Source organism: Tenrec ecaudatus, chromosome 3, assembly GCF_050624435.1.
Source record: "Tenrec ecaudatus isolate mTenEca1 chromosome 3, mTenEca1.hap1, whole genome shotgun sequence".
In the NCBI taxonomy this organism is placed as follows: domain Eukaryota; kingdom Metazoa; phylum Chordata; class Mammalia; order Afrosoricida; family Tenrecidae; genus Tenrec; species Tenrec ecaudatus.
In genome coordinates, this window is record NC_134532.1 from 172,235,608 (window position 1) to 172,376,276 (window position 140,669).

Genomic DNA, 140,669 nt, shown 5'->3' on the forward strand with positions numbered 1-140,669 from the left:
GCATTGTGGTCAGGCACTAATGTTAGTCAAGGGCCTGGCCCAATTGTCAATAATCAGTCATTAAGAGTCAAGCTATTTTTGATTCCTTCTAGCTCCCAAATTGCATGGCTAGGGTCCAGAGAAACAGCAGTGCTTTGTTTTGTTTTTTCAGTTAACTGAAACCCCTCTGCCCCACCACAACCATATCATACATAGTAGCATGGATATTGGACAAAACCAATCTGTTGTCATCCACTCTGTCTCGTGGCAACCCTCCATGGCAGTACAGAACTGCCCCAGAGGGCTCCCTAGGGTGCAGTCATGGTGGGAGTGGATCATCACTCCTTGATAGACTCAGACCACCACCTTGCAGCTGGCAGGCAACCATGTCACTGCATGCATCACCCAGACACTCTTCTATTGAGATATTATTGTGTGTCCTGGATTCTGATCCACGGCCACTCTACTGGACAGAGCTGCCCCCTAAGGCAGGTTTCCTCGGCTAGAATCTTTACGGAAGCAGTTTGTCAGGTTTTTTCTCCTGTGGAGCCGATGGTGGGTTTGTACCATTGTCATTTCAGTTAGTCACAGAGCACCGATCAATAAAATTCCCAAACCTGACTAGGTTCAAGGGCTGTATTATTAGTTATGTGATACATAACGTATCACCCAAATAGATGCACCGCCCTATAAACCAAGACCAAAGCCAGACCCCTTGCCATCAAGTTGACTCTGGGTCATTCATAGCAACCCTATGGGACAGCGCAGACCTGGCCCAGGTGGTTTCCAAGGCGGCAATCCTTTATGGAAGCAGACTGCCAAAGAGCGGCTGTTAGGTTTGAACAACTCTGCCCATCAGACCTTCTCTTCTCCATCTATAATGGTGGTTGTTTTTTTTTTTTTTTTAAGATCCAGTTAGTCTCTCATAGCTTCTGTGGGTCACGGATTTGAGAACAGCTAGGCTGGCTAGTGAGGACTCAGGATTTCTCATGAGATGTCAAGGGCTGGCATCGTCTGAAGACTGGCTGGAGCCATTGGCACCAGCCCAGACAACTCACTTACACGGTTGTTGGCAAGCGGTCTCAGCTCTCGACCATGCAGACCCCTCTGAAGGGCTGCTGGCTTCTCCAGGAGCACGAGCGGGAGATCCGCGCAGAGGCCAGGATGCCTTTTATGACCTCGGCTGGGCAGCTGCACGCTCTCTATCGCTCTGTTCTCTTCATTAGAAGGAAATCACTAAGTCGGGCGCGCGCCATTGAGGATTGTGTTGTTGTTGCTAGGGGCCATCCAGTTGGTTCCGACCCATAGCGACCGAACACACAACAGAACGAAACACCGCCCCGTCCTGCACCATCCTCGCAATTGTTCCTGTGCTTGAGCCCATCGGTGCTGCCTCTTTTGGAAGAAGTGTCAAAGTGTTGTGGATACATCTTTAAAACCATCACAGGGACACATGTAGCCGTGTGCTCAGTGCATGCTTATGAAATAGATCCCAGGAGCCCTCCCAGATGGGGACATGGAACCTTTGGGCATTGGCTTTCTTCTCATTGGTAGCCCCAGTCCCAAAGAGGAAACAGCATTCGAGCCTTTTTTAGTCCTAAGAGCTTGATGCCTCCACGAACGACTTTCAAAACACTATTCCCTGGAAACAGAGACGGCAGTAATGAGTGGAATTCGCCCTTCTTGTTCAGTTAAGGGAGGACGATTCACTCTCTCAAACCCTTCCATGTGTGGAATGTGCTTGCGGAGAGCCGGTGACCTGACTGATTGGAAGCCTCAATCTCATGCATCATAAGCTGCCATCAAGCGGTGGGAAAGGACAGATGATGCGGTGGAGCCCAGGGAGGGACGGCAATGGAGGTGCCGCCGCTGTAGCTGCCAAGTCAGCTGCCGTTCTGGGTACATTCTTCTTCTAGCAAGCAGACTTCCTCTTTAAACATTTATTTCCTGCTCTGTTCCAAAAAGGATTTAAGACTGCTTGATTTTGTAAAGGTGCTTTGAGCTGCTCAACAAATCAATCTCTTCTCCCTTTTTTTTAATCAGGAAAAAGATAGACATTTTACTGAGCTTCTGTGAAGGGGGATGAAACATTTGGCAATGAATAAATTGTTGCACTGCAGGGTAAATGGAATGAATGTCACAAGAAAATAGTTGAACTGGTAAACCTTTTGTTAAATAAATACATTTCACCACCACCAAAAAAATGAGGTCATTTTATTATTTTATCTTTAAGAGTCAATCTTTTCATATTACCTTCTATTTTGTTTTCAAATCAATAATTTGAAAGCAATTGATAACACTTCTATTAATCGATATGTGGAATTTTCCATTGTGTAGAAATCATTCTTACTCAACGTTGAGGTCCTGTGTGCGTGTTGTTCCACTCTCTTCAGTCTCTTCTTGTCATTTTCGGTCCCTCCTCCCATCGTCTTGCCAACCTAATGACGTCTTGTTTTCAATATTCATAAAAAGTACTTGGGAGTACTCATATGGAAATGATGGTTCTTCTCGTAATTGTGGCCTTCTCTGTAGGATCCAAATCTTTAAAAAAATAAACGAGAAAGAAAAGCTATTGGCATGCATGAGACATTGAACTGGCACGGATGCTCTCCCGTAAAACCCCAGGTAGAATCCATGGGGATTTTACTTACCCGGCACAAGAGAAAGAGAGCTGTTATGAAACAGAAAGTGAAAATGCACAAAGGGACTCCTGCATATGGAAAGGCAGACTACATCGTTAACTTCCAAGTTCTCTCTGTCTGCAGCAATAGATCACTCTAAAAGCGCAACTCTTCGGAATTGTTGGCTGCTGACATGGCTGAAAAATAAGTCTGGGTTTTCTCACTCGCCTCCATTGGAACAAAATCCATTTCTCAGGTGAAGTGGACACGAAACACGAACTATTGCTCATGTTACTCTAGTGTGAAACTTCTATATCTTCTACAAGGACTCACCTGCTGCAGATTAGCTGTTTACTTGGCTCATGAATAACTAACTATCCTGGAAAGAAAGCCAACATGTGAGCCAGTGAGGCATCTGTTTCCCTTGCCTTCCGCAGTCACAGCCACAGAACGCCTGTAACGGAGGGAGGAGGCGGGGAGGTTTGTCTGCATTGTCATCTTGAAAGGACAATGATAAGGAGTAATCACATTTTGCAGAGCCTTTGACCCTGCTGTTCACATTGAGAACTGGAGCCTAAGAATGTCATCCAAGAAACGGCCAACAATGTAATAAAAGAAATTCTTGGAAGAGTTTTAAAATAGTGGAAAAGTAAGTGGGCAAAAACACCTAAATTGGTTCGCTAGATTTTGGCACACCCACATAATAACACGTTAAGCAATTATTAAAAGTAAATTTAAGAGAAATACTGTGTTGTGAAAGGAAGTTCATACTACATGATGGAGTGGGAAAAATCAAACTAAGAATGATATTAAGTATATTTCATACATATATATGTCATATTGACAAAGTTGAGGTAATTATATATGCATGTTGATCATGCAGTCATATGGAAAGCAAAGACACTCCCAAAAAACTACCGGTGATAACCTCTGAATTGCCAATGTCCCCTCGAGGATATGCTCTGCAGAAGGCTAGCAACTTGGTCTTCTTGGCCATTCTGTTCTCAGTGCCTCTCTAGCACAAGGCCTGTCATCGTGTTGGCAGCCAGCACCCAATGCTTAATTTGTTGGATGAAGGAGTTGAAAGAGATGGAATTTGGAGAATGCTTAGTTTTCTTTGCCTATTTCTACTTTATAAATGTTTATATATGTGTCTATCTTTTGTAATATGACCACTTAAAAGTAAGGCAGGCCTTCTTGTTATGTTTCCATTATTTTCATAATTAAACTGAGTGGGCAAGTCCATCCCGAGCTCTGCTCACAGGCGGTTACAATGAATCTGCAGTTGTGGTTAGTCAAAAATACTTTATTCGAATTTCCCCACACTCCCAGATGTAAAGAATAAAGAAATAGGACCTTCTTTTTCTTACACAACTGGATCCTTACACTAGGATCCACCATCAACGCTCAGGGAAGCAGCAGTCAAGCGATCAGATGGCACACTGCGTCGGGCAAAGCTACTCACTAGAGCTCTTTAAAGTGCTGACGGGCAAACCTGTCACTGTGAGCACTAAGGTGCCACTGACCCAAGCCATGGTCCGTGCATTTGCCTCCTATGCATGTAACAGCTTTACAATGGGTAAGGAAGACAAACGAAGAATTGATGTCTCTAAACTATGATGCTGGCAAAGTGTACTGAAAGTACCCTGGATGGCCAGAAGAACAAGCAAATGCGTCTTGGAAGAAGTACAGCCAGGGTGCTCCTTAGAGGTCAGGATGGCAAGAGTTGGGCTCCCATACGTTGCACACGTTATCAGCAGGGACCAGTGTCCGGGGAAAGACGCGATATTTGGTAAAGCAGAGGGTCCCTGGAAAAAGAAGACCCCCGGGAGAAGGAGTGACACGGTGGTTGCATCAATGGGCTCGCACACGGTGCCGAGAGCAGCACAGGGCCAGGCAGTGTTTTCTGCTCGTGTACACAGAGGCACGATCAGTTGAAGCAGGCTCAGCCACACCCAGCAACAACAATGTTGTCACTGCTGCTAACTTAGAAGTGACACCTTTAATCCTACTCTAGTTTCTATCTCGAAAGCCACCTCAGTCAGCGAAAGGGGACGCTTCCAATATTATTTGTCCTCCTGGGTAAACTTAGACTGCTGCTAACTGCAATGGCGGTGGGTGGGTCTCACCCAACCGCGGCTCTGATGAGAAAGGCAAGCGTACCCGAGCCTCAGAAACCTCGAATAGAGTCCTTAGGCGTGGGAGCCGACTGCATGATGGTGTGCTTGGGGTATTACTACAAACACTCCTTGATGTTGCGGTTGAGCATTTACCAGGCACTCCCCACGCTCAGCAGTTTGAAACCACCAGCCACTCCATGGGAGAAAGAGGGGCTCTCTCCAGCGGCTAACACAGTGTTGGAAATGCACAGGGGCATCTGACCCTGTCCTATCGGGTCACTCTGAGTATGCATGGGCATCAACTCAAGGGCAGTGAGAGTTTGACCCGGTTCTTAATGGGCGCGAATGAGAACTTGAACCCAGGTCACGTGACCCCAGATCCCCTGCTCTTCACAACCGCACCACGGGGTTGATCCAAGTACAAGAAGGGAAGCAGATCAAGAGTTACATACAGCTCTTCTCACTGTCATTATCTCCACTTAACTCAGCTTTCTCTTGTTAGACACCAAGACAATGAAGAAAAAGAGGAGGAAGCTAAATGTCTTTTTTCCCACAACCCAAACGAAGTCTGAGAAAATTCTGTAGTTATTAGCTGGCAAACACAGTAGAAATGTCAAATAATAATCATAAAGTATGTGACATGTTCCAGTTCTAGCTTCAGGCAGATGTTTCCTCTCGTTTTCCGGTCGCGGAGGAGAAGAGAGCGCATGTCCCAACTCAAATGCTCTGCTGCAAAGCGATGGTTCAGATAATCTCGATTCAAAGGAAAACCAAGTTCCAAACATGCCACATGGCAGAATATTTGCAATATAAATAATTGAGTCACTCTCCACAGCCTCAGTTACATTACACTGGTCATTCTGAATCCTAACTTCACAGTAGAATAATCTGGAAATAATACTATGTTTAACCCCAAAGTGCAAGTACCATTCAAAGAGCTTCTAGATTTGATCTGAGGTGTGATCCAGGCAGTGACAGTTTCTAAAAGTCGGTGGTTTTCTGCATGGAGCAGGGAACTGACTGAGAGGACTGTGAGGCCAGCTCCAATCCCAGTTACGTCAACCCCTTCCTCAGAAGAACGTCCTACAGGGGGCATCACTGAAGATACAGCCCAGGAGAGAGCAGGTCTGCCCAGACCACATGGGAATAAACTAAGAGGGAAACAGAGAGAGAACCGCATCCTGGACCACCAAGCTTTGAGGACATTCCTGCTCCGAGCAGTGAATGCACAGAAAGGACCATAGGGCTGGCCTCACTATGAGACACCATGAGACACGACATCCCACAGTACTACAGGGGAGAGCACTGGAGACACAGTGCAGGAATTGTGCCTGGTCTGCCCTCCTCCACTGGGGTGAAACACGAAGGGAGCGCAACAGAGCAGAAAGGGGAGCAAAGCAATGAAGCCCGCAAGGAATCCCCAAAACAGACTTCTGACTCAGGGGGCAGGGCGCGACACCTCAGCAGACCCGATCAGAAAACACTTCTAAGGGTCAACAGACAAACCTGGAACTATTGATTTACAAGCCCTTCTCTCTCTCTCTCTCTCTCTCTCTCTCTCTCTCTCTCTCTCTCTCTCTCTCTCTCTCTCTCTCTCTCTCTCAGAGAGGGAGGATAAACAATCTCCAGGAGAAAACAATGGGACCAATGGTTCTGGGGGTACATGGGATAGGAGACAGTAGGGGAAAGGGAGGAGGGAGTTAACAAACTCAGCGACAAGGGAACAGGGGATCTAAATTCAAAGGTGGGGAGGGAGTAGAATGTTTGGTGGGTTTTATAATGTGCAATGTAGTCAAGAGGAAATTACTGAGAGCTGAATGAAGATTGAACATGGTAGTGGGACAGGAGGAAAGTAAAAGGAAATAGAGGAAAGAACTAGGAGGCAAAGACCTTTACAGAGGTCTAAATACAGGCATGTACATATGTAAATATATTAAGGTCTACATTCATGTAGTTATATGTTAAGTATTACGTTATTAAGGTAGCAGATGGACTTTGGATCCTAGTCCTCCCTCAACACAAGAACACTTGTTCTAATGACCTGGTATCCACGATCTCTGAAGTCAAAATGGGTGCATAAGCAAAGTTGGTAAAGAAAGCTGATGGTGCCTAGCAGTTAAAGATATACCATCTGGGGTCTTAAACATTTGAAGATAAACAAGCGGCCATCTACCAGGGAAGCAACAAAGCCCACATGGATCACCAGCCTGTGTGATCACAAGGTGTCGACAGGATCAGGTATCAGGCATCAGAAGACCCAAAGCAAGCAATCCTATCAATAAGAATGAGGGGGATCAGAGTGGAGATCCAAAGTCCATTTGTAGACAATTGGACATACCCTCACAAAAGGGTCACAAGGAAGGGATAAGTCAGCCAGGGTGCAGTATAGCACCAATGAAACACACAATATTCCTCTAGTTCTTTATGCTTCCTCCCCACCCCCACTATCATGATCCCAGGTCTTCCTTACAAATCTAGCTAGACTGGAGCATGTACACTGGTTACAGATAAGAGCTCTCGACACACGAAACCCTAGACAGTTAATCCCCACCCCAGGAACAGTAATGGGGGTAGGAATTCCATGAAGATACGGAAAAGGTGGAGGGGAGATAAGGGAGGGAAGGGGGAACCAATGGCAAAGATTGATGTATCACACACACACATACACACACACACCTGAGGGGGACGAACAACAGAACTGTGAGTGAAGGGAGACAGTGGATGGTCTAAGATATGAAAATAATAATAATCTATAATTTATCAAGGGTTCACGAGGAAGGGAGGGTGGAGGAAGGAGGGGGAAAAAAGAGGAGCTGATACCAAAGGCTCAAGTAGAAAGAAAATGTTTTGAAAATGATGATGGCAACCTACGTATAAATATGCTTGATACAATTGATGTATGGATGGTTGTAATTGCTCTAAGAGCCTCCAATAAAATGATTTACATGCTTTTTTAAAAGCTGGTGATTTTATTGAGCAACCAGAGCTGAGAGTCATCACAGCCCAAGGATTCTGACAGCTTCCTTCCCACCCATTAACTATCACATTCCTCAGTCAAGCTTCCTGGGAGAAGAGTATCGATCGGCACACAGAGAAAGCACCTAGAACAGGATCCGAGATAGTGCGGTGTGCCAAGTAGACTTTTGACTCGTGGTGGTCCCGTGTGACAGAGTAGAACTGCCCCCATACGATCTTTGGGGCTATAATCTTTACAGGAGAAGCCCACCAAATCTTTCTTCCACAGGCCAACTGGGTGGGTTCGAACTGCCAACCTTCCAATTAGCAGTTGAGCACTTAACCATTGAGTCACTACGGCTCCTTGCCTGAGATGCAGCTGTTGGTAGCTTCAATTGTCTGTGGTTGGGACCATAGCAGGTTTCTTCATACCTCAGAAAGTAGAGATCATAACTTCAATTGAAATGGGTTTTAATCATCTTGACTATGAACACGCTGATTTACAAGGACTCCCTGGGACCAAATACAAATTGGAGTTAGTTTTAAAGTGGTCTTGAGATTCCCAACAGGGCATGTGGCTGGAGTCTCATAGGTAGTCAGTTGGCTCTGACTGATGGTGACAGAATGAAGTCCCACACAATCTTCACAGTCATTGGCATGTTGGGGTCCACTGCTCCTGTTACTGTGAGTCAATCACTTCAGTAAGGTTTACCTTGGTTCTCACCAGCCTTCCCCTTCACCAAACACTGCTCCCTCTGGTCGACAATGTAAAGGAATGCACTCACCTGGGATTGAAGCGAATTTCCTCAGGAACCTCTCTGTCATCAATGACCACTTTCTGGTTGTCCCTGTAATTATTGGGGTCATCAGGAATCCTAAATTTGGCCATCTGAATTTCAGAATCACTCAGTTCAGCATGAGAAATTCTTGCATACCCCATCCTGTACCAGAAACAGAAACGGGTTATAAAGGTTTTCTCACGTGGTAGACTTGCTCTACCTCAGTGGTTCTCAACATTCCTAATGCCATGACCCTTTAATACAGTTCCTCATGTTGTAGTAACCCCCAACCAAAAAGTTATTATCATTGCTACTTCATAACTGCAAGTTTGCTACTGTTATGAATTGGGCGACCCCTGTGAAAGGATCGTTTACCTTCCAACGGGTTTGCAACCCACAGGTTGAGAAATGCTGCTCTAAATAGAAAGCTTAATTAACAGTCTGTCCTGGTGGAATGAACTTCAAATGCACTACAGATAAACATTCTCGTCTGTTCAGGAAGTTTACTGTCATCCTAGAACCTGGCTTGTCATCAATCGGCATTTCACTTAAAAAAAAATCATTTTATTGGGGGCTCGTACAATTCTTATCACTATCCATACATACATCCATTGGGTCAAGCGCATATGTACATTTGTTGCCATCATCATTCTCAAAACATTTGCCTTCTACTTGAGCCCTTAATATCAGCTGCTTGTTCTCCCCCTTCTCTCTCCCCCTACTTCATGAACACTTCATAATTCATAAATTGTTATTATTTTGTCATATGTTACACTGTCCGACGTCTCCCCCTGCCCTCTTCTCTGCTGTCCATCCCCCAGGGAGGAGGCTATACGTAGATTCTTGTAATCAGTTCCCCCTTTCTACCCCACATTCCCTTCACCCTCCAGGCATCGCCACTTCACCACTGGTTCTGGAGGAGTCATCTGTCCTGGATTCCCTGTGTTTCCAGTTGCTATCTGTACCAATGTACATCCTCTGGTCTAGCCAGATTTGTAAGGTAGAATTGGGATCATGATAGTGGGGGGAGGAAGTATTTAAGAACTAGAGGAAAGTTGTAGGTTTCTTTGTTGCTTCCCTGCACCCTGACTGGCTCATTTCCTCCCCACAACCCTTCAGTAAGGGGGCATTTCACCTTTTTTGAAATGAGGAAACCACTCATACATTTGAGTTTTTCCTATAGTGCTGTCCTTGTAAGCTGTGTTCAACTTCACAACAGTTCCTGCGGCATTTTTCCCAAGGAGGAAACAAAATTTCACACCTGCATGCTGTTATCTTAAATTGACCATCACAAAACACAAAAGGTTTGATTGAAACTGCTTTTACCAAAAATAAATAAATAAATAAATCTTTGTGGTGCCAGAGAGAGCCTTCCCAGGTGAGGCCATTGGGTGCACTAACAGCAAACTGCTTGATGCTTGGCTTGCAGGAAAAACGCATACTATGTAAGTTCCACCTAGCAGAGCATCTTTCCGTGTTTTTTTGGGGGGGTTGTGCCCCCTTGTATATGTATGTGTGTGTATGTAGATGTGTATGTGCATGTATATACAGGTGCGTGTATGTGTTTATGAGTCCTGGTGGTGTCGTGGTTACATGTTGGACTGCGATCTGCAGGATCGGCAGTTCAAAACCAAGAGCAGCTCCTCAGAAGAAAGACTGGGCTTTCTACTCCCATTAACAGTTAGAGTTTCAGAAACCCACAAGGGGGGTTTCTATGGGGCCATGGGTCAGCACATATATACATACCCATACATATACAGAGTGTCATCCTACCCTCTTGAGAAGTCCTAAAGATCTCAGAGGCCCAGATAGACTAAACCCAGCTATGAACTACTATGATTTCTATATTTCCCATGGGTGCTTGATGGCCAACAGTTTTTTACAACATCGAATTACACCTAGTTTCAACTTTTCTATTGTAAACTGGTTTCTCAAAAGACTATCCCCATGAAGACAATTACTTAAAGTAAACATTTTAAAAGGAACTAAATCAAGCTGGTGACATTGTCCTGGAAGCCCACAGCAGAGTTCCGTGCACTGTCGCACGGAGAGGAAAGGCCTCAGGTGAAAACAGCCTCACAGATTCGGGGGCTTACAGGGACGGTCAGCAGACTGCAGTGTGTTCCCTCCCTGAAGATCCCTGGACAAGGCGAGACCTGCAACTCAATCCACTGTCTGCATGATCGGCACCGTCTTAGTGCCACCCCCCCCCTCATTCTGCTCCAGACACACACACACACACACACACCCTGCTGATTCTCACAAATACCAATCCCACTCCTTTTTTAAAAAAATCATTTTATTAGGGGCTCATGCAACTCTTATCACATTCCATCCATACATCAATTGTATAAAGCACATTTGTACATTCAGTACCCTCACCATTCTCAACACACTACCAATCCCACTCCTTTTGAGAGCTTTTGTACTTGTGTTTCTGCCTGGCGTGGTCTTCCCTAAAATGTGCACAGGTCAACACTCTCATTGCCTTCAGGCTGCTGCCCACAGATCTCCCCACCCCCGCCCCCCATCAGTGCTCCAGGCCCTCCGGCACTTCCCTTCCTTCTTGCCCAGCCTTGATCCCTTTCCACCACACTGGCCTCTGCCTCCATGTTCTATCATTTATTGTAGCTGTTGTCTTTCTCCTGCGACGTGCACTCTGTGATTACTGGGTTTTGTTCTGACCACACTGCCGAAGACAATGTCTGGCACGTAATGAACCTGCCAGAAATATGCGTCAAATTGATGTGTGAATGATGGTTTCTGCCTTCTTAAATCACGAGGCTCCGCGGTACAAAATGAGTTAAACTCACAGGGAATCCAGGACAGATGAACCCCTCGGGGCCAGTGGTGAGAGTGGCAATGCCGGGAGGGTGGAGGGAAGGTTGGGCTAGAAAGGAGATCTTTATATAACCCCCTCCCTGGGGGACGGACAGCGGAAAAGTGGATGAAGGGAGACATCAGACAGTAACATATGACAAAATAATAATAATTTATAAATTATCAAGGGTTCATAAGGGAGGTGGGGGCAGGGAGGGAGGGGAAAAATGAGGAGTTGATACCAAAGGCTCAAGTAGAAAGCAAATATTTGAGAATGATGATGGCAACAAATGTGCTTGACAATGGATGTATGTTTGAATTGTGATAAGAGTTGTACGAGCCCCCAATAAAATGAGCTTTTAAAAGAAGTGTTAAACTCCCTAATAAGCCCATCAAAAGCAACGGGATGAAAGCGTTTGTCAAGTTTCCCTTCTAGGCTAGAACCAGGAGATAGATGACAGTGGTCATAGATTAGAATGACGACAATCAAACACCTGTGCTCACCTGATCAGTCCTCGATACATAATGTATTCACACCACCTGTGCTGGTCCGTGCCGTCGATGTCCTGGGAAGAAGCAGAGCAGAGAATGCTTCAAGGAAGCAGAAGACGCAGCCCTGGAGTCTCAGAGTGCCAAGAACACGTGTGTGCGCTGCACGAGTGCACACACAGGCAAGTTGGCCTGCCTGCCTCCCACTGGCCTCCGAAGGATCTTTGACAGATTCCTCTACCCCAGAATCCCCCCGCCCCCCAAAACCCCAAATACCCTTGACTGTGAATGGGGTAGGGATTTACATATCAGATCATTGCTTTATCATTCAACAACTGAAACAACTTTATCAAACCTCCCAGTGGCTTGCTCTGTCCCCAGCCCCCTTGTCACGCATGATCTTCCCCTTCTCCAAGGTCAACACCTGTCCACCCTCTCCCCTATTGCTTCCCCTCTCACCCCTGTTAACCATCAAAGTCTGTTTCTTTTGGTATGGAAACATCTCCTTAATTAAAACATAACAATCATCTCATACAATAGTATCTTTTGTGTTTGTGTTGGCTCACTTCTCAGAAACGCACAGGGGCAGTCCTGCCCTGCCCTATGAGTCCGCGTCAACTCGATGGCAGTGAGTGAGTGAGGCCTTCACACGACCCCCTGTCCTCTAAGTCTGTCCATGCCGTGAGGTGGTGCACAGGTCCGCCACTCTTCTCGGTACCCCCTCTGATTATGTACCAACGTTTGCTCAGCCTTTCGTCTACTGATGGGCTTTCTGTTTCCATCCTCTTGTCCTTAGGAATATGCGGCAATGACCCTGGGTGTGCTTCTAACGGTTCACGTGTGTTACTTATTTCTATAGGGTTCACACCAACTAGTGGGGTTGCTGAGGCCTATGGTACTCCAATTCCCACTTTGCGCATTGAGTGTACTGATTTATAGTCCCAACAGCAGGGTCGGGGGGCGGGAGGAGGGTTGTTCAGTCTCTCCAAACCCCAGGCAGCAGGTGCCGTTTTCTGCTCTTTCGAATTTTCGACAGGCATTTCCTGAGCACCCACTCTCTGCCAGTCTAGGCCCCATAATGAATCAGTGAAGATGACAGTGACCCAGAGAGGCAAGAGGACTGCTAAATCCATCACGGAGATGCAGTTCCTGCCGCCCTGCCACTTGCAAGCCCGCTGCCCAGGCGCAGGAGACTGTCCCCCCAGTCGTCATCCTGGGTGGCACATTCGCACAGAGGTTTTGCCATTCTGCTACCTGGCTGTGCACATCTGTGCCGTCCCTGAGCAGAGGGACCCTGTCACTTTTGTCTCTCGGGTACTTAGCATGCAGCTTGCTGCTCAGCAGGTGCTCAGAACATGTTTGCAGAATCCAATCAGGGGAAGAAGCATATTTTGAGAGAGATCCTGACTCTTTCGGATGTTGAAAGCTGGAGACTGGGATTATTTGTCACCCGATAAGCAGAACAGAAATGCGCCGTTTTTAATCATTTCATGATGATGTGCTAGGAAAACGTTAATGCTCCTGAAAGTAGAGGCCTCATTTTTTTCTCCTTTAAAAAACCTATAAACAAAATCAGATCTGGCTTGTTGCCATTCCGGAATCATATGATTAGATGTAATAAAGAATGTATTTCACAGAAAGAATACATTATAATTTACTGCCTTCTGGGTTTTGTGTTTCTCTTCAGCTTGGTGGACTCCTGATTGATTTTTACTTAAATCTCCGTGATCACGTCCATGACACACCTGTTCTAGATCTAAAAAATGAATGATGGAAGGGATGATAAATCCAGGGTGCGCTATCACACCGATGAGCACATAACTATCCTCTGGTTCTTCAATATTCCCTCCCCTTCCTATTATGGTGTTTATTTGTTTTACTTCATTAATCCTGTTAGACTTGTGCATGTTTATTTCTATAATTAAGATCGCTGGATACATGAAAGCCAAGATAGATAACGCTTCAGAAACAGGAATAGGAATAATGATTCCCTGAGGGAACAGGAAGTGTGGGGGGGGAGAGCTTAAGGGGGGGGGGCTAATAGCATTGATGACTGTAGAACCCTACTGAAGGGGAGCGAACAACAGAATTGTATGTGAATGGATATCTGGATGGTGTGCGATGCAGCTAAATAAATAAATCAGGGTTCCTGGGGGTGGGGGGAGGGGTAAAAGGGGAGCTGATAGCTGGTATCACGAAGTTCAAAAAGGAAGAAAACGTTTTTAAATTGACTATGGTAGCAATTGTACAATACTGCCAGATGCAATTGAACTCTGGAATGTTATGATAGCTATACGAGCTCCCAATAAAACGACTTAAACTATTGTAATGAGTTTTTTAAATTAAATGAACAATTTAGAAGGTGGGGGAGAACACCAACGAATGAAAGAAGTGTGCTCCCAGTAGTTCAAAAACAAGCGACCAAATTGGCATGAAGGCGCATGGACAAAGTGAGACCCAAGATAACTGGACAGTGTGGTGGTTACGTAATCCGTCGTCAAGTTGAGACTTAAGAGAGAAGGGGTGGAGTTTAGCCTGTCAATCAGGTCGCACGCAGCTCGACGACCTCATTTGGAGGTGCCAAGGTATAAATAGCTCATTGGAGGAGGGATACATGTTCACTCCCTGTGAGACATTCCTGTTGAAAAGACACATCGACTTATGCTAGACCCCGGGAGCTGTAGGAGCCACATGGAGACCCCTGCCAGTGCTGAGTTGCTTCTACCGCCACTGGATCCACGAGATTTTTCACCCCCTGGCCTGTGATCTTCCTGCATTCAGTATTATTGGATCGCTGAGTGAGTCTAAAGAGGAATGTATGGACTAGTACTGGACATATGGACTCATATTTGACTATGGACTTGACCTGGACTGGGCTGGGACGCTTTCTTAATGTACCGTTACTCTGTGTAAAGCTCTTTCCTATACACATATGAGCGTCTATGAATTTGTTTCTCTAATCCAGTGGTTCCCAACCTGGGGGTCGTGCCCCCTCTGGGGGTTGAACAACCCTTTCACAGGGGTTGCCAAATTCATAACAGTAGCAAAATTACAGTTATGGAGTAGCAATGAAAATCATGTTATGGTTGGGGATTACCACAGCATGAGGAACTGTATGAACGGATCATGGCATGAGGAAGGTTGAGCACCACTCCTCTAATTCACCCAGACTAACAGACAGTCCGTCACAGAAGGGCCACATGGAAGGGATGATATATCCGGGGTGCAGTATAGCACCGATGAAACACATAACTATCCTCTCAGTCTTTGCTATTTCATCCCCTTACTATTATGGCCGTGGTTCTCAACCTGTGGGTCTTGACCCCTTGGGGGTCAAAAGGCCCTTTCACAGGGGTCACCTGAGACCATCAGAAACACATATTTCTGATGGTCTTAGAAACCAAGTCACTGCTCTTCTATCCGTTTCCAGGCGGGTCCACCCACATGCAGATATGCCCACATACGAGTACCCAGCGTGAAGATTGTGACCCATGCTACATGACAAATTTCATTTATTGGTCATAAGAAATAAATATTTCACAATATGTAATTATACATTGTTTTGTGATTCATCACTATGCTTTAATAATGTTCAATTTGTAACAATGAAAATACATCTGTATATCAGATATATACACGATGATTCATAACAGTAGCAAATTACAGTTAATGAAGTAGCAACAAACAAATAATTTTATGGTTGGGGGTCACCACAACATGAGGAACTGTATTAAAGGCTTACGGCATTAGGAAGGATGAGAACCACTGTATTATGGTCTTAGATTTACTGCTTTAATCTTGTTAGACCTGCATATATTCATTTGTATAATTGAGATTGTTCGATGCATGACATCCCAGATAGGTAAACCCTTCAGAAATAATAAGGGGAGTAACAATTCCCTAAGGGTACAGGAAGAGAGGTGAGGCAAAGGGGTAACCGATAGCAATGATGACTATGTAACCCCACTCGAGGGGAACGAATAACAGAATTTAGATGAACAGATACTTTGTATGGTGTAAGGTAGAGCTAAAGATAACAAAATAAAATAATAATAATACAATGACATGGGTTCCTGGAGGGTAGGGTGGGGGAGGGAAGGGATAAAAGGGAGCTGATAATAAAGAGTTCAAGAAGAAAGAAAATGCTCTGAAAACGATGGTGGCAGCAATTGTACGATTATGTTTAACCTAATTGAATTATGGGTTGTTATAATATCTGTAAGAGCTCCTATAAATGATTATAAAAAAAGACGTGTGGCTCTGGTTTGCTTTGTCTCACTGGCCTCCAGTCGATGCCCAATCACAGCGACCCCATAGGACGAGAAAGAACTGGCCCCGAGAGTTCTGGAGACTATCTCAGTATGGGAGTCCAGCCTTGTCTTTCTCCCAAGGAGCAGCTGGTGGGTTAGAACTGCCAACCTTATGTTTATCAGCCCAGTGCGCAACCACTACACCACCAGGGCTCCCAAGCATAATAAACTATGACTCTGTTTCACGATCATTTTATTTCATTAGGCTTTTAAAAGAGACTCTCTACGTTTAAGACTGTAGGATTTAAATATGCATTTCTTAAAGAGAAAAATCTGCGTGTGCAAGCATTTATGGCTTACAAGTCTCTCTGTATCCATAAACTTCTTAATAGAAAAAGCTGTCTGAGAGTCCTTTGCCAATTTTAACACACCTTCTGATCATGCTAATGGTAACTAACAGAGGATGAAATAAAAACCAAGTCACATTCACCTTGCTAAATACCACATGCCCCCTCCGACGCCCCCTACCCACTGTCACGTGGACGTACAGACACACACACATACACAAAGATGCACCCCTTTCTTAGCATGGAGGTTCCTTCAGACTTTCCAGGTCTCATCTAACCATCTTTTGTAAGTTAAAAACGGTGTACTCATACATTTGTCTTGTGTGATTTTTATACCCACAGCCACACACCGAGAACATATGTGGAGTTACCACCTGCGGAGGGTTTTGCAAACCTTGTATTCCACCCTTGCACCAATACAACGAGACAAGAGATGCTAACATCCCCACATTGCACATCTGGAAATTGAGGCCCACGAGGGTTTAGTAGCTTGTCCCAAGGCCACATACCTGGCAAATGTAGCCCAGGCTAGGTTAGGGGGTGACCACAGACCATAATGAGAAAAAGACCCAGTCAACAGCTAGAACCCAGTGAGTGGGGCCATCTTACACCCTCCAGCCACAGGTGAGTCTCCCCCTACTGTAGACGTGAACCCCAACAAGAGCAGAGAACTTCCAGTCAATAAGAACCCAGTGCCGTCTGAGGTCTCATACACAGTGACAATAACTGATGTCATCTCCAGGATCACACCCTCTCCAGGTGTCCCCTTACTCTTCTTATCTGTCCTTCATCGCTTTTCTGAGATGATTACCTCTCTTCTCTTCCCTTATCCACCACTCCCTTGTTAACCAAACCCAAACTCATGGCGTCACGTCGATTCCGACTCATAACAACCCCATAGAACAGGACATCACTGCCCCGTGGGTTTCGGAGATTGTGACTCTTTACGGGAGTAGACAGTATCGTCTTTCTCCCTCGGAGTGGCTGGTGGTTTCCAACTGCTGACCTTGTGGGTAGCAGCCAAACGCATAACCATCTGCCAACTCATGACTCATCACCAGGGCTCCACTCAATCTTGTGGCAGCCACTGCTATTTTGTGTTTTCTGTCACATACAGAAAACCCCCATCAGACCACCCTCCCTCTCCCCTGTCCAAGGGTGGGGTAAATAACGTCCTGCTCTAAGAGTGAAAGACCTAAAATCAGCATAAGGTGGATGAGACTTTGTAGACAGGAGCTGAAAGACCTGAAGTCAGAAGCAAAATGAGAAAATAGCTACACGAACCTCAATAAAGAGGAAAACACGGATGTCTCCCTGCAAACGACGGCCCTCAGCACGCTAATGTCCATGTCAGTTGCTGGAAGGTTTGATTTGCATATCAGTTCCCCAGAGTGCGATCAGATCCAAGTACGCAGACAAATTCAAGTGTTTTGGACTGGGAAAGCTAGAGGCTGATGCTCTGTGATTTGGTGTGGTCCTGCCCAGCCGATCGGCTCACCTCTCTATGTGGCATTTCATTTGTACCAAGAGCATCGTTAAATCACGTCATGTGTGAGATCAGGTCCTATTGACCAAACCTGGCCACAACAGTGTCTCACACCCCACCACCCCATGTCTTGGCTAGGCCTCATGACAAGAGGTGAGTTGGATGTTTCTCCCATCGGATGTGAACAGGCTGGCCCCTACGGTAGGAATAACACTATGTGGTACTACAAAAGGCGGGGTCATATGTGTCTACACAGCTTTGGGCTGGCTCTCTTGGTGTGCCCTCTCTTAGACTCCTGCTGCCTTCAGGAAAGACCACCTGAGCCCCTTCATGGACGCTGCATGGAGCAAAGAGCAGCAAAGCCCCTTTCAACTCCCAGGGGCTCTGTGTGACAGAGCAGTCCTGTCCCCAAAGGGCTTTCTGGGCTGTGGATTTTACAGAAGCCCACCACCAGGTCTTGTGCTGGAGGAGTTGCTAGGTGGGTTCAAATGGACCCCTTTTGGGTAGAAACCCAGTGCTTAACCACAGGTGCCACCAAGGCCCTGCTGACTCAAACTAAAGTCATTGCCATGGGTCCCGACTCATACTGACTCTACAGGCAGAAGAGAACTGCCCCGTGGGCCTCTGAGGATCACCCTTTTCCCACGAAGTGGCTGGGGGTTTCAGATTGCAGACCTTGGCGAGCCACCCACTGTCCTGTCCCGGCTCCTCGGGCCCTAGTAAGCCTGCCCTCCAGGGTAGACTTGTGAGCAAACAAATGATGGCTGTTGATTTAAGCCTCTGTGTTTTGTGGTGGTTGGCTATGTGGCAGTAGATAATTAGAACACACATTACATTGTGGCGTTGGTTATTACACAGAAAGAAAGCAGCATTTTATTTAAGACACCACACATGCTATGGAGATCATGTTACCTTCACATTGCCATGTTCAATTAGCCTGAGATAATCTCTGGAGCCAGGCGGAGAGGTGATGTATCCCAGGAAGATCACTTGATGAGAGCTCTTTTTCAGCAGCTTGGCAGCAGCAATTGCCTGAAGTTTCCTGTCCAGGTCGTCTCTGAAAAATGCAGAGATATATCTCTTGATCATATTTGCAAAGTAACTTCTAAATGTCATACTGAAATTCCCAAAGACTATCTTCAAGTAGCACGCAAAGCCAGATGAATTACTACATGGGCAAAGGCCTTAAAGCATTGCAAACAAACAAGAGATACAGGGTGTGCTAGTCCAGGTAGACTAGAAAATCAAATTCATAGACACTCATACATGTGTAAGAAAGAGGCTTAGATACAAGAGCAATTGAATATTGAGAAAGCATCCCAACCCAGTCCAAATCAAGTCCATAAGTCTGATATTAGTCCATGTGTCCGATACCAATCTATAAAGTCCTCTTCAGACTCATGAAACACATGTAATGATGCCGAATTCAGGAAGATCACAGGCTAGTTGGTTGGAACTCTTGTGGATCAGTGGTGTTGTAAGCATCTCAGCACTGGCAGGGTTCTCTATGTGGCTTCTCCAGCTCCAGAGGGCTGGTTGCATCAGGGCAGGTCCATGTGGCGTCTCCAGTTCCCAGGGCATGGGGACTATCAGCATAGTGCCATGTGTCTTGTCAGCAAAGCGTCTCCAAGGGAGGGGGCAGAGAGAGAGAGAGAGAGTCTCTCTCGCCTCCAAGGATGAAATTCAGGAATTCCCAGAATTCTCAGAAGGCCATGCCCACACAGAGGCCTCATTGGCTATGATCCGATTGACAGACTAGACTCCACCCCTTCACTTTAATCCTCTCAAGCCCCAAATTGACACCAGATTATGTAACTACCACACAGGGCTTCAACTAGGTAGGCTACAAACTTTCGATTAAGAGCAACATGACCCTTCTCCATAAATCATTTGTGTCAAGCTGATTGGGATATATATATATATTAGAAAATAGAACAATCAGCATTTGTTTTATTCTATTTTCAGGTGTGCATGGACTAATGTCCAATTGGGGAGCAGCTATGGTCCTGTCAGATTGGCTCCTTTTTCCTTTTGCATGGAGAACAGCTCTCCTTTTGTTTCTAATTTCCCTCTCATGGTTTTAAAGACCTTGCACCTAGACTTACAGCACTGGACAACAGGTAGGACACAGGCAGGTGAGGCAGAGCACCTGACACTTGAGTGTGTGTCTGGTGGGTAGGTGGCTGCTGGCTGTGGGGCCTGGGCTGCCCCTGCAGCTCTGGCAAACAGGGCTGGGTGTGCTCTACTCCTGCTGCCCTTTCGGTCCCCATCACTGCCACCACCCATTACTCTGCCTTCTGTTAGCTCCACCAGAAGCAGCGGCGGTGGCGGCAGCAATGACAGCAGTGGTGACAAGGATGATGGGAAGCAGGCATTACAACTGCTATATCACAGAAAAGCAAATGATATAGAGACACTGGTAGGAAGGAGAATCTTAGCATCTACAGAACACTTCAGGATCATGTAACCCACTCAGCTCCTTCCACTGGATGATCTAAAAGCCTCCCGACACTCCAGGCCAACTACTTCCTAACCATGGTCCTTTTCCTATGCTGGTATCACGGGGAGGCAGTGGGGCCTCAAGGAGGGAATTCACGTTCACGTGGACATGGAGGTTCAGTCCTTGGCTAATGCGTCTCGCGCATAGCCACCCCCAGTCTGTCAGTGGAGGCTTGCATGCTGCTACGATGCTGAACAGGCTTCATAGGCACTTCTGGATCAGGTGGATTCGCAAGAAAAAGACCTGGAGAACTACTTTGGGCAACAAGTCCATGAAAATCCTATGGATCACAATGGTCTGATCGCCAGTCACAAGGGGACAGAACTTGGCAGTGCTCTGCCCTGTTGTGTACAGAGGTGTTGTGAATCTGGGGCCGACTTGACAACAGGTACAACCAAACGCCACGGCAGCACTTTAACGATGATCATTCGGCAGGTACATCAAGCTTTGGTGGTGGTGGGGGGTTAGAGTTAGTCTTCTGGGGGATGGGGGTGGGATCCAGTTGACATAATCCAGTCAGGAAAACAGAACCAGCTATAAATATTTCAAACTAAGTAAATTTAACATAGAGTCCGGTCCCCTAGATGATGATGGAAAACCAAACAAAGTTGCAACCAGAGGTAAGCAGCTGTTGGGAACCAGTGGTGCTTCTAGGGATGGAGGGACAACAGGAGACGGTGGCATTACCAGAGGGCAGAAGCCAGCACTGGCTGGTGAGATGGAACTATGAACCAGGTATAAGGAGGAGCTAGAGCCACAGAAGGGACCCAGCCTCTCCAGAAACACCAGAGGAAACAGAGAAAAAGAAAAACTACCTTGGCTTCTCTCCTCCTGCTTCCCTCCAACTTTCCACGAGTGCCTCCCCCTGGGAACCTACCAAGAAGTCAGAAGACAAGAGGGACGGGAGTATGGATAGCAGAGAAGGAGAAAAACAAGGACACAAACTGGATCCAAGGCCAATTGCCCACAGACCAACATAAACCAAACCAAACACAAAAACCCCACTGAGATGGAGTCGATTCCAACTCATAGCGACCCTACCGACCAACACGGTCCTGTTGGTAAGTGCCGTCAAGTTGGCTAGGATGCACAGCGATCTTACGCACAATCAAAGGCACACATGGCCTCGTCTTCACAGCTGTTGCTCTGTTGGAGCAGATTGTTGCAATCACGGGTCCATCCGTTTCCTTGGGTCTTCCACCTTCTCTCTGGTCTACTGTACCTCACATGCTGTCCGCTTCTAGGGGCTGGTCTTGTCCAGCTCTCACGTGTACATGAGGCAACCGAAAGCACCATGGGTGGGGTCAGGGACAGCCCAGTCCTTAAAGTGGCATCTTGAGTCTCTACACTGTAAAGATCACTTGCCCCAGGCAATACACGGTTTGATTTCTTGACTGCTGCTTCCATGGGGGTTGATTGTGGATCCAAGTAAAATGGAATCCTTGACAACTTCAACCTTCCCTCCATTTGTCAGGTTGTTGTCTCTTGATCAGGTTTTAAGGGTTTAAAACTGCGATCCTGATGTTTCGTTATTCTTCCCATGGTCTCGCCTCTCAGATTATTCGTTTAGCATATAGATTATGCACGGTAAAGATACAGCCCTGATGCACACCTGCCCTCATTGAACACCACATAGAATTCCCTGGTTTTGTTCTAACAATGGCCCCTTAGGCCTTAGGGAAATCTTATGAACAGACCAATATCTCACTGCCATTGAATGGATTCCATTGCACAGTGACTCTATAGAACAAGATGGAATCTCCCCTGTGGTTTCCAAGACTGTAACTCTTTATGGGAATAAAAAGCCGTCTCGTTCTCCCGTAGACCAACATAGGTGTCTTTAAAGCACCACTAGCTAAGAAAAATAGATAATAAATGGAGGCAACAGAGAAAACCATGTCGAAGGAAGGTGGAAGGAGATTACCCAGGACCTGGAAGATTAGAGGCTCCTCACTGTCATCGAATCTGAAGCTAGGACTTAAGTTTGACTAAGTATGTGTAGACTTGACCAAGTCAGTATCTTTAAATGTCACCAGAAATAGACAAGCAACAGAAGCGTCACTTGGTAAACATCTATCTACCTCTGCCAGGTACTGCACCGGGTGAGATTGAAGTCTAACGATAATGGTGTGGCTGATCTTAACTCCATTTGTTACAGGAGGCTAAGGGACTTGTCAATGGTTATTCTCAATCTACCCTGATGGCGTAGCTGTTCAAAGCCACCAGATACTCTGCAGGAGACCTTTTGAGGCTTTCTGTTCCCGTAGAGTTAACCATTTCAGAAGCTCAAAGGGGGCAGTTCTACACTATCTTATAGGGTCGCTCCAAGTCAAAGTTGACTCAATGGCAGTGAGTGGGGCGTTCTAGCCCTCACAGACCCATTCTCTGCCCTGGTGAATGTCCAGGGAGACTGAGCGTGAAGATTGCACCTTGCAGGCTCCCTGCCCTGCTGGTTTCCAGTTGGGTTTGGTCAACTCAAGGCATCAGCAGGAGATGAAAGGGTGGGAGGAGAGAAAGCTCGGGGTATATCTTTCCCACTTCCTTTGGGGCTGACTCTTTAGTGGCAGTTGTATCCCTCTTGTCAGGAGGCCTCCTTCCTCAGGTCCAGGGGGACCTCACTGGGCTCTGGAAACACAGTCTTCTCTATGGGGCCTTTCGGATGTACGGTGACAATGATCTGAGTGCTCCAGGATCGCATGTGCTCCTTTGACCCTTCTAGCATCTTGGCAAGTAAGCTCATCATTAGGTTCTGTTCCCTCTGATACATGGTCCCCAAACCAACCCAAGCCCACTTCCATCAAATCAATTCTGATTCAAAGCCAACTCTGTAGGATGGAGTAGGACTGCCCCAGAGGATTTTCATGGCTGTACTCTTTATGGAGGGAGCCCTGGGGCATAATGGTTACAATTTGGGCTGCTAGCCATAAAGTCAGCAGTTTGAAACCACCAGCCACTCTGAAGGAGAAAGACAAGGCTCTCTACTCCCAGAAAGAATCATGGTCTCCAGAGCATACACATGGGTACAGATAAGAGTTGGAAACACAGGGAATCCAGGACAGATAGGCCCCTCTGGGACAGTAATGAGAATAATGATAGCAGAAGGGAAGGTGAAGGCCAGGGGGAGATCCACACATAACCTCCCCCCAGGGGATGGACAACAGAAAAGTGGGTGAAGGGAGACATCAGTCAGTGCAAGACATGAAAAAAACAAACAAACAAAAATTTATAAATTTTCAAGAGTTCATGAGGGAGGGAGGGAGGGTAGGAGAGGGAGGGGGGAAATGAAGAACTGATACCAAGGGCTCTTGTTTTGAAAATGATGATGTCAACAAATGTACAAATGCTCTTGACACAATGTGTGTGGATTGTGATAAGAGTTATATGAGCCCCCAGTAAAGTGATTAAAAAAAGAAGAGTTCCGGTCTCAGAAACTCACTGGGGCAGTTCTATCCTGTCAACTCCATGGCTGCGCGTTTGAGAGCCATCTCTGTAGACACAGACGGTTTTCAGCCCTCTCCCTCGGGGCTGGTGCAGAGTTCAAACCACTGACCCACCAGCATGTAACCCATGGAACCAGTGTCACTGAACAACGTGTGCGGAGATTGCTGAACGAGAACCACAGTGACGATGTCAACCTTCCCCGGAAACAAATAAGTTACCCTAGAAAGAATGGACCAGGCCTCTGAGTAGCACAACTTAACGCCACTTGTGGTCCCACCCACGAAGGGCCCAGGCCCACAGCACCTCCCAAACAAGGTTCAAATGGAACATGCTTCACTTGACCGCAATCATTGTAAAAATGATCAGATTAGCAGATATTGTGTGTGTGTGTGTGTGTGTGTGTGTGTGTAACAGTTTTACTTATGGTGTTTACTCAATGGCTCCCTAAGAAGTATGGCTGCTTCCTACATGTGGATTGTAAGAGAGAGATTTTTGTGGTCCATAATTTCAAAAGCCCCGTTGACCCAGCTAAGGACACACTCCCTCAGTGTATAATTCGCTCCTAATAGGATTTCACATTTGTGAGCTAGAATCACTAGAAAATGAGATCTGTGTATTTATTCTCAGCAAGAAGAACAACAACAGAAGATGCCACAATGGCCTCAAACACAGGTGTGTGCTTTAAGAACCGACACAGAACCGGGCCAAGGGCAAAGGCTGTGTCCCAGGCCTGCCTGTGATGTAGATGATGTCCAACCCATGTTTGATGAACGTGTCTTGTAAACTTTCTAACGTACACGGTAGCAGCAAACAAGCAAGCAACAGTGGCTGTTGAATCAACTCTGACTCACGGAGCCCTCATGGGTGTCCGAGGAGAACTTGGCTCCACAGGGCTTTCAATGGCTGGTTTTTCCAAAGTAGCTCACCAGGCCTTTCTTCAGCGACACCTCTGGGTTGATTGCAACCGCCAACCTTTCCTTAGCAGCCAAGTAATGAACGGTTGGCATTACCCAGGAACTCAGCCTTGGAGCGAGCCCTGATTGTGAGTGATTATGAGATGGGTTGCTAACCTGAAGGCTAACTATAAGGTCAGAAGTTCGAAACCACCAGCCACTCTACGGGAGAACGATGAGGCTTTCTACTCCTGTACAAAGTTACAGTCATAGAAACCCACAGCGGCCGTTCTAACTTGCCCTACAGGGTCACTATGAGTCACCTGGATGGCAGTGCAAGAAAAGGACTCTCCTTAGACTTAGAGCAGTCTGATTTGGTTTAAGGATAATTAGTGGCTAGCATTAACTGAGCACTTACTGGATTCATTACCTTTTCATATGAGGTCTCCTTTAATTCTCACAAGGAGCCTATCAGCTAGATAAGATGGTTGCCCTTGGCTTCCAGAGGACGGGGTGGAAGCACAAGAACATTGATTGACTTGAAGTTAGTAACAGCTAATGACAGTACTAGGATTCAAACCAGATTGTGATTCTGGAACCCATGTGCTTGACCCTTGAATCCCAATGCTTCCCTCTCGCTAGGGGAATGTAGGCTCTTGCTGTTGCTGCCTCATCACCACGGTGGAAGCTAGCGTGTGAGCAGAGCCGAGATAAAGGGAGTGGCATCCGTTGGGGGGTTCCGTACAGAGTGAGAAAGGGACACCCCCCACTTTCTGAGCACACCCCAGGTCTGTCTGCGCCCAGTTTCTGTTTTTAGTCTGTTCTTTCCACTGTAGGGGGAGGTTAGGCATGAGGGGAAAAGGGGACAGAGAACAGTCATCTGTTTCTTGAGTACAACTGTATAGGAGACCTTGCCGCGTTGAGGCAATGAAAATAAAGAACACAGAAACCTCCGGTGTGTCCGAGTAGCACTGAGCGCCACCGGGTTTCCACTGGCTGAATGTTCAGACACAGATCATCCGGCCTTTCTTCCAAGGAGCCTCTCAACACACACCACGGAGTCAATCCCAAGCCCAGCGAACCTACCAGCGCCTCCGAGACTGCGGATCTTTGCAGGAGCAGACACTCTCAGTTCTCTCCCTTGGAGCTGCTTGTGGGTTTGAACTGCTGGCCTGGTGGCTCGCAATCTAAGGTTTACAGGCTTACTGAACAGCACCACCAGGGCTCCAAAGGAGCCTTCCTTTTGACCCATTTGGAAGTTGTTTCCGTTTTTAATAGTTTCTGCTTTCTTTTCTATTGCTTTTCCAGGTTTTGGCTAGTCATCCCTGTTTGGTTTTGCTTGTTTCTTTGCTTTTCCTGTTAGTGTTTTGTATGATTTTCTGCATATAAAATCCAGGGTAGGATTTTATGTATAGAGACCCATAAAGATAGTAATGGGACTGATAATTGGCTAGGGGCAAGCAGGGAAGAGATGGGGAACTAACAACAATGAGGACCAAAAGGAAATGTTCTGAACTTGATTGTGGTGATGACTGCACAAATATTATTATGATTGAGTGATTAAATTGTTTGATATATGAATGATATGCCAATGAAACTATTTTTAAAACACAACTAACCAACTAGTTCACTGCCATTGAGTTGACTCCAACTCAAAATAAGGTCAGAATAAAACTGCCCCCTGTTGTGGGATTCAGAAAGATTTCTCCCAAGTTGTCTCCCCAAAATATATGCCAAACCCAAGACACAGCTTGCTACACATGGTAAACACTAGGAGGTCAACGAAAGTAGGTCAGAGGTTATTCTCCCCAGGGGTTATCAGCCATCTAGAGCAACCAGACTATAATGTCTGACCCTCCTTAAGTAGGACCCACCCCCTTCTGATGAGGACAATGATTGCTCCCTTGAAGGAGAGCCTGAAGGCAAGGTCAGGGCCACTCAAGGATGACTAAGGGTTAGGCTACTGTATTGAGTCTAGGGTCCGTCCATCTTGCCACATATGTATCTCTATTCCCTCCTTTTACTATTGCGTGTACACCCCTAGGTCATCCCCTCCACTTGCTTGTATTGCTTATGTTACAACCCCTTTCTATGACATCGGTTGTTATCTGTAATCAGGAGGCTTGCATGTCCTCAAAGATATACAAGCTTTGGCTAGAAATAAATTGAGCTCTCTCCTGCTCTCTATCTCCTACCTCCAAATGTACCACCAAGAGGAGCTGAGGTGAGCTTGCTACCATGAAATGTGTCTGACTTCTTTATTTTATTCTCTCTCCCACCTCACCTATTCCCTATAACTTTACTATAATCTTTGTATATCACATCATACAGTTGTGCCTACTGAACCCATGATAGTTGTGAGGGTCTGGTTACCCCCTGTGGGTTTCAAGGCTGTAAATCTTTATGGGAGCAGACTGCCTCCTCTTTCTGCCTCAGAGCAGCTGGTGGTTTCAAACTGCTGACTTGGGTTAGCAGTGCAATGCGTAGCCCACGACACCACCAGGGCTCCGAAGGAGCCTCTTGGTGACCTCAGAGTTTCAGCCTTTCTGCTGGCAGCCAAGAGTTCCCCAACACTGGCAGGCTTTAGGGTTTTGACTCACCTGCCACCTAGTTGTGTGACCATGAAGGCCCAAGCTATTGAACCTCCTCAGCCTCTAATACCAAACACCAAACTCACTGCCGGTGAGTCGATGCCGATTCAGCGACTCTCTAGGACAGGGTAGAACTTGCCCCCTGTGGTTTTCCACAATGCCAATGTTTTACAGAAGTAGACAGTCACGTCTTTCTCCCCCAGAGAGGCTCCTGTCAAACTTCTGACCTGTGGTTAGCACTCCAAAGAAGAACCACGGAGCCAGGAAGCATCCATCCTCAAACTCAAGGGCATAATATGGAAGCTGGCCCCAGCAGCCCTTTAGACAGGTAGAACTGCCCTTGGGAGTGTCTGAGACGGTCGCTCTTTCTGGGAGCAGGAAGCCCCATCTTTCTCCCATCCTAATGTCCTTCAAAATCAGGCACAGGCATCTTCAGAGCGGCAGTGATTCTTAGTTACAGTGCAGAGAACGTACCGCACCGGGGAAAATCCTCTGTGGGGAACGAAGGAAATAAAGGTTGTTTGGGGGGAATTAAAATGTTAATCCTAGGATTTCTTTGCATTTGTGTCATAATAAACCGGCTAAGGAAACGCACTCGTAATTTCCAAAGTGTGTCACAACAAAATCCACCGGCTGGTCCGCGATGGTGACGGTCAGGGTTATGGCTGGTGCAACCTCGCCCTCTGGTGACGGAAGCAGGTGGTGCTCCGATCTCACGATGGGGTATCGGGACAAAACCATGATCCTGTGCGGAAGGAAAGGAGACACGGGCATTACTGTTGGTCCCACCGCACCACGCAGACAGGACCACGGCAAACACCCACCGAGGGGAACGAGCGTAACGCCGGCACGGACAATGGCACAGCTTAGAGAGTGGTCGTGGGCTTGTTGGTTCATTGCATCTCTGCCCCACCACGCGTCTTGCAGTGACACTTGGCACCAGGGGTTCTCAATTCTGTTAGGGCTAAACACAGTGCCAGTCGTTCAAAATCACCATGGGCTCTGAGGGAGAAAGATGAGGCTCCGTACTCCCATAAGGGCAGTCTTGGAAGCCCCTGAGAGAGTTCTATCCGGTTCTGCTGTGTCTCCAGGAGTTGGCGTGGCCTCGATGGCAGGGAGTCTGCTTTGGTTGGAAGAAGCCCTGGAAAGAGCCTGTGGTAGACAGTGGGTTAAGCAGTGCCTGCCGGCTCCCACCGGTGACTCAGGCCCACCAACTCGGGAAGATGATGCTGGATGACCTCATAAAGCTTTACATAGGCTTGGAAATGTGCGTTGGAATCCACTTGAGGACAGTGGGTTTTGTCTTTCGGTTTGGGTAGGAGCTCTGGTGGTGCAAAGCTTAAGCAATCAGCTGCTAGCCAAAATGTCAACGGCTTGAACCCAATCAGCAGCTTCAAAGAACTAAAAGACCTGACCATCTGCTCCCTCCATGGAGACTCCAGCCCAGGAAACTCACGCGGCCGCCGGAGCGGAATGGACTAGACAGACGGCAAACAGCAGCAGCACGCCCTCACTAACTGCGTGGCATGAAACCCTTGGCCTTGTAGTCGACCCCAACCCTGCAGTCACCTACAGGCCCAAACAGAACTGCCCCTATTTTCAAGGCTGTAAATCTTCATGGGAGCTGAGACAGCCTCTGCTTTCTTCCAAAGAGCAGCTGGCGGGTTCATACTACCGACCTTGCGGTGAGTTGTGCGGTGGTTAGATTTTTGTCAACTTGTACTCGTGCAGAGGCGGAGTCCAACCTGCCAGTCAGGCTGATGGTGACACCTCCTTGGGGGTGTGGCTTTTTCATAAGGGAGAAACTGGGAACGTCTCTCTGCCCCTTTGCCTTCCTGCTTGCTGGGACTCTGTGCCTGCCTCCACCGGTGGCTCCACGTGGGCCACCTGAACCTAAGAGCAGCCTGCACGTTTCCGTTGACCTTCGATCCCCTTGACTGTAGCACCGGCCTGTGATCTTGCTGTATCCGGCTCCACTTCTCGGCATTATTGGGCTACAGCTACATGAGTCTGCAGAGAGCCCCGGCGAACATCAGACCAATGGACTTAATTGTCCCGGGCGGGGATGCCTTCTTGACGTGAAATTACTTCTTGACACAAAATTCTTCCTCATGCAGATATGAGTGTCACAGGTCTTGCTTTTTCAAACAACTCAGCCTAACGAAGTGACTCACTCCATCACCAGAGCTAATGAGCAGCATGAGTAATAACGTGCAAAGCATATTACACGGCTCCTTAGCTATTTGCAGAAACACAATCTAACAGGAATCAAAGCAGGTGAGACTATGTAATCTTGCCAGGGAAGATACAAAGCAACAACTTGCAAAATGAAACGCAACTCACTACCGATCCCAAATCAGAGTGAGCCGATAGGGTAGAGTCCAACAGGCCCTGGGGGTTCTGAGACTGTGACACTTTAAGGCAGTAGGAAGCCTCCTCTTTCTCCCATGGAGGAACTGGCGCTTTCGAATTGCTGACCTTGGGAGGATGAGCGCCATCTGTAACCACTATGCCACCAGGCTGCCTTGGGGATACAGTTAAAAGCACTAAAAATGTGTGTTCACACAAAACTTATAGACAGGTATTCCCAGGACCATTATTCCTATCAGCCAACATCTATCAACGGCTACAATGGACTCATCCACACAAGAAACGAAGCACTGACATGCTGCAACACGGGTGGGTTTCCAACCTAGCATGCTTAGTGGAAACAGGGAACTGGTGGTACAGCAGGCTGCTTGCTGAGCTGCTAACCAAGGGTCAGCAGTTTGAAACCATCTGTCGGTCCGCAGGGGAAAGAGGAAGCTGTCTGTTCCTTTAAGGATTTACAGCCTCAGAAGCACCATGGGAGTCCCTCCCTTCTGACCACAGATCATTGTAAGTCAGAATGGACTTGATGGTGGCAGCCAGTTTGACTTGGTTTGAGTGAAAGAAACCAGACACAAATCACAAATATGTGATTCCATACAGATGAACTATCCAGAAGAGGTCAATTGCTGCAGGTGGGAAATCAGTGGCTGGGAGGAGGTGGTGAGAGAGAGATGGGAGTGACAGGAGGGACCTGGTTTCTTTCTGAGGTGAGGTAAATGTTCTGAAGTTAGATGGTGGCGGCAGTTGACAACATCATTAATGTACTAAAACCACCGGGTGGTGCCCTTTATAGGGGTGAGTTTTTTGTTACATGCAAATCACCTCAATAACCAAAAAACCCACTAATCTAAGAAAAAGCAACAAAGAGCTCAAATCCAAATAGTAGTTGGAACTGTGGACCACCAGTATGCACTAGCAGACACTCTAGGCTTTGCCACACCATTATAGATGCAAAATGCAGTTACACACACATATCACTTCTTTCTTGAGGCTGACAGTAATCTACTGATGTTGACTTTCAGCGAGGGGAGAAGTTTTTCTTCCACTCTTCAATGTCTCATCATTAACTCTGAAGACTTTTATAAATTGCCTAGGGAGCCCTGGTGGTTACCTGTGAGCTGCTAACAAACTGCCAGGTCAGCAGCTGGAAACTACCCATCCCTCTAAAGGAGAAAGATGAGGCTTCAACTCGAGCAGAGTTACAGTCTCAGGCTCACAGGGGCAGTTCTACTGTAACCTATAGGGTCGCTATGAGTCGGCATCGACTCTATGGCAGTGAGTTTATATAAGTTGCCTAAAGTATAGGTGGTAGTCACATAATTTTGTATCAACTTGAAGATACAGAAGAAGCGTAGGGGTGGAATCTATCCTGTCAGTCAGATCACAGCCTGATAGTACCTCCTTGTGGGTGTGGCGTTCTCATAAGGATGGTGCTGGGAACCTAACCCCCTCTCTCTCTGCTTGCACCTTCCTGTTATCATTTAAGATGCAAGACTTTATCATTCTTGCCAGACTCAACCTTTCAACTCTTTGCTGAGTCTCTGACTTAGTAGGCCTGGCCTCTGACTCAGGCATCAGTAAACTTTCCAGAATTCTCCAGTGACTGTATGACACCTATTGCCTTGAGCCACTGCTGTGACTACTGTACTCAGTGATGCTCTAGATACACTTAACTGGCATTCTTAAGGTACAGAGGGAAAGGTACCAAATGAGCCAGCCCACTTCTGGTAAGAATTATATATATATTCAAGACCATCAGTGGAGAGGAATTCTGGACTATCTGCTCTGTGTGAAGGGTTCATTAATATTTATTCTTAAGTAATTCAATCTCCTAAGAAACATCACTAAATTCCATAGAACAAGGTCTTGGTGATCTCACCCCAAGCCTTTGCTACTTAATGAGTTTCAGAGAGAAGTTCAGGATTAATTCCCAAAACATACTCACCCCCAAGTGTGATCCCTTGTGCTTGGGCCAAAATCAGTATAGAAACCCAACTTCTCCCCAAGCCACATGGTTAAATCATTGTTCCCCATATAGGGCTTCGAAGCATCACTTTCTAAAATTGTTATAAAATCTGCACCTGGTAGTGGGCGGGAGAAATGAACATAATAATTAAATGCACAATGCAAAAAATAACTATTAAAATTTTATTCTTCACACTTAACCCCTTTCCTTTTACTTCTAGATTTAAAGTAAAGTCTTTGCTAAGGAGTCACTAAAGTGGAATGGTTCAAATCTGATCTATCAAGAATTTTCCCCATGTTGCAAGGGTAATTAAAACATAAGATACTTCCAAGAAGGGCAGGAAGGGATAAAAGCATAAATAACCTACAGTTTCAAATATTCTGAATATCTTTCTTAAATAGTCAAAACTTCAAATAATTATAGTGCCTTTGTCAAATAACCAATTTATATTCGGAAATAATTCAAGAATGCACATAACATTTTATTCTAGTGTCGTTAGATGCCAATGAGCTCATTTCAACTCATGGAAACTCCATGTATTTTCCAAGCAAAGTGGAACTGCTTCCTAAGGGTTTTCAGGGCTGGGGCCTTTCTGAAGCAAATTGCCAGGCCTGTCTTCAGAGACACCTCTAATTGGGTCCAACCACCAACTTTTCAGCTCATCGTTAAGCACTTAATCATTGGCACGAACTTTACCCTGGCTAGTGACACAGAAGTTGATTAGTTTTCCAGACCCTGGCCAGATATGTCAGCAGAACTAAATGAGGGCTAAGGGCCAAAGACGCGATACATTAACATAGTAATCATACAGAGTCTAAGGTTTCTCAGGGAACATGCTTGCTGATCAGTAGGAATAACCAGAAGAGTTACCCCTTTATTTCCCTCCATGTAAGGTGATCTAAGAACCAAATGCTTATACATTTTAAATGATGCTTCATTGAAGATGAGCACAGAATCAAATACCTTGGGGTATTCTGCACAGGGCACAGAATCAAATACCTTGGGGATGGGTGGTGAGAAGGGGTGGGGGTGGGGGAAAGAATCAAATACCCTATATACTTGAGTATAAGTCAACCCGAATATCTAGTGAGGCACCTAATTTTAACCACAAAAACTGCATTAAAAAACGTGCTGAAAAATTCGGCTTATGCTCAAGTATATACGGTAACCTCAAACTAATGCTCAAACTCTTGAAAGAAAATGGCTTGAAAATGAGCATCAATCTGCCTCCTTCTGCCCTTTTCTCCAACAGTTTTCTGGATCCCTACTACAAGGTCCTTAAATGACAGGAGCCACCAGCAGGGGTGTCTGTAACTATAGTATGAGAAGAACTCCCTGAAGCTACTCAGTAGGATGCTGTATTCAGAATCAACTGGATTTCTTTCCAACAAGACCTATGTGGTCACAGACGCTTTAATCTTCCTGAAGCTGCAAAGTAACTCTTTGTGAAGATGATAGTTTATGACCCAGAAAGTCCTCCTCCTAAGACTTATGGCCTTCATCAAAATCAAAATGAAATGGTGGTTTCTCCCCCGTGTGATTGACTTACCTGTGTGATTGAGCAGTTGAGCTGATCTTTCTAGATTAGACCATCCTTCATTGTCGTATCCAAACCTGAAAGGCCAGATGGCGACAGAGACCTCTTTGGCTGGTGCCTGAAGAATTGATTTAATGGTGATTTATGATGGCTATGAACAGTGGCAGTTTCAGTGACCCATTTTCTCCACCACACTCTAAATACTCCAAAATAACCTCTGTACCACGTTTCAGCAAAGGAATATCCTCCAACATTCTGTTGGCTTTGTTGGGTGCCACCGAGTCACTTCCAACCCAGCAACTCTCTGTACAACAGAACAAACACACTGTCCAGTCCTACACCATCCTCACAGCCAGGGCTACGGGTTAGTCTGCTGTCGCAGACACTATGTCAATTGCTTTCATTAAGGATGTTCCCCCTTTTTGTGAGGATCCTCCCCCAAGCACGACCTCCTTCTCCAGGGACTAGTCTTTCCTGATAACACTTCCAAAATGCCCAAGACAAAGTCTCCCCATCTTCTGTTCTTAGGAACATCTCTAAGGCAGTACTTCTTCCACGACAGAATTGCTCATTCTTCTGGAAGAAGAACCCATATTCTTCACCCTCCTCACAATTCAAAGACATCGATTCTTCTGTGGACTTCCATTTTAATTGTCCAGCTTTCATGGGCTTGTGAGGCCACTGTACATACAATGACTTGGGGCAGGCGCACCTTGGTCCTGGAAGTAACGTCTTTGCTCTTTAATGCTTTAAAGAGGTGTTTTGCAGCAGATTTACCCAGTGAAATACGTCACTTGATTTCTTAACTGCTGCTTCCATAGGCATTGATTATGGATCCAAATAACATGAAATCCTTTACAACTTCAATATTTTCTCCGTTTTTCATAAAATATTGTTTATTGGTCTAGTTGTGAGGCTATTGTGGTTTTTATGTTGCGGTGTAATTTATATTGAAGTCTAGTCGTGAGGTTATTGTGGTTTTTATGTTGCGGTGTAATTTATATTGAAGTCTAGTCGTGAGGCTATTGTGGTTTTTATGTTGCGGTGTCATTTATATTGAAGTCTAGTCGTGAGGCTATTGTGGTTTTTATGTTGCGGTGTAATTTATATTGAAGTCTAGTTGTGAGGCTATTGTGGTTTTTATGTTGCGGTGTAATTTATATTGAAGTCTAGTTGTGAGGTTATTGTGGTTTTTATGTTGCGGTGTAATTTATATTGAAGTCTAGTTGTGAGGCTATTGTGGTTTTTATGTTGCGGTGTAATTTATATTGAAGTCTAGTTGTGAGGCTATTGTGGTTTTTATGTTGCGGTGTAATTTATATTGAAGTCTAGTTGTGAGGCTATTGTGGTTTTTATGTTGTTATTATGTTCAATTTATATTGAAGGCCAGTCTTTGATTTTCATCGTCATCTTCAAGCTAATTATGTCCATTTCGAGTCACCTTCATTTTTCAGCAGACAAGGTTGTGTCATCTGTACACCATAGGTTGTTAATGAGTCTTCCTCTAATCTTGATGTTGCGGTTTTATTATTAAGGTCAAAATTACACGTGAATGGTGACCCTAAACATGTGCCCACTTTTAATTCATAAAAATAAGAAGACATTCCCTGTACGGAAATCTCATATTAAATCCTCTTTAACCATCTAGCTTAAGCTTGAATGTAAGGAGGGATGTTTGAGAAGTAATTATTTGTAAGTAAATTGCTTATATATTATAATATTATGTAATAGATTATAATTATATATAAGCAAATTGCTTATAAGACCATCAAAAATTAGAAGTACAGAAATGTAATTGTTAGTTGAATCAATGAAAACCTATTATTATTCTCATTCTCAGTAAGCCAATTAAGCCAAATCAGCTCTGCTTTCAAACTATATTCTAAATCTGTCTACTTCTCCTGACTCCACTGCCACCTCACTAGTTCGAACCACCATCATGTCTCTCTGGGACAACTGAAAAAGCCCCAGGACATATCTCTCTGCTTCCACTTTTGTGTCCCCCTACAATCCATTCATCCCAAAGCCATCTCAGTGATATGTCACAGGTTTCTTCACTCTCCTGTTGAAGACATTCCAGTGGATTCCATTGCAAGTAAGTCCTATGAGCTACAAAACCTTATGTGACGTGGCTCTCACTAGCCTAGCCAACTTCACCTTTTATTATCTCTTCCTACTCAGAAAGCTTCAGCCACACTGGCCAGCCACATGTCAAGCTGTCAAGCTGGTTCCCAATTCAGTGTTGTCCCCATGTCTCCTCTATCTGAATGCTTTTAACACCAGCTCTGCATAGACGGCTTATTCTCAACCTCCTGGTCTCAAATCAAATGTCCTCTCCTCACAATAGCCTTCTTGAGCCATCCTGATGCTCAATCGTCCAGTTTCCTTCGTAGCAACCCAATCAAGTATGGCAGACTTTGTGCATTTTGTGCAATTATTTCTTTCCTCCTGGAATGTGAACTCCTTGAAGCCAAGTATCGTGTCTAATTTGCGTAATTCTGTATCCCTAGTACCAGGCATATACGAGGTCTTCAATAAACTTTTATCAAATGAATGAAAGAAAGAACACATATTCAATCCAATTCAAATAACTCCCTTTGAAAAACAACCCTTGCTGACCATAGGCATCCTCCCTGATGGATTTTACATAATAATAAACCATAGTCACTGCCACCGAGTCAATTCTGACTTATAGAAACTCTGTAGGACAGAACTTCCCCTGCGAGTTTCCCAGACTGCACTTCTTTATGCGAGCAGAAAGCCTCCTCTGCCTCCCGGTAGAGCCACGGGTGCATTCTAACTGCTCACCTGGCCGTTTGTAGCTCAACAGTAACCACGACGCCACCAGGTATGTGTGTGTGTGTATATATATATATATATATATATATATATATATATATATATATATATATATATATATATATAGTTATAGTTGTTGTAGTTACAATAATAGCAGCTAACAATTAAAGAGCAAAAGAAAGCGACCATTTAATACACTATGTAATTTTAGACAAATGATTACGGAGAATTGAATAGTTGCCAACATTCTATGAGGTGTTGAAGACAAAGATGAACAAGAGAAGCATAATCTCTGCCCTCATGACACATTTTTACTTTATATGAAAGATCTGCCAGATAGTAGAGAATTTTAAAATTCCCAGTTAAGCTTCAAATTTTATTTCGGCCCAAACCCTAACTCACGATAAAACACTTCAAAATTTTGATTGGAGCCAATACAAAGCACAACATTGCAATGCCTTGCTCCAGCCCAGCTTTTTAGAAGAGAAAAGTACAATAAATACTCAAAAATATAGTCAACAGTAGGGAAAACAAGAGAAAAGAAAAATGCTACCGTCCATCTACACAGAAACAACCCAGAATCTGAAAAAGCAATCATTGTAAGATTTTCCTTCTTCTACAGTTCAATGCATAAAGGTATGCATATAAATAGATAGCATATAAAACTCTATTTAAAAATTTTAAATTACTTACCTCTTTGACCAGTTTTCTCTGATAGGTTGTTTGCCGTAGTCCTAATCCCAGCAAGCCCATACCAACAAGCAGCCACAAGACTAAACGAGACCAAGAAACAATTGTCTAAAAGAAACTGAGTTTCATGAAGCCAAGTTTACTGATTAAAAAATTTTTTTTTCATGATTGCACTGCATCTATGAACCAAGAACTTTATGCAAAGGGGAAATATTTAATTAATGGGTTCATTTTCATGTGTAACATGCATAACATAACCCACAACTTAAATCCAGGCCTCAAATAATCCTCACAAAAATATTCCAATACACATTCCCCGTTAAGTCATGGTCCTTGATCACAGAGACTCGTTGGAAAATCTCTCTGAGCAAGAAGTGGGGAGAACCCTGTAGAATCAAATCACAAAGATTTCAAAATACAGGAACTTCCTGAAACAGGATGTAAAAGAAGTGTTTGGCATGTTTTAAAAAAGGAAAAAAAGCAACTGAGGAGCATGAAGCTGTAATGAATGACTAGAAATGCGTGTGAAGCATCAAATAGACTTCTGAGAATAAAGATTCAATAATTAAAATTCAAAGGGCAAGAGAGACAGCAGATTGGCCATGAATTTTCCCACAACCTTTATGAAGTTCCCTCATAATGTTTACAACTTATGATGAAACACGTATAGAAGTTTTTATGTAATGGTATCATTTTATAACATTTCTCCTAGAAATAAATATGTACACTAACACTTTACTTAGCTTTTTAACTATTTCGGACTTCATTACAAGGAAATCATGTACTTCCTTTAGGAAAACATCATCTCCTTGAGGGTGAGGAATATTTTTTACTCATCGTTCTAGACCACATAACAGCTACCTCAAACACAATTTGGACCCTATAGGCATTCAACAAATATTTTCATTTAATCCAGTCTAGCAGGAATGAGTCAGAAACTGAATAGTAAACTAATTACAGGTTTGGGTTTTTTCAACATTCCAAACATTAATCCATTTAATCTGCCCCCAAAAATGATAGCTAGGAATGAAAAAAAATTCTAACTACTAGAGCAAAGCACTTTGGAAATTCTATCTGTTAAATCATCTTGACCACACTACAAGGGAGGCAAAATTGAATACTCAAACCAAAATCAAACTCACAACCATTGAGCTGATTCCGACTCGGAGACCCTACAGGACAGGGTACAACCACTCCTGTGTGTTTCAGAGACTGTAATTTTTTAGGGGGGTAAAAAGTCTCATCTTTCTCCTGTGGAGGAGCTGGTAGTTTTGAACTGCTGACCTTGAGGTTAGCAGCCCAATGTGTAACCACTATGTCACACAGCTCCTAAAAATGAATACAGAAGAATTTAAGGCACTTCGATGAGAGCAAGAACAACAAAAAGGTAGGGGTGGGGGGCAAAGCTAGTTAACAGCAATTGGTAAAGATGAAGAACATTATTAAAGTCCACTGAAGGGTCCCTGAGGTTCTCTCTATAAACTAATGTCCTCTGTATTTGACAAGTTATATAAGAAGATGCTCATTTGCTTGCTTTAAGAAAAGCAAAGAACTCTGCTTACAAAGTGTCGTGTATTTTTCACTCTGTCTGAAAAGCATTTTGGAACTGCGCTTTGTTTGAAGGAGACCAGCAAGACTCTTCTGAGGCCCAAATCGCATATTCAGCCCAATGATTAGCATCATTGTCCCTATTAAAAGAGAAACAAAGAACAGGTTACATTCCCATCCCCCCCCCCACCCCGTCCTCCCAATAGTCTACTCTAGGAGCTGAGATGTCATTTAATGAACGTAGCCTGACAATTTAGCCACTGAATTCATGTAGCTCACGACCTTCTTCAGTAAACCACTGTCATAGTAAGTTTAATAATTAGGGCCGTTATAAGAAATCTGCTGGACTTCTCAGAACCATGTTCTAATTGAGAGGACCTCAGTCTGCTCCTAATCATGAATTTGTTCTAATTTCCTGTGCATTTCCCAGTTGTGACGTTGCTAACAGCATAACTCGCTGGGCATGAGGTTATTGGCTGGGAAGGAGAGGTCAGAACACACGAGAAAGAAGGCTGGTGAGTGGGCGTAGGGACTCAGTCCTTTCCACTGGAGAGACCACATAAACAACACCATGTGGCTGTGTAGATTCTCCATATGACAATCATTCTGATCTGGGATACAGAGACTCTGGGCATGGGGTCCTCTCAGAAGTCACACTGTGCCAGTAAGGGTGGCCAATGATGCTGAGTTAAGATATGATGCTTTACAATGTTGCTGACAATTAAGGTTTCTATCGCTTCTTAAACCCTACATACTAAGACTGGAAACAGATGTATAACTGAGCAATGTGTAAATCAGGAAGTGACAAGGAATGGTTTAAGCTAACAAAAAAAGAAGAAAGTTATGAAGAAATTTCCATAAAAGAATAGAAAGTTAGAAAATAAATTTATAATTAAGTTCTAACATCATGTAGAAACCTTGTGACTCGGTTGTATTAAAAGCCACTATGCATGTTACCAGGGCTCACAAGCTTTCTCTATGGCCTTGTCACTGGTTTGCTAATTCTTATTTTAAAACTCTCAGCCTTACGAGGCTCTGAGAAGGCAGTCTCAGCACCCCCATAGGCAGTGAGAAGGAACCCAAAGAAAGCACCCCTGCTAACAATTGGGAGCAACCCACGCATGCCCCGAATGGAACGCTCGTGGGCTCTTACGTTCATTCGCTTTCTCCACAGGGCTGCCCCTACACAAGCTGGGGTGAGAAAAGCAGGGCATGGGACAGGCTGAGAGAGCGGACAGATCAGACACACCTGGAAGAAACCAGAAGACACACAAAGTTGGCAGAGCTAAGGGTATCCTAGGGGAGACACAGCAGTGCCTTCTCTGCCGAGATAGGGGCCAGCAACGATCAGAGACACACAATCCTCCAAAGGTGTTTGGAAACTCCTTCATGCAGCCTCTCCCGACAGTCCTCTCCACGGGAGATATTCAAGTGCATGAGGCAATGGACAGAGCAGTTGGTTATATTGCAGGGACTCCGTGGGGGATGGAAAGGAATGGAAATAGTGTTCTTCACATCTCCTTAATAAGACTCATCCTATTGGACTTTTACTTGTTTCTGTCTCCTTTTATGAAAGGTGCTTCTCCCACTAAAGTTCCAAATGAGCAGGGAGAGTGTCCTGGATCTCTAGCCCCTGGCAATACGGCTAGCAACCAGTGAAGTGCTCACTAAATTTTTACAGAGTAAATGGTAGAAAGTAGATGGTGCTTGGCTATTAGAAGGAATAGTGTCTAGAGCAGCGGTTCTCAACCTGTGAGTCTCGACCTCTTTGGGGGTCAAATGACCCTTTCACAGGGGTCGCCTAAGACCATCGGGAAACACAAATATTTCACAACATATAATTATATATTGTTTTGTGATCACTCATGATGTTTTAATTATGTTTAATTATGTTCAATTTGTAACAATGATAATACATCCATTATATCAAATATTTACATGATGATTCACAACAGTAGCAAAATTACAGTTATGAAGTAGCAACAAAAATAATTTTATGAAATGAGGAGCTGATACCAAGGGCTCAAGTAGAAAGCAAATGTTTTGAGAATGATGATGGCAACAAATGTACAAATGTGCTGACACAATGGATTTATGAATGGTTTGCGACAAGAGTTGTACAAGCCCCCAATAAAATGATTTTTTTTAAAGAAAATAATTTGATGGTTGGGGGCCACCACAACATGAGGAGCTGTATTAAAGGGTGGCGGCATTAGGAAGGGTGAGAATCACTGCTCTAGAAAGTCTATTTCCCGAAGAAAGGCAAGACCATACTATTTATCCCTACCAAACCAAACCCACTGCCATCAAGTCAATTCCCAGTCATGCCAAGCCTGGAGGAGAGAGGAGAGCTGCCTCATTGAGTTCCCCAGGCTGTCATCGTTATGCAAACAGACTGCTACATCTTCTTCCCTCCACGTAGCTGGGGGAATCAAACCGCCAACTTTTCCTGTCAGCAGCCTAATCATGCTTTCACCGCTGTGTGATAAAGTCTCCTTTCATTTCCACTAGGGAGGTCTATTCTTGAGTCAGGGCTTGCATTCCGCCCCTTCGAATGTACTTACCCAAAAGCACATCTGATCTTTCTCTAGCATAGACACCACCTGGGACAAACTTAAAAGCTGTGCACCATGCACAGAAAAACATTTCTAGAAGATAAAATGCCATGGCGACAGTCATGGTTTTCCCAGGGTTTGACCCAGAGCTAATAAGGCGTCCGAGTGCTTGAGGCCACAGGGATGCCGTGAAGATGGCAAGCACACAGCCGGAAACAGCAGCTGCCCAGGTGGGCAGGTAAAGGAGACCTGCAGCTGACGCTGCTCCTGTGAGAGGAAGGAAAAACAGAAAAATCAGTCAAAAGACACCATTAGTCTCTCGCGTCTTCCTAATTTCAAAAAGGGAGTCAAGGGACTGACCAATGTAGAGTTGCTGAAAGCTTGAAGGCCCCCTTGGAGAACGTGGTCCGATTTCTTGACAGATAAGAAAACTCGGGAGGACCCCCACATGGCTAAAGGCTAGTGGTTGGAATCTATCCAGATGGCACCACAGAAGAAAGGTGTGGTGATCTGCTTCTATAAATATTACTGTCGAGAAAATTCTATGGAACACCATGAGCCAGGCTCAACTCAAGAGCAAAGGGCTGGTCTCTTTGTTTGTTGGTTTATTGGGACTAAAGGGATCTGCTCAAGGTCACATTGCTAGTGCAAGGTCACATCACTAGTGACTGCCACAACTAAAGGTGGATGCGGGTCTAGGCCATCTCAAGTGAGTGCTAGTTTTTACCAGAGCAGAGGCAGGGATGAATTTTGGGGAGGGGGTGGCGTTAGATTATTTGTGTTAAGATTTTAGCATTCATTAAAACACAAATTTTCTATAATCACCAAAAACAGATTCACTAAATTTAAACACTCAGATCTAGGACATTAGAGGGGGTGGGGATACAGTGTGGGTTCCACATGCTTTTGTTAAGGGACTTTCCTTAGGAACCCTCCCCACCTCCATTTAAGTACTTCCCCTTGTCCTACCATACGAAAATAAATGTTCCCAAACGTACAGGTAGATACGACTAATAAAAGAAGCAATGTTCGATAAATTGCAGTATTAAGAGAACGTTCCTCAATAAGTTCATTCGTTATTCAGTTGTGTTGGGGGCTGTGTATCTTTCCCAGGAGGTACTCATTAAATATATGTCAGTTTGTGGAGCCAGTGCTGACGTTTTCCCAATTCTTGTGAAATAAGCTTTGAGGGCAGCACTTCAGGGTTCAATGGCATCCTATTCTGAAACAATAGCTATAACACTTTCCCATAAATAATATGACATTTTTCTCAACTAGTCAGTTCTGTATCATTGTGACCCACCCATTCATAGGTATCTACAGCAGATGCCCACTGCTGGAAGCACACACTCAAATACAAGGGAGGAATGGGGATCAGCAAGTGGCTTAAGCCAGATTCTAATGCCCTGTGTTTCAGGTTCATCACCATGTCCAAAATGCCAAAAGATTTTCTATCCCTCAATTCCAAAAGAGCATCACAATTTGATAAGTCCACTGCTTGAGCATATACTCAGACAAATATTTATACTCCCACTGATTCACTGCACTCATCAAAGGGTAGAGACATAACGGCTTGTTTTCAAACAAACAGCAATGTAAGTGAAGCATCAACTAAGTCCACATGGAAGTCTGTGTGACCCAAGGATTGTAAATAATGACATCCAAAACTGAAGGAGGAAATTATAGTAGAGCTTAAATAGTGAACACTGGCTTGCGGAAGGCTATAGGTGACAAGAGAGCCCCAAACTCATATGCAGGTTTCCTACATGAATAAAGCCTCACGTGAATCACCTCTGACCATGGTCTAGGAATGTGAAAAGCCGTGCTATCAGACAGAGAGGATTGTAGACTCAATTGTGGCAGATATAACTGGGTACCATGTAATGCCTTATCAGTTGATCTCTCTTTTGACCTATTTTTTCCCCAAATCATTTTATCAGACACCATACCATTCCAGAGTGCAGTCAGTGTTGTACAATCACTACCACATTCAGTTTCAAAATATTTTCTTCCTTGAACTCCTTGGTATTAGTCCCCCCTTACTCCCCACCTTCCCCATTGTACTTCCCAGGGACCCTTATTCTCATTGTTGTTTCCAGAGATTCACCAATCCTGGGTTTCATATCCCGAAAAACATAGAAAAACACATAACAGAGAGTCAAGAAGGCTACAAAAATAACAAAATACAACAGGGGCCGACCCCAAAATGAGCAGTGTATGAGTTCCAATCTCTTCATGCCCTCCCCAGCATTTGCTGTTCTCTGGTTTTTGTTTCAGCTTTTAAGGGAAGGTGAAATGCACGTGGATCAAGCTCTTTGGTCATGGATCAGGGACGTGAACAGCCTGTCACAATGAAAAGTGCAACAGAAAGTGGGTTGTTGGAGAACTAGTTTGGTTAAAATCTAAATTTTAAATTTGTCCTTTTTTCTTTCCCATGGAGATTTTCTATTGTTTATTTTGTTTGTTATTGTTTTTTAAATGTTTTCCAGAATATGAAACCCAGGCTAGGTAAATCGAAGAGACAGTAGGTAGACTGATGGCTCACTGGGGGCATGGGAGGGGAAGTTGGAGGGAAACGGGGAGTTAATAACAATGAGTAAAAGAAGGAAGAAACTGAATGCAGCGATGATTGTGCAACTGTTTTTAATGTGACCAAACTATTAAAGTGTATGATATGAGAATGATATGTCAATAAAACTGTTTTTAAAAAGGTAGAGACAACTCAAGTGGTCACCAACAGATAAATGGATAAAATGAGATGTGATGCAAACATATAGTGAAATGAATTTCTGATGTGAGGGGGCTTCAGAAAGTTTGTGGGAAAATGGAATTAAAAGATAATGGAGTTTCTCCACAATTTTTTTGAAGCTCCCCATACATGTTATGACATGGGTGAACCTAAAAGTGTTATCCTGAGTGAAATCTGTCAGACACAAAAGGTCAGCTATTTATGACCAGACTTGCATGGATTATCTAGAATGGAAAAAATTTACAGAGACTGAAAGTATTTTAGAGGTTAACAAGGAAAGATTGAAGGATGAAAGGCACTGAGTTTCTATTAAGGGTGGTGAAAAAACCCGGGAAACAAATAATAATGACAGTTATATAATACAAGGAGTCCTCGTGGTGTAGTGGTTACTCCATAAACTGTAAACCACAAGTTCAGTGGTTGAAAAACACCAGCTGCTCTGAGGGAGAGAGATGAGGCTTTCTACTCTGTAAAGAGCTATATATGGCGAGAGAGGGTGGGGGGAAGTGGGGAGACAATAACGATGTGTACAAGAGAGAAGAAAATGAGATATGGTAAAAATAAATAATTTTTTGAAAAGAACGAAGAAAATGTTCCAAAACTGATTTTGGTGATGATTGTACAACTCTTTTTGATGTGAACTACTGGATTTTATGATTATATCTGCCAATAACCACAGAAATCCACTGGACTAATTCGACCATGTCCTACATGGTTGTGACTCATTGGAATGGGCTCAAAGGCAATAAGATACAACACGATGAAGGCAGTGAACGTCATAAGTAAAAGGTATTGAAATGTAAAATGTTTTGCTATATGAATTTCACCACACTAACAATTTAAAACAATGAGTATCACTCAAAGATTATGAGGACTGGATTCCAGGGTCCTCTACAACCCATGGATTTTAACTTTAGAGTGAAATTTCCAAATACTTAGATCCTAAAAATGGTTATTTTAATAAAATAATTGCTTAAATAGAAACTCAATTGTTACATGTAAGTCTGAGTTTTTCCTGTGGATATAGAAAAGTATTTTTAACATAAGTGGAATTTTGATTATTCATGAAATGAAATTTTTCTTATTAGTTTACAATGATTAATAATGAAAGAGAACAGGTCTTAACTTGACATCCGGATCTTTTCCTAGAGAGAATTGTCTGGAGGAAAAAGAAGTGTCTGTTCAAATGTCCCTTAATTTCTATTGCTTTTATTTTTCACTTGGCTTCTACTTCAAAATAGGTTATATGCTTGTAGAGCTATAAAAATTGTATTTTTAAATAAAATAAATTCAAAATATAAAATCAAAAAGGTGCAGGAGAGCCCCTCTGTCTTGTCAGCCACTAGGTACCCTGAGTGAATACCTCCAAAGTTCATTGTTTTCTTCTACATAATTTTAGAGCAAAGTAGAGGTCTGTGACAAGTCATTTTTCCAACAACATGTGCTCGCTTAGTGTCTCTGTGAGACATTTTTATAATTCCCTCAATAATTTCAAACATCTTCATAATACATTGCACACTTACAAGGCTACCAAACCCACTTCCATAGAGTGGACTCAGGCTCACAGAGACCCCACATAGGGTTTCTGAATCTGTAAATCTTCACAGAAGTAGTCAACCTCATCTTTCTCTTGAGGAGCGGATGGTGGGTTTGAACCACAGACCTTCCAGGGAGAGCGCAACACCCAATCCACAGCACCACCAAGGCTCCTTTAATATACCACAGTGGAGTGTAGATGTGAAGGGAATGTCATAGTAAAGTGAGACACAGAGTTTTGAGTTTCCCAGTTCATGTAAAAGTTATGGCTACACTAAGACTACAATCAAGTGCAAACAAAACTGTATATGCCCTTAGAGACCAGAAGGCACTGTGTGATTCGCCTTATGGCAATGATCACTTTATTGCAGTGGTCTAGACTGGAACCTGCCATATCTTTGAGGTTTTCCTGCAAGTGCATGTAAATTTCCCGCCCTTTTGGCACACCTGCCATAACACAGGATGCACAATGTGAATCCCTTTATCACTTAACTGTATACATGCTGGGCTGTGTTTGAAACAGTCCTCCAAACCATCACCCTTAAAACTTTATAAATATTAAAATAATCTTTTTAGTATTTAATATAACCCAAGGTATCAAGCAGAATGAGTGGTAACTGAGTATCTCCATGATATTTATCATAACGGGCATGTTTGTTTTCAAATTACTCATATTTCATACAATAAAATTAGATGCACAGGACATGTGAGTCAAGATGGTGACCAGATAGAATCACCTGCCCAGTGCTCCTGTTGTTAGATCAGAAAATTAAGAGGTAGGGAGGCCAATATTGGGAGGCTGGGTGCTAAAAATAGATTCAGGGTACTAGGGCCTGGTTCAGACCTTCCCCTCTGATTTTCACACACGGAGCAATTCAAGAACTTGCTGAAATGCCCTACGTTCACCTCATCTGCCCGTGAGCTCTGCTAACCCCTCACCACATCCAACAGGATGGCATCACCACCGCTTCCTATGGCCAAGATAGGAGACAGGCAACATGCAGTAACTTCCCCAAGTTGCTGGCCCTAATTCCAGGCCCGCAGAGAGTCTCTGAGAACTAGCCACAAGACCTCACTCTGGAGTTCTCTCTCTGTTATCCACCCTGCTCTTGTATTCTTGGGCATTGCATCCTCCCTCTCCAGTTAGGAACAAAGTGACTACAGAAGTGACTACATCAGCCATCTCATACCCCATCTCCCCAGCTCTGCACCTGCCAGTGTGGGTTTTAAAAAAAAATCTTATAATTCCAGGCTGTGTTCCTTTGCATAACTTTGACTGTAAACTGCCAGAAACCTGGTCCTGATCGATTAGCACACTATTAGCATAACAGTACAGACAGAACTCTAATCCCCAGGGTACAGCCTAGGATTTCAACATAACAAAACAGGAAAAGCCAAAAGCTGAAACCACAGTCCAAGCCCAAACCTGGCTCTACCAGTTTTGGGCTCCACAGAGAGTCTTTAAAAGACTCCAAATTGTGGCCAGACAGTTCATACTAGACCAGTGCCCATGCTGCAGGCCTGCCCCGACCCAGCCCAGTAGCATAGCTACAGTCATTGGGCTCAGTACACCCTCTTAGCCCCCCCATTACCTCCAGCCTCTGAGTCACCACAGCACCTCGCCTACACAGCCACTTCACCCACCATTAATATTAGGGCGCAGGTGGTCCCTGAATCCAACATTAACAGTCACACATAGATAGAGCTGGGTCCCTCAGTCTCCTGGGAACATGGCACCCAGTTCTTCCAAAACAACATGAATACAGCGACATACTTCAACACCCTCAATGAGAAAACAAGAAAAACAATGCAACAGTGGAAGAAATCCTAAACCTAATGACACCCCTAGAAGAAACAGATGTTGATCTGCAACAAAAAGAAATCTTCACAATGCTGCTTGGAGTAATACAGGTTATGAGGGAAGCAATGCAGAATAAGGACATGATGATAGAGGAGATGAAGTCCACCATAGAGGGATGAGGTAACAGAAGCAAAACACAAGATAATGGACCTAACCAACAGACTAGAAGAGGTAGAGAAATCATACTGGAGATCTAGAGGGCCATCGGGCAGACTTCAACAAACGGGAAACACAGTCAAACAAGGTCATCAAAGAAGTAGAAGAAAACCTGAGACCAATGACATATGCTATGAATATGTACAATATTTGAATAATTGGTCTTCCACAACATGACACAATGAAGAAGTCTACCGCTAAATTAACAACAGAATTCCTGGAAGCAAACTTCCCCAACTTAATGAATGAGAATCATACATTTAGGGCATCAACTAGATTAAACATCAGGAAGATCTCACAAGGCGCATAATAGTTAAATTATTCAACTTCAAGGAAAAAGAGAAAATTTTAAGAACAGCAAGAGAAAAAAAGGTAGTCACGTACAATGGAGTTCAGGTAAGAATTTCTCAGACCTAACAGCACATAACATCTTCCTAAAATTGAAAGAAAAAACACTAACCCGAGAATTCTCTACCTTTCCAAATTATCTATTAAAATAGATGGTGAGGTAAGAGTCTTCCCAGACGAGGAAAAACTCAGACTACACCATAAGACACCCAACCCTATGGAAATCCTTGGCAACTGTGGTAGTTACAAAATCTGGTGTCAATTTGAGGATTCAGAGTGAAGGGATTAAGTTTAGCTGTCAATCAGATCATAGCCAATGAGGCCTCTGTGTGGGCATGGCATCTCCTGAGGATTCTGGTAACTAATGTATTCTTCCTTGGGCTCACTCTCTCTCTCTGGGATCACTCCCTGGGAAATATTGCAGCTGACAAGACACATGGAACTATGCTAGTGTCTGAGCTGGAGAAGCCATGTGGAGACCCCTGCCAGCACTGAGATGCTTACACCACCACTGGATCCATAAGACTTTACACCTTTCCACCCACTGGTCTGTGATCTTCCTGCATTTGGTGTCATTGCATGTGGGTCATGAGTCTGAAGAGGACTTTATAGATTGATATCAGACATATGAGCTAATACCAGACTGATGGACTAGGCTGAAATGTTTTCTTAATAGTCAGTTGGTCTTGTATATAAAGTTCTTTCCTACACACATATAAGTATCTATGAATTTGTTTCTCCAGTCTACCCAGACTAACATACCAACTAACTGTGGTTAGAAGACCAACAGCCACCAAGCACGAGCAGGAGATCACCATATAGCTCAACTCTATCCAGAAGTCAACGGGCAGAAAACAATTACCAAGATACCATTGCCTCAGAGGGAAAATAAGGCAAGAATGAAGCCTCCCACATAAACAAAGCACACTGATAGGAAAGAAGATAGGAAAGCACCCAATACTAAAGGTACGAGATAACAGCAATGAATCCACAGATGGTGGTAATAACTCTTAATTCAATGACTTCAACTCACTGATTAAATGCCAAAGGTTAGCAGACTGGCTCAGAAAACATAACCCATCAATCTGCTGCCTGAAAGAAACACATCTTAAGCTCACAGACAAACTAAACTAAGAATAAAAGGCTGATGGAAAATATATCGATTTAAAAAAAACAGGGTTGCAATCCTAATCTCCAACAAAATTGACCTTGAGGTGCAAACCATAACAAAAGACAAGGACAGGCACTATGTAATGTTCAAAGGATCAGTAGATTAGGAAACAGTAAGCATAATAAATATATAAGTGCCTGATGAAAGACCCAAGAAATTCATCAGATTACTCAAAAGATGGGGGAAAAATCACAGACTCAACAATCATACAAGGAAACTTTAATACACCACTATCAGAGAAAGATAAATCACTGGGAAAGAAGCTCAGCAAGGAGGCTACAGAGCTAAACACTACAATTAGGCAACTGGACCTGATAGACATTTATAGAACTCTCCACCCAAATGAAAATATATTCACCCTTTTCACAAGTGTGCATGGCTTATTTTCAAAAACATGCTGAGATACAAGTTGAGACTGATTAAATTCAAATACATAGAGATCACTCAAATATTTCTCTCAGACAACCACATAATAAAGCTGGAAATCAACAAAAGGACAAACAGAAAAGCAAGAGCAAACAACTGTAAGATGAATAATGATCTTCTGCAACATAAATGGGTACTGGCTCAGATTAGAGAGGATATTAGGAAATTTCTAGAAACTAATGAGGATGAGAATACAATGTACCAAAACCTACGGTATACATCAAAAGTTTGACAGAGGAAGTTTGATAGTGATTAATGCATATGTTAAAAAAGAATAGAGTCTCATGACTGACACACTATCACAAAACCTCCAGCAATTAGAACTGAGTCAACAGAATAACCCCTCCAATAGCAAAAGAAAAGAAACAATAAAAATCATGGCAGGGTTAAATGAGTGAGAAAACAAGAACAATGGAAAAAATCGATGCAGTCAAAAGCTGGTTCTTTGAAAGGATCAACAGAATTGACAGTCCACTTGCAAAACTAACTAAAGAAAGGAAGGAGCAAACATCAATAACCAGGATGAGGGGTGAAACCTGGAAAATCACAACAGATCCCAATGAGATGAAAAGGATAATCACAAAGTACTATGAAAGTCTGTAATCTAATGAATTCAACTAGATGGAAGACATGGACAAATACCTGGAAAAACAATCCCTCCCTAGGTTATCCCAGAGAGAGGTCAGAAGCCTCAGCAGACCCATAGCAAAGTAAGAAATAGATATGGTTATGAAGAAACTACCAACAAAAAAGTCTCCTAAACCAGACAGCTTCACAGAACTCTACCAACCATTCAGGGAAAAGCTGACACTGATCCCCCACAAACTATTCCAGAGCATAGAAAAAGATGGTGTGTTAGTCTTGGTTGACTAGAGAAACAAATTTATAGACACTTATATGGTTATAAGAAAGAGCTTTATATAAAGAGTAATTATATATTAAGCAAACATCCCAGCCCAGTCCAGATCAAGCCCAATAAGTCCCATATTAGCCCATATGTCCAATACCAACCTATAAATACCTCTTAAGACTCATGCAACACATGCAATGATGCCAGATTCAGGAAGATCGTGGGCCAGTGGGTGGAAAGTCTTGTGGATCCAGTGGATGTGGAAGCATCTAAGCCCTGGCAGGGGTCTCCATGTGTCTCCTCCAGCTCCAGGCCTCTAGTATAGGTTCATGTATCTTGACAACAGGAAGATAAAACAGAGTCTGCATATCCCGCCTCCAGCAAGCTATTTGTCTCTGTAGTGCCTCCAAATGAGGCCATCAAGCTGCGACCTGATTGACAGGCTAAGCTCCACCCCTTCACTCTTAAGAGTCTCAAGTGGACACCAGATTATGTAACTGCCACAGATGGCAAACTCCCAAACTCATTCTACGAAGTCAGTATATATAACTTTGATACCCAAATAGGGCAAGGATCCCACAGGAATAGAAAACTATAGACCAATACCTCTAATGAACATAGATGCAAAATTCCTCAACCAGATATTTGCCAATAGAATACAAAAGTACATAAAACATATCATGCATCATGATCAGGTGGGATTCATTCCAGGAATGCAGGGATAGTTTAACATTTGAAAGTCCATCAATATCATTGGCAACATTGATCAGAAAAAGGATAAGAATCACATGATAATATCAATAGATACAGAAAAAGCATTTGACATCATCCAACACCCATTCCTAATTAAGACAATTAAGAAGATAGTAATGGAAGGGGAATCCCTCAAGTTAATACAAGCTATTTACAAAAAGCCAATGGCCATCATCATAGTCAGCGGAGAAAAGACTAACACAATTTCTCAAAAAAGGGGGACCAGAAAAGGATTTCCCTTGTCCCCACTTCTTTTCAACATCATACTAGAGGCCCTCGCTAACAACATAAGGCAGCAGATTAAATGTATCTGTCTGGGAGAGAAGATAAAACTACCACTATTTACAGACTACATGATTCTATATATTGAAAACCCCCAAAGCTCCACAACAGGAGTACTGGCAACAAGAGAGGAATACGGAAGAATGGCGGGATACAAGATTAAAAAAAAAAAAGAAGTCTATTGGTTTGCTATATACATCAGACAAGATCACAGAAGAGGAGATCAAGAAAGCAGTACCCTTCATAATAGTCAAGAATAAACTGAAATATCTAGGGATATATCTAACAACAACAACAAAAAAGACTTATACAAAGAAAACTATAGAACCCTACTACAGGAAATGAAAAGCAACTTCCACAAATGGAAGAATGTCCCATGTTCATGGATCAGAAGACTCAATGTACTAAAGATGTCGATCTTACCCAAGGCACTATGTAAGTATAATGCTATCCCAATTCAAATACCAACTTTCTTCAAAGAATTGGAAAAACTGACCACCAATTTCATATGGAGAGGGGGAAAGCCCAGAATCAGCATAGAACTCTTCAAGAAGAAAGTGAGAGGGCTCACCTTATCTGACTTTAATACTGACTATACAGCCACAGTGGTCAAAAACAGTGTGGTACCAGAATAATGACAGATACTCAGACCAATGGAAAAGAATAGAAAACCCAGAAATAAAACCATCAGCATATAGACAAGACAACTGATCTTTGACAAGGTCTCCAAAACATTAAGTGGGAGGTGGATGCCCTCTTTAACAGGTGGAGCAGGAAACGATGGATATTCACCTGTACAAAAATGAAACAAAACCCTTACCTCATCCATGCACAAGAACAAATTCAAGGTGGCTCACAGACCTAGAAATAAAACCCCAAACTATCAGGACCATCAACAAAGGGATCAGGACCAACCCAAGAATCTTGGCACAGGGACTACGTAGGCTAACTGCAATAGGGAAGGGTAAACACACAGATGAAGCCGAAATTGACAAATAGGATATACTAAGGATAAAACACCTGTGTGCATCAAAAGACTTCACCAAGAGAGTAACAAGAAAATCCACAGACTGAGAGGATTTTTAGCAATGACACTACAGACAAAGGGTTTATTACTAAAATCTGCAACACCCTCCTAGCCTGTAAAAAGAAGACAGCAGTTAACCCCCTGTGGAAATGGGCAAAAGACTGAACAGAAGTTTCACCCGGGAGGAGATCCGAATGGCTCATAAACATGTGAGAAAATGCTCTTGATCATTAGCCATCAAAGAAATGCAAACTAAAACACCTATGTGAGACCATCTAACACCCTAAGGACAACCCAGGTCAGAAAACCAGAGAGCAACAAATGTTGGAGGGGATGTGGCAAGATAGGAACTCTCCTCCACTGCTGGTGGACGTGTAGATATGTACAGCCACTGTGGAAATCCATCTAGCGATATTTAAAGCAAATAGAAATTGAGCAATCCCTTTACTGGGCATATACCAAGAAGAGGTAAGAAAGACACCAAGGCCAGTCGTCTGCACTCCGATGTCTACTGGGGCACAATTCACAGTCACAGAGAATTGGAAACAACCTAAATCTCCATCAATAGACACGTGGATTAGAAAACTCTGGCACTGCCCATAATGGAGTAGTGTGCATTACTAAAAGGTTCTACCGCTGATCGTATGAAGCACATGGTCTCATGGGAAGCGTTGGGGGAGATCATACTCAGTGAAGTTAGCCAGTCACGAAAGGACAAACATGAGTCCAATTTGGCAATAGCTATAGAGGAAATGCCACTTGTTTCACACTTTACAGGCTGAGGTACAGGCATTTGGGCAGAGGACAGAAAAAACCCAAGGATGTACATGTCATTCCAACACAGAGAAGGGGAAAGGCGGGAGTGGGGAGGGAGAATAGGGAGAGAATAAAAAAAGAGGGAGACGATGGCACTGGGGGAGCAGGGCAGTAATCCACCCAGGGGGAGGGTATTGTTTATTTCTCCACAGAAATGGGAGTGTGAGTGCAGACCCCACCATGGCACACCAAACCTTAAGGGAAACATAACCACATGGAGCAACTCATGTACAGAGAGATCTACAGGGCCAGCCCTAATCAGAGCCAAACTGACCCCTCACCTAGAAGTATGTGCTACAGACAGAGGACAACACTAAACCTATAGGTTAGGGAGAGGGGACAACTTGCCACGCCCATACAGAAGCAAACCAAGAAGAAAAAAGAGAGAGCAAGGGACTGGACCCCACACTGGCACACTGAGCCTTGAAGATGAATGACATCTTTGCATGGAGCTGCTAAGACACAGAGAGGTACTGTAGTGCTGATAACAGCTCGAGACATGATGGCCCCTCGCTGGTGCATACTTCGACAGAGAACAATGCTGGGGACACACGGCACGGAGTGTGTCTGGTCTGACCACTCCCACAGTGGGGCGAACCAAGAAGGGAACATAACAGATCAGCAACTGGAGCAAAGCCAATCCACAAGCCCCCTGAGAAGTCCCCAAAATAGGCTTCAGATTAGGAGGGTCAGTTCTGGAACCCCTGAGGACCAGTGGGAAGAGAGTCATAAAGGTCAGTGAACAGACCTGGAATTATGTATGCTCTTTTATCTTGGGGTGGAGTTTGGGTTTTTTTTTAACTAGTTTTCTTTTCCTTTTTTTCTTTTTGTTTGTTTGTTTCTTCTCTTTTTATTTCAATCTTCTGTTTTCTTCTTGTTTTGTCTCTGTTTTTGCTGTTTTGCCTACCAATATCAGGTAGGCATAGGAAGCAAGCCTGCGGAGAAAGCAACAGGACCAAAAGTTCTGGGGGGACTTTGGGGGAAAGGAGTAGTGATAAAACAACACCACAGACAAGGGAACAACTAGGGAATTAAAAACAACAACGAAGAGGACATAGAGATCCCAGTGATGTTGGATTAACAGGAATGTAGCTGAGAGGAATTACGAAGAGGCAGAAGAAGGGTGAGCATGATGGTGGGGCAGGGGAAAGGTAAAAAGAAACAGGAAATATTTAGGAAGCAAAGCTATGGATAGAGGTATAAAACATAGGCTTGTACTTATGCAAATATATTAATTCATAAAAATAGAGGTATTGGCCTATGTACACATATTTATATGGCACTACATTGAGGAAGTAGATGGGCTTTGGGCCTCTGCTCAAGCCCTCCCTCAATGCAAGAACACTTTGTTCTATCAACCTAGCATTCTGTGATGCTCACCCTCCCAACACAATTGCTGAAGACAAAATGAATGCATAAGCAAATACAGTGAAGAAAGCTGATGGTGCCCAGCTGTGGTAGTCACCTAATCTGGTGTCAATTTTAGGATTAGGAGTCTAGGCTGTCAATCTGGAGAGAGCCAATGAGATTTTTGTGGGCATGACCTTCTCCTGAGAATTCTGGGAAATCTGGTACTTACACCTTGGAGGCAAAAGACACCTCTCTCTCTCTCTGGTACTCCCTGGGAGACATTGCAGAAGACAAGCCACATGGACACAACCAGACCAGACCTCGGAAGTCAGAGAGGCCACTGTCAGCGCTGAGATGTTTCCAATGACACCGGAACCAAAGACTTTCTGCCCAGTGGCCTGTGATCGTCTACATTCGGCGTCATTGCATGCATTTCATCAGTCTGAAGAGGACTTTATAGATTGGTTTCGGACATATGGGCTAATATCAGACTTTTATACTTGATCTGGACTGGGCTGGGATGTTTTCTCAATGTTCAAATGCTTTTGTATATAAATCTTTTTCTTATACAATTAAGTGTGTCCATGGATTTGTTTCTCTAATATACCCAGACTAACACACCGGCTATCAAAAGATAAAGCATCTGGGGTCTTAAAGGATAGAAGTTAAATAAGCAGCCATCTAGCAGAGAAGCAACAAGCTTACATGGAAGAAGCACACTAGCCTGTGCTATCATAAGGTGTCAACGGAATCAGGTAACAGGCACCAGAAGACCCAACACAAAATAAAAAAAACACATTGTTGAGAATGAGGGCGGTCAAAACAGTGACCCCAAACCCATCTGTAGACAATAGGACATTCCCTCACAGAAGGCTCACAAGGAAGGGATTTGTCAACCAGGGCTCAGTATAGCACCGATGAAACACACAATATTCCTCTGGTACTTTTAGGCATCCTCACCCCGCACTATCATGACCCCAATCTTTCCTTTCAGTTCTAGTTAGACCAGAGCATGTACACTGGTACAGATAAGAGCTTATGACAAACGGAATCCAGGTCAGATAAACCCCTCAGGAAAAGAAATGGCACTAGCGATACCAAGAGGGTAGGAAGGAGGTGGGGGAAGGAGGGGAGGAAGGGGGAAGCAATCACAACGATCAATGTATAATGCCCACCCCCCAAGGGAATGAACAACAGAAACGTGGGTGAAGGGAGACAGAAATCTCTGTAAGACATGAAAACAATGTTTGATGTGATAGATGCATGGAATATTATAAGAGCTGTAAGAGCCCCCAGTAAAATGATTTTTTTAAAATAGATGCACACTGTATCTGGGGTCCAATTCTCTGCACTTAGGACATCTACACCTCTTTTCCAGAACTCTGATTTTACTAACTTAATTGTTCCCATATCATTGCTTTCATGAAACTGTCGGCCACTGCCTAATGAAATTTATGTTAAGTCTCCACCGGGTGAAACTGCAAGCTCTCTCTGTATGGTGGGAAAGTAGGCTGCCTTTGGTGGCATGCTGTCTTATGTTGTGGTTTCTAGAGATGAATCACGGCGGGCAGCAGTCAGGGTAATTAAGTATGGACTCCAACTTATTCCAGCAGAGCAGGCCTCAGAGAAGGAGACAGCTCCCGAATGATGATCACCTTGCCTTCCTCTCCCCAGGAGCCTTGGTGGCGTAGTGGTTGTGTGTTGGGCTGCCAACAGCAAAGCCAGTCGTTTGAAACCACCAGCTGCTCTGCTGGAGAAAGACAAGGTTTTCTACTCCATACTTCTCAGCCTGGGAAACCCTCAGGGGAAGTTCTCCTCAGTCCTGTAGGGTCCCTCTGAGTCAGAATGAACTGGATGGCTGTCAGCTTGGTTTTTATTTAGTTTGTCTGTTTCCTCTCCACTGCAAACAGCCTCTTGCTGTTGTTGGGTGTCAAGTCGGTTCTGACTGACAGTGACCCTGTGTACAACAGAACACACCACCGTCCAGTTCTGCGCCATCGTTGCTCTTGCTCTTACGTTCAAGCTCATTGTTGCAGCCACAGTGTCAGTCCATCTTGTCAACGTCCTTCCTCTTGTTTCACGGCCCTCCACTTGACCAAGTGGGATGTCCTTCTCCAGGGACTGGTCTCTCCTGACACCATGTCCAAAGTATGTAAGACGAGTTCTTGCCATTCTTGCCTCTTCTTCCAAGACAGGTTTGTTGCTCTTGTAGCAGTCCGTGGTACTTTCAATACTCCCCAGCCCCATCATTCAAATGCACCCAGTCTTCTGTACTCAATGTGCACCTTCACATGCATATGAGGCAAATGAAGAAATCATGACTTGGGTCAGGTATACCTTAGTCCTCAAAGTAACATCCTTGCTTTTCAACACTTTAGAGAGGTCTTATGCTGCAGATTTAAGGCAATGTGTCTTAGGAGCCTTATATCTGCCTATTCCAAGGCTCTTTGAAACTCATATATTTACCACTATGGAGAGAAGGCAAACTGTGTAAGATCTGACTCTCAAGACAACAACCTGACTCATCTGAGAAAGTAAGTATCCATCTAATGCTCACAATTTTTCTGTTTTGACTCTGTTTATATTCCACATAGCTCAGCTTCCCTATGTTTAAAATGGAGCTGATTAACTACCATACCTGGTCAACGAAAAGATTGTGTGTCTGTGTTCTGTGAGAGAAGGTATGGTATAGATACACCTGTTACCTTTCAAAAATGTGTACTGATGGGGAGCTATCTGTGCTCCGGCAAACTAGTGTTACCAAGGCTGTTACTCCTCATGTTTCAGTCCTTGTGAGGCCGCTCTCTTGTGGGAGGAATGTCCCTGCTGCATACACAGACCACAGACGGACGTTTATCAAAAAATATACAACCAACTAACCAACACGTGCTCCAGGAAATTCTTACTCATGGCCACTGCAGGTGGGTCACAGTAGAACTGTGCTCCATCGGGCTTCCCTAGGCTGATTTTTCGAAGGAAATCAGCAAGCCCCGCTTCAGAGGCACCTCTGAGTGGACTCAAACCCCCGATCTCTCAGTTTTCAATCAAATGTGTTAACTATCTGCACCACCCAGAACTCCAAAAAGGGTTCTGCTGCAAGGTGCCATTGAGTCAGTTCTGGGAACCCGTATCAATCCTGTGCACACAGAATGAAACACGGCCCAGTCCTGCCCCATCCTCACAATTACTCTTATGCCTGAGCCCATTGTTGCAGCCATTGGTCAAGCCCTCTTTTTGAGAGCCTTCTCTTTGCTGCCCTCTACTAGGTATGATGTCCTTCTGGGGCAGCTGTTCTCAACCTGGGGGTTGAACGACCCTTTCACGGGGGTTGCCTAAGACCATTGGAAAACACATATTTCTGATGGTTTTAGGAACTGAGACACCGCTCCTCTATCCATCTCCAGGCGGGTCTGCCCACATACAAGTAAAAATTTCATTTATTTACCATTAGAAATAAATATTTCACAAAATATAATTAATATTGCTTTGTGATTCATCACTATGCTTTAACCTGTTCCATTTGTAACAATGAAAATACATCCTGCATATCAGATGTTTACATTATGATTCATAACAGTACCAAAATGACAGTTATGAAGTAGCAACAAAATAGTGTTATGGTTGGGGGTCACCACAACATGAGGGACTGTATTAAAGGGTCACGGCATGAGGAAGGTTGAGGACCACTGTTCTAGGGACTAGTGTCTCCTGACAGCATGTTCCCAAGGACGTGAATCCAAGTCTCACCATCCTTGCCTCGAAGGAGTATTCTGCTGTACTGTTTCCAAGAGAGATCTGTTTGTTCTTTTGGCAGAACATGGTACTTTCAACCCTGTAGTTCAAATGCAAAGAGTGTACAAGCAGGGAAAGCTCAGCTCAACAGGGCTGCAGCTCCAGGAGGGTGGACAGGTGGACAACCACATTCATTAACAGTCTGTTCGGGTGATATATTCATTTTCAAACAAATTCAATGAAGCTCCTACCAAACCAAATAAACCATGCCATCATGTCCATTCTGATTCATAGTGACCCTATAGACAGGGTAGAGTGGCTCCCTGTGGTTTCTAAGATTATAAAGCTTTACAGGAGCAGAACAGTTCACCTTTCTCCGGAGGAGAGGCTGGCTTGTGGGTTCGAACTACTGACCTCACTGTTAGCAGGCCAGAGTGTTGTAACCAACTACACCACCAGGGTTTATGTCCTTCAGTGGTATCAGCCCACTTCTTCCATTACTGATGCAGACAGCGCCACATCTCCACGGGAAATATCCAGGACAACATTCTGAATGAATCACCTGCTTAATTAATTTACATGAGACATCTATCCACATAGCAATCAAACTGTAAAACTTAATCTCTTACAGAGTAAGGACTTTTGTTTAACACCAAAACTGATTAAAACCATACCAGCCTTTGGAGGGGAAGGAGGACTACATAATCAACCCACAGGGGAAAAAAGGACATTTCTCTCTCATACTCACAAAGACTGATTAAAATACAAAAACTAAACTAAACTCATTGGCATAAAGTCCACGCTGACTCATAGACCCTATAGGGCAGGGTAGACCTGTCCTGTGAGTAGCTGAAACTATAACTGCGTACAGGAGTAGAAAGCCCTGTCTTTCTCCTGAGGAGCAGCTGGTAGTTTCAAACTGCTGACCTTGCAGTCAGCAACCCAAAATGTAACCGCTATGCCACCAGGGCTCCTTCTGTGAAGGGAGAGGAGAAAACAGGATTAACCTGATTGGTGCAAACAGTGAAGGCCCTAAGGTGCTAACCCAAAAGCTGGAAGCTCATGCCCACTTGGAGTCATGGGGCATCGAAAACCTCATGGCACATAGGGGAGCTGGATTTTCCCTGACCGCAACGGATTTACCAAGATTTCTCGGTTCCTAAAGGGTGTGACTGGGAGCCAGTGGTCCAAGTGTGTGAATAAGCAAAACATGGACCCAAACTCTGGGCGGGGGACGGGGCGTTAAAGTGGTATGTGTCAAGAGAAATGGAAATTGGGCTTTCCAAGATGGAGGGGATATACCTGCAAAAGAAAGAAACCAGGAACCTTGGAGAAGAGAAGGGGTCTAGCAGTGTGGTAGCAGGTGGACTTCCCATTGTCCTCCTCAAATTTCCAGGTAAACCAGCTGTGCAGGGCTGTGGCAGATACTCATGGGGAGAGCGAAGTAAAAGGAAGCAGCTGCTAACCTTGAGGCCAGCAGTTTGAAGCCACCAGCTGCTCCAAGGGAGAAAAACGAGGCTTTCTACTCCTGTGAAGAGATGGAATCTCAGAAACCCAAAGAGATAGTTCTACCCTGTCCTAGAGAGTCGCTAAGACTAGTCATCGACTCAATATCTCAATGTTGAGTGAGTGACTGAGTGAGTGAGTGAGCGAGTGAGTGAGTGACTGACTGAGTGAGCGAGCGAGTGGAGTCAGCAGTCACCAATGACTTTGATTATACCTGGGCTAAATTACTGCCACTGTTGCTAGTAGCCCACCTGGCCACAATACCTATTGGTATGGCTACCTTGGCACATGCATTGACTGGAATACAAGAATGGAATGTATTCCCGCAGATAAACTCCACATACCTGTAACCCACCAGATTAAACTGGTACCAGGAAACCACGAACAACCTGAAAGCATCAATCCGCTCGCCCAGCTCAGCAAAACTGCGCCTCTGTCCAAGAAAAAAAATAAAGGCATGCTATAAAGTATCAGAAGTATGAACATGTTATTATCTTAAAGACAGAAATTGATCTCCTGCTTCTGAGAATTAACATGCATGTGAAATAACAACGAAGATAATGAGCGTCGCCTGGAGCCAGCACTCCGGATAAGAAGACTCTGGCCCGAGAATGATAATATCTGAAGTCTTTTGGGGCCACGGCAAGCATTGTAATTGTGTTTTCTCAGACACATGGGCCATCTGACACTTCAAATGGCTGCCAAAGACAAAAGGAGACCGTTTCTATCGAGCTTGCCTCATTTCCTTTTCTTCCCCCTATCTCAATATTGCTTTCACCCCATTGCCGCCTTCGTGGGGCTCATGTCAGTAGTTCACAGTTGTGTGCTTTTGTTTAAGAAAGCCCTGAGCTATTTTATTCTTTTATTTTGGCAAGGTCTTGAATTTGCCAAAGGGTTGGGGTGGGGTCATAAATTTACACTTTAAGGGAAATCCTCCATCAGCATTAATAGTTACAACATTGCCCTTCATTAAATAGCTACAATTTTAAAATGTTAAGGTGAAAATCCACAGCACAACATACTGAGGGAAAGAGCGAAAAGGAACCTGTGTGAGGTCGCATGCAGCCAGCAGGCTTTGGGTTGGGGCCTCTGTTCTGTTATCTCCCAGGCTTACAGATCGTGGTGGGTTCCTAGAAAATCGAATGTGAGGAAGGATTGTACAGGACAGTTCTGGTGTTTTTCTATTCAGTTTCCAATTCAGCAGCACATATTTCTGAGAGCCCCCTCTGTGTCCATGGGGAGCTGGCACTCGGTAGTTTAGTGGGGGCTTGGTAATTGAACTCTTGTCTCCCCTATGAACCTGCTTTCAAGCCAGTGCACCTCATAGAGTCACCATATGCCTTCCTGGACACTACACAGGGGAATGCATATCCCTGAGATACTGAGCTTCCAGACTGAGACAGACTAGGATGAAAAGTATGGTGATCTACATTTGAAGATTAGTCAATGAAAACCCAATGAATCCCAATGGCCCGCTCTGCAACTAGTGGCCGGGATGGCATGGGACTGGACAGTATTTCATTCTGGTGTGTTCTGAGTCATCATGAGCCAGGGGATGGGGACACCTGGGAGGCCACTGAAAACCACCCAGGGTCGAGGACACCTAAGTGAGCAGAGATCCCTTTCCCGGGTAGAGGGTGTGGGAGAGAGACTAACAATAAATGTAACTAACACTCCTAAGTAAAGCAGCAGCGATCAGAGGTGGAGGTGCTACAGAAGAGAAGAGCACTCTACCAAGACTGAGATGGGAGATGGGAGGCGCACGAACGCATGGCACAGACCCAGCGTGTCCTCCTCCCTCCCTTCTCTGTGGCATGGAAACGTGCCAATGATCACTTATCTCCACTAAGTGGAATCTAGGGGCTTTAAGAAGGCAATTTTTAGTATGATGTGGTGAGCAAGGATGGTCTAATGCAGTATTTATCAATGAAGGTTCTGAGCAACACCACTTTTTCAGAGGTTAATACCAACTCACTCCCTTCAAATTAATTCAGACTCATTTAAACACTAGACGGTTATTGAGATTGTAAATCTTTCTGGAAGAACAGTGGTTTTGAACCACTGGTCATTCAGTTAGCAGCCCAACGCCTAACCCACAGGGCTACTAGGGGTCCTTAAGAAGTTCATAGGTGTTTTCAAAAAGAATTCTCATGCAGCCAGAAGAGCTGGGTGGTGCCTGGCTAACACTACTGAACATCTTCATCGAATGTTCTGTAGAAGAATTTTTACCAAAAGGAGGTAAAAGAAGGACAGAATTTCAGATTCTCACTCAATCTAGACTTTTGGGAACCAAGCAATCTGGATAAATTCCCCAAACTATTGCCCCTGAAGTCTTCTACACACACACAGAAATGTAGCATAACTAGTAAAGAATGTCTCTTTTAAGAACTGTCTATAGAGGATCAATTAACAACAGCAACCCAAAAGATTAGGCAGGGAATTTAAGGAGCAGAGCATTAACAGGGGGGCCATTTGGGGGTGTGGGTGAGAGGGCTGCACAGCCAGTCGGAAGTAATCACGACCACTGATGGTCTGTGGAGAAAGGCTTGGAGCAGTGTATTTCTGCTGTGCATATTCTCAACAGTGTGACAAGAATAAATTATAAGGAAAAAAAATCCATGCTCGAATGAATTTTGGAAATTTCCAAGTGGCTCTACTACATTGTATAAAGGAGAAATTCATAAAGTACCGCCACTTCCTGCTTTTTAAAATCCAAACTACATGATTCATTTTAACTCAGTTCTTTCTGGATTAGATTGTCCATTTTAACCACCTGCCTGCCTCAGAATCCATGCCTGTGAACCCCGATAAGCCTGTATCTGGGTATATTCATTGCTAGAAACCATAAATCTGAGAAGGCAATTTCCCTTTCTGGTTAAGTGAGGCTGTGAAGGAAATACACCCGTGGAGGAAAGCTTGGCACAGCTGTCTTTTCTGTGAAGTGGGCCAAAAGACTTCTTAATGATGAGAGCATGATAAGAGAATTGCTTGAAAGGGTCTGGAAACTTGTCTTAGCTGACTTTCCCAAACTACTTATAAAGCTTTGATTACCAAGCCACTTTTAGGAATTAAGACCCTGGTACCAAGACGAATCTTCACAGCTCCGAGGTACTTGGCCAAAGCAGGGTGACCTTCTGCTCCCAACGTTTTTGATCCTACCTGGAAGCTGTACTATGTCTGAGAATGACTGAAACTTGTTCCCGAAATCAGGACTAGAACTCTTTAGAGCCCAGCGCCCAACACAAGACGTCCCCCCACACGTAATCCACCCTGTGGATCACCTACCTGTGATGTCAACCAAAATCAGCCAAACACACAGTGTATTCTAATTTCGGTGTTTCACAAACTGTATGAATCGGTGTGCAAATAAATTGTAATGAAGTCACCAGTTTTCACTTGTGTAGACTGGTGCCTCCTACATCCAGTGTAATATGTGTATATAGATTTTCCCTGCATGTTGTTGTTCGATGTCGTCTAGTCGATCCCAACTTATAGGGACCCAATGCTCCAGAGGAGGAAATGCTGCCCAGTCCAGTGCCGCCCTCACAGCGCCTCGTATGCTGGGCTCCAGAGGTGCAGCCACTCTTTCCTGAACATGGTCCCTGCAGTGAAAAGAGCACACACTGATTCCTCTACAGTTGCGAGGGAAGTCAGATGCCGTATTTCCCCTGCCACTGCGTCCATCCACCTCACAGCAACCAGCAACCGATAGGAGAGAGTAGACCTGCCCCTTCGGGTTTCCAAGACTTGAAAGCTTTATGGTAGCAGACAGTTTCATCTTTCTTGCAAGGAGCCACTGGTGTGATTAAATTGCTGGGGTGAAGTAAAATTCCTGTGACTCTTCCATCCATGTTTTTGTAATGCCCACAAAATGGGCGGGACCATGCAAATAGGATGTGGGAAGCACAAGTAGAGGGGACGGGTCAGTTTGGTCCATTTTAGTTGCCAAGCACCTGTGTATGAGAGAGCCATCACAGAAGCATACAGAGAGAAGCTCCGGGTCCAGAAGGAAGATGAACACCCGCAGAGCACATTTATGATCCTGGCCTAAAGTGGCAGACTCAGACAAGAGGCACCAGAGGCCACGGCACAGAGACCATGGGACAGAGCAAAGGAGCCACATGGAAACAGAGTAGAGGGGCTGGACCCCGAGACCTGAGACTATGAGGCAGTGAGGTAGAGGGGCCAGTGGGCTCCCTGGTCCAAGGAGGCAGAGGCCAAGGGATCACGTGGCTGAGAGGCTACTGCCTGAGAGGAAGTGTTGCTGTGGACCTTAACGGTTTATGATCCTGACTTGTGGTAACCTGTTGACTTCCCTATAAGCCTTCATAATTGTAAGTTTGCTCTTTGAGTTCTGTGTGGCCAGTGCAAGTGATTACAGAAGCCAGCCGAGTGGTAGAACAGCAGGAGAGGAACATTTGATGTCAGAACAGGCTAGGGCAGACGGAAGGTGGGGGGCTAACTGACCTCTTCCTGTGGCAGTCAGTCTTGGGCAGCTGTGGAGATGTAGACCCTGTCTCCCCTGAGCAGCCAGGTGAGGTCAGGTATGGTCTGTTTTCTCAGCAGTTTAATGCATAGTCCATTACACCACCAGACCTCCTGGCTATTTGATCTTGAAGGCTTCGTACTTATACAATTTCAAGGTGCTAACATTTCCCAGAACATAATTTGGGGAATGCTGGGCATTTGATTGTGTGGATCATAACAAACTATGTGTCGCCTTAACAAGAATGGGAATCCCAGAACACTTCACTGTGCTCCTGCGGAACTTGTACATGGATCGAGAGACTGCTGTGTGAACCGAACCAGGGGAATACTGCATGATCTAAAGTCAAGAAAGGTGTGTGTCAGGGTTGTATCCTCTCACCACACTTATTCAATCTGTGTGCTGAGCCAACCATCAGAGAAGCGGGATTGTATGAAGGAGAATGTGGTATTAGGATCGGACGAAGGTTTATCAACAACCTGCAACATGCAGATGGCACAACCTTGCTTCCTGAAAGTGAGGCATGTTCCGACGAAGCATGTGCTGACGAAGATCAAGGATTGCAGACATCGGTATGGATGACAACGCAAGAAAACCAAAATCTTCATGACTGAACGAGTAGGCAACATCATGCTAAATGGAGAAAAGATTCAAGTTGTCAAAGATTTTGCCTTACTTTGTTTCACAATCAATGCTTATGGAAATAATCAAGAAATGCAATGGCATATTGCAATGGGTAAATCTGCTGCACACGACCTCTTTAAAGTGGAAAATCAAGGATGGTACTTTGAAGACTTAGGTGTGCCTGATCCAATGGTATTTTCTATTGCTTTATATAAAGTTATTCCATACCATGTAAAGTTATTCCATATCATGGAATAAGGAAAACCAAAGAAGAATCAACGCATTTGAATTATGGTGCTGGCGAAGAATATTGAAAGTAACATGGGCTTCCAAAAGGGCAAACAGATCTGTCTTGGAAGAAGTACAACCAGAGTGCACTTAGGGGTAAGAATGGTGAGACATTGTCTCACATACTTTGGATATTTTGTCAGGAAAGACAAGTCCCTGGACAAGCACATCACGTGTGGTGATGTAGAGGGACACCAAAAAAAGAGGAAGACCCTGACAAGATGGATTGACACGGTGGCTGCAACAAAGGGTTAAACTATAGCCGCAGTTGTGAGAATGGCGCATGTTGGGACAACATTTCACTTTGTTGTTCCTTCTGAGTCAGAACCAACTCACTAGTATCTAACTACAATCCAGCATCATCTTCTCAATAGCTGGTATGCTAAAAACCCTTGGTTGAAGCCATTGTGCAGTTTGAGTGCTTTCCAAACCAGGAAAAGAGCACTGGCACAACATTGGGTTAAACGCTGGACTGCCGACCTAAGGTGGGAAGTTCAAACTCACCAGCAGCCCCTTCATAGCAGAAAAATGAAGCTGATAGTTCCCCGAAAGATTTCGATTTAGAAACCCTAGGGAGTCACTCTACTCTGTGAGGGTGCCCAAACAGACCCCGGTGTTCAAGCAGGTGCATAACCAAATGTGGTGAAGAAAGCTGATGGTGCTCAGCTATCAAAAGATATAGCATCTGGGGTCTTAAAGGCTTGAAGGTAAACAAGTGGCCACCTAGCTGAGAAGCAACAAAGCCCACATGAAAGAAGCATACCAGCCTATGCAATCACGAGGTGTCTAAAAGATGAATTATCAGGCATCAAAGAAAAAAAACTCATATCATTGTGAATCAGGGGGAGTGTGGAGTGGAGACCCAAAGTCCATCTGTAGGCAACTGGACATCCCCTTAAAGAAGGGTTGCGGGGAGGAGACAAGCCAGTCAGAGTGCAGTGTAGCAACGATGAAGCATACAACATTTCTCTAGTTCTTTAATGCTTCATGAGGGAGGGAGTGTGTGAAAAAATGAGGAACTGATACCAAAGGCTGATACCAACAGCTCAAGGTAAATTTGAGTCAGAATCAATTCAACAGCAGTGAGCTTTTGGATTCCTGCCTAAGAAGAAGCCCTGGTGGAACAGAGTTTAAGGGCTTAGCTGCTACTAACCAAAAGGTTAGCTATTCAAGTCTGCCAGCTGCTCAGTGGGAGACAGTGTTTCAGTCTGTTTCCTTAAACATGTGTGGCCTTGCCAAGCCTAAGGGCAGTTCTGTTCTGTCCTACAAGGTTGCTGTGAGTCAGAACAGACTAGATGGCAGTGGGTTCATTTGGAGGTTCAACCCTAGGAGGGCCATATTCCAGCACCGTATTAGATGAAAGTCTGTCGTCATCCCCAGGGCCTCACTGGCTAATTTTCAGAAGTAAACATTTTGCCAGATCTCTCTTCTTACTCCATGTTGTCTACAAGCTCCCCGTAAATCTGTAGCTCATGAATAACGGAATACAGTCAATTGACAGGGCCCTTCCAGCCATATTCCCTTTTGTGATGCATTGTAATTTCTAGCCTCCCTTCCTGTGATTATAAACCCATTTAGGAGGGGTTCTCTTGTTACAGAATTAAGGTGAGATACATTCTGAGTCTCCACCTTAGTAGAGGGTGCGACTGAAGTCACCACTTTTTGTTTCCTTGGGGATATGGTTGGCTGAGAGGAAGAAACCATCCCTTCATCAATCACTCCTCTCCGTGTCTAAGCCATCTCAGAAGCAGGAACACAGAGAATCCCAGGACCGCTGGTGGAAGAGCCACCAGTGGACCTTGTTCAAGATCTCTGCCTGAAGTGGTGGAAACTGAGACCAGAGAGAGCAGAAGCTGTGGCACAGAGACCAGGGGGCATTGCAGGAGAGCCAGGCCGAGACCAGAGGTCGAGACCAGGAGGCCATGAGCTAGAAGAGGAATGGCATCGAGACTCTGAGACTGTGAGGCAGGGCAGTGAGCTGGCCCAGGGAGGCAGCTTCCCAGGGTCCAAGTGGCTGAGAGGTTGAGGACTGGAGAGGTGCTCCTGTGGACTAATGACTGCATCTTTCCTGTTTTCTGATCCTGACTCGTGGCAACCTGTTAACTTCCTTAAGAAAGCCCCCAAATGATGTGATTCGCCTGTGAGTTCTGGCAATTCCAATGATTTAATGCAGCGGAAGAATAGAGTGTGGTGGCAGGAGGTTGTGTTGTCAAGAGAGGAGTTCAGATCTGGCCGCCGTGCCTTTATAGCAGTGACGCTGGGGTATTTGAGCCACCGGTATGAGATCTAACGTGTGGAAGATGAAATACCTGACTGCCACAGATCAAGCTGCCCAACGAAGGTATCCATTCCTCTGCCCATCATTGCTGTGGTCCTGACTGCTCCCAACACCACACTCACCCAAACGGGTTAGGATCCGGCCCCGGATGTGGATGCCCACTCACTGCCCATCTGGAAACAAGAGAGACCTCTCCAAATATCCAATGAGTGAGGAACAGGAGGCTGCCCCAGGCAGCTCCTGTCAGCGGCCAGTCAGCGCTGGAGACCAGCCCTTTGGCTGCCTCGCCGTTCTCCTTGCCCTTGGGTTTCCTGCAGTCACCATCTGGAATTGAAAAATGGGAAAGGGTCAGGGATGTGCAAGTCTAACCCTCTGGGTTTCTGTGACCAACCTTTCACCAAGTGAGAAGTGGTTCCTGGTCTTGGGAGCTCAGCTGATCAAAGGATCGGAAGCACACATGCTGAAAAATATTTGGTGGGAGAGCCTGTCTCAGGCAGGCTCCATCAGGATGCTTTAGGGAGAATAAGCCATTTGGGAATTTGGCAAATGGAAACATGAAAGTTATTGACTTGATGTAAAGTTAGTCATCTGAGCAAAAGTATCTTCCAGAAAAGTACATGGCACATTCAGGAAACAAACATGGTTCCACTTGAATGGAACATTTCCAGTACACGAGGCTGCTCTCTGTACCCCAAACTAACAGAGCTCCCATCTGAGCCTGGAGTCACAATGCAGCATTGGACTGCAACTCAACCTAAAGAAAACCAAACTGCTCACAACTGGATGATAGGTAACATCATGATAAATGGAGAAAAGACAGAGGTTGTCCAGGATTTTCTCTTACTTGGATCCACAATCTGATGTCCTGATCTGTATCCAGTGGTACCTATGAAATCTGTTGCCCGAGGCTCCAACCCCCAGACCTGAGTGGTTCATAAAGTATACAACATGAATTTGGGGACTAGATCAAGTTCTGAATGTTATAACTGATACTGACATGAGTATTACCTGGCCCATTTACCTGCATGGTCTCCCCCTAGTAGGCCAGAAGCGGGTTCTAGAAACTCTTTGTTCCAGGGGAGTCAACTCCCCCTAGACCCCACCCATGTGCACTACTTCTCTGGGCACTGACAAAGGAACAGGGGCTCACTAGGATCCCCAAAAGGCTGGAGAACAAGGGAATCGGCACCTGATAACACCTCTCCCTTCTTTCCAGAGGGCTCAGGTTAGCCTCGAAAGCAAAAGGCAGAGCTGGGTATGTGTAAGCCCCAGAGAGCTGATGCCAGGGACCTGAAAGCAGGGACGTGAGTGGACAGGTTCTCTTTTAGAGTTTCAGATGTAGAGCTTACCTGTCTTTGAACTTCAGGGTGGGGCTGGGAAGCAGGTAGTTCTACCACCCTGGCTCACAGGTAATTTCCCTGAGAGTTGGAAATATACTGGGCCAGGTTGTGCAAGGGTGGGGGGGTGGATCTTGGTGGAGAATGACATCCCAAAAGACTCCATCCAGAGCAAAGAAGAGGACGACGGAGCTGAAGCGCACCTGCTGGGCCTTCTCTCTCACTCCCACCGCGTGCAAGCCGAAGAGGAGTCTTCTGCCTTCACCTTCTGTCTGTCTGGGAACCTCCCTCCGGGGTACAAACCAAAAGACTGCTGGTTGGAAGCCACCTGTAGCACTGCAGAAGAAAGACCTGGCAATCTCTGACAGCCATTGAGAACCCAATGGCATGCAGTCCTACTCTGACACACACAGGCTCACCCTGAGCCAGAGTCAACTCCACAGTGACAACGGGCTTGGCCTGTCCCAGGAAGGTAAAGGTGCCTACTGCTTGGCTAGTAGCTCCCCAGGCAGGGCACTTGCCTTTCAGAGGGAAAGGAGGTGGAAATGGAGGCGTCATACATAAAAACAATTGAATTTTCTTTTCAAGAGGGTGACCTCTCCACAGAGACAAATTCCTGAAGCAAGTGGGCATGCGCTTGCCTGTGTAAATCCGATCCAGCGTGGCGATGGCACTTAATGTCAGGATCACCCTGTTGGGCACCGGATGGCTCCAGACTGGGTTGACAGACGTGTACCATGTGCGGAGAACCAGGAGAAGCATCTGCCCCAGGATGAATCCCCAGATTCGGAAATGCCTGTAAGTGTAAACGCATTTTTCAGGACTCTTCATGTGCAGGGATAGCCAGAGCTCATCTCAAAACTTTAATTTTCAAAACTTTTTTGTGGTTGACAGCCATTGTTCACATCTGCTATAGTTTATTGTGCCAGCCTGGCCGATAAACACAAGTAGGATTAACTGAAGGACAGAGGGATAAATGGCTCGGTGAGCCTCACCTTGGTTGTTCTGTGCCTCAGTTTAAAGGGGTACACTACCTGTGGGATGCCTAGCCTGTGGACTGTGTCGCTGTAAGTTGAGGTCCCTTTAAGCCCACACGATTGGAATGTTCATCTCTGGAGCTGGGGACCGACAGTTGATGACAGTTGAGGACCTGCCTTGCTGTTTGCTGCCTGGGTATATATAGCCCAGCTCTCTCTACAGAAAAAAACTGGTACCTGGCAGCTCTCAAAACTTGAAGGACTGCTAGTATCTCACTGCTTTAAAATTTAACTGTTAATTTCTTGTATTATCTATCTGTATATTATTTAATGGTTTATTTCTTGAATTATATATCTATCCTTATAAATATATTTATATATAGTTACTAGCAATCTGGTTTGTCTCTCTAGAGAATCCTGTCCAACACAACATCCCAACTCTGTGGAAAGGAAAAGGGAAACTTCTGCAAGGCCATCAACCCCTTCATTCAAACCCATTGCCATGGGGTGGGTCTGACTCACAGTGATCCTAGAGGACAGGGCAGAACTGCCCCACAGGGTCGACAAGGCGACACTCTACAGAAGCAGACCACCACATCTTGCTTCCATAGAGCAGTTGGTGGCTTCAAACTGCTGACCTTCCTTGTGGAAGCTGAGTGTTTGACCACCGGGCCACCAGAGGTCCTTCGAAAGGCCATACGGAAGGTAGGGGAACCCTGGTGGCACAGTGGGCTACACATTGGGCTGCTGACCTCAAGGTTGGCTGTATGAACCCACCAGTCTCTCTCCAGGAGAAAGATGAGGCTTTCTACTCCTGTAAAGAGTTACAGTCTCAGGAACTCACAGGGGCAGTTCTACCCTGTCTTATAGGGTCACTATGAGTCAGAATCAACTCAATGGCAGTGAGTGATTGAGTGAGTGATTGAGTGAGTGAATGAGTGATTGAGTGAACGAGTGAGTGAGTGAGCGAGTGATGGAAGGTAAGTAATGGAACTCAGAACTGTGATTTGGGGCTCCTGATATCCATGCTTTGCTTTGGTAACTGGCCGGACTTGTCTGTCCATAAGAGTAGAAGACACAAACCGTACCTTTGCAGCCCACTTCCTGAGCACCATGATACCGCCTGCACGATCAGTGAGGAAGCCACACCCAGGGCGAGGATCACCAGCCGCAGCCAGGCATTTGGAGCCTGGAAGGAGGCTAAGCTGCCTGCAGACAGATAAGGGGAGAATGAAGCATTTCTGACACCACTCAATGCTCTGAGTCTGGGCAGCACTGCCAGGACCACCTTCAAACTCGGAAGAGTAGAAGAGGTGTGTCTACAGGAGCGCCATCCTCATATTCCGGGTAACTGGATCCCAAAGCAGGTGGTGGTTTGCATCTAGCTTCTTTCACATAGTGCTCTTTTCTTTTTCCAGGTTTATCCTGGTGTTAGGTTGTAGTCTATTTTAGTATTTCATTCCTTTTTATGGCTGAATGTTTTCCACAGCCTGGTGGCCCTATAAGTTAGACATTAGACTACTAAGCATACAGTTAGCTGTTCAAACTCACCAGCTGCTCCTCAGGAGAAAGATGAGGCTGTCGAGATTCGGTCTCATAAACCCTACATAGGGCTATTATGAGTCAATCTACTTGGTAGTAGTCAGTTAGTTAGTTTAGTATCCGGCTCTGGTGGCGCTGGGGGTTAAGTATTGGGCTGTTCCCTGCATCGTCTGTAATTCAAAGTCACCAGCCAGCCTGGAAAAAAAAATGAGGCTCTTGCTCCCTATCAATTACTGTCTCAGAAACCCATGTAGAGTTAATTTGAGTGGTTTGGTTATACATATTAGGGAAATCACCCCTTGGAATAAGAGTTGCAAATATTTTATTTATTTTGTTATTTGAGGAGCCCTTGTGGTGTAGTGGTAAAGCATTCAGTTGCTAACCCAAAGATCAGCAGTTCGAAGCCACCAGCTGGTATGTGGGAGAAAGATGAGGCTGTCCACTCCCCTAAAGATTTACAGCCTCGAAACCCTAGGGAGCAGTTCCACTCTGTCCTGGAGGGTTGCTATGTGTTGAAATTGGCCCAATTAATGGGAGTTGGGTTGGGTTATTTTGGTTTTGTTATTTTGACTGTTTTTATTGCTGTATTTGTCATCCATCATTTTTGTTTTTTCTACACAGTATTAGTTAATTGAGGAACCCTGGTGGCATAGTGCTTATGCGTTGAGTTGTTAACCTGAAGGTCAGCAGTTTGATACCACCAGCTGCTCCTCGGGAGAAATATGGGGCTTCTAGAGTTAGTCTCAGAAACTCACTGGGGTGGTTCTGCCCAGCTTAGAGTGTTGCTATGAGTCAGCATTGGCTGGATGTCACTGAATTTTAAATTTTTCTATTAGTTAACCATCTTTTTGGATGGCTTTAGGGGTTTTTTTATTTATCAAAGTTTTAGAAAGATCACAAAGTCAAGTTCTCTGACATGTTTTTCCTTGCAGGGAGTTTGAGCCTTTTCTGCTCTCAGAGGAAAATTAGGATTTACTCTAGAACTTCCAATTTTTCTAAGATGTTTCTAAGTAGTAATGAGGGGAGGACCATCTTTGGTTTTAAACAACTACTATTCAGGCAGTTAGCTTTCAAAGAACAGTTTGGGCCTTCACCCTTAATTTTTACACTTACCAACGGTGAGGATCCGCAACAGGTTTAGAATCCACTTCTTATTAGCCAGTTGCCAGAAAGGAGTCACGGTTAGAAATATCGGTGAAAGATAGGCTATGCTAAAGCCTTCAAGCCCAGTGAGTTCCAATGTTTGCAGGGGAAAATAATAGATCATTGGAGCCAGGCCATGGTAGAGAGACCAAGAAACGTATCCTATAAAAAGATTTAAAACAGGGAGATTGTTACTTAGGCATTGTCCACCACACATGGCTCCCACCGGCTACCTCCCTCATGACTCTGGCCTTCACGAGGTTCCAGTAACATAAGCTCTCTCCTTTCTCATCAGGCCCAGGTGGTTGCAAGACCCCCAACATCCCTTGCTTATCATTGTAGCCTTACATCCCCCAATTCACTGTCACCGAGGTGTTCTGACTCAGAGCCACCCTACAGGACAGAGTAGAACTGCCCCTGTGGATTTCTGAGACCATAAACCTTTGCAGGAACAGAAAGCCTGGTCTTTCTCCCACAGAGCAGCTGGTGCTTTTGAACCACCGGCCTTGGGGTTAGTCAGCCCAAGGCATAATCTACTCCACGATCAGGGCTCCTTATCTCCTCCCTTTGTTTGTACCATCGGTGGCGAATTTCACTTCTTCACGGATTGGTAACATTTCCTTATGTACTTTGAGCCCTTTTTAATATGAAATATAAAAACCAAAAGGAGCGACAAGACTCCCACCTCAGAGTAGCATCAAAGGCACGTTGGTTAAGACAACAATCTTCAATCTATCAAAACTCCAGCCCTGAAGGAGCCCTGGTGTATTACAAGTTGGACTTGCAGTTCCACCAGCCTGCTCCCTGGGGGGAAGACAAGGCTGTCTATTCCCCTGTGATTTACAGTCTCAGAAAAATGAGGGAGCAGTTCTACCACATCCTACAGGCTCACTACAAATTGAAATAGACTCAGTGGCAATGGCTAAGTTCTTAGGAATCAGTGTGATGTGGGAGAATAAATATACAAATTTGAGATTAGTTCTCTATCTCTCAAAAATCTTGTGCAAGAATGAAAATATGCACGGGCCTTCCCATATGCTAAAACAATTTAGCACAACCTCAGGCCCTTTCAGATCGAAATTATTTTACTGCTCTTTTACAAATCACCACGGAGCCCTGGTGATGTAGTCATTATGCATTGGGCCGCGACATGCCTGGTCAGCAGTGGAAAACCACCAGCAGCTCCACAGGAGAAAGACTGGACTTTCTACTCCCATAAAGAGTTACAGTCTCAGAAATCCATGGGGGTCACTATGAGTCAGCATTGACTCGTTGGCAGTGGATGAATTACAAATGCACACACACACACACACACACATCCATATCCAGACACTTGTTTTTTAACTTAAATCATTTTATTGGGGCTCATACAACTCTTATCACATTCCATACATATACATCAATTGTGTAAAGCACACTTATACATTCTTTGCCCTCATCATTCTGAAAATTCGCCTTCCACTTGGGTTCCTGGAATCAGCTCATTTTCCTTTTTTTCCTCCCCCTCACTTCCTGCTTCCCTCTTCCTCATGAACCCTTAATAATTTATAAATTATTATTTTATCTTATCTTACACTGCCCAGCATCTCCCTTCACCCACTTTCCTGTTACCCATCTCCCAGAGAGGAGGTTATATTTAGATCCCCGAGATCGGTCCCCCTTTCCTACCCCCACTTCCCTCCCAGTATCACCACTCTCACCGTTGGTCCTGAGGGGTTCATCTGTCCTAGATTCCCTGTTTCCAGATCCCCACTGCACCGCTGTACATCCTCTGGTCTAACCAGGTTTGCAAGGTAGAATTGGGATCATGATAATTGGGGGGGAGGAAGCATTCAAGAACTAGAGGAAGGTTTTGAGTTTCATTACTGCTACACTGAACCCTGAGTGATTCATCTCCTCCCCACTACCCCTCTGCAAGGGATGTCCAGTTGTCTACAGATGGGCATTGGGTCCCCATCATAAGCTCCCTCATTCACGATTATATGATCCCCCCCCCAACCTTTGGTGCTTGATACCTGGTCCCCTCGGCCCTTCATGATCACACATGTTGGTGTGCTGCTTCCATGTGGACTTTGTTGCTTCTGGGCTAGATGGCCGCTTGTTTGCTTCAAGCCTTTAAGTCCCCAGACGCTATATATATTGATAGCTGGGCACCATCAGCTTTCGTCACCACACTTACTTATGCACGCATTCGTCTTCAGTGTTTATGTGGGGAAGGTGATCACACAATGATGGTTTTTGTGTTTTGGTGCCTGCTACCTGATCCCTTCAACACCTCGTGTTCACTTGGGCTTGTGTGCTTCTTCTCTGTGGGCTTTGTTGCTTCTGAGCTAGATGGCTGGTTGTTTGCCTTCAAGCCTTTTAAGACCCAAGACGCTATATCTTTTGATAGCCAGACACCATCAGCTTTCTCCACCATGATTGCTTATGGCACACGTCTGTCTTCAGGGATCATGTTGGGAAGGTGGGTATCGTGAAATGACCGTTTAGCTGAGCCAAGGTGCTCTTGTATTGAGGGAGTGTGCACGAGGAGGCCCAATGTCCACCTGCTACCCTACTACTGAACCTATAAATATATGCACATAGGTCTATTTCCCCCATAATCATAAATATATTTACAAATGTACATGTCTGTCATATACAGACACTTTTAAACAAGAAGACCCTGAGACTCAGAAAATAAGATTATATATCCACAATGATACAAGTAGCAAATGACGGAGTGAATGTAAATCCCGCTAGCCTGGCTCCAAAAATATCCTAATATTTGTGTAACCACCATGTCCAGTAAGTTTCTCCCAAGTTACTTTCCCTAACCTCCCTTTTGTGATCGGCAAAATGAAGATATTTAAGGCCTCGGATGCTGTGCCCCATATATATGAGTGGAACTATGCTCTGTAGGGTTTTCAACAGCTAAAAGATCAAGCAGATCACCAGGCCTTTCCTCCTAGGCCCCTCTGGGCAACCTCAACCCAACCCCTGTGGGTTAGCAGTTGAACAAGTACATGACTGCGCTTCCCAGGGGGCTAATGATTTGCTAATAGGATGAAAAGAAATCGAGTGCACAGATTACCTAGATCCCTGAAGAATTACTGATTATTACTCACATTACATCCCCCTACTTAGGGAGCCTTGCAGGCGTGGGCTTAGGCCTTGGGCCTCTATCAGAAAGTTGAGCAGTTTAAAACCATCAGCCAAGGAGGGAGAGAGACTAATGGTGACAGTAGTTACCTTCTGGGAAACCCACAGGGGCAGTCAGTCTACCCTATCCTCTAGGGTTGCATGAGTCAGAATCGACTGGTTGGCAGTGAGTGAGTGAATGAGTAAGGGAGTGATTCACCTACTTTAGAACACATAGACAAAAGCTCCACTCAAAGATGCAGCCCTGGTCAGCGGGCCCAAAGGTTGTAGGTTCCCACGCACCCAGCAGGCCCACAGGTAAGACATAGCAATCACCTTCAGTCCAGGAAGGGAGCCGCCCAGAAAGCCCCACAGGAAAGTTCTACTTTGTCACAGTGTCACCGTGACTCAGAGAACGCCCAAGGGCATCGATACAGTAGAGCTCTCATGAGGTCAACAGGAGTTGGAAACCAGCATTTTTTTTTAATGGAGGCACTGACTAAGCCACAAAAAAAAAAAAGAAAGACCAGAGACCTTGAATTCAGCTCCCACTGAATAAGAAATTCCCAGGAAGGCGCCTGCTCCCAGGCTAGAGGTTTCCCACCTGGTTTCCCACCGAACTGTGGCATGTCAGCACTCTAGCAAGTGTTTGGTAACTGATTTCAATCTTATAGACCTGACACAATTACACGAATCATTGTCCACGGGATTTTTGCAAAGCTACTAAGCATACGGGACTCCAGTCCAAGCTTCTCACCACAGGCCTGTGTGCAGCTAAGCCCCTGGAATCTCCGGCCCCACCAAGGTTCAGGTCAGCAATGTCTGCCCGGTGCTCACCCCGCGGGAAACGGGACCCCCTTGCCTTCGGAAGGCTACTGTTCTGTACTGAATTTTTTAAAGTTAAACTCAAAACTTCTAGGCGACACGTATTGAGAATCGCGCCCCTCGGAGGCAAGCCCAGGACTCCGCGGGCGCTCGGGCAGCAGCGTCTGGGAACGTCGAGCTTCGGCGCCTAAATCTACGTCTTCTCTTTTGTCTCCCTGCGGCTCCGGAGCGACGATAAGCATCTCCATTCCGGGCAGGGAGAGCGCTTTCCCCCTTCCGGAGCTCAGCGACTTCGCCGAGCGCCAGGGCGCCAGGCCCGACGCCAGGGCGCGGGGAGCGCGAACGCTCGGCTTACCCAGGAGGGTCTCCAGCAGCACTTCTTTCCAGAGGGAAGGCATCGTCGCCGCGGGCCCAGGAACGCAGCCGGAGTCGGGGCACCCCGCGCAGGGCACTCCTCGTGGGAACCTGCGCTCCAAGTCCCCGCGCGCTCAGCCCGGTGGGCGTGGGTCCGGCGGCCCATCCGCCCCTTCGCCACCACGCCCCGTGCGGTGCGCCCTGGACGCCGCCTGGGCGCGCTCTGCGGGCCGCCGCCGGCCTGGTTCGCGGGGTCGCTGCAGCCCAAGCCCGCGCCTTAGCGCTGGCTTCCCCGCAGACAAGGCGACGGCAGGGGACAGGCGACCCGGCGTGGGGCACCCGGGGCGGGGAGGGGGGGCTCTCGAACTCCGCCGTGGAATGAGGTGACCCAGCCCGATCTCCCAGCGATTGCCTGTGGCCAGCCCAACGAGGGGGAAAACAAAGTCAACTTGGTCGCGGTGGGGCGCGCGTGCCCTGGTTTAAATGAACCCCACGGGAGTGCGTTGCGGGACGGAGAGGGGAGGGCGGAGGGCTGGAGACCGGGGACAGGAGAGGGCGGCCGGACTCAGGAGCAACGCCCGACTCGGCTGGGCGCTTGGAGCGCGCCTCCCCCTGCGGGCGCACGGCAGGCAGGGCGAGGCTCCAGAGCGCCCTGCTCCTGCTCCTGCTCAGCTCCGGGAGCCCTCACCTGGCTGGAAAGGTGGGCCACCATGCAACAGGCTGCAGGGCGCTCTAGAGACGTGGCAACACGCCCTGGGGGTGGGGGGGCGGGCGAGAGAAAAGCCTGGCAGGAACGCAAGCCCTGCTCCCTGCTCCTACCCCCAGGAATCGGCGTTGGGTTGCTTGCTAACCTCAAGGTGGGCGATTCAAACTCAAAAATATAAGGCTGAATACTCCCATAAAGATTGAGTTTCCCTGAGAGCTACGATTTTACACATGTGCTTTACACAATTGATGTATGTATGGATTGTGATAAGAGTTGTATGAGCCCCCAATGAAATGATTTTTTTTAAAAAAAAGAACTGTATAAGCCCCCAATAAAATGATTTATTTAAATAAAAAAAAGACAGTTTCCCAAGCCTTAGATAGGGTTCTTGGATCCGTCGGAATCAACTAGATCACAATGGGTTTGGAGTCCCAGAGGGGAAAGGCGGGGAGGAGTTTTAAAGAAAAAAAAATGTAACGTGTAAAGCAAGTCAGTTTGTGTCCATCAAATATGGTCATACCTGGGATGCACTGGACAGAAAAGTCCAGGCTTGATTAGCGCTGGGCTGCTAATCAAAAGGTCCGCATTGGAAACACCCCTCCACCAAACCCCCTCCCACCTCCAGCTGCTGCCTAAGAAAGAGTTGGCAGTCTGCTTTGATAAAGATTAAAAGCTAACCTATATTGAGTCAGTTCCAACTCATAACCCCATAGCTCAGGGTAGAACTGCTCCTGTGGATTTCTAAGACTGTAACTTTTTGGGGGGGGTAATCATTTTATTGGGAGCTCTTACAGGTATCATAACATGGCATAGTTCAATCACATCAAGCAGTATTGTACGATTGCTACCACAGTCAGTTTGGAAACATTTACATTCTTTTTGAATTCCTTGATATCAGGTTCCCTTTATCCCCTCCATCCCCCACCTTCCCAGAACCCTTATTGTTATTTATTTATTTATTTATTTGCATCCAGTGTATCCACATACAATTCTGTGTTTGCTCCCCTCAAGTGGGGTTATCTGTAAGACTGTAACTTTCAATGGGACCAAAAAGCCTCATCTTTTCCCCAGAGAGTGGCTAGTGTTTTCAAATTGCCGACGTGGCTATAGGCCCAACTCTTAACCCAATATACCAGTGGTTCCCAACCTTCCTCATGCCACGACCCTTTCTTACAGTTCCTCATGTGGTGGTAACCCCCCAACCAGAACATTATTTTCATTGCTACTTCATAACTCTAGTGTTGCTACTGTTATGAATCGTGAGACCCCTGTGAAAGGGTCATTCGACCTCCCAAGGGGTTGCAACCCACAGGTTGACAACCGCTGATGTATGTGATAGGGGTTTATTATCCAAAATATAACGAAGAACTCCCCTTGCTTAATAGAAAAATGAACAAACCTAATTGGAAAATGGGCAAAGGACTTGAATAAAAATTTCACCAAAGACTTTATATAGATGACCAATAAGCACATGAAAAGATGTCCAATGTTATTAGACTTTATAAACCAAGCCTGTTGCAGCCTTTTAATTCAGAATCATAGTATGTTGCTGTCAAGACAGGCAGACTGACAGAGACCCTATAAGACAGTGCAGCTCTGCCCCATCATGTTTCCAAAGCATACGCTTTCTCTGGTGGAACTGCTGGTGACTTCAAACCTCCAAGCCCTCACCACTGAGCAGCCAGAGACCCTTCAGCAGTCACCAGGGAGATGCAACCCGAAATCTCAGTGAGATGACACCTCATTCACATTTTTAAAAATTTAAGCTGATTTTTTATTTTAAGGAAAATAACAGGTTGGTGAGGATGTGGAGCAGCAACGCAAGCCCTCCTGGTGTGCTGGGGGGAATGTCAAAAGGGGCAGCGCCGCCACCATGGAAAACAGGCCAGCCATTCTTGCAAAAGTTAACTATAGAACTCTCACAGAGCCCAGTCATCCCACCCCTAGATGTGCACCAAAGAGATTTAAGAGCTAGGCCTTAAAGGGATGTGTGCACACCAGTGTTCATTGCGGCATTATTCACAAGTTTCAAAAATCTACAGACAGCTCAATGTCCATCAACAGAGGAATGGATTTTTAGTTTTAATGGTATACACACAATGGAATACTACGCAGCCATAAAGAGAAATGAAGTTCCTACTACATGTAACCACATGAAAACCTCAAAAAGATTATATTGAGTGACATAAATAAGACACAAAAGGACAAACATTTTATGCTCCTCAAACTCAAAAAGGTAAACTCACTGCCTTTGAGTGAATTCTTACGCAGAGACTGTAGAGGACAGAATAGAATGCCCGTGGGTTCCCAAGACTGTCAGTCTGTGTAAGAGTCAGACAGCTGGGTCTTCCCCCAGAGTGGCTGGTGGGTTTGATTAGCAGCCCAAAGCTAACCCACTGGGCCACCAGGGCTCCTCCATCAGCACTACATGGTGGATGGTTCAAATGTCACTGAATTATCCACTTTAAAAAGCAAACTTTATCAGGTTGTGACTTGCTTAAAATAAATGATATTCTATTATAAAAGCCTCCTGAATATTTTCTTTCAACTTTATCACTAAATTACTTATTATTGTAGTGCACTTTCTCACATGGATAAGCATATAGGTCTATGGAATAGAACGGAGAGTCCAGAAATAAACTCTTTCATTTGCAGTTAACTGTTTCCCTGTTGTTTTTGGCATGCGGGTTCTTGGTTCCTCATAGCAGACCAGTCATTGAGGTCAAACTTGGGGAAGGTTTTTTTTTTTTTTTATCTCTATGCAGGCCTCAGCCCAGGGAAGTTCCCCTTCCTTAGGACCAGGGCTGAGACCTGAAGGAGGGTGTTGCCTCTCTCCCTAATCTTCATGCAGCCCACTGGCAATGCCAGCCTGGGAAAGATGTCCAGACTACATAACCAATTTACAGGATTATGTGATTGCCAAACCACCGAGGATCATAGTCCAGTCACACTGATACATACTGGGGAGTAGGGCAAAGGGGTGTGTGTGTGTGTGTGTGTGTGTGTGTGTGTGTGTGTGTGTGCAGTACACAAGTCAACCCATGACAAATTCTTTGGTTTATCTTGGAAAATTTCCAGTTGAGACACCCAAGAAGATAAAATCTTCAGGTCATCATGAATCAGAGTAGATTCAATGGCAGCTACAACAGAGTTCTCCCAGTCTTCAGCGCTAGCGCATGTGGCCTGACTCATTGCTCTTCGAGGACAAGCTCCCCGCCCCCCCCCCCCAGCCCTCATGGACCACAAAGCCCTGTTTGAGTGTTCATGTTCTAGGGCTTTTAGTAGGCACTGGGCAGGCCCCACACCAATCTTGGTAAAGGTCTTGGTAAAGGGTTTGACACCAATCCCAGTAAACATTAACTAATGGACTGAGGCCCCCACAACCAATCCATGTTAAGTGGGTAGCAGACTAGACAATCCCTTGAAAGCTGCTATGTAGATAGCAAACAGATAAACTTTTAACAAATTGTGGTCCAACAAGTCATTTGGGGAGCCTTATAAACCCAGGGACCCAGGGAAGAAAAGCCAGGTGAGAGTGAACTAGCTGATCCGGAGAGGCCCAGTCAAGAACCTACCTTTACACCTAGAGAAACTAGGAAAGAAAGAGCAAACAAAGCTGACCCAACCAAAAGGAAGGACATTTTAAAGAGTAGGGTAGAAATCAACGAAATGAAGAAGAGAGACACAACTGAGAGAATCAACAAAACAAAACGTGATTCTTTTCAAAAGATCAACAAAGCTGAAAACAACCATAGTGAAACATAAAAGAGAGATGTGCAAGTAACACATCTAAAAGAAAAAACAGGGGATACTGCAACTGACCCTACAGAATTAAATGGGACGAGGAAATACTTATGAACAATTATACACCATGATGTTCTGTCCTGCAGAGGAATGCCAGGCTCTGCTGCCTGCTTTTGTCCTTGGGGGTCCGAGTCAGTCCCGCCCAGCAGACTGTAAAATGCCAGAGATAAACCACCCTTATATGCTCATACCACACTGTAGCAAAAAGTACAGCAAACGATTATTTAAGCATGGAGTAGATACATTTCAGAAAGGAGCGAAGCAGGTCCCCCTCACAGGTGAGAAGGACGCTGGCTAGGGGAATATTTCTTCTTTTAAAAGGCACACCCTACAGGAGCGGCCTGTCAGGTGGATTTGCCTCAAGAGCTGTCATAATGCTGACCCAGACTGATCCCAAAGCTGCTGGCAAACAGCCTCCCCAGCAAGCCCAAGAGCACAGAGCTGGCCAAGGAAAGCTGCAGGGAGAGAAAGATGCACGGGGAGATCAAAGACAGCCCGCCACACCCAACCTGAGCTGGAGAAACACCTATTGAGAGCGGGGAGAGCCACAGCTTGCCCAGTGACACAGAAATGAACACAGGTAATTTGGGGAGGATGGCCGTGGGTTGTGCATTAATTAAAATGAAATCCTTCACCACTTTGATCTATTCTCCATTTATCACGATGCACCTTAGTGATCTGGTTATGAGGATCTCTGTTTTCTTTCTGTTGACGTGTAAATCCATCCTGAAGGGTGTCTGTGTGTAGTCTCTGATTTGCATCAAGTGCTCCGGAGTCCTCTTCATGGTCAGAAACAAGGTTGTGTCTTTGTATATCACCTGTTGTTAATGTGTCTTCCTCTAATCCTGCCCGATGCTGTGCTCGTCTTCATGTAGTCCAGCTTCTCGGACTATTTATTCGGCATAGAGCAGGTTGAATAAGTAAGGTAAAAGGATTTCACCCTGACACACACCTTTCCTGATTTTAAGCCATGCCACATCCCCTTGTTCTGCTCATATGACTGCCATTTGGTCAACTGACAGATTCCACATGAACACAATGTTTAGAAATTACTATTTTAAAAAATCATTTTATTAGGGGCTCATGCAGCTCCTATCACAATCCATACATACATCAATAGTGTAAAGCACATTTGTGCATTCATTGCTCTCATTATTCTCAAAATGTTTGTCCCTGGCATCAGCTTCTCATTTTTTCCTCTCCCTCCCTGCTCCCTCCTCCCTCATGAACCCTTGATAATTTATAAATTATTATTTTGTCATATCTTACCCTGTCCGACATCTCCCTTCACTCACTTTTCTGTTGTCTGTCCCCCAGGGAGGAGGTCACATGTAGATCCTTGTAATGGGTTCCCCTTTCCAGCCCACCCTCCCTCTACCCTCCCAGTATCACCACTCACACCACTGGTCCTGAAGGGATCATCCACCCTGGATTCCCCGTGTTTCCGGTTCCTATCTGTACCAGTGTACATCCTCTGGTCTAGTCAGACTTACAAGGTAGAATTGGGATCATGATAGTGTTGGGGCGGGCAGGGGGGGCGGAGGAAACATTTAGGAACTAGAGGAAAGTTGTATTTTCATCATTGCTACATTGCACCCTGACTGACTCATCTCCTCCCCTAGACCCTTATGGAAGGGGATATCTAGTGGCCTACAAATGGGCTTTGGGTCACCACCCCGCACTCACCCGCTCATTTACTATGATAAGAGTTTTTGTTCTGATGATGCCTGATACCTGATCCCTTTGACACCTCTTGGTTGCACAGGCTGGTGTGCCTCTTTCATGTGGGCTTTGTTGCTTCTGAACTAGGTGGCTGCTTGTTTACCTTCAAGCCTTTAAGACCCCAGGTGCTATATCTTTTGATAGCCGGGCACCATCAGCTTTCTTCACCACATTTGCTTATTCACCCGCTTTGTCTTCAGCGGTTGTGTTGGGAAGGTGAGCATCACAGAATGCCAATTTAATAGAAGAAAGTAGTCTTGCATTGAGAGAATACTTGAGTGGAGGCCCAATTTCCTTCTGCTACCTTAATACTAAACTTATAAATATATGCACATAGATCTAGTTCCACAACTTCATATATAAATATATTTGCATATATACATGTCTTTATCTAGACCTCTATAAATGCCCTTTGGCTCCAAGCATTTTCCTCTATTTCCTTTGACTTTCCTCCTGTCCCACTATCATGCTCAGTCCCCACCTGGGTTTCAGCAATTCCTCTTGGTTATATTACCCTTGATCATGCCCTACCAGGCCTCCTACACCCTCCTCACCACCTGCCGAGACCACTTCCAACCATGGACCTTGACAAAGTCAGCATATGGAGAAGGAGCATTCAAAGAAGGCTCCACCAAGGAAGGTCTCTTCTGTGAACCCTTTGAAATTATTGGCCTGATGTCATTATTGATAATTGTAGCTGCACTCTGGTTCCTGATAATTTTGATCACTTCCTCTTTTTGGGAAACAACTGATGTCAACTGAGGAATATTCCCCAGAAGTTGAGGTTACCTCCCTTCCTATGGCTTTGAAAGATCCATATCCTGACTACGTGCAAAGTGTATTGTATAATAAAGCTAGAAACTGGAAGCCAGAAATCCCCTTAAGGAATTTATGTTAGATCTTGAGCAGGCTGAGCTATTGCAACCAAAACCCATGGAATTCTCAGAGGCTCGTTTGGAAGTTTTTGTGCTAGATTCTAAAAAAGTTTATCATCCTCTTCCCACGTTTTCCCCTTTCCAAAGAGAAATAGAGTTCCTGGCCCTGATTTACCTTATATAGGGGCTTATAATGAAAATGGCATAAGAATAGTTAACAAAGAAAAGTGTACAAGTTCCTTTTGGTAGTTTAAGTTTTATGGAACGGTTAGCAAGAAGAGGGCCTCCGTGATGTTTGAAGTCCACTGAAGCAAAGCTACCTATTGTGAGGCAACTCACACCTTGGTACAGAAAGACTTTCGGGGGTTTAATTTATGGGAACTTAGTGGAAAAGTAAGAAAAAGAAATGAATGCTCCAGAGGAGCAGCCTAAGAAAGAACAGAAAGAACAGCCACAGCCTGTCAAGTAATTTTTTATAATGAAATGTATTAGTGCTCTATTGATTTCATAGAACAATGCGCCCTAGTTGGATGAAGTGTGCTCAGTTATTGTTAGAAGGTTTATGTCTATCACCCTTGTAGTTGAGAAAGTTTTAGTTTCAAGATGTACTAAATTTTAACCAAGAATCATGATGTGATTGATGTAACTTGTTATGGTCTTGTGGCCTGAGAATTTCCTAATGTAGGATCTCAGGCCATAAGCTTTAAGCCAAGAAAAAGAATATATAAGTTGAAGATTTGCATTAATAAAATTGAAACAGTCACCCGCAACCTTTGAGTCATGTGGTTTCTGTCTCCCACTCACCCACGCCGTGACCCACCTTGAGGGGGCCCCGCCCTGCTGTGGCTGGACCGCAGCAACCACTGATTTGGATCATTTGTTGTTCCTTTGTCCCTGGGTTTGTTAACACCACTACCTTTCCCACCACCACCCCCTATCCCATCCCCCCACCCCCGAACTGTCGGTCCCGTTGTTTACTTCTCCAGATTGTTCATCTAGTCTATCTTATTTAGACAGACCCGAGGAGATAATAGCATGCACAAAAACAAGACAGAGAAAAACCAAGCAACAATATATAACAAAACAACAACAACAAAACAATGAGAAAAAAAAAACGCAACAAGAAAGAAAAGCTTGTAGTTAGTTCAGGGACTGTTTGTTGGCCTTTAGGAGTGTTTTCCAGTCCAGTCTGTTGGGGCACCATGCCCTGACCCCAAAGTCCACCTTCAGCATTCCCTGGGGACCTCGCCGCTCCATTCCCTTGCTGTTCTTTTGTACCCCTTAGTGTTTTGCTTAGGTGTGGCAGGATCATATCGAGTGCAATTCCCACACTGTGTCTCCGGTGTTGTCCCCTGTAGGGCTATGGATCAGTGAGGGACGTCATGTCTCATAGTGGGGCCGGCCATGTGGTCCTCTCTGTGGACTGGCTGCTCTAATTGGGAACATCGTCCTCACAGCCTGGTGGGCAGAAATTACTATTCTTCTAAATGTTATCTCGAGTGTGTTATGAGGTATACAGTCAAATAACTTCTCATAGACAATAACTTTTCATAAAACACTATCATCTTTCTGGTAGTTTCTACTTTTAGTCACTATCCATTCAATATCATCAGTGAAATTTCTTTTTAATTTGGCTTGAATTTCTGACAAGTCCCTGTCTACGTACAGCTACAACTCTTTATCTCCTGCATAATTCAACTCGTGTGTGATATTAATGATATTATTTGATAATTTCTGAATTTGAGTCACTTGTCTGTGGGATGGGCACAAATATGGATCATTTCCAGGCCTTTGGCCAGGTGGCCGTCTCCCAAATTTCTTGGCTACGTCTGTTTATTGAAACATTTCCATTGGTATTTGACTGTCTGTTCCCCCGAGTCTTATTTTGTGCTAATGTTTTCAGAGCAGCTTGGACTTCTTCCTTCCATGCCATTGGCTGTTGACTATATGCTTCCTCCTGGAATGGTTGAATGTTGGCCAGTTCTCGGGGTACGGTGATTCTATGTGCTCCTCCCATCTTCTCTGGCTTCTTCTTGCATCGTTCAATGTTCTCCTCACAGAGTATGTCGTTAATGCTACTCTACGCTTGATTTTTCTCTTCAATTCTTTCAGCTGAGACACACTGAGTGTGTTCTTCCTCTGTGATTTTCTAATTCCAGGTCTTTACAGATTTAATTATGATACTCTGTCTTCTCAGACTGCACTTTGTAGTTGTCTGTTCAGCTCTGTTACGTCATCTCTTCTTTCCACTTTAGCTAATCTCAGTTCAAGGACATGTTTGACATCCACTCTGATCTTTTCTTTCCTGTCACTTTGATGACCTTTCAGAGAACACAGCAAGGAGATTTAAATATATACCTGGAATAAAATGAAAATACAGGATCCTGAGACTCGTGGGAGGCAGGATATTTGGCAGTCAGTATGGTACCTTTGCAACACAACCCTGTAATTCCACAAGCAACAAAGACCTGAGAAACTAGGTAAAACTGACCCCAACAATTGGCGACAAAAAGAGAGTTCAAGAAGAGGACTGACTTGTGGCGGTCTGTATGCTGATTTATCTATCTATTGATTGATTCTTTTTGGTGTCTATGTATACAAGATAGGCAATCATACAGAGTTAACAACTAGTCCAATGGTTCTTTGGGGCTATGAGAGGGGAGGCGAGGGTGGGGAGCAAGGAGCCAACAACGACAGGTACAGGGGAACAGTAAGTGCTCTAAAACTGATGGCGAGGAGGGTGTAGCTTTTCTGGCACATTAGATTAATCAAATTGTATCAGAGAGGAATTACTGAGAGGTGAACAATAGGCAAACATGATAGTGGGGCAGGAAGAAAAAAAGAAATAGAGGAAAGAAAAAATATGGAGATTTATAATTATATAAATATGAAAAAATATAAATATATGTGCATTTGTTTATATAAGAGCAAATGCAACAAGGAAGCACAGGGACTTTGGGTCTCTACTTAAATCTGACCTCAGTATAAGAACGGTTTGTTCTCATAATGGGTTATTGCATTGTATTCAGCTCCCTGGCAGGATCGCTGAAGACAAAATGGTGTGCATAACCAAATGTGGTGAAGAAAGCTGATGGTGCCTGGCTAATAAAAGATATAGTGTCTGGAGTCTTAAAGGCTTGAAGTTAAATAAGTGGCCACCCAGCAGGGAAGCAATAAAATCCACATGGAAGAAGCACACGAGCCTGTGTGATCATGAGGTGTAGGTGGGAAGAGGTATCAGAAGTTTAAAAACAAGCAACAAAATCAATATGAAGGGGTGTGGATATAGTGTAAGATAATTGGACCATCTCTGTCAGAAGGGCCGTACAGAAGGGATGATAAAGACAGGGTGCAGTATAGCACTGATGAACTACATAACTAGCCTCTGATTCTTTAATATTTCCTCCCCTTACTATTATGTTTTTTATTTGTTTTACCTTGTTAATCATGCTAGATTTTCATATGTTCATTTGTATATTTAAGATTGTTCAAGCCAAGATAGATAACCCTTCAGAAACAGTAACAGGAGTAATGGTTCCCTGAGTGAACGGGAAGAGATCGGGGGAGGGGGAATAAGGAGCAGATAGCATGGATGATTTTGCAACCCAAATCGATGTGATTGAACAACAGAATTGGATGTGAATGCATATATTGGATGTGTAAGATATGGCAAACACACACAAAAACTATTATAGAGAACAAGGGGGGTCCTGGGGGGAGGGTGGGGGGGGAAGAGATAAAGGGGAGCTGATATCAAGGAGTTCAAGAAGAAAGAAAATGGTTGGAAATTGATGGTGGTAGCAAGTGTTACTTTACTGCTTGATGTGATTGAACTCTGGAATGTTATGATATCTGTAAGAGCTCCCAATAGAATGATTAATTAATTAAAATAAATAAAAATTAAAAGCCAGGAAAAAAGAAGTGAACTGAGCATGAGTTGGAGAGGTACAACTTCCATCAGGAAAACAGATTCACAGAGCAGCGTGGCCCTTCGAGGACAGCATAGAACTATTACCTCAAGTGACAAATCTATGAAGGCGACCTCAGAGAGAACACAGCTGGTAGCAGAGCTCCCCTGTGAATGGCCCTGGAAAGAAACAGTAAGGTGGGCAGGAGGTGGCCAGGGACGGGCACCCCGGGCCAGGGAGGATGAGTGGAAGGAAAGAGTTGGCACACTGAAGCCCTGGAGCCACAGGGAAGGTCTCTAGAGCAAGGGAAGCAGACTGAGTCTTCTGAGCGTGAGAGGAGGGGACACTGTGGGCAGGGCTGAGGAGTGAAAGGGGCCATGGAGGAGCAGGAGAGCCCCAGGCCCCCTGGTGAGTACAAGCAGGGTTGGAACAACGAGGTGTTCCTGCAGGAACTGCTTTCAGTGGAGGCAACTAGTGAAAAGCCAACACCCAGAGGGACCACTAGAGTCACCCCAAAATGCCCTGTGCAAGCAGTCATCCTACTTGCCATCTGCATTATCAGGATGTGCTATGGGGTGCAGGTAGATGCAACAAAGGGGAGGTATGCAAGCTCCATCACACCCATCACTAACTCCCCGGAGCACAGACGGCTCATGCTTGTACTCACAAGCCCAGCCCCAGCCCCTCCCTGAAGCACGGGGCATGGGGGTACACATACGCAAAGCCCAGCCCAGCGACCAGCCAGGCTCTCCCTGTACCCATGCCCCAGGTGAACAGCCAAATGGATACACCCCCTCACAGCAGCACCAATCACACCCTGACAGGTACAATCTGCACCTCTGCCAAACGAGGAGCAGGATGATCCTGGTGCTCTCGCCGCACCTCCACTTGGCTGTACCTCCACATGCCCCACTCGATTCCACAGGTTGTTTGCACTTGTACTGACACCTCTTGGTACTCTCCCACCTACTCAGATGCCAAGGTTTTCAAGCAAAGGAGGCCTGCCCTATCCATTTTGGTAGCAAACACTGTGATTTGGGGCAAGTATAGCTCGGTCTCCAAAGTGCTGTGTTTGTTTGTTTGTTTGTTTAACACTTTAAAGAATTCTTTTGCAGCATTGTCTGCTCGATGCAATGCATTCTTTGATTTCTTAACTGCTGCTTCTAAGGGTGGGTTCTCCAAAGAAACAGAACCAGAGACACTTATGTATGTGTATATAACAAACCAAAATGAAACTCACTGCCATGAAGTCAACTCTGACTTACAGGAACCCCATAGGACAGAGTAGAACTGCCGGGTCTCTGAAGCTATCAATCTTTCTGAGAGCAGGGAGTTTCCTTTCTTTATGGAGTAGCTGGTGTGTTCCAACGGCTGACCTTGTGGTTTGTAGGACAATGTGTAATCCTGTACACCACAGACAGGTTCATATAGAGGAAATGGCTCATACATTTGTAGAGGTGAGGATGTTTCAAGTTCATGTCAGCCTGGGGGCTTCTCCTGACAGCTGCACCTAAGGTTGACATGTCAGACAGCAGGCTGCTGGCTGCAGAGGCAAATGAATCCAAAGTTGACAGGCAAGATGACAGGCTGCTAAAGATCCTCAAGAGCAGCGGGCAGTCCAGAGGGCTGCTGGCTCAATTCCAAAGATCCAGAGACTATATGACAAGTCAGATACAGGATCCAGACCAGGCAAAAAACAAGGAAGTCAGTTTTTCCACAGTGTGCATTTATATTAAAATCAAGCCACACTCCTGAGCAGATCTCATCATGGGAGATTACTATGACTTACTTGCAAACAAACCACTGATATTCCTGGCTCAGCCTAGTTGACACAAAGCCTCAACTACCACAAGCATGGGTTGTAAATCCAAGTATAAAATGAAATCCTTCGCAACGTCAGTCTTTCTTCTTTGTTATGATGCTGCTTCTTGGCCCAGTTGTGAGGATTTAGGTTTCATTTATGTTGCGGTGTAATCCATGTGGCAGGTGTGACCTTTGATCTCCATCAGTGAGGACTTCAAGTTCTCCTCCCTTTCAGCAAGCATGGTTGTGCTGCTGCATGTTGCAGGTTGCCAATAAGACTTCTTCCAATTCTCATGCAACATTCTTCTTCTTAGTAGTCTTGGATTATCTTCTCAGCATAAACATCAAATAAGCCTGGTGAAGGAATACATCCCCAGCATACCCTTTGTGCTTTTGTACCACTCTTTGTCCTGACACTGCCTGCTTGTCTGTGTGCAAGTTCTGTGCAGGAGCACAATGCCATGCTCTCAAACGCTCACTCTTCACAATGTTACCCGTCATTTTTATGACACCCATAGTTGAGTGCCTTTGCATAGTCAATATAACATAGGTAAACACCTTTCTGATAGTCTCTGAGTTCAGCCTAATCCACTTGAATCAGCAATGATGTCCTTTTTTCTACATCCTTTTCTGAACCTGGCTTGAATTTCTGACAGTTCCCTGTTGCAACTGCTTTTTAACTATCCTCACAATCGGACCCGGAAGCAACATCACGATGAAATTGTCAAGGATTCTATTTCACTGGGATCCACAATCACAAACCCATAAAGCAGCCACGAATTAATCAAAAGCTGTATTGCATTGGAGAGTTCTGTTGTAAAAGATCTCCTTAATGTGCTAACAGGCAAAGATATCATTTTGAGGACTGAAGTGTGTGTGGTAGTTACATAATCTGGTGTCAACTTGAGACTATTAAGAGTGAAGGGGTGGAGTTTAGCCTGTCAGTCAGGTCACAGCTTAATGACCTCATTTGGAGAAATGAAGGAGACAAATAGCTCACAAAACCCCCCACAAAGAATTCAATTAAAAAGATGGGTAACAGGAATAATGCGCGTGTGCACACACACACAAACACAACTCACTGGAGGCCAGACCCATAACTCTGTTTCATCTTTCTGCTGACAAGCCACATGAAGCTACACTGATGGAACCAGAGCCCTGGAGCTGGAGGAGCCACATGGAGACCCACAACAGCACTGAGATGCTTCCACCACCACTGGATCCACAAGACTTTCCACCCACTGGCCTGTGATCTTCCTGCATTCAGCATCATTGCATGTGTGTGTGAGTCTGAAGAGGACTTTATAGACTGGTATTGAACATACGGGCTAATATTGGACTTACGGATTTGATCTGGACTGGGCTGGGGTATTTTCTCAATATACAATTGCTCTTTTATATAAAGTTATTTTTAAAAAATAATTATTTTACTGGGGGCTTTTACATCTCTTATCACAATCCATACATACATCTATTATGTCAAGTACATTTGTACATATGTTGCCATCATCATTTTCAAAACATTTTCTTTCTATTTGAGCCCTTGGTATCAGCTCATTCTGTCCCCAACCCCACTCCATCCATCTTGAACCCTTGTTATTTTATAAAAAAAGTTCATGTCTTATACTGTAAAACTCTTTCTTATACATATAAAAGTATCTATGAAGTTGCTTCTCTAGTCATCCCAGACTAACACAGTGTGCTGACCCATCATGGTGTTTTTAAATCTCCTTATATGCATGTAAAACCTGGATAATGAATAGAGAAAAGCAAAGAAGAACCGATGCCTTTCATTATGGTGTTGATGGAGGACACTGAATTTACTATAGACTTCCAGAAGCATGAACAAATCTGTCTTGGAAGTAGTACAACCAGAATGCTCCGTAGACACGAGGATGCTGAGACTGTATCACATACTTAGCACTTGTTATGAGGGAGACAAGTCCCTGGAATAAGAGGTCATGCCTGGTTAAGTGGAGACTGAACGAGAGGAAGCTCTCCAGCAAGATGGGCTGAAACAGTGGCTGCAGCCATGGGCTCAGACCCAGCGCGTGTGAGGATAGTGCAGAACCGGGCAGTGCTTCATTCTGGTGGACATAGATAGAGTGGCAATGAGTGGGTCACTCTGTCGATGGCATCTAACAGCAGCAGCAGTGACATTGAGTGGCTTTTCATGTGCTTGTTGACCAGTTGCATAAACTCTTTGGTGAGATATTTATTCAAGTCTTTGGTTCATTCATCAATATGGCTATCTTTTTTTTAGGTTTTGTTCGGGGTCCTTCATTTATTCTGGATATGTGATATTATCAAATGTGTGTGCGCCAAGTTTTTGCTGTCACTCTGTGGGTTGTGATGCTCACGTTTTCACGCCATCACATTTCACACCACACATTTCAAGCCATGATTGACTAATTTCAGATAAACTTTCCAGAGGTGAGAAATAATAAGCTCTTCTAAAAATTTAGAGCAAATTAAAATAAATTATTTTGAGATGGTTCTAGACTGTTTCAGAGCTCTTACTCATTTCCATACTTAGTAAAACTGTCCCACGGAGTGTCCACGGCTGTCGTATTTACAGCAGTCAGCTGTCACAGTTCTCTCCTTCAGGGAAACTGGTGGGTTCAACTGCAGACCACTGTGCTACCAGGACTCCCTTTCAATCCATCCTAGGGGAGGATAGCATTTGATGGAGAAATAATGGCTCGGTTCATTCTCTATGCTTTTTATTAAAATACCTCCCACCTTCTCTTAGGGATACCCAAACCTTATCCATGCCATGGCATTTTAAATCACCTGTTGTGCCTATGACAGCTGGGCAATGAATAAGGACGATCAAAGGAGAATTAGTGTATCTGAATTATGCTCTTGGATAGGCAATGGACTGAAGAATATTGAACACACCTTGCACTGAATGCATTTGTCTTGGAAGAAGTATATAGCCAAAATGCTCCTTTCAAGTGAGGATGGCAAGACTTCACCTCATGGGTTGTGGACATGTTATCAGGAGGGCCTACTCCCCGGAAAAAGATATGAAGCTTGGTACACGGTCATCAACGAGGACCCTCAATAAAATGGGTTGACACGGTGGCTGCAATAATGAGTCAAAGCATAGCAATGATTGTGAGGATGCACTAAGACCAGGCTGTGTTTTGTGGTTGTCAGAACCAACTCAATGGCATCTAACAACAAAAATATAGGAAGTTAATCTTGAAGCTGACTTTAATTTCACTTTCAAATATAGTGATTCAAATAGCCAGCTGATATGAAGTTTTAATTTCCCTTTACTCCATTGAATTTTGTTGCTATTTGACCAGTTCTTGCTGTTATATAACTTTTACTCAGAACATACAGAATACAAGTTACTGTATAACTAAGGTATAACCGCATTATTAAAACAATTCATGTTTGGTCTCTGTGAACACAACACATCTAGTATATGTAAATTCATTGCTACTACCTCGATTTTCATATTTACCATCTGCCTGATTTTAATTTAATTTGGAAGACCACAGAGACTTTCATTCTCCCTGGAACCCTTGCATCGACCTCATGCTTCCATTTGCATTCTTCTGAACCTAGGAATGAAGGAAGTCCTGCATAGAGGCCCCAGTGCCTCTTTGTTCCCCCATATTTCTTGGAACATGAACACATCAAGTTCAATCAGAATATTTTGAGACTGTTCTTATCAGAAAGCAAAGATCTCTACGAGGAGAGAACCCTTTTTATGGTATTAATGAACATAATCTAGTCTCCTGGCTAAAAACGGATACAGGGTGGTTGTTGGTTTTTTGGGGGTTTTTTTGTTGTTGTTGTTGTTTTTGGCAAAGTTTTCAAATCAGAAGAAACACCTACATGCCATTTCAAGCACTCTGTTAAGTTTGCTGATTTTATTTTTGTGTTATTTTTGTCTTTGATTTTCCTTCTTTTGGGGGGGATGGGGGGGAAGGAGGGGATGAGTGTATGCCAGCCAAAGACACGCCATTTCAATGATTTCTCCATGTGCAATCCAGTGACACTTGTTAAACTAAAATAAGAAAAAGGAAGACTCCACTGGCGTCTAGTCATGTTCAATTCATGGAGACCCCCTAGCTCCTCAGAGAGTAAAACTGCCCAAGCGGGTTTCTGAGACTACAAATCTTTACAGGAAGTGAAATCTCCCTCTTTCTCCCTCAGAGTGATTTCAAATTGATGACCTTGCAGATAGCAGCCCAGTGCATAATCCACGGTGCCACCAGGGCATTGGCTACACCCCTCAACGTGTGCTGCCACTCTCGTTATCCTTTTCCAATTACACCACTGACATTACTAAGCTTTCTGTGTTGGTCTGGGTAGACTAGAGAAACAAATTCATAGACACCCATGGGTGTATAAGAACAGTTGAATATTGAGAAAACATCCCAACCCAGTTCAGATCAAATCTGTAAGTCTGATATTAGCCCTTATGTTCCATACCAATCTATAAAGTCCTCTTCGAACTCACGAAACACATGCAATGACACCGAATTGCAGGAAGATCACAGGCCAGTGGGTAGAAAGTCTTGTGGATTCAATGGCAGTGTAAGCATCTCAGCGCTGGTGGAGAGTCTCCACCTGGTTCCTCCAGCTTAAGGCACTAGTGTAGCTCCATGTGTCTTGTCAGCTGCAATATCTCCCAGGGAGTGATTTAGTGTCCTGCCTCCAGTGAGCAACGTATCTCTTTGATGGCCTCCAAATGAAGTCATCAAGCTATGACCTGATTGAAAGACTAGAGTCAACCCCTGCACTCTTAATCCTTTCAAATTGACAACATTTTATGTAACTAACACACTTTCCATCCAGCGCTCTGAATTGTCATTGTCAATTTGATCTCATATAGATAATGATGGGAAAGAGCACAATATTCAAAGCAGACATACTTTACTAATTCAGTTAAGGAAGGTCTTCTTTTTGGATAGGCACCCTGGTAGCATAGTGCTTATAAGTTAGGCGCTAACTACAAGGTCAGCTGTTCCAAACCACCAGCTGCTCCCCTTCGATCAAAATGTTCTGTCACTTTCGGCCATGCTAGGTTCACGCATTAACCAGGGCACATATCCATCTCAGCTATGGAGAATCTGGTACTCGGGCTAAAGAGGCCAGTCTATTTGTGGGTTTCATGGTAGATCGCATCACTCCTACTCAACAGTCATCAACACAATATCCAAGCAGACCCAAGTGGCATTATGTATAGAAGAGAAGCAGGAAGTGTTCTGAGCCACAACCCAATGTACTGTAGGCCACTTTATAAGAGTATGTAGTTCTCTATTATGCTTTTCATTTTAATTAATGATGAGGCTTAGTCATTAGCTATTACCTTTTCCTTCTCCTCATCTTCTTTCTTCTTATTCTTGACCTACTTAAAAAAATCATTTCCATGTAGTCGAATCTGACTCATAACAACCCCATAGACCATCTAGAGCAGAGGAGAACCATTCCTGAGGGTTCTGAGACAAAAATATTTGGGTGGAGCCGGAGCTCATCTTTCTCTCTTGGAGCAACTTCTGTTCTTGAACTGAGAGTCCCCCTGTTAGCAGCCCAACACATAAACTTCAACACTCTCAGGGGCTCCTGTCTTGGTCTAATGCATTGAGACTACTTTCTAATATAATTAAATTATTCCTGCCATGCGACATCTTTGTGTGTGTATTTCATAGGAAGGTGATGTTTCATTTAGTTAGCTATTCCCCTCTGGTTGAACATTTAGATTGTATGGCTTATGTTGTTGTTCTCAGGTGTCGTCAGGTCTGTTCTGACTCATCGTGACCCTAGGTACAATAGAAGTAAACACTGCAGGGTCCTGCACCATCCTCCCAATTGTTCAGTTTGAGCCCATCATTGCAGCCCCGGTATTCATCCATCTTGCCCAGGGTCTTCCTCTTTTTTACTGCTCTCTACTTTACCAAGTCCATGGGTATACTCAGTCACCTTCTGTGTTGTTTAAAAAACAAATGGTATTTGTGATGCAGGAGTCATTGGCCTGGAAAAATTCCATCATATGCTTCCTTTCTCTTTGTTCACGATGTTTGCATTCCAATAATCAGGAATTATCCAAGCATCTTGATTGCATGTTTGATCACTTTCAGACTGAAGATGATAAAATTCTCCAATTGCTTCATCACTAGCTTTAGTGGTTGGTGTATAAATTTGAATAATAGTTGTATTGACTGCTTTTCTTGTGTGCAGATAAACATTACTCTCACACAGACAGCACTGTACTTTAAGATGGAGCTGGAAGTGCCCTTTGTGAGCATGCAGGTCATGCCATTCCTCTTGAGCCTGTCATTCCTGGCACGATAAGCCACAAGATCTTCTGATTCACAATGGCCAATATCAGTCCACTTCAGCTCATTAACACCTAGAATGTTGGTCTTTATGCATTCCATTTTGCTTTTGAAGACGTCCAGTTTTCCTACATCCATCCTTCCTAGATTCCAAGTTCCAACGATGAATATAGGACGTTCCAATGTTTGCAGCTGTTTCTTCTCATGTTGAGTTGCACCCCCTCAGCAAATGAAGGTCCTGAAGGCTGTACTCTACCCATGTCAGTACAGTCGCTTCTTTGAGAGGCAGCTCTTCCTCAGTCACATGTGGAGGACCTTCCTGTTGGAGGGGCTCATCTTTCAGCCCTGCCTGACAATATTCGGCTTCTACCTATGAGGTTTTCAGTACCCGATGATGTTCAATGCTGTTCACAAGGTTTGTTGTAGCTAATTCCTTAGAAGCGGATAGCCTATCCCTTCTTCAGCGTCTATTCTTAGTCCGGAAGCTCTGCTGAAACTTGTTCGCTTTCAGCAACCTTGCTGGGATTGGAGTTCTGGTGACATACTCACTGTTACAGAGTCGATGCCAGCTCATAGCTACCCTAGAGGGCAGAGTGGAACTGCCCCTCTGAGTTCCAAGACCGTAACTGTTTCGGGGAGTTCTCGAAAGCCCCGTCATTCCCCGTGAGCTCGAGCTGATCTCACAGATCACGCACCCCCACTTGTACCCACTGTGTTGCCAGGGCTCCAAGTGACCGAACTTCCAGTGACACAGCCTCCAGCATCCCAGCAACACACAAGCCACAGCAGTGCGACAAACTGATGGAACAGTGGTGATAACAAATGAGGATGAACACTTCAATCTATTTATTTTACCATACAGTTCATCCAAAGGGAAGCTGATCATCCTTGCCTCTGTTTTCTCCAGAATCTTCAAAGCACAGGGTTTTCCTTGGGATCAGCAGGCTTCGGCTCATGACTGAAGCCAGGAGGAATGCATTTGGTCTCCCTTACCTCACACCTCCATTTTGATATGCAAATTTCTTTCCTGGAATGGAAAGATATACCAGGGCTCTCCACAGCAAAGAAGGTTAATGACCTGAAATCCATGCTTATGCTCCACACTGTACCTCCTGGAGCTGTCACTGGGAACCAGCTGCCTACCCGGGGCCACATGGGTCACAGGGTTCCTTCTCCACGGTGGCCTATATGGCTCTTTCTCCCTGGGGGATGAGCTCAGAGCGATTTGGGTCACTGACAGCCAAGGTGGTTAAAAATCACTGCCTTACCCTCCACCCCCTTTCTCTGTGTGCTTCTGAAGTCTTAGGAGTGAAAAAGCACAACCAGAGACAGAAGGAGTCTGCATCCTGGAATCGCTTCCTGGAGGAAAGCTAGTCATTTCTGTGGAAACACTGACCCTGAACTACAGCAGATCGCTGTGTTAAACCCCATGCTGGGGGTTGTTCCTGACGGCATTAGCATTGCCCTAACCAATATGCCTACGGCCAATCCCCACCCCCACCCCGAGGCTAAGAGAGGAAAACTATGCAAAGGAATCTCATGAAGCATAAAAGGAATTTCAAGAAGCATTCAGCTTATACCTGTCTACCCATAAAAGTCACAATCATGGAGAATTCTGACTCACAGAGCACTTAGAAGGCAAGGTGGACCTGCCTCTGCGGGCTCCTGAGACTGTAACTCTTTACTGGAGTAGAAAGCCTCATCTTTCTCCCACAGAGCCGCTAATGGTTTTGAACTGCTGACCTTAGAGTTCGCAGCCCAAAACGTAACCATATGCCACCAAAGCCCCTTCTCTAAGGATAAACAAGAAAGATAATCAAGTTATAAAATGTGAGTTTGCTGACATGAACAAAATTAAGAAGAGGTTTTCCTACCATAAGAAGCAGACTTTGATGCTATGAGGGGTGGAAGTGAAGCAGGGAGGGGCAGAGTGGGTGCATGGGTGTCAACCTGGGTGACAGAGAGACACTATCCTAAAAGAGGTGAAGGGGAGAAGGGCTAACAGTGCTAGCAGCACGGGAGAGTTGATAAGTGGTTTAGATTGTCGGATGCAAAAATGACCACCTGATATGTAAATCTCCACCCAATTCTCAATAAAAAAACTGATCCCTTTGGCACCTCGTGATCGCACTGGCTGGTGTGCTTCTTCCATGTGGGCTTTTTTGTTTCTGAGCAAGATGGCCGCTTTTTCACCTGTTTGTTTGTTTTGTTTTTGTCATTGGCTTTTTTGTTGTTATTATTGCTTTGTTTTCTTTTGTTGCTTGTTTTGCTCTGTCTTGTTTGGTGCATGCTATTATCTCCGCAGGTCTGTCTAAATAAGATAGGCGGGATGAACAATCTGGAGGAGAAAACAATGGGACTGACAGTTCTTGGGGGACATGGGAGAGGGGGAGGTGGGGGGAAAGGAAGTGGTGTTAACAAACCCAGGGACAAGGGAACAACAAGTGATCCAAATCAGTGGTGAGAAGGGTATAGGAGGCCTTGTAGGGCGTGACCAAGGGTAATGTGACCAAGAGGAATTACTGAAACCCAAATGAAGGCTGAACATGATAGTGGGACAAGAGGAAAGTCAAAGGAAATAGAGAACAGAGTTAGGAGGCAAAGGGCATTTATAGAGGTCTAAATAAAGGCATGTACATATGTTAATATGTTTATATATGGTGATGGGGAAATAGATCTATGTGCATATATTTATAGGTTTAGTATTAAGGTAGCAGATGGACATTGAGCCTCCACTCAAGTACTCCCTCAATGCAAGAACATTTTGTTCTATTGAACTGACATTCCATGATGCTCATCTTCCTGGCACGATCACTGAAGACAAAGCAGGTGCATAAGCAAATGTGGTGAAGAAAGCTGATGGTGCCCAGCTATAAAAAGATACAGCATCTGGGGTCTTAAAGGCATGAAGGTAAACAAGCGGCCATCTAGCTCAGAAGCAACAAAGCCCACATGGAAGAAGCACACCAGCCTGTGTGATCACAAGGTGCCTAAGGGATCAGTTATCAGGCATCAAAAAACAAAACAAAAAAACACATATCATTGTGAATGAGGGGGTGTGCGGAGTGGGGACCCAAGCCCATTTGTAGGCAACTGGACATCCCCTTACAGAAGGGTCCCGGGAAGGAGACAAGCCAGTCAGGGTGCAATGTAGCAATGATGAAACATACAACTTTCCTCTAGTTCCTAAATGTTTCCCCCCTCCCCCACTATCATGATACCAATTCTACCTCACAAATCTGGCTAGACCAGAGGATGTACACTGGTACAGATAGGAACTGGAAACACGGGGAATCAGGATGGATGATCCTTTCAGGACCAGTGGTGAGAGTGGCAATAGTGGGAGGGTAGAGGGAGAGTGGGTTGGAAAGGGGGAACCGATTACAAAGACCTACATATAACCTCTTCCCTGGGGACAGACAACAGAAAAGTGGGTGAAGGGAGACATCAGACAGTTTAAGATATGACAAAATAATAATAATTTATAAATTATCTAGGGTCTATGAGGGAGGGGGGAACGGGGAGGGTGGGGGGGAGTGAGGAGCTGATGCCAGGGGCTTATGTGGAGAGCAAATGTTTTGAGAATGATGAGGGTAACGAATGTACAAATGTGCTTTATACAATTTATGCATGGATGGATTGTGATGAGTTGTATGAACTTCCAATAAAATGATTACAAAAAAAAAAAAAGATTAAAAGGGCAGCATTTACCCACGGGCCGAGCTCAGAGGCGGGCAGACAGGGGGAGGAGTGGGGCAGGGGACTGCCGAAGATTGCCGCGGATGAGAAGGACCAGCCCGTGCGTGAATTGTTGAATAAAAACTGATCTGTTCTGGAAGCCTTCACCAAACTCACGGTAAAGGGGTTGTGGAAAAGGAAAGAAAACAGACCAAGTGTGAGTTTGAGGTCTGAGCCCATCTGCCGCCAGGAAGGGTTGTGGTGCCCTCGCTAAATTTCCCTTCCGTGAGCACTACCCAGGGAAGCGGTCCGGGCAGGGTCCTCGGCTAGACTTTCCACTGAAGCGCTGCATGCCATCCCCACATTCTTTTAAACTGGAAGCCTGGGCCCATAATGCGCTTACGAAAAAGCAAAGTTCAAACCCTAGCTCCACCATTGCCTAGCCCCGGCTAAGGACATTGCCACCGACAAGAGCCAAAACCAGGCTGCAAAACCTGTCTACAGAGACAGCTTTGCCTGCCTTGTTTGTTCAGGGGACGCCAGTTTGATCCGCTGCCTTTTCTGTGCGTGGCACTCAGCTTCCCTGCGCCTCATCCTGCCACCAGACCTTGCCTTTTCAGCTACCCACCTGCCACTACCTCCGAAGTATGTTCCTTCCACTCCCTCGGGACGCAGATGTCAAGAAAGGATCAGAAATGGAAGCGTTGTGTTGAGAGAAATGCCTGTGAAGGACAAAGGGGGTGTGGAAGCAGGAATCAACCGGAAGAATTAGACCAGGATGCAGGTGTGGTGAGAAGTGGTGGGGGGCGGAGGGGAGAATGGGGGACAGGTAAGAGCCTCTGATTGCAGGGACCTCTGCAGAAGTCTCAGGCAGACCAGTGGGAGCCTAGAGTATCTAGTATTAAAGAGATGTTATGGGTTCAAATAAACGACCGCCACTATAATGTCTTGAAATTTAGAAGAGTATTCAGCTAGCTGGGCTACCGAGAAACTGAAGATGTTTCCTCTCACCACAGCCCTGAGTGGACTTCTCAGTCCATCTTTAAGGCCCCAAACTCATTTATCACCTGTCTAGGGTTCAAGCAAGTGTGAACAGAAGCAGAAAGCAAAATTAATGGATTCATTGTAACTTCAGGAAGAGTAAGCATGCATGACAAGGTTCATTCCTTATCATAGGAGAAATTATACTAAAATCGATTATAGCATCCTGGTTACCATAGCAATATTATCATAAAAGAAACAATATGAAAATTGATTGTCACATCCTGGTTACCGTGACAAGATTAACTCTACCATTCAGATTACAACATCAAAGGGAACAAAACTTGAAAATAATCAAAACAAATTATATGGTGAGAAACAGTCTAAACTAATTGAAGTGTCCAGCACCTGGGAACATGGGAATACATTCTAAAATTAATCTCCAGCAGAGACTTTCCCATCAGGGGAAGGAGAACAGGCAGGTCAACTAACAGTCAGCTTGCTGAGATGGGAGGGAAGAATGGGCAAGTCCCTTAGCAGCTAACAAAAATGGAGTTTCCTTGGCTAGTCTGCCTCAGAGAGATCTGAACAGCATGCTTCCATGGTGGCCAGAGGAGTGCTCCATCTCTCTTAGTTCCCTGGAGCTGCCCCAGCAGACACCCAACAAGCAGGTGAAATGCAGGACTTTAAAGAACAAAATGTGATTCTCTCACAGTTCTGGAGGCTAAAGTAAAAGCCAGGGGGTTCTCAGCTGCAGTGATTACTTCTGTGACCCTCTCTCTTAGTTTCTGGTGTCTGCCAATGATCCTTGGGGGCCCTTGGTTTTTGTCTCTTCCCTCTGCATCTGTGTTTGCATCCATTCCGGTCTTTTATAAGTCAGAAGTGATTGGGTTTATGATCCACCCTACACTGGTGTGGCATCATTGACATAACAAAGCCACTCTTTCCAAGCAATACTATATCCACCAGCCACTCCGAGGGAGAAAGGTGAGGTCTTCCACTCCCATAAAGAGTTACAGTCTCATAAACCCACAGGGCAACGTTACTCTGTCCCATGGGGTCGCTATGACGCAGAGTGGCCTGCACAGCAGTGAGTGCGGTATAGGGGCCCAGACTTAAGGCTTTTTTGGGAGACATAATTCAATCTCTAACACCATATTTCCTTCTGGGGTCACTCACTGCTGAGTCAAAGTTTGATTGATGGAGGTTAGTCTATGTGCCTTGCTGTAAAAAAGCCTGGAGAAGCAAGACTCTGGAATTTTCCGTATCAAAGATGGAATCTCATTGGATAAAGTCCAAAGTAGGTTCTGCGTCTCTTACCACAACATGGAAAATGCTTATTGCAACACGTGACATCGAACAGGCACTAGATGAATGGAAGCTTACTGTCCTTATTCTACATTCTAGAAGTGGTTGCTGTTAGATGTCTTCAAATCGGTTCTAACCCATAGCAACCCCATGTCCAACAGAAGAAAACACTGCTCAGTTCCCCGCCAGCCTCAAAATTGTTCTTATGTTTGAGCCCAGCCAATTGTTGCAGCCACTGTGTCAGTTCATCTTGTCACGCGCCTTCCTCTTTTTCGCTGCCCCTCCACTTTACCATCACAATGTCCTTCTCCAGGGACTGATCTTTCCTGATAACATCCTTGCTTTGAGGAATAATCAAAGAAACTTGGGTTGTTGAGTTGATCTCTCCTGGGTTTCAATCTTGGCTCCAGCTTCCAGTGAAATTAGGTAAATTATTTAATTTTTAAATACTAATTAAATTTCTAAGTCAGTTTGGTAACTAAGAAGTAATTTTAATTTAAAAAAATTTAATTTTAAATGAATAATTAAATCATCAATATGTTTATTGTATGACGATGATGTCACTGCTGAACCATGCAGAATACCATAATTATGTTTTATTTCTCAGGTAAAATAAATTATCCCATTTAGTTTACAGTTACTGTGGTTAGTGAGGAACCCAGGTCACATAGTGGATTACATGTTGAATTTTCAACTTCAAGGTTAACAGTTCAAACCCACCAGCTGCTCCATGGAAGAAAGATTAGGCTTTCAGCTACTATAAAGATTTACAGCCTTAGGATCCCAGAGGGTCAATTCTACTCTCCCTTAGAAAGCTTTTGTGAGTCAGAATCAATTCAGTGGCAGTGAGTTGGGTTTTTAGAAGTCTTGGTGGCATTGTCAGGTAAGCATTGGACTACTACCTGCAAAGTCAGAGTTCAAACCCACAAACCACTCCAAAATAAAAAAGTGAGACTATGTGCTCCTGTAAAGATTTGCAACCTCCAGAACTTTATAGGTGCCCTGACTCAAGCCATGATATTTCCAATGGCCTTATATTCATGTGAAAGGTGCCGAGTTCTTTTCCTGGAACATCATTTGAGAAAGTGCCTTCCCCTCAGTCTTATGAGAACTCCCAGTATCTAGGATCCCATGTCTTCCTCTTGATTAGCTGGATGCAGTAACTTCTTGAGAAAGAGTCCAGGAGAAATACTTTCTCTTTTTTTGATACTTTTCTTTGTATTCAAAACCGTTTGTATTGGGAGCTATTGCAGATATCATACTGTTCCACAGTTCGGTCTCATCAAGCAGTAGTGTACAATTGCTACCACAGTCAGTTTCTTGATGTCAGCTCCCCTTTGACTTCCCTCCCCTGCTGCACACCCTCCACCCCCAGGAGCCCTTATTCCACCTGCTGTCTCTTTAGGTTCATCAATGCTGGGTTTCATATACCGACGAAAAGAAAAACATACAACAAAAATTCAAGAGGGCTACCCACAATAAAAAAGTACATCAGAGATAAACTCCAATATGAAAAAAAACCCAGAAAATATTAAAAACCAGATCAGGCCCAACCTGTATCCAAGGGAGAATCAACTGGAGGTTTATCATTTTAATCTCCTGTAGTCATCGCCCCAGTACTCTCTGCTTGTTTATTCCCACCCCTCTATTATGGCTAGAGGCAAATCACTGGAGGCTGATTTCCTGTGTAGATCTTATAAATGTATCTTGTGTTTCGGTTCCCACTGTCATCTGTGGCAACTTCAAACCGGAATCTCACAATTTAAGCACCGATACTTCGGCTTTGGATTGTATAATTTACCATCTTTGGTCATGAATGTTGTTGTGCTTCTTCCATGTGGACTAAGTGGCATCTCCCTTAGATGGCTGTTTATTTGGAAACAAACCTTTAAGACCCCAGACGTTATTCTATCTGGTAGCGAGGCACCATCTAATTTCTTGACCACACTTTACTATGGCCCCCATATCGTCTGTGTTTCCTTTATGAGAGGGAGTATTGAGCAAGGTTTGAGGCCGTTGTTGTCTCTAAATATCTTTAATGTACCCCAAGATTGAGAAATTATTAGAATAGGACATCTTTTTAAAAAACATTTTATTAGGGGCTCATACAACTCTTATAAAAATCAATACATACATCAATTGTGTAAAGCACATCTGTATATTCTTTGCACTCATCATTTTCAAAGTATTTGCTTTCCACTTAAGTCCTTTGCACAAGGTCCTCTTTTTATCCCCTCCCTCCCCACACCCCCTCCTTCATGAGCCCTTGATAATTTATAAGTCATTATTTTATTATATTTTTTCACTTCACAAAATAAAAGCTTGTAGTTCATTCAAGGATCATTTGCTGGCCCTTAGGAGCGTTTTGCAGTCCAGTCTGTTGGGGCACCATGCCCTGGCCCCAAAGTCCACTTTCAGCATTCCCTGGGGACCTTGCTACTCCATTCCCTGCTGTTCCGCTGCACTCCCCCAGTGATTTGCCTCGGTGTGGTGGGATCAGGTCAGGTGCAATTCCCACACTGTGTCTCCGGTGCTGTCCCCTGTATCGCTCTTAGTCACTGAGGGGCATCATTTCTCATAGTGGGGCCAGCCACGTTGTTCTCTGTGGACTGGCTGTTCTACTCAGGAACATCATCCTCACGGCCTGGTGGGCCAGGCTGTGTTCCACTCTCTCCTCCAGCCCCTTCATCTGCTCCCATGTGCTCTGATCAGATATGTCCATCTCCCGGAGGTGCAGAATCAATGTCGTCCTTTGAAACAAATTCTTTTCGGGGGAGGGACAGGAATCCACTTAATTTTTGGTGCTGGGGCCAGCCTCCCAGACTATAAGTCATTATTTTGTCATATCTTTCCCTGTCCGATGTCTCCCTTCAACCCCTTTTCTGTTTCCATCTCCCAGGGAGGAGGTCACATGTAGATCCTTGTAATCGGTTCCCTCTTTCTAACCCCCTCCCACTCTACCCTCCCAGTTTCGCCACTCACACCCCTCCCTGGTCCTGAAGGTATCATCCGCCCTGGATTCCCTGTGCCTCCAGCTCCCATCTGCACCAGTGTACATCCTCTGCTCTATCCAAACTTGTAAGGTAGAATTCAGATCATGATAGTTGGCGGGGGAGGCGGGGGGGAGCATTTAGGAACTAGAGGAAAGCTGTGTTCTTCTTCGGTGCTACATCACACCCTGACTGACTCATCTCCTCCCCTAGACCCCTCTGAAAGGGGATCTCCAGTGGCCAACAAATGGGCTTTGAGTCTCCACTCTGCACTTCCCCCTTCATTCAATATGGTAAGATTTTTATGTTCTGATGATGCCTTATACCTGATCCCTTCGAAAACTCGTGATCACACAGGTTGGTGTGCTTCTTCCATGTGGGCTTTGTTGCTTCTGAGCTAGATGGCTGCTTGTTTACCTTCAAGCCTTTAAGACCCCAGATGCTATCTCTTTTGATAGCCGAGCACCATCAGCTTACTTCACCACATTTGCTTATGCACCCATTTGTCTTCAGTGATCGTATCCTGGAGATGTGCACCCAATGATATGATTTTTTTTGTTCTTTGATGCCTGATAACGATCCACGTGATCACACAGGCTGGTGTGCTTCTTCCATGTGAGCTTTGTTGCTTCTGAGCTAGATAGCTGCTTGTTTACCTTCAAGCCTTCAAGACCCCAGACGCTGTATCTTTTGATAGCTGGGCACCATCAGCTTTCTTCACCACATTTGCTTGTTCACCCACTTTGTCTTCAGTGGTTGTGTTGGGACGGTGAGCATCATAGAATGTCAACCTAATAGAAGGAAGTATTCTTGCATTGAGGGGGTACTTGAGTGGAGGCCCAATGTCAGAATAAGAAATCTCTAATTGTGATTATTCATCACAAGGTTTGTCCAACTGTGAAAGGATTTAACAGTGCTTTGAACAGCATTGAAATTTTGTCTCACTCGCATAAAAGTTGGCATAGGTAATCCAGGGCCTGGGTACTAGTTTCCCAATCAGCTGGAAACAGGCTTGAGCTTGACATTACCATTGCTGATGAGTTGCTAACCCCTAGAGAGAAGTTCTCTGATCTATTGAGGTGCCATGGGTTAAAATCGATGACAATGGGTTTAAAGCTGCTTCAATGTAGGCTTCATATACCTCCTTCAATACAGAAGGAAGAAGAAAAGGGAAGGGAGAGGACAGGGATTGCCCTTTGAGGACGTGTCCTAAAAGTTACACACACTTCCGCTTACCTCCTAAATTCATTAGCGAGAATTCAGTCTTATTATCATATTATTATTCTATCTTTCTTTGTAAGCTTATTTCCCTGCTATCTTCCACAGACTTTATTGTACCTATATGGGTACATCTGCATCATAACTCATTAGATTTTAAGCACATTGCATGAACTATATCAACCTATTTATTAATTTTTGCATATCATTCCTTAATTTGGAACCCAGATATTGGTGGTCACTACGCACAACTTATATTTTGTAAGCTATCCTAACCGTGAATCAAATCACCTGGAAGAAAATCCATTCCACCCATCAGTGATGGTTCTTGAAGTTTGGCCTGTCTTCCTGGGGAAACGTGCTTCTGTAGATGGTCTCAGACTTTTCTTGCTTCCTTGCTGGTAGGAAGTCAGGTGCTCAAAGGCAGAGCAGGTATTATGTTTCCCAGTAGAGTAGCATCCAAGCTCTTCATTCCATTTTTTTCTAACCCCTTCCCTTGGGTTGGTTATTGGATACTTCCATGAATCCTGTTAGCAATTAGGTCTGCGTTTTTTGTCTACGCTAGTTTGACTTGGATTGCTGGCACTTAAGAACGAACTAGCCCTGACTGTTCACTTTCAGACAATGTAGCTCCTTGTGTTTGCAACAAAACTTATTCTTTGTGCACAGGGCCAGTGTCCTATTGCCTTTCATTCCTGATTGTGATCAATTAATGGCTTGGCAACAGTAACAGGCCAGACTGTGCTAATCAAATATCCTAACTAGTGTAGCCTGTTGCATTCAATTCATAATATATTTGGGATGGTAAAATAAATTAATATTTATTCTAATATAAATTAGTAGTTGAATGGTCTTGTTTTTTTCTGCACCTCTTTCATCTATATACAGGATTTTATTAGTTTGTTTTGCCCAGTAGCTGTTAGGAATAGACAGTTTCCTTCAGCTTTGCTTCAGGATCTCTGGTGGCCCAGTAGGTAAGCACTAGCTTGTTAATGAAAAAGTCAGTGATCTGAACCCACCAGTGACTCCATGGTAGGAAGATGCCGACTCCTACAAAGATTTTAGCCTTAGAAACCATGAGAGGAGGGAAGTGGAGCTCTGCTCTGTCCCATAGGGTTGCTATGAGTCATAGTTGACTTGGTACCTGTGTGTGGGTGGGGGTGAGGTGGGTGTTGGTATCAATTTGCCTTTGATTTTATAATAAGTACATAATGTTCCCAGTAGGGTTGTTTATTATATTTGTACAATATGAATTGAGGTGCATTTCAAAAAATGTTCCTCCTCAATACTTACCTACTTCTTAGTAAAGACTGAGTATCATTTAAAAGAAAATAGATCTTTCCTCAATAATTGATAAAACAAATAAACTGGAAATGATGAAGACTTATGAGAACTAAACAAAACCATGAACTAACAGGATGTCATTAGCATTTATAGAATGCTACCGTCAACAACAGCTGAATATACTTTTTGAAAAAAGACTCAAAGAGCCAGGTCAGGTATATTTTGAACAGTAAAACAAAACTCAATGATTTTAAAATAATTTAAATTATACAGAGCACACTCTTCAACTATAGCAAATCAAACTAGAAATTAATAACTAGAAACACTTTCACACTGAGACTAAATAATTAAATAACAGTCTTCCAAATAATACATGGATAAAACACAAAGCCTTAAGGTGGAAGTGGGGTATGACATTAAACTGAATGAAAATGAAAAGGTACCATGTTCAAATCATAGGACGGAGAGGAGGGAGGTTCAAAAGAGGAACTGATACAATGCCTCAGGGCAGGGTTTCAACCCCTCCAGCCCCACAGTTGGGGCTCAGGGCTCAGCTATATTGTTAATTTTGTTTCCTTCTCTTCTCTCTGTCCCCCCACAGTCTCAGCGGACTTAGTTGTGTTTTTTTTTTCTTTTTCTCTTCTCTTTTCTCTCACATGCCACTACCGACCTCCATACTACTGCCCTTAGCCTAGGCCACTTATGCCTGCCCTGCACCCAGCTGTGGAGAGCTCCACCCTCTGCAGCATAACCTAAGTCTGGGGTAAGCCTGCCCGCCTTCTACAAGGGGATATCCTTCCCAACTTCTTCTGGGGGAAATTCTGTCCACCTTCTTCTCAGGGAAATTCCACCTGCCCTCCTTCTGCAGTGGTTAACACGAGGCTGGGAAAATTCTGCTCACCTTCTCCTAGGGAGATCCTGTTGGCATGACTGAGGGAGCTCATACCTGTCTGTGAGCCCACATGACTGAGAGAAGTTCCTCCCGCCTGCCATAGTGCCCCAAACGGCCTAAGGCAACTTGGCCAACACTCACCAATGTTCCATGCTGCTGTGAGAAAATCTGCCCAACCTCCACAGTGATCTACCTGACCAGGACAATTCCGCCCACCATTCGTGGTGCTCTACACCAAAGGGGGCAACCCATTAACCTTTGTGGCACTCCCACTGCAGCAGGCACCCCACACGCCCTCTGCAGTGGCCCAAGCTGCTGTGGGCCACACCATCATGGATTTTTGTGAGATTGCCCAGTACAGCACCATCCTTGTCAGTCTCTAACAACCCAACCAACGTCCCCTGAGAGAACCATCCAACTTTCCCTCAAAATAACAAAATACTGGTTGAATAGGGAAAGAATGAAGCAACAGGAGGATAAAGTGGTAGCCCAATTCCATAGTGAAATTAGCTGCAGACAGTTCTAAGACGCATTCCTAGGAATCTCCCAGAGAGAACCAGTGCTCTTTGACTTCCTGGAAAATGGAACCTGGCTCCTCTAAAACAACGCACCTCAAACATCAATCAGCTCCAACAACTTCAATGAAAAAACAGGGAAAACAAAAGACAATGATAGAAGATGTCCTGGAACTAACAATGGGCATAGAAGAAGCAGACAATGATCTGCAACAGAAAGAAATTTTCAGAATGCTGCTTGGAGTCATACAGGACATAAGGGGAACAATACAGAAAAAGGATTAAATGATAGAGATAAAGACCATACACTAAAGGGAAATAAAAGAGCTTAGGGACGAGATAACAAAACCAATAGCAGACTCATGGACTTTGCCAATCCACTGGAGGAGGCAGAGAACCACACCGACTTAGAGGACAGCTAAGCAGACTTTAACAAAGGTGAACAAAAATCTAATAAGATCGTCAAAGAAGCTGAAGAAAACATAAGAGATATGTCTTATTCTATGAAGAGGAACAACATAGAATAACTGGATTATCGGAGGAAGACACAACAAAGAAGTCATCTGCAACAATAGTGAGAGAATTCTTGAAGGAAAACTTCCCCAGTTTAATGAATGTAAACCAGGAAACCATTCAGGAGGCTGAAAAAAAAAACACCAGCTAGACTGAATCCCAAGAAGTCACCAAGGCACATAATGGTTAAACTATCCAACTTCGAGGAAAAGGAGAAAATCATGAGAACAGCTAGAAAAAAAACAAACAATAACATATAAAGGTTCCCAAATAAGAATATGCTCAGACCTATCAGCAGACACTGTGAAGAAGAGAAGAGAGTGGAGTAACATATTCCAAAATTTGAAGGAAAATAATGCAAATCCAAGAATACTCTATCGAGCCAAATTATCTATCAGGATAGATGGAGAAGTAAGAGTCTCACCAGACAAGGAAAAGCTAAAAGAATACATAAGAAGAAACCCAGCCCTACACAAGATCCTGGTCAGACCAGTATCGACAGAAGAACATCACTCACCAAGTATAAATAAGAGATGGCCACATAGAACAACCTCACCCAGAAGACAACAAAGAGAAAACAGACCCTAAGATAGCATTGGCTTAAGGGTGGAAAAAAAGTCAAGAATGATACACACACACACACACACACACACACGCACGCACAACACACTAATGAGAAAAGAAGATAGGAAAACAGACAACACAAAAGGTGTAAGATGACATCACAGAGTCCACAGATGGAGATAATAACCCTGAATATCAATGGACTGAACTCAGGCATTAAAAGATTGAGGCTAGCAGACTGGCTTAGAAAACACAACCCATCAATATGCTGCCTACAGGAGACACATCTCAAGACTACAGACAAAAATAGGCTGAGAATCAAAGGCTAGAGAAAAGCATACCAACCAAACAGCAATTCAAAAAAAAAGCAGGAGTTGCAATCCTAATCTCAGATAAAATTGACTTCAAACTGCATACCATAAAAAAGATAAAGAGGGACACTATAGGATGCTTAAGGGAATGGTTGACAAAGAACCACTAAGCATTTTAAACATATATTTCCCGAATGAGAGACCCACTGAATATGTCAATCAAATGCTCCAAAAGATGGGGAAAAAAATCACAGCCTCAACAATTATAGTAGTGACTTCAATACACTGCTCTCTAAGAAAGATAGATCACAGGGAAAGAAACTCAACCAGGAAGCTAGAGATCTAAACAATACAATTAGACAATTTGACCTGATAGATCTTTATCTAAATACAAAACATTCACATTCTTTTGAAGATCGCATGGCACATATTCGAAGTTAGACCACATGCTGGGGCATAACACAAATCTGCATAAATTTAAGCTCATTGATATCATATCATATAGACCTCTCTCTCTCTAACCACTGTGCCATAAGGCTGGAAATTTTAAAAAGGAAGATGAAGTAAACAGCAATCAATTGGAGGATAAATAACTCTCTATTGTAAAATGAATGTGTACTGGCCCAGAAGAAATTAGGAAGTTTCTAGAAACCAATAAAAATGAGAACATGACGTACCACAGTAAAGGCAGTTATCAGAGGAAGTTTCATAGCAATACATGCACACATGAAAAAGGAAGAGAGACTTAAGATTGATATGCTGGTACAAAATTTACAGCAACTCGAGAAGAAATAACAATCAGAGCTGACATTCATGAGAGGGAAAATAAAAAACTATGAAAATATTAATGCTGCTAAAGGATGGTTCTTTGAAAGGATAAATAGAATTGACAGACTGCTGGTAAACCTAAAAAAAGAAAGGCAGGAACAAATTTCAATAACAAAGATAAGGGATGAAAGAGGGGACATTACAAAAGACCCTAATGAAAGCAAAAGGATATTTATACAGTACTACAAAGACAAGGTTATCAAGAGAATACCAATTTTAAAAAATCCCCTGGACCAGATGGCTTCACAAGAGAATTCTACCAAGCATTCAGGAAAGAACTGACACCAATCCTACACAAACTCTTCCAGAACATAGAAAAAGATGGCAAATTCCCAAACTCCTTCTATGAAGCTAGTATAACTCTGATACTGAAATTGGGCAAAGATGCCACAAGAATCAAGCAACAAATGTATAAATGTGCTTTACACAATGGATATATGTACGGATTGTGATAAGAGTTGTATGAGCCCCCAATAAAATTACTAAAATTTAAAAATCAGGAGCTGATACCAAGGGCTCAAATAGAAAGCAAAGGTTTAGAAAATAATGATGACAACTTATGTACATATATTTTCGATCCAATTGACGTATGAATTTTATAAGAGCTGTAACAGCCCCAATAAAATGATCTTTGTATATGTAAGGACAAATCTAAAGTAATGAGAGGAGGACATTTATAGAAGTAAATGCATACAACATAAAAGAAGAAAAGTCTCTAATTAATCATTTAAGCTCCCCTCTCAAAAGACCAGAAAAAGAACAGCAAAATGGAAATTAAAGAGGGGAAAAAATATTAACAGTGAATGGTTAAATCAGTGGTCAAAACAGAAAAGCCAGGGACAATATCAATGAAAGAACAATAAGATAAAAAAAGACCAATTACATTGATATTTAGTAAGACTGATGAAGGAGAGAAAATACACATCACCAATATCAGGACTGAAACAACGGATAGCACTATAGGCCTGCGGAGGTTCGGTGACCTCAAGTCGTTCTCGGAGCAATCATACATAAAACAGAAGAAAAGATTGTCTGGAAATACTATCTGATCCTGCACTGTCTTCAGAATTGTTGGTATGTTTGACCCCAATTCCTGCCAGCCTCTGTGTCAATCCATCCCGTCAATGGTCTTCTTCTTCTTGCTGTCCTCTACTCTACCAAGCACAATGACCTTTGCAGGGACTGGTCTCTCCTGATAACATACCTCCAACAGTGAGATGAAGTCTCACCCTCCTCACTTCTAAGGAGTACTCTATCTGTACTTCTTCCAAGACAGAGTTGTTTCTCTTCTTGGCATTTCACAGTACTTACAATATTCTTCACCAGCACCATAATCCAAATGCATCAATGCTTCTTTGATCTCCCTTAAACATCATCCAACTTTCCCATGCATAGGAGGTGATGAAAAACACCATGGATTGGGTCAGGCGCACCTTTGCCCTCAAAGTGGCAAGAGTCAAAATAAGAAAAATAGCTGTAAAAACCTATTAATAATTGTAAGATGGAATGTACAAAGTATGAATCTAGGAAAATTATAAGTTGTCAAAAATGAAATGGAATCCTTGAAGATACATATCCTAGTGAGCTGAAATAAACAGATACTAGTCATTTTGAATTGGACAATCATGTAGTCTACTCTATTGGGAATGACAAAGAAATTTATGTTTATCAAATTCATCATTAAGCAACAAGTGTACAAATGTGCTTGACACAATGTATGTATGTATATATTGTGATAAGAGCTGTATGAGCCCCCCATAGTGATTTTTTAAAAGTTACCCAAAAAATTAAATAATCAAAATGACCATTTCAAGATCTGTTCTGAAGTACAAAACTGTCAGTATTAGAGTAATATACATATTCTTAGAAGGAAGATCCACAATCGATGGTCTTAGAAGCAGCAGTCAAGATATCAAAAGGCATGAAGCCTTAAGTAAATGTGCTTCACAAGACCTCTTTAGAGCAATGAAAACAAGGATGTCCCTTTAAGGACTTAGGTGCACCTGACCCAAGGCATATTATTTTTCATTGTCTCATATTCATGTAAAAGTTGGATATTGAATAAGGAGGACCAAGGACAATCAATTATTTGAATTGTGGTACTGGCGAAGAATAGTGAAAGAACCATGGACCACTGAAAGGACAAACAAATCTATCTTGGAAGAAGTAAGGGCAGAGTGCACCTTACTTACTTACTTACCTTACATACTTTGGACATAGGAGGGGGGTAACCCCCCAAAAAGAGAATTGTGCTGGGCAGAGCAGAGCTTTCGCAGTACACACTTTTCCCACTAGGCAAAGATCAAGCAACCTGTTCTGAGTTAGTGTACCCAGTGGCATTGCCTGAGAAGGTTCTCTCTGGTCACAGTGAATTTTTTTGTAAAAGCAGTTCCACTTGAACATTGTTTTTTGTGATGGCTGATTTAAGAGAACAGCATGCGGCTGTGAAATTTTGTTTCCTGCTTGGGAAAAATAACACAGAAACTATCGAGATGTTGGGCACAGCTGACAAGGACAGTGCGATGGGAAAAACTCAAGTGCATGAGTGGTTTACTCATTTCAAGAAAGGTGAAAGGTCGATTGAGGACAAACTTTGCTCTGGACATATATCACCTTCTCAAAAGGATGAAAATGTTGACTTGTAGTGATTTGGAGTTTGTTCCACCAGGTCAGACTGTTCATCAAGCTTTCTATTTAGAGGTTCTGAAAAGATTGCATAACAATGTGTGTGAAAAAGTCCTGATCTGTGGCAGACAGGGGACTGGTTTTGCCACCACAACAATGTACCTACTCACACAGCCTTCTAGGTGATTGGTCCAAAAACCAGCATGCCTCTCTTGCCCCACACATCTTACTCACCTGACCTCACTCTGTGCAACTTTTTTTTGTTTCCACAAATGTCCATGAAAGAGGACAGTAATTTGATTACTTAAGACAAGGTGAAGAAGGGGGAAAATGAGGGAGGTGCTATCAGCCATCCAAACAGATGAGTTTGGAAAATTTTTCCAAGAATGGAATCCCAGATTTTAGAAATGCATCAACTTTAATGGAGAGCACTTTGAAGGTGATAAGGTTGTTTTGTAAAATAAAATTTAAATATATTCCTTTGGGGAAAAAAACCTCCATGTTGGGAGGTGTATACCTGCATATTGTCAGGAGAGACGAGTCCCTGGAGAAGGACATCATGCTTGGTAAAGCAGCGGGCAGTAAAAATGAGGAATGTCTTCAATGTGATGACCTGAAGAAAGAATCATTAACCACCCATGACTTTCAGGTGATGCAACTTTGCTTGCTGAAGGTGAAGAGTATTTGAAGCACTTTGTGGTAGTTATATAATAGGAGAACATCCCAGTCCAGTCCAGATCAAGTCCTTAAGTCCAATACTTGTCCACAAGTCCAATACTAGTCCATAAATTCTTCCTCAGATTTACATAACCACAATTATGATGCAGAATGCAAGAAGATCACAGGCCTGTGGGTGCAGAGTTATTTGTGTGCACCCAATGGTAGTGGAAGCATCTCCAGGGTTGGTGTAGACCTCTGCATGGCTCGTTACAGGAAGGTGAAAACAGAGAAAGAGAAAGAGAGAGAGAGAGAGAAAGAGAGAGAGAGAGAGAAAGAGAGAGAGAGAGAGAGAGAGAGAGAGAAAGAGAAACCCACTCCAGCAAGCCATTTATCTCAATCACCCTCCAATCAAACTGCAACCTGATTGACAGGCTAAACCAGTGGTTCTCAACCTTCCTAATGCCGCGACCTTTTAATACAGTTCCTCATGTGTGGTGAACCCCAACCATAAAATTATTTTTGTTGTTACTTCATAACTGTAATTTTGCTACTGTTATGAATCGTAATGTAAATATCTGATCTGCAGGATGTATTTTCATGGCTACAAATTGAACACAATTAAAGCACAATGATTAGTCTCAAAAACAATATGTAATTATATATTGTGAAATATTTATTTCTAATGAAAAAGAATTGAAATTTTGTCTTGAAGAATGGCGTAGCATGGGTGACAGTCTTCCTGCCGGGTACATGTATGTGGGTGTATCTGCATGCGGGCGGGCCCACCTGGAGACAGATAGAGGAGCAGTGTCTCAGTTCCCAAGACCATCGGAAATGTGTTTCCCAATGGTCTTAGGGGACTCCTGTGAAAGTGTCGTTCGACTTCAAAAGGGGTCCAGACCCACAGGTGAGAACTGCTGGGCTACACCCTGTCCACATGTTCCTACAGGAGCCATGTTGGCACAAATAACCCTATCACATACTTACTGATGAAATCAAACCCCACAGCCATCTGAATCTATTACACCTCAACGTAAAGAAAACAACCCCCTCACAACTAGACCAGCAAGTAACACCATGATAAATGGAGAGAAGATTGAAGTTGTCAAAGATTTTATTTTCAGCCCACAACCAATGCCCACAGAAGCAGCAGTCAAGAAACAAGTGACATATTTGCATTGTGAAAATCCACTGCAAAAGGCGTTTTTAAAGTGTAAAGAAGTAAAAAGGTCACCTTTTACCTGATCCAAGTCATGGTATTTTCAGTCACCTCATATGCTTTTGAAGGCTGGACAATGATTAAGGAAGGACAATTGGTGGGTTTGAATTGTGGTGTTGGCAAGGAATATTGACTATAGAACAAATCTGTCTCAGACAAAATACAGTGAGAATGCTGAACGAATGAGACTTTGCCTCACATACTTTGAACATAATAGATTATAGGATATCATGTTTGATAAGCCTCGAGAGTGTAACAAAGAGGAAGACCCTCAATGAAATGATTGGCACTGTGGCTGCAACAATGGGCTCAACTATAGCAACAGTTTTGAGAGTGATACAGGATTCAATTTAATAACATATACTTATTTGTTGGTAGACTTTTAATAATTGATACATAACCAGGATATTCCCCAGAAGCCAAGATAGTGAGACGTTATCTTGCTTTTTTTATGCATCTTTAGAAAAGACAAATGGTTAGACTAGGACACCCTGTTTTATAGAAAGTCAGTACAACGGTGCAAAATCCTCACGGATGTGGATTAATGGAATAGCTACAATGGACTTAAAAACTGATGGTGTCGTGGTTACGAGTTGGGCTGGGATCCGCATGGTTGGCAGTTAAAACACATGAGAAGCTCCTCGGAAGAAAGCCTGGGCTTTCTCCTGTAAACAGTTGCAGTCTCGGAAACCCACTGGGAGTGGCTATAAGTCAGCAATTGGCTTGATATCACTGAGTTTGGTTTGGGTTTATGGTGATGAAGACGGTACAATGGTATAGGACCAGATAACATCTCATTCTTCTGAACAGAAGTTCACCAAAAAAGAGCTGACTTAACAACCAACAAGATCATCGAATTAGGCAGTGTTGATCCTTTCGCATACAGTGAGTTGGAACTCACACTGTGCCTAACAACAGCAATGACCATCGGTGACCATTACACCACTGCTCCAGTTTAGGACCTTAGCAACTCAAGTTCAGCTAGCTCTGTAGCTAGTTTCTCTGCCACTGTTGTCAGTCGCCTATCCAGCATCTTTTTATCAAAAGCAAATCTAAAATCAAAGACTTTGTGTTCCAGGCAATGGACCATATTCAAAGAGAAATCTTTTGCACTGCATGGAGGGAGTGAACATTTTATGTGTTTTCTGACTAAGGTATCAACAGAGACAGCAACTGTGTATAGAAAGAAAGGAAGTTAACCCTTTACATTACTTCCTGGCCTCGATTCTTCAGTGTTTTCATATTGTCTCATCAATGGTTCTCCACCATAGTGTCAAGGCATAATGTTAGTTATCCCTAGCTGCAAGGTGTTGTAAGGAGTTTTTACAATTAAACACTAAGGCTTATTTCCAGAAATTGCTAAATTTGAGCTAAATCAAAATTATTATGAGAGTAACTTCACTCAAGCATCACTTGAATCACCATACACTTTCTTGAGTGTCAATGAAAGAGATAGAATTACAGTTAGCAAGACAGGAATTACACATAGCTTGTTTATAGTGGAGCCCTGGCAATGCTGTCAATTAGGCATTGGACTGCTAACTACACAAGATCAGCTGTTCAAAACCACCAGCTGCTCTGTGGGAGAAGGTTGAGGTTATCTGCTTCTATAAAGATGTACAGCCTCCTCTACTCAAGTACTCCCTCAATGCAAGAACACTTTGTTCTAATAACCCAGCATTCTGTGATGCTCACCTTCCCTACATGATCACCGAAGACAATGCAGGTGCATAGAAAATGTGGTGAAGAAATCTGGTGGAGCCCGACTATCAAAAGATATAGCATCTGGGGTCTTAAAGGCTTGAAGATAAACAAGTGGCCATCTAGCTGAGAAGCAACAAAGTCCACTTGGAGGAAGCACACCAGCCTGTGTGATCATGAGGTGTCCATGGGATCAAGTATCAGACATCAAAGACCCAGAACAAAAAATCATATCAATGTGAATGAGGGAGAGTGCAGAGTGGAGACCCAAAGCCCATCTGTGGACAATTGGACATCCTCTTACAGAAGGGTCACAAGGAAGAGACTAGCCAGTCAGGGTGCAGAATAGCACTGACAAAACATAAAACTTTCCTCTAGTTCTTTAATACTTCCTCCTGACCCCCACACTATCAGGACCCCAATTCTACCTTACAAATTTGGCTAGACCAGAGCATGTACATGGGTACAGATAAGAGCTGGGAACACAGGGAATCCAGGACAGATAAACTCCTCAAGAGCAATAATGAGAGTAATGATACTAGGAGGGGAAGGGAAGGGTAGGGGGAGGAAGGGGGAACTGATCACAATGATCTACATATAACCCTGTTCCAGGGGGACCGACAACAGAAAAGTGGGCGAAGGGAGACATCAGTCAGTGTAAGCCATGAAAAAATAATAATTTATAAATTATGAAGGGTTCAGAGGGAAGCAGGGGGAGGGAGGGAGGGAGGGAGAAAAAAAGAGCTGATACCAAGGGCTCAAATAGAAAAAAAAGTTTTGAAAATGGTGATAGCAATATATGTACAAATGTGCTTGACACAATGGATGTAAGTATGGATTGTGATAAGAGCTGTAAGAGTCCCCAATAAAATGATTTTAAAAAAAGATGTACAGCCTCACTAACCCTTTATAGGGTCACTATGAGTCAAAATCAACTAGCTGGAAGTGGGTTGTTTGATTAGATTTGGGGGGAGTGGGTGGGTAGGGGAATTGGTCAGTTTATAGAAATTAAACATTTTCAATATATTATAATATATACTTTTTGAATATTTATAGTTTTGGTGGTGGTGAACAGTTAAGGTAGTTATAAGTTGTGATGTCATAGTTTCTTTATCTATGAATGATTGTATTTGGTTTTGAACAAGCTTGAGTAAAAGAGTATGACCGCAGATCGTTATTATTTGATGATGTTGAGTCAATTTCAACTCATAGCTCAAAACTCACTGCCGTCCTGTCAGTTCTGACTCATTGCAACCCTATAGCACAAGGCAGAGCTGCCCCTGTGGGTTTCTGAGACTGTGACTCTTCATGGGAGTAGAAAGCCTCCTCTTTTCATGGATCAACTGGTGGTTTAGAACTACTGACCTTGCAGTTAGCAGCCCATCGCATGACCTACTATGCCATCAGGACTCATAGCGACCCTATCTACAATGGGAGGAAACACATTCACATCATTGTTATGCTTGAATCCACCAGGCATAATGTCCTCCAGGGACCAGTCTCTCTTCATAGCATGTCCAAAGTACAGGAGATGAAATCTTGCTATCCTTGCTTCTAAGGAACATCCTGGGTGTGTTTCCTCTAAAACAGATTTGTTTTATTAGACGAAAATATCAGAATGGGAAACTATTGTTTCTCAATATGCCCTCCATCTCGCCTCAGTGTCACTGAGTCAGTGCTGACGCATAGGGGCCTCCTGTGGCTTTCCCAGACTGTAACTGTGTCCAGGAGTAGATGCATGGTCTTTCTCCTGGGGAGCTGCTGCTGGACTTGAACTACACATCGCAGCCCAACCCATAACCTATAGTATCCTGAGCATCTGCCACATGAATGATAGCCTGTTAACTTCCTCAATTAAACCCCGTATCCATGAATATTGTCTCTTTCCTGGGAGAAAGATGAGGCTTTCTGCTTCCATACAGATGTATAGCCTGGGAAACCTGCAGGGCAGTTCTACACTGTCCTACGGAGTCTCTATAAGTCAGAATCAACTCGGTGGCAATGAATGTTGAGTTTGGTATTTTAAATTTCAGTGTTCATGTTTTTATTGTTAATATATAAAAATAATTGATTTTTGTATATTTGTCTTGTATCTGAAACTCTGCTGAACTCATTCATTAGTTCTAGAAGGCTGATTTGGGGTTTGGGTTTGTTCCTTGGGATTTTCTACCTAGCGAATCAAATCACCTATACATAGCAGCAGTTAGCATTCTTCCTTTCTGCCCTGCACGCCTTACTGCAGCGACGAGAACTCACAGCACTGTGTTGAGTGACAGTCATGAGCGTGGACAACCTTGCCATTTATCCCTAATTAAGAATACTTGCTGTCCTGCATCATTATGTGTAATGTTAGTTGTATCATTTTTGTATATTGTCTTTATTAAATTTAAGAAAAACCAAAACCACTTACTTGCCTTTGAGTCTATTCTAACTAGAGATAAGAAGTGGCCCTATGTTTCCTTCTTTATATGAGTATTTATCATGATCCATGTTGAATTCTCAAGAAAGAAAACATTGACTGATATGATTATCATATATTTTCACTAGCCTGCTATTATGATGGATTGCATCTACAAATATTAAACCAGCTTTACATCCCTAGAATAAACTCCACAAGGTCGTAATGTCTAATTCTTTATGTAGATTGCTGAGTTCTATTGGCTAATATTTTCTTTGCATCTACTATATTCACGAGGGGTATTCATCTGTCATTTTCTATTTTTAGTACTGTCTTTACCTGAATGTGTAACCAGTGTAATACTAGCTTCATAAAATGAATCAGACATTTTTCTTCTTCAATTTTTAAAAATAGATTTCCAAAATTGATATTAGTTCTTTTTTCTTTAAATATTTGGTAGAATCCACCACTAAAATCATCTGAGCATGAATATGTCTTTTGTTGGGTGGCAAGTTAAAAGATTAATTTCAGTTCCTTAACAGTCCCACTCCTATGCCATAACCACACTCACAATCAGTCCAACTAGTGGGGGGGGTCCTCTTCTGGCACGATTTCAAACAAGGCTCCACAGCTATTCACCACATTTTCCCTGGCTAATGATTCAGAAATGGACAAGCTTTTCCTAGACTGCCTCCCTCCAGAAGCTCTGCTGAAGCCTGTCCAATGTGGGTGACTCAGTTGCTACCTTAAGTATTGGTGACTTGGCTTCCAGCGCTATAGCAGCGCACAGGCTACTGCAGCGTGACCAACTGACAGACAAGTGGTGTTAGAGGAGGTCAGTTTTTTTACAAGTCATTACCAAAAAACAACGAAAGTAATAATAAACTATGTGGAAAGGGGGGAAAGAGATGAATCAATAGATCAAACATGACTTGTGAGTTGTCTTATGAGACAAAGTGTGAAATGAAAAGATTGGGATAGCCTGGGATGAAAGAGAGCACTGGGGAGAAGCATTGGCCCGGAAGGAGAAATCTGTCAGGAGAGCTAAAGCCACACAGGCCCCAGACCTAGAGGATGTTTCTGCAGCCGCTAGAAGGAATCATGCTGGCAAAGGAGAGCCGTTGGCCCCCAACCGAGCCAATGGAATGTATCTCAAACCTATCACTGAAAATACACCCAGGAACAGTCCGGGGAGCAGGGAGGAAGGCTCACTGCATGTAGAGCTTTTATTTTCTCGTCCCTTCCCCCTTGACCGCAGGGTCACCTGCCCTCACCGTAACCGGTCAGGAAGGGACCCACACGCTCAGAGTATCACCAGCTGCCCTCAAAGGTTCTCAGTTCCATCGCCTGAGATGAGAGCAGAGCCCTCTCTTCACTGTGCACACCCAGCCACACCGCAGGGTTATGTCCTCCAGCGCTAACCTCACTGTACCCCGTGTCCCTGTTGCTTCCGCCATCCAGGTGCTCAGATCACACTCGTCCCGACTCGCTTACTCACCTCCAACTGGTGCGGTAAGTGTGAGGGAATTCAGGGCTGACCACAGAAATATATATGAGCCAGAGATAGCAATATTGCTCAAATTGTTTACTGGGGTGGGTGCATTGTTAGCCCCAGATGGGGGAGGGTGCTCCACAGCAGAAGGAGCAGGGGCAGGGGGCAGAATCACAGGAAGGAGAAGTAAGGGGTGGGGGGTGGGGGTTAGATGGCCCTACTCAAAGACCTTTTCTTGCAAGGTGGGGATTCTGGGGTCAGAGAGCTGAGTAGTGGGTTGCATGTTGAACTGATATCCCACAAGGTAGGGAGTTCAAACCCACTAGTCTCTGCTCAAGAGGAAAAAAATGAGGTTTTCAGCTCCTGGGAAGATTTACTGCCTTGGAAGCCCACAGGAGTAGGGCTGCTCTGTCCTACAAGAGTTGGAATCGACTCAGTGGCAGGACGTTTTTGTTTCTTCTTTGAGTGCTCGAAGTCTTTTGGCAGCAAGGTGGGGGAATCTGGCTCAGAGGGTTCCAAAGGCAGAGCAGCACCTTATAAGGACAGGGTTTTCTCTTATCTAAGGTCGCCAAGTGCTGGCCATGGTTACACAAGGAAGAGCAAAGTGGGGAAGTTCTAAGTAGCTAAAAACTGTATTTATAAAACAATTGGTATGTACAGTTTTCAGCATCACGCCATCTGACATGTGGACTGATAGGGCTCAGCTGGCTGTGAAGAAATGAGCAACTTGGGACCAAGCAAGACACGGAAGCCATGTTTAATTCATTATGTAGCAAACGCCTCTGTGGGAACCCGTCCGTTCTCCCAACTCTGCCCTGTGGAAGCCGGCATCAGCAGAGGCACTGATCCTCCGCAGCCCCATCCTCCCTTCTGATTGTTCCCTTACCTCCTTGCTCAACCAGAACCGAACTTGACAGGAACATGATGTTTCTACATTGATTATGGTGATGCTGCTGAAAGCAATGGAATTCTACACGTTAAAGAAGTATGGTACGTGGATTCTCTCTCACGAAAACAATCTTTTTAAAAAAAACTACTATCAGTTATAGATACAAAACACCTGATTTTTATACAAAGAACATGCATGTTATATGGTTTTTGCAAACCACCCAGCCACCTTGTGCATTAGCTTCCTACAAGCACTATGAACATAACAAATGAAAACAATATCATTTACAAAACACCTTCGTTATAACTACTTGGAGATACTCTTAAACTTGGGTTCCTGGAAGAGTTTTCACCAAGACAATATCATTCCCACCGTCCGTAAGGCACAGCCTGTTCTCAGACACCAACAAAACCACTAGCTCTGGCCGAGCTTGTAGAACTTTCTCAAAGAAGAGAGAGAATCAACCACTTTGGCTGCCCAAAGCAACAAAGGTCTGATAATAGCGTAAGTAAATCTTGAGAAACTTAGTCCTGAGTTCATGTCCTAAGGCAAGCATTAGGATTTCTTTCATTTAGGTTTATAATCTGTTGTTGTTAGGACCCCTCCAGTCCGCTCAGATTCATGGCGCCCCTATGTACAGCAGACCGACACACTGCCCTGTCAACACCATCCTCACACCATCCTCACAATCACACTTACGTTTGGACTCAATGGTGCAGCCACTGTGCCAATCCAGCAGGTTGGGAGCCTGCTTCTTTTGCATGGCTGCTCTATTTTACCAAGCATGATGTCCTTCTCCAGGGAGTGGTCTCTCCGGACAACATGTCCAAAGGGCCTCTAGGGAGCATTGAGGCTGTGCTTCTTCCACGCCATGTGTTTGTTCCAACACAACTCGAACACAACTATGCTTCTTCAATCTTCCGTCCACGGTGTCCAACTTTCAAAGCTTATTAGGCTATTGAGAACACCATGGCGTGGGTCAGGTATTGCACCTTCATGCTCAAAGTCACTTCCTTGCTTTTCAGCACTTTTAAAAGGGGGGTGTGCAGCAGATTCACCCAGTGCAATACATTGTTTGATCTTCTGACGGTCTCCAAGCCTCTCCGACATCCACGCTGATCCCTTTTTTCCTTTCCTTTGGCTTTCTTCATGAATAATTTTCTTGATGTCATCCCCCAGCTCATCACGGCTTAGTGTTCAGTGTGTCAAATCTGTTCTTGAGATGTTCACTAAATTCAGAAGGGATGGGCTCAAAGTCGTATTTTGGCTCTAGTGGGCTTGTCTTTATTTTCCTTCAGCTTTAACCTGAACTTACATATGAGCATTTGATGCTCTGTTACACCGCCAGTCCCTAGCCTGGTTTTAGATGCTGATACTGAGCCTCTCCAGCGTCTCTTCCCACAGATGTGGTCAATTTGATGTCTGTGTAATCCATTTGGAGAAGTCCAAGTGTGTAGTTGCCATTTGTGTTGTTGAAAAAAAATTTTGCTATGAACAAATTGGTCTTGCAAGATTCTACCATGCAATCTCCAGTTTCATTTCTATCACCAAGTTCATATTTTTCAACTATTGCTCCTTCCTCTTTGTTTACAACTTTGGCATTCCAATCGTCAATAATATCAATGCATCTTAATTGCATGTTTGAGCCGTTTCAGACTGAAGACAGTGGTAGACTTCTTCAATTTCTTCACAATTGGTTTTTTTTCTTTTAAAAAATCATTTTATTAGGGCTCATACAACTCTTATCACAATCCATACATACATCAATTGTGTAAATCACATCTGTACATTCATTGCTCTATCATTCTCAAAACATTTGCTCTCCACTTAAGCCCTTGACATCAACTCCTCATTTTTCCCCTCCCTCCCTGCTTCCCACTCCCTCATGAACCCTTGATAATTTATAAGTCATTATTTTGTCATATCTTGCACTGTCTGATGTCTCCCTTCACCCACTTTTCTGCTGTCTGTCCCCCAGGGAGGAGGTTATATGTAAATCCTTGTAATCGGTTCCCCCTTTCTACCGCACATTCTCTACACCCTCTCAGTATCGCTACTCTCACCACTGGTCCTGAGGGTATCATCCGCCCTGGATTCACTATGAATAACTAGTTTTAATGATTGGTGTATAAATTTGAATCATAGTTGTATTGATTGTATTTCCTTGAAGGTTTATAGATATAATCCTATCACAGTCAGCATTGTACCTCGTGATAGATCTTGAATCAATCTTTCTTTCTTTTGTAAAGCAGGCAATTTATTAATTACATTGGGCTTTCGTTGTTGTTGGCTCAATCTTCCTTCTTGACAATGAATGCAAAGTTGCTCCTCTGGATTGTGTCATTCTCACCATAGTAAACCATACAATGTTTTTATTCAAAATGGGCAATACCAGTCCATTTCCTAGGATATGGATCTTTATGCATTCCATTTCATTTTTGGAGACTTCCAATTTCCCTAGATTTAGACTTCTTACATTCTCAGTTCAAATTATTAGTAGAGTTGGCAGCTGTTTCTTCTCATTTTGAGTCATGCCCCATCAGCAAATGAAGTCCCTAAGGTTTTACTCCATTCATGTCATTGTTCTCAACTTGACTTTGAGAAGGCAGCTCTTCCTCAGTCGTATTTTGAGTGCTCTCTGACTGGAGTGGCTCATCTTCTGTCACTGTCTCTGACAATGTTCTGCTCCTATTCTTTAGGCTTTCAGTCTCTGACAATGTGTCTATGCTCTGAAAAAAAATGTCAATAGTTCATTCCTCCCAAAATGGGCATCTGATTCCTTTTGCATAGTGTGTTCTTGGTCTGGAAGCTCCACTGAAACTGTTCACTTTGGATGACCCTGGTGGATTTTAAAGTACCAGTGAAATCGCTTTCAGCATCACAGCAAGGTTTGTCACCTAGTGCACCATTTTTGAATAGGCTTAACGTTTTTCCCCCAAATGTAAGGGCCTAATCAGAAAACAAAGAAACATCACTATTTCAAATATACGCACCAAACAATCGTTTCTTTTAGATCCGCTTATTCATTCCCCTAGCCTGTCCAGAGATTCACTCTGTGTAAGATTGTGCTCTCATCCCTGGCGGCACAGAGAGTACAGCTACATCTCGGGGAGCAGAGGCGCACAGCTCAGTGAGGGGTGCGAAGTGTTTGGAAAACCTACCCTAGTGAGGGATCAGTGCTCTTGGGTCCTGAGAAGGGACTCATCCTGGGGCACTCAGCTGGTCAGAGTCTATTCAGCTTGTTTATTTTTCTATACCTTCATTTTCCACCTTTAAAGAGAGGTTAATTATAGACCCTGAGAGATGCTTTCGTCAGTGCATTAACTGGTCTGACTTGAAAAGAATGCAGACAAAATACGACAGCTCATTCTACCCATTAGCTCCCATGGAAGACTGGGAGCCAGTATATAGATTTCTTAAACCTAGCTACAACTGCCAACAAGTTGAATCTGGTTCAAAGCAATGCTATAGGACAGGTTAGAACTGGTCCTTAGACTTCCCTAGACTGTAAATCTTTATGGGAGCAGCCTCATTTTTCTCCTGAGGAGCAATGATGTATTTGAGCTGCTTGCCTGCAGTTAGCAGTCAGATGATTAGCCCACTGTATCACTGGGTCTCCTGAAGTTTTGGGAAAGAGGTGCCTAAATGCAAGGGGGCATCAGAAAGTTTATAGGGAAACTTAATTGTCTTTTAATTCCATTTCCTCACAAACTTTTTAAAGCTCCCACAGACAAGAATTCCATTAGTGTGTCCAGGATTTTCTTTTATTTGTTCATTCAATAAATATTTATCGAGCTTCTATAGCCATGATTCTCAAACTGGAAAACATGCGTGAGTGGGAAAGGTGTGGGCAGTAATGCGTCAGCGAGTGTACAAGCTCAGCCGTCACGAATACTGAGATTATTCAGTGGAACTACTTGAACACATCTTTCTATTAAAACTGGCACCACTGTACTGTAGAGAGGAGCATAAAATGTATATGAACCTGTGGGATAAAGCACTTTTAATTTACAGTAAGCTTCTTTGATATTATCTTTCATCATTTGGAGGGCAATTTGTCCATTCTCTCCTGCCATTAATTAAACATCAACTGACAAAAAAACAATCATCACAAGAGATGCAAAAATATATATCCTGCTTAGAATATACAGCATGATCTGAATCAAAACATATTCACATATTTGACTTTTGAGAAGTGTGAGAAATTTCACCTGTGTTTGTGATCCGTAAAGTTCTTTAATAGTAGATGTCTGCCAATGCAAGATGAATAAATAAAATTAAAAGCCACTCTCCTAGATTAAGGTGTCTGAGTGTCCCTCTAAAGAGAGCCTGGAGACCTAGGAAGAGGAGCAGGCAGTTTACAAATGAAACAGAATCAGGAATCACAAAGGAGAGTGCCGTGGATTAAACAGTTTCCCCTTGTGTTAGTCTGGGTCGTCTAGGGAAACAAAACCAGTGGTACTCATATGTGCATAAGAAGGAACTTTATATCAAGAAGTCATCTAAGATCTAGAAGGCATCCTAGCCCAGTCCAACTCAAGTCCATGAATCCAATGCTAACCGGAGCCCTTTTCAGACTCATATCCTGCAGGCCAATGACGCAGAAAATTGAATCCGGAAGATCATAGTCCCCTGAGTACAGAGGCATGTGAATACAGCTCTGTGGAAACATGGCAGGGCACGGACCGTCCCAGGGCCACGTAGCTCACATGGGGCCACCCCTGGAGGCAGACAGAGGGTCCCAGCAAGCAGGAAGGGAAAGGGGCTCCCAGTGTGTGTCTCATCAAAGGCCATACCTCCCAGGAGGCATCATCAATCTGTGACCTAATTGGACAGGTTGGACTCCACCCCGACACAGCACAAGTTGACATAAACTATAACAGCCAACTCCCCCCAAATATGTGTCAACTTGACTCTCACGACTCGAGAGTGATGTAATGATGCAATATGGCAGTTATCTGGCAATCTCCCATGGTTCACTCTGATGTGATAAACCACTAAGAATGGGATGTAACACAACTAATCTTGTCACAGTCCTGATAAGATTTAAGGGGGTTTCCTGGAGGTATGGCCTACAACACCTTTTATCTCACAAGGCCAAAGAAAAATGAGTTGAGAGGGATCCACTGCCACCAAGAAAGAAATACCCCGAATGGAATGTGTCCTTTGGACCTGGGGTCACCGTACCAGGGGGCATTGGATACCAAGCACATGGAAATCACCAAGGAATGCAGAAACCACAAATGCTGAAAGGAGACGGGACCGTTTTCCAGAGCAGACAAAGAGAGAGAGAAAGCCTTTCTCTAGAGCAGGCACTCTTGAATTTGAACGTCTAGCCTCCCAAACTGTGTGGGAATAAATTTCTGTTAAAACCATCCGCTTGGGGTATTTGATACAGCAGCACTAGATAATTAAGACAGAAGGAGCATTCTTTTGCTTTGTTTTGGTTTGGCTTTAACTTTTTATCATGAATTGAATATAGGTTTATAAAGCCAAATACTGTTCCATTCAACAATTCCTGCACATTTTGTTTCATATCATTGAATACAAGCCCCACAATGTAGCCCACTTCCTCCCTGTCTTGTCTGTTTCCATTCTTTCTCCTTTCCTAGCCAGTCTTGCCTTCTGAACTTTGCATTTGGACAATGACTGCCATTTTGATCTCAACTTGATTATAATCATTGGGCTGAAAATTGAGCAGCCAAGGTGAGTTCAGTTCTAGGCCTGAAGGGTAGCCACGTCTCAGGAGATCCACTAGTCTATTCAAACCAAAAGCCTGGTCTTTGGAGTTTTAGTCCATATTTTTCTCCCACCCTACCCAGTCCATTTAATGTGATCCCTTTTAGTGCAGTTTGTACCATCTAGTATGACTGGTAGCTAGAGTTATGGTTGTTGGGGTGTGTGTGTCCCACAAGTCCACTGGACTAGTTGTTCCCACACATCTGGGATTTCTTTCACTCTTCTTTAGTCCTGTCAGGGAGAGACCAACAGTTGCACCTTAACTGGTCACTCCCAAGCTTTTAAGTCCCGAGTGATTGTAAAACTAGGGCTAGAACATTATCTCTGTGAAATGTATTATGTCAATGAAACATGATGTCCCCAAGACTATGGTCCTGGGTTCCCAGGCCCAGAGACTCAGTCCCTAAAGTGTTTGAGTCTGGCTAAGGAGTTTTTCTATCATAGGACCCTGTGTGCTCTATTATATTCAGGGAGTGTTTGCAACATAGGATATGTAGACACATCCTGTCAAACCCATGCATGTTTCTGGGAATGTCTTATCATCCTTCCCACACCATTCAGTCTATGTATGCTTTCTGTTGTAGATTATTATTATCATTGCACAATTGATTCTGTAATCATTTTGCCTCTGTTGCTTTGAACTCTTGTGCACCCCCAGTCAATGTCTTTTTTTTTTTTTTGCCTTTTACTTTGGGCTGATATCCCTCTAATTATTGCCTTCAGAAGAAAGACCATTCTTGCATTGAGAAAAAGTTCATTTCTGCTCAGCGAATCAATGGTGATGGGCCTGGAAGGATGGGGAGGGTTACAAAGTGAGGGGATAGGAGGAAATCCACTCCAATGTGAACAGATTGATACCAGAGAAAGAAATACAGTTAGAAATGGAAAAATTATCTCTAGGGTTCCCACCACCCATCTTTCAGTTTTTCACATTTTGTGGTTTGTGGGTTGGGATGATGCTAGTAGTATTTCAATGCCACCAAGGCACCAATGGTGAATGGGTTTCGGTAAAGCTTCCAAAGTAAAACAGACTCAAGAGAAAAGCCAATGAGATCTCTTTGGCTCACAGAATATGTCTAATACAGTGCTAGAAGACAAGCCCCCTAGGTCGGAGGCCTCTGCATAGTACCCAGAGCAATGGACTCAGGCATTAGGATGGCCCAGGATCGGGCATATTGTGTTATAGAGAAGGTCACCCTGAATTAAAATGAACTTGATGACAGTGACTAATTAGTTGGTCTCATGTAGAAGATTCACCATGCTTGCTATTGTTGTTGTTAGGTGTCATTGAGTTGGTTACAACCCAGAGCAGCCCTGTTCCCGTGTCATCCTCACAATTGTTCCTATACCTGAGACCATTGTTGCAGCCACTGTGTCAGTTCATCTCCTTACGAGCCTTCCTCTCTTCTGCTGCCCTTTGACTTACTACGTACAAGGGCCTTCTCCAGGGATTGGCCTCTCCTGACAACTGGTCCAAAGTACATGCAGCGAAGTCTTCCCTGCAAGGAGCTCTCTCTGTACTTCTTCCAAGTCAGATTTGTTTTTCCTCTTAGAAGCCCATGATACTTTCAATATTCTTCTCCAGCACCACAATTCATACACATCAATTTTCTGCCTTTCTTTCTCCATGTTCAACTTTCACATGCATAGGAGGCAATTGAAAACATCCTGGCTTGGGTCAGTCACAACTTAATCCTCTAAGAAACATCCTTGTTTTTCAATGCTCTAAAGAGGTTTTGTGTGGCAGGTTTATCTAAGCGTGCTACGACAGACAAGTGAAACACAAGCAAACAAAATTCAAACCCATTGCCATCAAGTCCATTCTGACTAACAGAGATGACACCACGGGACACAGTAGAACTACCTCATAGGATTCCCAAGGACATCTTCTTTCCAGAAGCACACTGGCCATCTTTCCCCCCAGGAGCAACTGGGGAATTCTACCCACTGATGTTCTGGATAATATTTGAGGGCATCAGCATTGTGCCGCCAAGGTTCACAGCTGAATGAAAGGACCGTGAAGACCAGGACAAAGATGATGAAATGTACCTGCTCCCTATTGCTTCCCATTGAAATGTGCTGACCAACTGAAGCAGATGGGCTGGACCAGGGAGATGGGATGATGCATTCCATGACTCGCTGTCAGGTTGAGGCTTGTCTGGCACCAGAGTGTACCTTGAAACGTCTCCAGGGTGCTACCTCAGCTCCTTGTCTACTCGCTCCTATTCCAGCATGCACACAGCCAAAGATGGAAGAAAACCCACAGCGCTTTCTTCATTATGAGCTGTCTCAGATAGTGACTCATCTACAGGGACTGGTGCTGGTGAGTGGAAAGGGGAAAGTTGGGATGGCCCAGTTATGGGAGTGTGTACCCTGGTGTGGTAGTTACATAATCTGTTGTCAATCTGAGAGGATTAAGAGTAAAGGGGTGGAGGTTAGCCTGTCAATCAGGTTGCAGCTTAATGACCCCATTTGGAGGCACTAAAGAGATAAATAGCTCACTGGAGGCAGGGCACAGGCTCACTCCCTAGGAGACATTGCAGCTGACAAGACACATGGAGCAATGCTAGAGCCCTGAGCTGTAAGAGCCATGTGGAGACACCTGCCAGCGCTGAGATGCTTACAATATCACTAAATGCACAAGAGTTCCCACCCACTGGCCTGTGATCTTCCTGCATTCGGTGTCATTGCATGTGTCTTGTGAGTCTGAAGAGGACTTATCGATTGGTATCAGACATATGGGCTAATATTGGACTCATGGACTTGATCTGGACTGGGCTGGGATGTTTTCATATTGTACAATTATTCTTTATATAAAGCTCTTTCTTATACCTGTATGAGTGTCTATGAATTTGGTTCTCGAGTCCAGACTAACACACTGGGAAAATATGTCATTTTTTACATCTTCATGGCTGCCAGATGTCTCATTGCCCAGGAAAAGAACTGGGTGCTGTTGAATTGTGGTCCGTGTGTCCAGCACATTGGGTGGTGGCTTAAACAGCATCTTTCTTTCCCATTCAAGCTCTGAACCAACTGAGAACTACAAAGGAATCAAGCAGATAAAAAAAAAGAAAAAAGTTTTTTTAATTACTGAAAAAGGCCGCATGGCAACCTGTGGCTTCCTTATGCAGTCCTTACAGACATCCTAACAGCCAGACCCAGGAATTAGGCAGACACCCCCATCGACCATAGTCTGTTATGGAAAACTGCACGCCTCACCCCATGGAGGCCGAGTCTTGATTCTGGGCCCAGAGCAGAGTTGAGCTTGTGCTTTCTGCAGGCCATGCCTACAGAGAAATGGAGAGGAAGAGTTGGCAAATTCCCTCTTCCCCAACCACCGGATTGGGGAGACGTGGGGAGGGGGTGGATACTCAAGGAAGGTAGCATACGAAACTAAATGTGTCACATTGCAAAGTGTCTCCGAGGTCCAAGAAAGAATGCTGGGCGGCGGAAGGGTTAAGTGCTCAGCTGCTGACCAAGAGGTTGGCGGTTCCAACCCACCAGCTGCTTCGAGGGAGAAAGCTGTGGCAGTCTGCTTCCGTAAAGAGGACAGACAGCCTTGCAGACCAGGAAGGCAGTCCTGCTCAGCCCTAGAGGTTTGCTGTCAGCTGAAATGGACTGAGTATCGATGAGTTGTTGTTGTTGTTGTTGCTGTTGATGTTGTTTTAGAGTCCAAGAGGCTGCCCCTGTGTAGGTTAAGCACTCGGCTACCGCCTGGAGGTGCCTCTGAAGAAAAGCTCAGTGACCTGTGTCCAAGAGGGCAGCGCCTGAAGAGCCCTAACGAGCACAGTTCTCGGAAACACCCGGTCTCCCCGAGTTGGGATCTGCTCCACAGTGACGAGCCCTGCTCAGAGGTCAAGAGGTTCCGCCTAGATGTGGTATCACTAACTAGCCCTATGCTTGGTTTTCTATGTAAAGCAGTACTTAGTAAGGCCAACTTTAAGCAAGTGCCCCCTTGAGAGGAGATCACCAGCTACGGAGGCTTTCATGCCCTTCCTCAGGTCCTCTTAGCAATGAGATACTGAGGGACATACGGAGGTTCGTCTAAAGGATGCTGGTGCTGAGGTATACTCTGGAATGCAAAGCAGCTCACCAGGAAGGGATAGAATCAATTTTCCGACGAGCCCTGGGTCTTAAATGGTAGCCCCAGTTAGGTGCCTATATTAGTCTGGGTGCTTTAGAGATACAAATCCACAGCAACTCATGGATAAGAGAGAGTTTTATATAAAGGTTAAGTGCTCAACAAGAAAACATCCCAACTCAGTGCTGCCCAAGCCCACAAGTCCAACGTTAACCGTATGTCTGACACCAATCCACAAAGTCCTCCTCCACCTCACAAAACAGACACAATGATGCTGACTCAAGGAGGAAAGACGAGTCAGTGAACATATAAGCATCTCGGCACTGACAGGGGTCTTCACACAGCTGCTCCAGCACCCAGGGCTGCATCAGGGTCGGTCCACGTGGTTTCTCCTTGGGGATGTCTTGCAGGAAGTCACCCTTGCCAGCTGAAGCAGGGAACTGCCAAGGCAGCTGCACCCTAGTGCGACCATCACAAAGCAAGAGACCCGAAAGCTAGAAAGGTGAGGGTCACTGAGCCATTTATCCCTCCGCCTTTCAATTAACCTCACATGTGTTTATAGGCCAGGTTGGCACAATTAACTAACTGCCTCTGTCCCCAACGCCTGCTCTTAGAGATCTGTGGGCTCAGAAACGGAATGAATGGCCATGACGATGATGGAATTCACCTGTTCCCAAGACACAACCAGAGTGGGGAATGCAGAGCAGACTGTAGCAGAAAGAGCTTTAATCTTTTATTCCACTGGTTTTGTAAAAACCTCTTTCACTAGAATAAGGGCAGATTTTCGACAAGAGCAAAAGCCTGATGACACAATGGGACTTTGTCTGGTTTTATCCAGATGTTGTTGTTGTCAGGTGCTGACGTTGAGTTGGCTCTGATTCACAGTGACCTGATGCACAACAGAAAGAAACACTGCCTTGCCCTGCACCATCCTCACACTTGTTCTTACATTATATGAATTCTCTATTCACTTGACAACGTTAAGTCATTGATCACCCCAGGACAGGGCTGTATGTAAGCATTATACTATTTACAACAAGAGACTATGAAGTGCTAGGCCACTTAGTACTACACGTGAGACTGTAAGTAGCATGCATATTTAGCTTATTTACTAAAACCAATATTGCCCAGCCTAATGGCACATCCATAAAAACATTATTATACTAATTATAAGTAATGATTCCGAGTTCATTATCAGAAGCAACAAAAATGTCTGATCTGTTCTCATCTTATAAATAATCTAGCCCGGGTTCCTTCAGGTCTATGACATTCACAGAAATTAATAGCTAAAGGGAATCTGAGAAGTTATTCAGTTGTTCGGTCCGGCTGACACCCGTGCGCCTATCGTACAGATGAGGAAGTGACTTATCTACCATTAAGTTACACCAGGGACAAAATGAAACCACTCTCTTGGCTTCTAGCCCATGTTTTAAACTAACACATTTAAAATACCTCTATTTCCTAAATGGAATTTTCTCTCTTTTAGACTGGCTTTCCATCACGAACATCACCCCACTCCGGATTTAAATCAAACCAGTTTGTTTTCGCAGTATAAATAAAAAAAATTTTTTTTAAAGTCAGTCTTGAGTTTGAAGCACCTTGGTGACTTAGTCAGGTAAGTGTTGAATGGCTAAACACAAGGTTGGTGGTTCAATCCCACCTTTCTCCACCAAAGAAAGGCTGTTTGCTCCCATAAAGATAGACAGCCTCAGAAATCTTGTAAAGAGTCTTCAGAAGTCAGAATCAACTTGGTGGCACTTGGCTTGGTTTGGGGGTTGGATCTTGAGGTTCTTAAGAGAGAAAAGTACTAACAAATTTTGTGACAAGCCAGGCCAGCACCACATATTTTCAAACGTGTGATCGTTGAAAGGAACAAACAAGAGATTTGAACTTGCTCTCTTGTGGACCGGGTCAGAACTCAGCAGGATCATGAGTACCGGCAGGACCAGCGCCGAGACGCAGCAGCCGTGGTGGACGGTGCTGGAAAACTTTCTGAATCCGCTGGTGTTTTACGTGGATGAGGAGGAGCTTATCTTTGGCTCCTCAGATGCTGACCTTCACCGTCTAGAGGAACACAGCAGCACCTTCATCCAGCTGGAGCGGGGCTTCACCGCCTCTGGACAGACGCGAGTCACTGTCGTGGGGCCCAGTCGTGGAAGGTGGTGGCTGAGAGGCTTGGCCCTGTGGATGGGACCACCTGTCATGGAGTTCCAAGTGCACGGTGTCCAGATGCTGCAGGATTTCCTGAGACAGACCTTCTTTATTATGTCCAGTTGTCATGAGAAGTCATGAGATGGCCCTCAGCATCCACGTTCAGGAGCCTCGTTTCTGTCCCCATATTTAGAAGACCTCATTGTGGGAGGTCTCTCTCCTGGAGTCAATGGGCAGTACCTTCACCATTTGATCCTCCCAAGTCCCTGAAATGTGTCCGTACTGGCAAAGATCAGCAATAAAATAAGCAATCCCGGAGCAAAAAAAAAAAAAAGGAACAAATAAAACCAGTACAATCTATACTGTAACAGGTCACTACTGTGCTCATGTGAGGGACACAGGTGTCTTCTCTTGTCAAACAAACCTGCAGAGCCAGTCTATCAGGATCACCTGGCTCTTTCTGATGCCCAATAGATTAAGACCCTTATCTCAGATTTTGACCAATGGTTCCTTCACACAAGCCATTGCCCACAAAACTACAAAGGAGACTTAGAGCTTCTCATGGGGAGGACTCTGAGTTCCCTCCTCTGGACACTTAGTTCCCCTCATTGCCATTACTTATGTGACTGTCCCTCCCTCTTAAGCCGGTTCTCCTGTAAGCTGACTACATCTTGGTTGCCATTTGGGCAGTTGGTGCTTTGTGTATCAGAATATCTGTACACAATGGGTTATGCATGCATGTCCACATATATGCATCTATTCCAGAATGGAACACTAGATACAATGCAAAGTGGTCCCCAAGCCCTGTTCCTTCTGCAGGGACAGGAGAGAGAATGACCGTGACAGGGGGCTCCAGCCATGCGCTCACATGATTATGTGCTTTTATAAAATTTCAGACGTAAGATATTTGAACCCCAATTGGTTCAGACAGCTGTCTCCCATTTCAGCTTCCTGTCTGTCACATTGCCCCTTGTGCCAGGGCACTGAAGGGACTCTGGGCAATTTGGAGATCCTTCCGGGGAGAAAACGGAGTGGAGGCTGTGCCAATTTCCCTGCAATTTGGAGAGTTGTTGGGGAGCATTCCAGTAAAACAAGTGAGAAATGACAAATATCCTTTGACATCTTACTTATTTATCCATCACAGACTGGAGATAAGATTCAGGGTAGAGGGTGAGTGGGTTGGAAAGAGGGAACCGATTACAAGGATCTGCATGTGACCTCCTCCCTGGGGGACAGACAACAGAAAAGGGGGTGAAGGGAGATGTTGGACAGGGCAAGATATGACAAAATAATAATTTATAAATTATCAAGGGCTCATGGGGGAGGGGGGAGCAGGGAGGGAGGGGAAAAAAAGAGGACCTGATGCCAAGGGCTTAAGTGGAGAGCAAATGTTTTGAAAATGATGAGGGCAAGAATGTACAGATGTGCTTTACACAATTGATCTGTGTATGGATTGTGATAAGAGTTTTATGAGTGCCTAATAAAATGTTTTTTTAAAAATGAATGGAGTGTGAACCCGTAACTATGAAGAATAAAGTTCAGATGAATTAGTATGGCACTCAGAAGCAAATTGTGACCCGAGAATCTCAGATCACGCCAAAAGCAGTAACTCATCTGAAGGGAGAGAGCCATGTCAACTCAAAGTAGTCAGTAGGTTCTTGGATGGTTTGGTCTTCTCAGTAACACAGAGGAGGGAACAATGTGAATGCATGAGAAACACCATCTAAATTTCTAGCTAATTGGACACAGAATACTGCCATCCACAAAGAGAACACAGAATTCAATTGAGCATAGAGACAAACCAGTAAATCCAAACCAACCCCAACTCTGACTTATGAAAACTAAAAAACGAAAAGCAACAAACACCACATGGAAGAAGCACACCAGCATATGTGATTACAAGGTGCCAAAGGGATCAGTTATCAGGCATCAAAGAACAACAACAAAAAAATCATATCATTGTGTGCTCACCTCCCTGATACAATTTCTGAAGACAAATAGATGCATAAGCAAATGTGGTGAAGAAAGCTGATGGTGCCCAGTTATCAAAAGATACAGCATCTGGGGTCTTAAAGGCATGAAGGTAAACAAGCAGCCATATATCTCAGCAGCAACAAAACCCACAAGGAAGAAGCACACCAGCCTGTGTGATCAAGAGATGTCGAAGGGATGAGGTATCAGGCATCAAAGAACAAAAAGTCATATCACTGAATGAGGGGAGTGTGGGATGGGGACCCAAAGCCCATCTGTAGGCAACTGGACATCCCCTTACGGAAGGGTCACGGGGAGGGGACAAGCCAGTCAAGGTATAGTGTAGCAATGATGAAACATAGAACTTTCCTCTAGTTCCTAAATGCTTCCTCCCCTCCCCCACTAACATGATCCAAATTCTACCTTACAAATCTAGCTAGACCAGAGGATGTACAGATAGGAATTGGAACACAGGGAATCCAGGACAGATGATCCCAGGACCGGTGGTGAGAATGGCGGTACCGGGAGAGTGGAGGGAAGGTAGGGTGGAAAGGGGGAACCGATTACAAGGATCTACATATAAACTCCTCCCTGGGGGACGGACAACAGAAAAGTGGGTGAAGGGAGACATCGGACAGTGTAAGTTATGACAAAATAATAATTTATAAATTATCAAGGGTCCATGAGGGAGAGGGTATCGGGGAGGGAAGGGGAAAATGAGGAGCTGATGCCAGGGGCTTATGTGGAGAGTAAATGTTTTGAGAATGATGAGAGTAACGAATGTACAAATGTGCTTTATACAATTGATGCATGTATGGATTGTGATGAGTTGTATGAGCCCCCAGTAAAATTATTGTTTTTAAACTAAAAAACAAACTCACTACCACCCAGTAGATTCTGACATTTAGAAAACCCATGGCATAAAGTAGAATTGCCCCCATTGGTTTCCAGGGTTGTAACTCGTGGTGGGAGCAGAAACCAGCACCGTCCTCCTTCGGAATGGTCGGCAGCTCTGAACAGCTGATCTTGAGGCTAGCAGCTTGACTCATAGTCCACTGTGTCACCAGGGCTCCTTTCCCGAATCACCTCACTGCCCTTGAGTCAAAGCCTACTCAGAGCGACCCCTGTGGGTTTCTGAGACTCTAACTGTTCACGGGAGTAGAAAGTCCAGTCTTTCTCCCTCGGAGCTGCTGGTGGCTTTCAACTGCCGACTGTGCAGATGGCAGCCCAACTCTTAACCACCAGGGATCCTTGGTGACCTTGTATTGGTGACCTTGTATTGGTCATGGTGACCTTGTATTGGTTCTCAGAAGCTGTAGAACATTATGGAAGCAGACAGCCTCATCTTGCTCCTGCAGAGCAGCTGGTGGGTTTGAACTGCTGACCACAAGGTTGGGCTGTCATTTCAAACAGTACTTCAGATTAGATACTACACAAGAAAACTAGGCAATGTCTTGAAATCAGCTCATGAGGGAATGATAGATGTTCCCCAATTTGATCACAAGCCTTAACATTTATTTGACATCACCAGGGAATTGTGCAACACAGGAATTCCTCTTGACTGCCTACACTTAAATAATCATTGTTAATGAACCGTGATAGAGGGAGATCTCAATTATCTTGCTAGTCTCCTGCAGAAAATCAGCTGAAAATCAACTTTTTACAAAACGGCAAAGAGTTTTTTGTTATCATTGTTATTTTTAAGTGCAGGGGTGGGGAGGTGTTAGACAGGTGAAGAAGTTAATTAATGGGCAATGTTTTATTAGCCTGGATTGTATGGTATTTGTCAGGCTTTGAGATATTTGTAAATTGTGTTCGTTTCGAATCTCATTCTAAAACCATATACTCTTTTTCATATTTGGTTTTATAATTTTGTGTTCTTGCTGGAATCAACTCGATGACAACAGGTTTAGTTTGGGGTTCATCTTAAAGAAGCTCAGCAAGACTGAGTAAGCTTCCGGGCCCACTCCAACCATGACTGTGAGTTAGAACAGCCATGTGTTTCCAGGGCCCCATTCTACAGCCTTTCTCTCACCCCCATCAAGTGGACTGGCTCATAGTGACTCTATAGGACAAGAGTGGGTCCCTATAGGACAAGAGTGTGACCCTATAGGACAAGAGTGTGACCCTATAGGACAAGATGGGCCTCTTTCCGTGGGTTCCAAACCGGAGTAGAAAGCCTCATTTTCTCCTCAGGAGCCACAGGTGGGTTCAAACCAAGAACCTTGAGTAAAAAACTCAGTGACTAGCCCATGACACCACCAGGGCTTCTCTTCTAAGCCGTTGTTGTTGTCGTTGTTGTTGTTGTTAGGTGCCATCGCATTAGCTCTAACTCGTAGTGACCTTAGCTACAACAGAAAGAAACACTTCCCAGTCCTGCGCCATCGTGACAATTGTTCTTATGTTTGAGCTCATTGTTGCAGCCACTGAGCCAACCCATCTTGGGGAGGGTCTTCTTTTTCACTGCCCCTCTCCTTTACCAAACCGAATGTCCTTTTCCAGGGACTGGTCTCTCCGGACACCATGTCCCAAGTACGTGAGACCAAGTCGGGCCATCCTCGCTCTAAGGAAGTAACACTTGGGCGGTCCTACGTCCACGGCAGATTTGTTGGTTCTCTCAGCCAACCCGGGTGCCTTCCATGTGTTTCACCATCCCAGCGCCAGGGCTCAACGGCATCCATGCTTTTTCGGTCGGGCCACTGTGGTCACAGGAATGCTAGGGACACCGTGGCTTGGCCAGCAGGTGGCAGTGAAGCAGAGCATTTCTAGCCAACAGTCTTGGTTGCCACCAAAAATAGCAGCAAGATAAAAGGTTATTTTTGCAGACTGTCTGGTACCAGATGTTTCACTTTGGTATTTGGAGTATTTTGGAGGAAGAATGTTTTACAAAAGATAGGAAGCATAAATATAGCTGACCTATACAGTTAGAAAAACAAAACAAAAACCAAACGAGTCCCAGAGCACATCAATCCTTGACCACGCTAAAAATAGTCTGAATACCATGTTGAGTGTTTCATTGCCCAAAAACAAATGTTTCCTTTGAGAGGGCTTCTTCCTTCTTAGTCTGCAGGAGAGGGGACTGTTTTGTATTTGGAAATGAGTAAGTTTGACAAGTAAGTACTAATTAGCAGAGGCTGGGGTGCTCTGATGGAGTAGGGGGTTCTGAAGAACCGACGGCGGCTCCCAGGGAGGAAGAGGCGGCTGCCTGATCCTGTAAAGATTGACAGGCGAGGAAACCATAGGAAAGCTCTGAGTTGGCATCGACTCGACGGCAAGTAGTTGGGTCTTGTTTATAGCACAGCCTGCCTTGTGTTTCTAAGTCCATCCCTGCCCACAGCTCTTGCACCCTCTCACTCAGACAGTCTATGTTTTAGTTACGTATAGCGCTTCCCTGGACTGGAAAAAAAATGCCAGTTTGTAAAGCTTGAGCCCAGTATGGAAGGCCAAGAGGAATATCTACTTGTATATGGCTTTAGAGCAGAAATTGAATCACTCTGACCTGCGATTCATTTCTTTCCATAAAATGAGACTATTCCAAACAGGATGCCTGTTTGTTGGACAAATATTTATAGACTATCCACTATGTACCAAATGTTGTCCTTGTTGCTAGGTGATATTGACTTACCTCTGACTCATAGCAACCTTATATACAACAGAAAGGAACACAGCCCGGTCCTGTCTCAGCCCATCACCTCAGCCACTATGCCAGTCCATCTTGTTGAAAGCCTCTCTCTAGTCCTATGACCTCTTATCTTAAATCTGCCATCAAATATGATGTCCTTCTCCAGATCCTGGCCCCTCCTGATAGCATGTCCAAAGAAAGAGAGACAAAATCCTGCCAACTTCTCTTCTAAGGAGCGCTCTGGCTGTGCTTCCTAAAAGGCAGATTTGCTCATTTGTTCATGATCTAGTCCCTATTCTTCACCAACGCTGTCCTTGGAATGCACCCATTCTTCTTTGGGCTTCCTTTTCTCTGCCCCTGCCCTCTTTGTTAAGGCAATTCTGTCGATGCACACATCTCACCCCATCCAAAGGATTCTTTAGGAGAGCTATGCTGAGGAATGTTTTTTCTATCACGACAACGCTTTGGGGAAACTGACCCCATCCACCCTACAGCCTTCATCTTGCCCCATTCATATTTCCTTTTTGTTTCCTAAACTTAAACAGCATTGACAAGGATCTGTGTCCCTTGGGGACGCTGTTTTGATATGGTATAAATGACCAAGCTCAGGCTTCTTTGTGGGAGGGTTACAGAGGGAAACATCACTTTCAGACGTGCATGGCTCTAGATGGAGGAGATGTTGGAAAACAGCCTCATCTTTGACGTTGTTTAATAGGGGTTTTATCATGACGCTTCTATGCTGACTCTCCTATCTGGGAGTCCTTCTCAGGATTGGGAGCTCTCTGGGAGAAGGAATCCTGCTTCCATTACCTTCCCTGTGGCGGCATGACATCTGACTCAAAGCAGCCTTCAGTACATATGTCTGCAGTACATAGTCTCAAGAGGGAGGAATTGCAGTGCTATCTACTGTTAACAAGACTTTATGACTCTTCACATGATTTCTTTGAAATTCATTGTAAATAAATCCTGTGTTGGAGTGTCCCTGACATATTGCAAATTGCCTTTCAGACTGTGCTGAGTAATTTCCGACCTTGATGCAGCAAGAACCCCGTGTTAATTTGACGCACGGATTTTTTAATATTTGTGTTAGAAAATAATTGGGGCTGTAGTTACCTCAAATATAGCCATATTGGATGCCTCGTTTCAAATTAAAGATGTTTGGTTTTACTTTTTCTGCTGATATAATACACCAGACTGTTACTTATTTTATTTTTGTCTGCCTCGCAATTGAAATATGCTTTGGTGTTTGTTTTTTTTTTAAGGCAAGAATTTTGTCTATCTTGCTCATTCTTATGTCCCTAAAGTCTAAAGAAATGTGTAATTACAATTGTTGGGCAGAGAATAAATACATGAACGTATGTTGCATTTTAATTTTAATAGTATATACATCGGTAAAATGTAAACTTTGAGGCACACCAAGACATTTCAGAAATCAGTCCATGGTCAGAGACCGTGGCTTTCCATTTGTATGACTCACCAAGAGCTCAAGATCTCTTGTCTTAACATCTACTTGAGATTCTAATCCACATCCCACAGCTCAAACTTCCCACACTCCTTTAGACCCCAATTCCCCCCTCATCCCTTCACTTTTTTGAAGACAATCTTGCCTCTTTCCTAGGGAGATGTCGTTAGGTACCGCTGCGCTGGTT

General features: G+C 44.3%; 1 protein-coding gene and 1 pseudogene across 1 annotated transcript; one reads left to right on the plus strand and one right to left on the minus strand.

Annotated features, from left to right (window-relative positions):
• Positions 1-2,195: 2,195 nt before the first annotated feature.
• Positions 2,196-76,317, minus strand: CWH43 (cell wall biogenesis 43 C-terminal homolog). The gene is made up of 16 exons (XM_075544971.1): positions 76,275-76,317; positions 71,945-72,136; positions 70,378-70,498; positions 68,954-69,108; positions 67,098-67,299; positions 59,644-59,732; positions 40,746-41,003; positions 38,196-38,321; positions 36,637-36,716; positions 33,157-33,262; positions 31,587-31,722; positions 27,867-28,016; positions 18,759-18,903; positions 11,779-11,840; positions 8,461-8,616; positions 2,196-2,520 (listed from the first exon to the last, which is right to left on the minus strand). Exons 1-16 carry the CDS (start codon positions 76,315-76,317, stop codon positions 2,442-2,444), a joined length of 2,100 nt encoding a protein of 699 aa, XP_075401086.1. The 3' UTR covers positions 2,196-2,441.
• Positions 76,318-133,205: 56,888 nt separating this feature from the next.
• Positions 133,206-133,568, plus strand: LOC142442461 (KHDC1-like protein pseudogene; annotated as a pseudogene).
• Positions 133,569-140,669: the final 7,101 nt, after the last annotated feature.

Excerpts from the sequence above, each read along its gene's own strand:
- CWH43 (XM_075544971.1), bottom strand. The coding sequence starts at position 76,317 with ATGCCTTCCCTCTGGAAAGAAGTGCTGCTGGAGACCCTCCTGG. Across the intron at positions 72,137-76,274 it reads GCTGCTGGAGACCCTCCTGG|GATACGTTTCTTGGTCTCTC; the intron begins GTAAGCCGAGCG and ends ATCTTTTTATAG. Across the intron at positions 59,733-67,097 it reads CCGGATCCTAACCCGTTTGG|AGGCGCAGTTTTGCTGAGCT; the intron begins GTGAGTGTGGTG and ends TTTCTTGGACAG.